Here is a 112,993-nt window from a genome sequence, read left to right on the forward strand (position 1 = left end):
TTAAACGATATCGTTCAATTCCCTTTTTTTTTTTTTTTTTTTTCTTTTTGCTTACATGTCCAATTGGGCCAATTGTCTTCTTTAATAAACAAATTCATCCGCAACCAGGAATGGTCTTTTGTTTTTTGGTATGGAATGGTCTACTAAGTCAGGCCCATTACGCTATTTTTCCTGTCGTTTTAGTCACGTGGGGCCACCTGGAAACTTCCTCCCCTCCCCGACCAACCGTGTGTCTCTGTCCCAACCCAAATCGACAGTACGTGTCTGTGTGACAGCGAGGAAGAAAGAGCGTCTCGGAGTCGAAACCCTTCCAACCTTCCCTCTCGCCAACGAATCTGTGATCGAATTCCCCAATTTCTAATGGCCTCTGTATTTAGTGGCGATGAAACAGCGCCTTTCTTCGGCTTCCTTGGCGCCGCTGCTGCCCTTGTTTTCTCTTGTAAGCTAACCCTAATCCCTTCATTTTCCTGCGAAATTATCGTAATTTGCTCCTGAAATGTCAATTCAATAAAATCTAATTCTATTATTGGTGTTTAATTCTTACATTTCGTTTTCTCAGGTATGGGAGCTGCCTATGGGACTGCAAAGAGCGGTGTTGGAGTAGCGTCAATGGGCGTGATGAGACCGGAGCTCGTCATGAAATCAATTGTTCCCGTTGTCATGGCTGGAGTTCTCGGTATCTATGGTTTGATCATTGCTGTTATTATTAGCACTGGGATTAACCCTAAAGCCAAATCATATTACCTCTTTGATGGTTATGCTCATCTCTCATCGGGTCTGGCTTGTGGTCTTGCTGGCCTTTCTGCTGGTATGGCTATTGGTATTGTTGGCGATGCTGGTGTTAGGTAATTGTTCTTCAATCCTTTCACAATACTGGATTTCTTGTTATTTTTATTTTTATTCTATTCTATTATCTTATGCTGAATTATAGGTGTAGGTTTAAATTTTTCCTCTTTTCTCTTTGCCTATCTTTGGATTTTTCCTGACCTTTTTTGTTGTTCTGTTTTGAAATATGATTTACCTTTATTAGTAGCTTTTTAACTTGAAACATGCCTTTTGGGCCTTTAGCATTTAGTGAAACAAGATGCCATGGTGGCAGGTTCAGGCTCAAGATCTTATGAGATGCCAAAAGTTCTTTTCATTTTTAAAATAAATAAATAAATTATGGCTTTGTAGTGGTCTTTAAATTTCTTTTAGAGAAACATTAGTAAATTTCTGTTCCTGTTGAAATCTGAGTGACATTGTTAAAGATGTGAATAGTCTCATTTCAATATGCCTATTCTATCTTATTCTGCATGGTCGGTAGAAAGAGCTGGTTTCTATGTTTAACTGAACTTGCAATTTATGTTCCCTGTTGCAACACATATATTTGTCTTAATTAGTAGCTGATGTAATCTTGAATGGGACTCAAAATATGATTCTATGGCATCATATATGAGAAATCCATCTGGTTTTTTATTTGTCTACTTCAGTGACACATTTATAATGCTTGTTATCATGCTGTTAGGTTCAGTGACTTGTTGCCATAATATGGATATTGTTATGTATTATCTTGGTTTATTAAGGATTAAGTTTAGAATTTTGGTTGTTCTCGGCTACATCACATGGCTAGCAAAATGAGGATAGCACAAGATCACCTTATTATTTGTGAAGGGGTTAAAAGTGACCTTGTCTCTGGCTTTTGCTTAAAATTCTTTTCTACTTTTGGAGGTACTGAAGCTAATTGCTAGCTCAAATGGTAGTCAAAAGTCACATCTTACAAGCCTACCCAAGATCTTTGTTAAATTTTAGAAAGAGATGTGGAGACAAATGAAAATGCTTTTTGTTGTGGAATTCTAACCAAGGATCCAAAATATTGTTTCATGGTTCCTAATTGTGTATGCTGTGCTGGTTTCATAATTTTCTTGTTTGAAAAGCTCCAGACTAGGCAATAATTATGCATATTCTATGCTATTTTAACTCAAGTTTGTATGTGTATACATTTATTTCTACCACGGAAACAAGCCTGGCTAAATTTTATTGTTTCTTCCGTAGAGCTAATGCACAGCAGCCAAAGCTTTTTGTTGGCATGATTCTCATTTTAATCTTTGCTGAGGCACTGGCTTTGTATGGACTCATTGTTGGCATCATCCTCTCTTCCCGAGCTGGCCAATCCAGAGCTGACTAGAATACCTGGTTGTTGGCATCACTGGTTACTCTTACATTGCTGCTGCTAGTAAAGAGCGTGCAGGTGTTTTATCAAGTTATTTGTCATGCATGTGATTTCCTTCAAATATATATTAGTTGACCCTTCAAATAAAGCTTCTCATGATTCTTAACATTTTTGTTGTATTCTACAGATATTAGTTCAATCTTGGAAAGCTAGTGTGCACATTATTTGGTTATCCATTCCAAACTTGTGTCCTTTTGTTTTATGATCATCTGCTAGTGCGCTATTTTGGATTTCAATATTATTCTGGCTTCATACAAGCACATTGTCATCTCATTGATAAGAAATGCAAACAGTCCCAAATGTATAAGTACTGTGAGTTGAATAATGATTTTAATGTTGCTTGATAATAATTATCTTGGAAGTTTCTTCCTAGATAGATGCCCCTTTTATTACTAAGAAATATTTGCTGCTTGCGGATATTCTTTTTCTCTCATTATGTTCTGTAGTTTTCCATTTTGCCTTGCGTTATTTGGGACCTGTTTGAATTTCCGTGGAGCGAATGATGCCACAGGATGTAGAATTGCATATGATTTGGTTACACAATGCTAGAAATTGACAGCACATGAACTCCAGTTCTTAGTATGGTTATTTTTATTTTACTGTACAAAGCAATATGTTACCGTTATCAATATGATGTCTTGTGGAGCTATTTTCTGGCCATTAATCCACGGATGTTCATTGTTTAACGAAAATGATAGATCATATGTATTGATGCAAAAGTTGAACTGTTCAATACCACTTTTCATGCAAGTGAATTTCTGTACCTTCAAGTATTAGATTGGTGATTTGTTTGCTCAAGCTCATGGTGTAATCATATGTTAACTATTTTTTTAATCTGTCGGTGGGAACTGGGAGGTTTTTTAACCCACCTCATCCCACGTTCCCACTTTTTCTCTGTTTTCCCTCCCACTTTCTTTCTTTAGAAAAGTCTCAGAGCCTTTTTTAAGAGTGAGAAAAACCAATTATGCTTTTGGATAAACAGTCAATCGGGTCAAGAAGTACGATGTGAAAGGGTGTGGACGTTACATCCATAGGTTAAATCATGGAGTGGAGTTAGGTCTTTTTTATGTAGATCTTGCTTAAGTAATAAATTTTAGATTGGGTCTAGTGCTTATCAAATGTTTGCCTTGTCCATCTTTCGGTTCTCATAGGCGGGGATGTTTGTTTGGGTAGCTACGAACAATGGGACAAGGACATTTTGCTGGCTGAGTTGACATGTTTTGGCAATGTTCAATTAAATAATTTGGGTGGGGATTAAAAATGAAAGCAAGATTTGAAAGGGTTGATGGACATTATTTAGCAATGTTCAATTAAGGTTCATGATGAGCAGTAACAATGAAATGATGTATAATATAATTATGTCAATCGTGCTCATAATTTAAGTTGGATATTTGGAATAGACAATGCGTGTTATGAATTGTGGATATTTATTTGCATTCTCAACTGTAAATCTCTTCATATTCTCTATATTATTATTAAGTTGCTTTATATTTTTTTAATGTATCAATGAAATGAAATCTCTATATTTCTTATTTTAATTTTATGTGTGTTCATAAATAGAGGCAGTACAGTTGATACGCTTAAAAGAAATGAAATGAAAAAAGTTTCACTTCTCTTTTAATATCCTCGTCCCTTCTTGGTTGTTCTTTTAACTTTTATTTTATAACAATTCGTGATTTATGCCTTCTAACAATTAGGAAGTTGGTTTCCTGTCATCCTATCTAAAGATATGATGTTCTGGCTGGGATTGTGGGTAATATTGATCTACAGTTGAAATTTCGTGGTAGTTGTCTTCAGTGGGCAAATGGGTCTCTTGGGTTCGGGTTATTTCAACTTCATTTTGTTGGTCATTAGAATTCTTTTTTTTTTTTTATTGAATTTAAATCGAGTTATTTAAAATTATTTATCAAGAATCTCATATTAATTTATAAATTGCAGTTGTTTTGAATTAAAATATTAATTTAATTTCTAGATTAAAATTTTAATTGATCGAGCCTATTCAAATGAATCAATTTCTTTTTGGAAAATCAAATGATTCAATTTCAAGAGTGATCATAAGAATCGTTGAATTAAATATCAATTGAATTCTATTTTTTAGTATATATATGTATACAGAGAGAAATTTCATTGATAATTAGCCATTACGTGGGGCATTGAGAAATTGACAAACTCATCGTGCACGGCTTGTTCGGCTAAACCATGGGCCGCCCAATTAAAAGAACGAGTCCAAAATGAGCCCGTCTATGTCCAACGTGGGGTCATGATACCTTGCATAGCTTGAATAATTGTAACCAATCCTTGTTGTCGTGCCAAGAGGATGGCTTCTCTGCATGCCAATGCTATAATTAATAGATTTGTAATTGAATGGAAGATGGTGAGATCACGTACGACAATTTTTTTGCGCAAATTAGGCAGAGGTAGGAGACATCAAGGGTAACAATTTGTAAGATGTATGAAATCATTGAAACTTCCAAGTAATTGAACTTTTCAATCGTAAAATATGAAATCGTGTTTTGTTGTCGATGATAAGACAGAAAATTGCCGCTTAATATCTGACAATAAGTAGTTTGCAAAAGTAAATAGGTTTGCTGAGGTAAAAGCGACCATTAACGCCAACAGTGTTGAATTTGGCAAGAAATTATGACAATTGAATCTGGATGTCCTAAATAAATTGGGGTATCAGGCGGAGGTGCCCGAGACGGCACGGCAGCGAGGCTGCGGAGAGAGGCTAAAAGAGTAATCCGATGAGAAAAAAGACAATAAAAACAGAAGATGAGATTGATATAAAAACAAAGGAGTTGATTAAACAAATAAGATGCTGATATTCTATTTTTTCTATTTGCTTTTGGGCTTTTCAAGAAGAATCTGATTACTGGCTGGCTTTGCTTAGCCTGTGGCCCCATGCCAAAAAAAGCAAAAAAACAAAAAACAAACAGAGAAAATAGAGCCTTATTCTTACTTTAAAATAAAAACTATTACTTGCTATGTCCTAAAATTTTTTTTTTTTAAAAAAATACAGATTAATGACAAGATCAGATGCAAATCGACGATAAGGTCGTTACCCCACCCCAAATTTTTAGTCATCATGTTCTCTCTTTTACTACTGTTCCAGTGGGACCTAAAATTTTGTGCACTGTAACATTATCAAAAAAGGAGCTGAGGGCAACTGATGAGCCCACGTGGCTTCACCAGAGATCGAAAGCTTATCGACTCTGTTGTACCCCCTAGTTGGTCTCTATCAAAACCCCTTAGAGAAAAAGGGACACTTCTTTTTTAAAAGTTTTTGCCAGCTTGTACCTCGGACCCTACAACAGTAACGGCTACCTTTTTCACTCTTTCTCTGCCACGTGACTCTACGAGACTGCTCTTCTCTCTTCCCTTCACTTCTTATTTGGCGGGATAAAAAGGAGGGCCCCACTTGTGTCCTTTCCTGGACATCTTTAACTGCGCCTGTCCTAATCGTTGACTGAATATGTCGGACTTTTCTCTCCGCCCTGTGGTCCCCACACCTTCCCCCCGAGGCCGGCACTAATGAAGAAGAATGAGTAAAATGAGGACAAATTTGAAAAAAACTAATGTAACACTGAATTTTTTTTTTTAAAAAAAAAAAATCATATGCTACCGTTGCACTCGGAAAATTAAAAAAAAAAAAAAAGAAGGTCAAAGATCCGTGACCGTAAAAAGTCTCGGTTTCGGGTCTCAAATTGTTTCGGGCTGTAATGCCGGTGAGGGCTGAGAGGTGGGATCCGCCGAGGATGGAATATCGGGACCAACGCGGCAACCTTCGAGCATGAAAACAATATCGGACATGGTGGGTCGATCAAGAGGGTCTGGTGCTGTGCAAAGTAACCCAACTTTCACTCCCAGCAAGAACTCTTCCCATTCTGATGATTCAGGGTCAAGCTCAAGTAATCCTGGCTCTAACAGTTCAGTAATTTGACCCCTCTGCAGTTGCTTCTTGACCCACTTCACTATATCTTCATCTTGGGTGAACATTACAGGTCTTTTCCCCGTCAGTAGCTCCAGCAAAACTATACCAAAGCTGTAGACATCTGATTCTTTTGTGAGCTCTCCTGTTAGTACTGCTTCTGGCGATACATAGCCCAACGTGCCAACTGTTGTTGAAGTGGAGGGTTCTGCTGGGGTTGGCAAGGTCAGGCGATCTAGCCCAAAATCTGAGAGATGGGCTTCGAAATCTGCATCGAATAGAACACTCTGTGGCTTGACATCTCCATGAACAGTGTTTGATGTGTGTAGAAAGGCTAGTCCACGGGCGATTCCAAGAGCTATAAGGTGACGCATTGGCCAATTGAGGACATGGCCATCCTGGTGAGATGCTTCTTGGAGGAGAGTAGCAAGGTTTCCGTTGGGCATGTAGTCATAGACAAGAAGCCTTAAATCTGGTGACCCAGCATAGTATCCACGAAGAACTGTGAGGTTTCGATGCTTTACTTTGCTTAGAAACTCAGCTTCTTTCCTAAACATGTTTTCATCCATTGATCCATCTGGGAGTCTCCTTATTGAAAGTACCATTCCATCGTTATAGCATGCCTTGAAAACTAATCCATACCTGGTTCTGCTAAGCACATTTTCTTCATCGAATTGCCTAGTTGCTTCAATTGTTTCTGCAAGCGTGATCTTGTTGTTAAACATAACAAGCTTTGGCCCTCCATTGTCTGTGCTGCCTCGACCGCCACTCGCCGCTGAGCTAGCCCTTGCAGGGCTCCGTTTCTTCTCCCCTGCTGCTCCTTCTTTTAGTCTCTTGCGCCACCTCAAGAGGCTGAAAATGTAGAAGCAGCAACACAATGCCAAGAGGCAAGCTACGCTTGCAGCCACAACAATCAAAAGAATCAGCCTTTTCCTTCTGTCCCTTTCAGCTATATCCACACATTTTCTGTTCAATGGCTTTCCACAAAGGTCTGCATTACCCGCAAATGCTGAAGGATTGTTAAACCTAGAACCCAACAACACTGGAATCTCACCTTCAAGGTTATTGCTTGACACATTGAAGTATACCAAGCTAGTGATTCGAGTAAGATTGGCCGGAATCTCCCCACTCAAGTTGTTAGTGGAGAGATCAAGAGATGTTAGGTTGGATAAATTGGACAATGAATCTGGAATGTGGCCTGAAAGATGATTAGTATCTAGTAACAATGAAGTTAAGGACGAACATTTGAAGATTTCCTCCGGGATTTCCCCTGATAAATTGTTCCTACTTAAATCAAGCACTTCCAAAAGTGAGAGGCGAGAGATATCAGCAGGAATGTGGCCAGTTAAAGAATTTGATTGCAACTCAAGAATTTCAAGATCAGAACAGTTACCAAGCTCGGGTGGTATCAATCCACAGATGTGATTATTGGAGAGCGAAAGTACGACCAATGACCGAAGAAATCCATAAGTTGATGGAATTTGACCAGATAAGGCATTAGAACTGAGGTTCAAGTAGCGCAAACCCATCAAACTACTGAATCCTTCATGAACATCCCCAGACAACACATTCTCCTGCAAAGCAATCACTTGTAAATTTGGCAAGCCAGAAAGCTCTGATGGCAACTGGCCAGAGAGTTTCTGTTTGCTCAAATCAAGTGTTGTCAGCCTCAACATGTCTCCCAAACTACCTGGAATCTTCCCCGAAAAGGCATTACCACTCAAATTCAGTGACATTATCCGACTCAAATTCCCAATATTTGCTGGAATTTCACCGTAGAAACTGTTTCGACTAACGTCCAATGTGGTTAAATTGCTCAACCCCATGAGCTCCTCTGGCAAGCTTCCATTCAAACCATTATCACGTAAACTCAAGGTTTCAAGTTCCGTGAGATTCCGGAAAGTCTCCGGAACTAAACCAGAGAACTGATTTGCACCTAGAGATAACTCTTTCAAACCTCTTATATCACCCAAGACTGCAGGAATTTCCCCCGAAAAGAGATTCCCTTCAAGATCAAGAACACGCAATGACCTACATTGTGTTATCTCCGCCGGTATAACGCCTCTGAAAGAATTGTCAGCCATCTTGAACTGTTCCAATCTCAACATATTTCCAATCTCCGGAGGAATCACACCGGAAAATAAATTCCCTGAAAAGTCCAACGATGTCAAAGTAGCCACCTTTGTTAACCATAAAGGAAACAAGCCGCGTATTTTATTCCTTTGAAGATCCAAAACCTGCAAAACACTAAAGCAGTCCCCTGAATCAGGCCCGACAACTTCTGTAAATGCATTGAACCCGAGCTGCAAGATCCGCAGCGACGGCGGATAAACCGATATATTGCAGAACATGGACGATGGAACTGAACCAGAGAGGTTATTTTGTGAAAGAGAAACGACTTGTAGCTTAGGAAGTGCTCCTATGGCCGCCGGGATCACACCTCTAAGTGAGTTACCATTGGCGCTCAAATGCACAAGCGAAGAACAATTAGCAATGGCTGATGGTATAGTCCCTTGTAAAAGATTGTAATCCAGCCAGAGATACTGGAGATATTGAAGCTCACCAAAGCTCACCGGAATCGAACCAGACAACTCATTGTATGAAAGATTGATTAGTTGAAGCTGGGAGAGACTAGCAATGGTGGGTGGGATTGAACCAGAGAAAGTGTTAGATGAAAGATCCAGATACGCAAGGTTCGGAGGGAGATTGGGAGATATTTCACCGGAAAGATGGTTTTGAGCTACATTTAGGACTTGAAGATCGGTGAGGTTACCGATTTCCAGAGGGAGATTTCCGGAGAGCGAGTTGTACTGCAAGAAAACAGCACGTAGTAGTGTGCATCTGGAGAGAGAAGAAGGGATAGTTCCATTTAAGGAGTTGGACCTGAGGCTCAACTTGCGCAGCATGTGTAGGTTGGCTAATTGTTCACTGAGTCGACCAGCTAACTGGAGACGAGGAAGACGAATCTCAGTGACACGGTTATTAGTACAAGCAACTCCACGCCAGTCGCAAGGAGCGGAGGGCGTGGAAGAATCCCAGCCATTCAGAGCTCCAAGTGAGTCGTGAAGATTGAGCTTGAAGGACATCAAGGCTTGAATCTCCGCCAGATTCTCAGAGCTGCGCTGGGCACAAGCGCGTAGAAACAGAAAGAAAATGAAAAGAATACAAGAAATCATAGCCATGGGCAATGGACAAAAATATAGCGAAATGGGAATGTGTATTTCTTGGGAAGAATATTAAAGATTAAAGAAGGAAGGGAAATGGCAATAGAAGCAGAGCAGGCATGAGAAACGTAGCAGAGGAAGAGAGAGTGTTGGTGTTGGTGTTGGTGTAGGTGCGCCCATGACTTGAGAGGGTGGTGTTTGTTACAGGGAGAGACCCACAAGCTGAGGTAAAGAGATGAAAAAAACAAAATATGCACAGAGAAAATGCAGAGATTCTCGCAAACAAATAAAGAAATAAAAAATTTATCTTTCTTTAATGATTGCTCTTCCCCAAAAGGCTTTGAGAAAGCACTTATGAAACAGTTCCTCCAAGTGGACCTTTTAAATCTCACTTGATATGATATGGGTTGAATCATTGAATTTCTGTGTGATCTTATCCCTGCTTTGTTTTCTTTTTCCTTTTAATTTTGCTCTTAATTGTATTTATTTTTTTGTTTAAGTATTCAAGAAACAAAAACCTAACATATTTATAGTCATGTGACTGCAAAGATCACACCCCCACTCCTCCTCGTCATTCCTTCCCTTGGCTCCAACTTGGGCATTTTTTAAATTATTCTCAACAATTAAAATGATGCTGAAAAAATTAGAATGATGTTCATTCTTTTGAAATTTCACGTTGAATGGAAACGTGTATGTGGAGATTATATAAAAATAAAAATTTTATTAAAATTATTAAAATTTTAACAATAATTTTTTTTTATCATTAATTTTTTTTGTTCATTAAAAAAAAACTTACACTCTCCTTTAATCACTCAAATATTAAAACATATCATTTTAATAAATAGTTTTCCCACAAATCCTATTATTAAGAAACTTACTTCTAAATGAAAATATATACATTTATTAACTTAGATATTAAAATAATTTTCTTATTTTTCTAATTTAAATTATGTATCAATGCAATAAAAAAAAAAAGAGTCAAGCAAGAAGCACCTTTATGCTTTTATTAATAGCCTTAGTGAAATATTTTAAAACAATATTGTTTTCAACAATAACAGCAAGATAACACAGACCATACAATTGTCACACTTCTATGTGCTTTGACAACTTCTTTTTTTTTTTTAAGCTGTTATACTTTTCCTTATTTTTCTGACTTTTATATCAGTTGTTGAACTTTTTGAATTTCTGTATTGGTTGGCTTCTCTTTCTCTGTTTGATTCAATGGTCAAGATGACAAATGAGAGAGCAAGGGGGAAAAGGGTATCATTATCATTAAAACATTCTTTCAAGGTTGATTAGCTTTAGGTTTGTGAAGTACATAGAGGCAGGCAATACCATAACCATAAGCTTGTTAAAAAGAGGATTAAAAAAATATTAGATGGGGATTACAGGATTCAAGTCATTTCATTTATTAATAAATGAAAATATTTACTATCATAATATTAAAAATTTGAGAAACACCATTATATAATGCATGATGTGGGACTCGTTTAATTATTTTTTTAAGAAAAAAAAAAGAAAAAAAAAAGCCCACTAGCTAAAAAGTTTAATTAATTGGATGGGCCTCAAATTAGGTGGATGTCAAATAATAATGCAACAGAAAAGGTAACCAACCATCTCTGAGTCTTAGATTGCAGAGAATTATTAAAATGTGGCAATTGTTTGGTGGCAAATTTGAATTTATTTTATGTTAGCGGGAGCAGATTCGGCTCTAAATTGCTACTATAACTTTAAAATTATCTGGATATTGTCCTATTTAATAGTCTTCCATGCATCAGTTTCCAGACAATTATCATATTTGATTGTTGTAAATTGTATGTTATTTATGAAAAATTAAATTTGGTGCTTAACTACTTACCTATTTTCAATTAGGTTTAAAAGTTTGAATTTTAGTGTATTAATCCTGATATTTTATTTTTTATTAAATTAATTTTCTGCTTTAATGTGTTCAATAGTACATATATACTAGTCATTTTACCATTGCATTCCGCATACCAATTATTATTATTTTTAGTAATATAATTTAATATATTTTATTATATTTTCATAATTATATTATGATGTTTTAATGATTATAATTTTATAATATTTGAAGTTGTGAATTTAAGAAAATTGTGAAATTCTAAAAACATATACTAAAAAAATTTTAGATTTTAATAATTGAGATAAAATTTTAATAGTTGAAATTTAAAAATATATAAATAAATTTAATATGATAAGTTAATTTTTATAGATAAATTTAAAAAATAAATATAATAAAAAAATGTCATATTATAATATTTAAACATATTTATTAATTTATATGGCACAAGAGGTACCTAAGTATAATTATTATTCTATGTGGCATATTTTCATGAAGTATTTTTTAAATATATATGAACAAGTCTAATAGTGTATTTGAAATCCTATTATAAAATAAATTTCATTAATAATGGGTCACTTTAAGAGGTCCTATGACCATAAATCAAATTTATTTTAGAAGTTGTGAATTAAATATTTGCCACAACCCCATGAATTTAATAAATCTTTTCAAGAGGTCCAACCACCATAAAATCAAATTTAGTTTAAAATTTATGAATCAAATCTTTGCCACAACTCCCTAAATTTAATAAATCTTTTTAAAAGGTCCAACCACCAAAATCAAATTTACTCAATTTTGATTAGTTGTTCAAGGACTGTTTCATGACAATCAAACCTGAAACAATAATTGAATAATAAATATTATTTATATAAATAAATAAGTAAAATGTTTATTAATATATATTTTAGAAAAATCTCATGAACACAGTCCCAAGCACAGGTCCGATTAAAGAACCAACTGCAAAAGACCCGGACATTAAGCCCATTGCAAACCCAGCAAAGGTGTCCCAAAGCTCAAACTCAAAATGGTACGTGAAATTGCTGCTTTTTACTTTGGATTAATTTTATTAGTAGTTTTAATTTATATAATTGAAATCAGTTAATTTTATTTTATTTCAGTGTCCCATTGCAAAATAAATACCAAAACATAAAAAGATTTGTGTGGCTGCTGGGATTCGAGCCCAGGTCTCCACGGCCACAACGTGGAATTCTTACCACTAAACTACAGCCACCAGTTGCCTTTGCACTATATCCTTAATAAAATTATATAAAAATTTAGCTCTGTCTAACATAATTCATTAACAATAAAAGACAATAAATTTCATTCTCATTAAATCCTATTTCACAATATTAACTGTTCTAATATAAGTTGCTAGCTATTTATCTAGTGATTTTAAAATAAAAGTATTTAATAAAAATAATTATTGAATTAACTATAAAAATAATAGTATTATTTTGTTACCTTTGCTAAAAATATTTTCTCAATTTTTAAAAGTTAAAAGAGTAACTTTTAATGAACTACTCTCTTAATTTTTAAATATCAATATGAATATTATACTACTAAATAATATAAATATAAAAATTAATAATTTAATTATAATAAAAAAATTAAATATTATCTTAAAAATCTTTGTGGATGGCTAAGCTTTACGCCAATATTTTCTTATTAAAATTTACGTCAATGTTTTCGAATCCTAATCAATCCTCATCCCATTACCATCTTTAATCCTATTAAGTGAAGGGTGTTCCAGAAATAGAGAAAGAATTCCATTAATCCAATTAAATTTATTTATTTTTTAATATTAAATTAATATATATTGACTTATTTTTAAGAAGTTATAATTTTCAAATGATAAAAATAAAAAATGTATTATTCAAACTGAATTACATGCAAATAAAAGAATAATATTAAGTTTATTGAATTTCATTTGTTTGACATTTTTCTTTAATTATAAATTAATAATGTTCATCTTTCCCCCAAACGTAGCATTTTTCTACTGTATAATTTAACATGAATGAATCAATCAAGCAGGGGTAATGTCTTGCTTCATTTCAATAATTAGATCGTTTGATTTATAAAAACAATAAATATGATTCACTTTAAATAAAAGAATACTTTTAAACTAAATATTATTAATTATAGATAATATATTATTAATAAAATTATAATTAATATGTTAATTAATTAAAAATTCAGTTATATAGGTTAGTTTAGCTACCAAACCAATTGAATTATAATAAAAATAAAAATTTTTAAAAATTACTAATGAATAATTATATTTAAATAATTAAATTTTATCAATTCTATTTGATTATAATCGAATGCACTATTAGTTATAGGAAGAAGGAAGCCTCAGTAGAATCTACTCCCAACACTCCAACCCATTGTCATGGCTGCAATGCAGTTTTGTTTGACAAAGGGAAAGTAAATTTCAGTTCAGTCATAACTTTTACCACATTCTAGTTGAACTATTAGGTAATTTTACCACAAAATGGGAATGAGCATGTAATAATGGTAAGTCTTAGGGAAACCCAGGAAATTAAATTTAAACAATTTAAAAAAAAAAAAAGAAAGAAAAAGATATCAAAGGGATACCATAGGATCTAGACCAAGGACTGAACATCATGGGGCATCAAAGCAGCAGGCAAAGCTGCAATCTTGTTCTTGGTAGGCAAAGAAGGAAAAGAATTCACAGACTTCTTGGAAGAAACTTTGTGAAAGACATTGAAGAAAGAAGCACCAGCAAAAAGGAAACAGAAGCAGGCAACAGGAATGGAAAAAACAGTGTTGATAGCTATGAAGGTGGTTCCCGGACTGTCTTCTGCATCCACATACTTTATGTCCATGGTCACTGCCAAGACTATAAATCCCCCAGTGCCTGCAGCTTGGAGGCCCATGACTATCCAGAAAATAGTTGAATCAAATAGCCTGTCTATACAATTAGCATCCATTAACACCTGAATGTTTTTGGGTTTTCTTTTTCTTTTCCTTTTTGGGTGAGAAAATAAGAGAAAACAAGGAACAATAATCAAACTGTGGAGGAACTACATTAATTCGTGTAGCATCATTGGAACTAACGGCAGAAAAAAGTTTTTTTTTTTTTTTTTTTAATTGTGGCATTAGAATTTTCACCGAATGATATAATTATTTGCCTAATGAGACAAGAATAGGCAGAGAGTAGATTAGGAGTAAGACTAAAAAAAGAATGGAAGAAAACAACTGAAAGGTCATAAAAAGCCGCTAGTCATGGAGACTTGCCAAAGCCAAAACACTCTTTTTAGTCAAAATTAATGGGAAGCAAACTGAGTTGGCCTGCAATGCAATGCAAGCTCCTTATCATATGGCCACAATTTCCACACATTACATTTGGGAAACGAAAAAGGGTTGGTTTTTTTTTTTAATTTTTTTAAAATCCCAGGAAAATAATTTTTTGAATTCTTGATTTTTTTTTTAAATTCAAAGAGATAATTTTTATTCATAAATAGTTATATAAAATTTATAGTAAAATTATGGCCATGAAATTTTTCAATAACACTGCATCTTCCTATTAATTAGAGATTTCACAATAATTAATGCCATCACGTTTTGAAAATTCAAATTCATATGATATAACAAATTAATCTTAAAGAATTATATCGAATTAAAGAATTTAAATAAACATCAAGAGAAGTAAAATTCTTGTGTAAACTGGATAAAACTCTAATTAAGAGAGAGATAAAAAGTGCAAGCCAAAAGAACTCCACAAAAATAAGAAAATTAAAAGATAAAATAACATAATTTTTTGAAAAAAAAAAAAGACTTATTACAGATAAAAATGGCTAACAGTAGTGCCAAAAGATTTTTCCAGAGGAAGGATTCATGTTAATCACATGTAATCATCAATAATAAATGTATCAAACTAATAAATCCTTATTGATTATTTTTAATTTTTTTTCTTTATAAAAGAAATCCAATTGTTAAATTAAACAACAACAGAAAAAAGAGTAAATATTTTACAACTTAAAGGTGCAACCTTCTTGCAAACTATACAAAAAGCTTTTTAACCATACCAATGAAAAGGAACATTGGGATGATAAAAGTCCTCATCTTCGTGTAGAAAATTGAGAGTAAATCTTGACGCCTCTTTGCTTGAATCAACAAATAACAAAGAATAAAAACGAAACGAAAAGATAAAAAATAGTTCGAGTACCGCACTGGGGAATTGTATTTGCATATGATTTTGAAGTGGATGCTCATATTGAGAAGTTGCTGAAGAAATATAACCAGAAAAATGGCTTTCAGAAATCAGTAATCACCGTGAGTGAGAGGAAGGCATACACACAATACAGATTCATAATTTCCTAAATTTATACATGTCATCACTAAAATCAAGAAACTTTCATATTAAGTTCACACAGAACCATATCTAACACTCTCATTATACATATTTTCCTCTTGATTACACGCCAAAAAGAAGAAAATTTTAAGGAGAAAATGGAAGCGCATCAGCCTGGCAATAACACACCATTTCTGTCATGAACAGATTTACAAGCTCTCTCACAACCAATTACAGTTAGAATGAGAAAATGCAAATAAAAAAGTACCTTTAAATTGAATACTTATCTATGCATGTTGGTTTGGTGCTGTCTAATCATCAATTAGCCATGAAATTTTTACTCTATGGTACTCCACAAAAAGCTTACCAAATAGACAACACACTCCACTTCCAAGTAGAAGATTTCCCCCTGCTTAGGTGCTGTGGTGTAAAATTGAGAAGCCCAAACATTTCCTTCAATGTTTGTTCTTGCCCTTCAACACCAACCAGTTTCGCAACAAGAGTGGCACTTTCGGTAATATGGTCCATGTCTTTTGTCTTAGTCCACAGGAGATGGACCAACTGCATTCTTCTATTGCTTGAACTCAATGAAATACCCCATTTCAGGAAAATGTTCTCTCTTTCTTCTCTAGAAAGCCTCTTCTGCATTTGCCTACACAGCATCTGCCTCTCTTTATTTAAAGCTCTCTTGCTGTTTGAAATAGAAAAACTAATTATCTTACTGCACTTGAATACAAGTATGTGCATGTGTTTGTGTATTTATTTGATGTTAAACATGCAACTAATATACCTTGAAGTGAGACTTAGACTTCTTCCATCAACCAGAGTTTCGTTACCCCGGGAAAATGTGTCCTGGAGAAAGGACAGCTTCCTGTGCTCAACCTCCATGTAGAAAGAATCTGTTGGATCACCCTTAAACAGCAGGAAGAAGTAGGTCCTATGAACCAATGAGACACTGCAAGCATGCCAAAGTTCAATAATCTCCCGTTGGAGCCTCTTAAATTCTGAAGCCCACTTCACAGCACTTTCTAAGTCATCTTGAATTGGATCCAACCCAACGTCTTTCACATTCTTTCTCAATTCATTGGCTTCTGATTTTGTTTCTTGTTCCTATCAATCATGATGATCAAGAAAAAATAAATGAGCAGTTAGTTCATCAATCAATCTAATTTTAGTCCACCTTCAAATTGAACAAAAAGGAAAATGGATGGACAGAGAAGATGTTAGAAGAGAATAAGAAAAAGTAGATATATGATACATCCTGCAACACAGCTGAATAGTTTTGGCATTCCTACGAGATTTGAGAGTGATAATTAACCATTAATGTGCAGACAAAATGTAGGGCTTCAGTTGTTGCCATTATTATCTAAGAATAAGGTCCATAACTGAATGATAAAACGATAAAAAATGCATGAAGCAAAAAAGATATTGAGCTATTAAAGAAAGAAGCATGACAAAAGAAAACAAAAACTGACCAATTGATCAATCAAGTATTTCATTCCTGCCTGTGAGTTACTAACACTGGTAGTACTATTCCAATCAATGGAAGTTTCAATACTTTGAATTTGATAATCATCAACAGCAGCACTGCCCACAGAAGTCGATGAGCCATTTCTTGATAATTCTTTGGCATCATGAGCAGGCTTCAATGCAGAAAATTTTCTTTGAGAACCCTCATTTCTCCCAATGAAATCTTTTTCAAACCCTATAGGTGGCGTGTTTTCATTCTTTTCTACTTTCTCAAACAAACATGCTGGCGTACTCATAAGTCTTGCTCTACAACTTCTACTCCTAATCATCTTCAAGCTTCTAGATCTAGACACACCTTCTTCCAGCAACCATGGAGATGGTCTTTCGGGTGATGGTATTATAAAATCAGAATGCAAGCAATTCAGCTCTTTCTCTTCCTTCAACTGAGGTGACCCTAATTCTTGATTTTCTCCATCTTCTTTCTCAACCTCCGTCAATCCTGAGGTGCCCATATTTATATTAGGAGATGAAAAATTAGATTCTGCATATCTGTTTGGGCTATTCTCCGACATTCGTGAATTTGCATATCTGTTTTCACTTGACTCATCCACTGTGATGCATTGTACTTCCTTGCAAAGATTGCCTGGATTCTCACAAGTCAGTTCTTCACTATCCTTCACATGTTGACCATCACCAACGAGATTAGAAGTACAGGTTGATAGTTCAGGAGAGGAATTTATTTGAACATAACTCTCTTCAAAGTCTACAAGTTGGATAAAGTTCTCATCAGAATTGCTACTAGTGTCTCCAGCAGAGCACTGAGATGCATCAAAAGACCTGACACTAATATTTAGGAAGTGAGGATCCTCTGAAGCAGGTGAATATGATACTGAATTTTCAGATTTAAATGAATTTCGCACTCGCAATTTAGGGTAATGATTATCTGGATCTGCCTGGACAAGGAATGAAACTTAGAGAAGACAAATGGAGATAAAATTGGATGCTTCAGCTAGATAAAATGTTTTAAGGGAGAGGAGGATGATATGCATACTGATATTGTAGAAGATCCATCATCTTCAGCCACTCTTAGTAGATTCACAACCCGAGAATTAGCAATTTCTAGTTGCTGATTCAGCTTTGAAACCTCACTCATTAGCTGCATGAGAGGAGAAAATTGAAAATTCAACATTAAAAGAAAGTAGCTAAGTATTGGCTACAGGAATGACAAAATTATTCATGTGCTGAAATTCTGATGGTTATACACATAATTGTCTGGCATACAATTAAAATATGAACCAATATTGAAATTATAAAATGAAAAAGTAATTAAAAAAAAAAGGAGGAAGCAATACTTTTTGCAAGTTACATGCAAAAATTTTGATAAAGAGGGGACTAATTCATAACAGGGGTTGCTTCCTGACCGAATTCGATATATAGGTCAATGAAGTAGGCTCTGGGAAGCTCCACCATGCAATATGGGAGTGTGAGAAAGGGATGGCAACATGTGGAATTAACTACATAGTTTAGACAAATTGACTTCTTGTATAAGTTGTCCATTCCTCTACTCTAGTTGAATTCTACTAAACGAAGGGCTCATAATAATTTTTTTTTTTTTTAAAAAGTCCTGAAGTTTTGCAGTCATTCAACTGAAGTCACACAGATAACATCTAAGTTAGCTTTGTGGCCATATTATATTCTTCCAATATATGGTCAGGCCATGGTTGGTCAGTGTTCTGAATCCTCGATTTTAACCCCTGCCCCTGGGACATGGAAGGGAACTGATTGACGAAGTTACTAGGGTTGATGCTCAGGGCTGGGGTTAATCATTGAAACATATAATATACATAGATATTTATGCAAGGACGTGCATATGTGATTAATGAAAATATGTTCCTGTATTCGAGTGTGCTTTCACCATACGAAGATGCAGGTTGATTGTACTTGGGAGTAATTAACACTTTAACAGGTACTCAATGTGATGCAAGGAGCCTATTACATCACCTTTTCAATCTGAAGATCTTTTTCTCTCAGTAACTCTGTGGAATCTGATGTACCAGAATTAGATCCTGTACTTCTCAACTCACTCTCCAATCTAGCTAATTCCCTTTGCAGTTGCTTTACCAATGCTTTATCAGACACAACCACATTGACATGTGCATTGGTTGTCACTTCCTTAGCACAACTTGCAAACAGGAGTGTGTTTCTAGATTGTTCAACATGGGTTCGTGCAGGGCTTATAGTGCAGATGATAGCAGTCCTAGCATTGCCTCCTAAGGAAGACTGTAGTATGCGGGTCAGCTTTGAATCTCTGAAAGGAATATGTCCATTTCTTCCTTTGCTGCATCCAGCCATAAATTTATATAAATTAGCACCAGATTTTAAATTCAGTTTAATAGGAATTGATTTGTGCAAACAGTAAAGGGAATAAAGAAAATAAGAGAATGTGAACCTCCGAAAAATGCGTAAAATTCCATATACCATAAGAATGAAGAATTTAAAAAAATAAAATAATAAAAAGCAAAACAGTTTCAGAAAGACTAGGCCAGCTGCTGCCATAATCAATCCCAAGACAGTTATCTATTTGTTAAGAAAATATCCATATCTGAACTATCATATGAATAGTTGAATCCTATAACTAAAGTGTAAATATGTATTTTTCATAGTGGATTGGTGGATTACAGGAAGATGCTTTAAGTCTACACTGAATGAAGTTAAGAAGAAAGCATAAGTTGTGTAATTTCTTATTTCACTCCTGTCAATAACAACAATGTAAAATTTTGAAATCTGACAGAGGTTGAAAATACAGCAAATGTATTTGATGGGCTAAATTTGAATTCTGATTACAATCATACTCTAAAATCCCACAAAATTAGAATAGTTACAGAAAGTAGCTGCTTCCAACACTATTTCACAAGTAGTTAAAATTTGAGAAGTCTGAAACAGGTTACAAAAGCTCACCTTAGCTTTCGGATAACAGTCCCCAATGTCAGTAAACTGCGATTTATGTGGCACCCTTCTTTTAACCTCATGCCAGCTGACAAAGACTGAGATGCACGCTCACTTCCTGCTAGATCAACAAAATTCTGGATGGAAAACAACTAATATTACAGATGTTGCTGTCAGTTTTACCAGATTAGTCAATGACAAACTTCAAGGATTCATACCACAGTGGCTGCAAGGGTGCTTGACTTGCCATTGCCTAAATACTCACATGCAGAACTTTCAATCGTCTGACATGAACTCATTATCAGTAATATGACGCGACAAAAAATTATCTGGCAGTGCTACCTTAAATTTCATAGTGAAATAACCATTAAGTTATACCAGTCTCAGAATCTGATGAGATCTGGAGCTTGTTTCATTCATGGAAGTCTCCCCTATTTGTCTCTGAGCTGCAGAAATGCACCAAGACATTATTAAGTATATAGTCACCAGTCTTCTAGTGAAAGCAAAAATTAGTCAAGGGAATGACTTGCCTTCACAGACAGATAGAAGTTCTTTGAAATGATTCCAGTCCCTTAGTTTTTCCTCTGTGAGTCTCTCAACAACTGTCCCTCTCTATTAACATTGACAATTGTTATTGCAATGGAAAATGCATAGAGCAGTTCTTCACTATACAAAATATGAGAATTACCTCCGGGTCGTCTAGAAGTCGAAGAGGAGTTGTATCCATACTAAGGAGGTCTCGTACTGATTCATTGTAAATCTCCATGGCAGAGAACTTCAAAATAAATTCTCTTTCCTTATGCTATAGAAAAGGAAAATACAGAAGGTCTCAACCAAATCAAGGGGAAACATAAAAAAATTATAAAACACTAGATTAAGAGTAACAATTTTGCATTACCTTGTCTATATAATCATATATATCTGCTACAGTGTACTCGGTAATTCCACTCATGGTGTATGTCTTTCCACTACTTGTTTGTCCATATGCAAATATACTTGCTGAAGTAATTATCATGAAAAGGAAAATGAGAAAAGGTAAAAACATAAAGATGAAGTTTGGAGTAAATTTCACACAACAGGAACAATGAAAAAAATTAAAAATAGGTTGTACTTACAATTTATACCATTGACAACTGAAAGTGCAACTTCCCTGGCTCCTTCCTCATACACCTGCCTTGTGGAGGAATCAGATCTAAATACTGTGTCTAAAACCAACAAATTAACCAAAAAAACATTACTAAGAATAACATTAATGAACACATATCAACAAAAATATAACCAACTTCACAACATAGCTATGGAACAAAAATATTACTCGATGCCCGAAAGTGGGGATAAATTCAGCATTAGTAGATCAATAAACTAAAAAAAATAAATAAAAGAAAAAAGCAATATCATATCCAGTTTCCCAATATTATGAACAGATTCAAAACATTACTCGAATTGCAGAATAATCTTTGTATCAATTAACTGTGGTGGCCACATTAATACTTCTCTATATCAACATATTTTGGCAAATCATAGACACAGAATTGGAGATGCAATTAAAAGACAAAATCAAAATTTATTAAACTGTGACATAAGCAAATTTCTTACCAAATGTATAGGCAGTTGGGTACATGGACCTCTCAGAAACTGAAAGATTATTCCTATATATGACAGTGCTATCATTGATGCATTCCCAATCTGATACATCATTCCTTACAATTTCCTTCTCATTCAAAGGCCTCAGCCGAACTGAAACAAGAATTTTCTCCTCACCACCACTCGACCCCTGTATCTGCTCCTCCTCATCAGCGGCCCCCATTTCTCACCTTTGGTCTCAGCAAGACTGGAAATCATACAATATGTAAAGAAGTCAATGTATGCTCATACAGACCACACAAATACATCATTTTGCCTCTTTTTGTCAGCTCCCTCTCTTTTTCTTATTGTCCAGTTAATGCATTAAGTTTGGTATTTGTTTAATAAAACAAGTTTGCTGGACTCATGGAGAACATAAGGGCCACGCAACCTTAACTACCACAATCATATACATCGGCAAACTAATCATGGGTTAGTGCTAAATTCACCAACACTTTTGGTCAGTTCTTTGTCTCAAGCAAGAAACCAATTTCTTAATCTTTAATTAAAAAAATAAAGGCCTGACCAAATACATATGCCCTTTCGAAAGCTATCATTCTTAGAGTCAAACAAATGGTGGTAGTCCAATTCAATTGACAAATTTGGATTTTGCTAAAATGGTCCCCGATAACAGACTGTCAAACACCTCGATCTTCTCTTATTACCTTTACAGCATGTGGCTATGGAATATAGCTTGGAATTTATATATATCTATATATATATATATATATATATATATATATATATATATATAACAGTAGTGAAAGTGAGAAAACTAAAATAAAATAAAAATTTTCCTTTTTGACCTTGGGGAGTGAGAATTCACTGTCTCTTTCCGGGAATGTTTGTGGCCTCTGGAAGAATCCTCACTGACTCCATGTGCAGATTATCTGCATTACAACCAGCTACACCTAACTATGACGAAAGCGCTTGGATTTTCTGCTCCAAGATTTCAGTGTTTTCGGCTGTTTTCGATGTCGTCTAAATGTAGCCCTGTAACGAACAGAAATCTCATCACAGGTTGCCCAGAATCACAAAAGCAGATAAATATTATCGAAAATAAGGCATTACAAGACAAAATTTGCTTGCATCCAGCAGAAGAAGAAGAAGAATGAGCGTGAAATTGGAATTTAACGGGTCATTTTAAATCCAAAATCTTCAACAGGAAACAAAAACAAATTAAAAAAGTTGGAATCGAAACATTTAGGAATTGAACTCCAACCAGAATCCGATTACGTGCAACCAGGCAATGCCTTAGCAACAACGGCAAATGAATTTTGAAATCTTCCGCGAAATTCTCTGGATCAAATAGTTAAAATTTAAGAACATGGTCATAATCATTCAATCAAGCAAACCAAAAAGAAAAAAAAAAATCTGAAAAATGTAGAGGATTATTCTCTGACCTCAAGCAGCTCTAATCTCATTGGAGAAACCGCGAAAATTGAAAGAAGAGCGAATGGAGGTGGAGAGAAAACGGATTCCCTCTCCCTGGCCTGTGTGGTGTGTTATGTGAATGGATTATAAAAGGAAATGGAAAAAGGAAAAAATTGGGAGTCGGGTTGGTTAGTTGCTTTCTTAGGCTCCCAGCTGCTGTTTGGATGTTATTAGCCTTTGATTTAAAACTACCGCGTTAATGCTAAAAGCTAAGCTAACACTCCATAATTAATTGACAATTTTAGCCTAATTAAGTTATTATCATGTTTTTACCTAATTTGCTTCCTGTTCAAGCAGGCTTAATTAATTTTCTAAATGCATTCATTACTTATTAGTTAGTTCGATGATAACTAATAATATGTTTTTATTATTGGGTCAGTGAATAGGCCGGGTCATGAATATATTCATTTAATCATTCTAATAAGTTAGACTTAATTAAAAAATTATTTATTATTCAAAATCTGCATTATTAATTAATAACTTTGAAGTAAATTATTAGATAGTAGTTATAGAAACAAATTAAAATCATTGGTTAATTTTTATTTAAGTAATTTTTTACTAATTAGTCAAGGATAAATTTTGAATATATATAAATTTAATTATTAAACCTTAATTTTAAAAAAATTTCTAAATCCGTCATTAATTACAATTAAAATGACAGATTATTTATGTTGAAAATAAATATAATATTTTCATATTTATCTTTTATTTAGAAATAATATATTTTAGAGAGTTAAGTGTAGAAGGGGGAACATTATTGATTTTGTTGTGTAATCTAATGGTATTCACATTTTTCTAATTTTATATCTTTTTAAAAAAAACTAATAATAATAAAAAGAGACGATGGCTTGTTAATTAGCTTATTAGAAATGCAAGTGGCAGAAGCTGGAAAGTGAAACTGAAAATTAATTTCACCGTCCAGAAGGTAGGACAATGGAAATAAAATAGATAGGGCTCCCATTTGTTTAGTAATATGAGTTAATTTTTTTTTATGTTAAATATTAACTACTCAAATTCATTTATATTAATAATTAATAAAATATAAAATATAATTTTATAATAATATTTCATATATGGTAGAATTATTAAATTTTTATAATATAAATTATTAATAAAATATATTTTATATAAATTATTAATTAAAATGTATAAACGAATAATAATTATATTTGAAATAAGATTGAATCATTTATAATAAATTTTAATCAAATTTATAAAAAAAAATTGATATTTAAATGCATATTAAATTCGGAATTGAGTACCATTTGCATGGCTAGGCTATATATTCTATGGTTTAGAGGCTGTTTTCTAATTTTTGTTATTGTCAAATATTATTTGTTATTTTTTGACTATCCTAAAAATGTAATTTTTTTTTTTTAAGAAAATAGAAACAGAGGCATATAGAAAATATATTTTAATTATGATAATCACCTATGAGTATTTTTTGAGTGGATTACACACGATAATTGAATCCATATATTATTGTGGAAAGTCTATACACATTAAATCAGATTCATCAAATTCATGTAGATATTTCAATCATAATTAATACTAAGAAGGCTTATAAACGTTTGAGCAATTGCCATTCACAACTCCAAGAGGCGTTTCAAAATTTGAATCAGTGGTTGGTTTCCTTGCCATAAATAAGATTGACCTCCAACCCCAAGTTTCCATGCATGAGAATAAAAAAGCAAATTAGGGAATTATTCAGCCTGCTCATGGATCACTATTAAACAATATCTCAAAACGTTCCTGGAATAGTTCTAATTCCCCAGTCATCCTTTTTGAATTTTCTTTGACTCCACTGTGAGACAAACAATGAAGCTGTCTGCTACATATGCAAATACAAATCAAGCGAGCACAGAGGGACTGTTTTTGACCAAACACCCCATGCCCATGTGAATTGTGATGATGAGTAACGGCCTCATAATATAACATTATTATTATTATTATTGAAATTTTTTTAACGTAAATTTTTTTAACGTTATTATATTAATAATATGGATTTGACACTGCCAAAATAAAAAACAGACCATCCACGTGATGTATCACGTGCAACTTTCATTTCTCTTTTTACTTATGTGTGAAGGAAAAAAAAAATATATATGTGTATATATATATATATATTATCAAGAATCAACTTTTGATAAAGAGAAGCAAAAAAATAATTTATGAATACGTGGCGGTGTTCGGTTTTGAATTGATGAGTTGTGCTGGACTTTAGAAATGCACGTGCATGTGCCCGCTTTCTTCTATCTTTTATCTCTTTTAAATTTGTTGAATTGGCTTTGACAATAAAAAAAAATAAAAAAATTGTTCCATTGGTTGTTGTGAGAGTCGAAATTCGATTTTTTTCCTTTTTCTCATTTAAATCATTTTTATGGGATTCCTTTATAAGTTATAATATAATGCAATACAATTAATTTTTTTATTAAAATATAATAAAAAAATTTAATCACATTAAATTATAATTTATCAAATAAAATGTAATTATATATTTTGATATTTTTATAGTTAAAAATGCATAGGCATTTACATTTTATTTTATGCATGAAATAAAATAAAATAAAATAATTACTCAATTATATATGATTATAGAGAATGTAGTTATTCTTCACTTATAAATAGAATTTATATTTTATAAACTACTAATTGTTTTATTTTTTTTTAATATAAAAAAATTAAGTTTCGATTGTTATCAGTTTTGCAAGTAAAGTGGTAAAAAATTGCCTTACATTTAGAAAATTTATTGGACCATGTGAAAAAGTTATAAAATAATATATACGAATCCATTCACATGAGAAGAAGCAAATTAATTAATAATAATTCCTAGCTTATATATATATGAGTTGCCGTAGGAAGCAACTTGCAATCAAACCATCACCGTCAGATGTCGGTGTGGTTATCTAGATGATATGATAATTCCCATGTTCCTTAAAATTCTAATACTTGTTTGTTTAATATATATATTAATTTGAGATTAACTCCACTATTATATGATTTATTTTGATGTCCAAATGCATCATATATATGCAATTCTCTATAATTGAATACTCAACTAATTTGAAATTTCTCTTATATCTGTAATGTCTTCCTTCTTCAATAATACTAAGGTATAATTTTTCTACAAGTAAAACTATTTTTAATTGTCATTATATTAAATAAAATTATGAATAAATAAAATTTATAAAATTGTACAATATATTATTTTTTTGTAAAAACAAATAAATACAAAATAAGAGAGAGAGAGAGAGAGAGAGAGAGAGAATTTGCAGTGCCAGACCCAGTGAATGATAAGACAAAGAGGACCCGCCGGTGAATTATGAATGCAACGCAACGGCACAAGGTCCCAGGGAACCGAGGGATGGTGCACGTTGTGTTTGTATGGCCAGGGCCTGTTTGGACCCTTTTTCCTGCCAAGGGAATGCCTTTAGCTTTTTAAGGTTGGGCCTATCTATCCCATAGAACAATTGGGCCCTATCATCATCACCATGATACCAAATGCAAATCCCAATGATCTGGGTGAACCCTTTTTTTTTTTTTTTTCTGGGACTGGACCAATATTCGTTGTTTTTTTTTTTATTAAATTTATGAATTATTAAAAATATATCTTTAATATGTTATCCTCAAATGTTATAATGTAAATTAGATTTTGCATATTGTTAATTAATTATTCAAAAAATATATATTTTTATATCGAATATGTATTACTTATCTCATTTTAAGTAATACAAGAAATGAAGTTGTAAATGGGCTTAAGTGAGTTTGTGTAACCTTTTGTATTGCAAGAAAGGTCAAAGGCCTAGTCCTACTCTTTCAGCCCCAAGTCCTTTTTTTTTTTTTTTTTAAGTCCGTTATGCAAAGAAATTTAAATTTAATATATTATAATTTTAAAATGATTTTACTTTAACGAATTTAAAATTCATTAGAATTTTAGATGATCTAAAAATTTCTATAATTTTAAAATTCAAATGGCTTCAAATAATTTAAATTCTCTTGATTAATGTGGCATTTTGTTTTCTCTCTCTTTAAAAATTTTCCCCTTAATAATATTTATATCAAATATTTAACGATTAGTTATAAGCTCAATTTTTGCAAACGCATTCACTAAATGAATCACAGTTAATATTAAAACTCATTATATATATATATAACTAGCATAGCACCCATGCTGGATAATTTATAATTTTTATTTTTTAATTTAATTTTTAATTGTATTTTAAATAAAATAAATTATTATTATTAAATTAATTTTAAATTAAAATTTATCTCTTATTTAGTTTAATGTAAATAAATTTTTATCTATCATAATAATAAATTTTTAATTAATTTATATTTTAATTAATTAAAATACCTATTTAATTATTTTTATACATTTATTAAGAGTAATTTTCATGATTATTTTATTTAAAATGTAATTAAAGTATTTTATTTAAAAAATAATTTAAATTTCATAAAATTTTTATATTTTATCTCATAATTTATGTAAATCGATATTTATTTTTTATACATTATAGAAAATACATTAAATTAATAAGAAAATAATATTATTTTAAAAATATATAAATATAATTTTTTTGTTATTAATATAATAAAATAAAAAATTATCAAATTGTCAATAATGAATTGAATTATTTAATTTCAGTAATAATAAAAATACATAATATTATTATAAATTAAAAATAACATTCTATTATATTATTTTCAAAATTACTACATCTATATGTAAATTTTTTTTATTAATTTCAATTTTTGTATAAAAGAATTATTTAAAAAAAATAGTTATCACTTTATATAAATTTGTAATATAAAATAAATACATTTCATAAAAGTTATAATTTTAAAATGTCATAATTTTCTATTATTAAAATAAATACTATAAATACACACTATTTTTTAAGAGGCAGATTTCATGATTATAATATTGTAACTTTAATTGCTCTTAATTATTTTTATTTGTATTTAAATTTTTAATGTTATTATATTTACAATTTATCTTTAAAATTCAAATGCTATATAAAAATATAGTTAATAGATAATTTATGCACTAAGATATAGATATTTAATTAAAATTTATAAATAATTTTAATGAAAATTAATTATAATAAAATATAGATAATCAAAATATTAATTATAATTTTATTCGATATATAATTATAATGAAATAAGATATTCAAAGTTTAAGAAATATTAAATAATAAAATTTTAAAAATTAATAATTAAATAAATATTAATTAGATATATTTAAATAAATAAATTTTGAGAATGATAACTAATAATTTTGAAAGAAATAATAAAATATAAAAAAATATTTCAGCACGTTTAGGTTAAATAAAAATACTTTGCGAAAGAATAGTGCTTAATGTGTATCAAAAATCTCATATAGTACTATGTATTGACAAACAAATGAAAATCATTTAAATAAAAAAAAATTTATAACTAAATATTATTGAATTGAAAAATGGTAAAAAAAATATTTAAATTTAATTTTTTAAAAGTAAAATGTTTGTTATTTACTTGGCTAATTCAATTAAATGGCCATAAGTTGGCATAATGATAATGATAATAATGATAATAATAATAATAATGAGTATTAATTAATTTTAGAAAATAAAAAGTATTAAATTATTAACATAAAAAAATATACTAATTATAAATAAGTACAATCTTCATATTTTATTTTTATAACTTTTATGTATATACTTTTGTTCCTCAAATTTTTTAATAAAGATTTTATAATAAAAAATATAACAATGCAATAAAAATATTTGTTAAATATATGAAATAATTTAAGATTTAATTATATGATAATTAATTATTATATCACAAATTAATGGTTATTTTTTTTTAACTAATGACCATCAATGAATTATTATTATTATTATTATTATTATTATTATTATTATTATTATAAAGGGTAACATTTGATAAATAATATTTTTACAAAAATAAATTTATAAAAAAATAATATAAAAAAATTTTAAATATTATATTTAACCATAAAATATCTTAATTTTTAAAAATCAAAATAAAAAAATAATAATTTAAATCATAAATATTAAAGTAATATTGTAAGTAATAATAATAATTATAAAAGAAATAAAAAAAATAATAATTAATATTTATAAAATAATATAAATAATTTGTAAATATTACAATTAATTACTAAATATTTTAATTTAAAAAAATAATAATTTGAATAATAAATGATAAGGTAATATTATAAATAATAATGATAGTTAAAAGAGAAATAAAAAAGTTAAATAATAATTAATATAAATTAAAGTATTTATAATTAATTATAAAATCATAAATTAATAGTCAATATTCATTAAATTAATAGTTATCAATTACTTTCATTTTATTATTATTATTATTATTATTATTATCATTATTATTATTATTATTATCATTATCACTAAACGTGACATACGATAAATAATATTTTATATAAATGAATTTGTAAAAAAATAATATAAATAATTTTTAAATAATATATCTAATTATTAAAGGCCTTAATTTTTTAAAAATTAGATTTTAAAGAAAATAATATTTTAACTAATTAATATTAAAATAGTATTATAAAAAATAATATTAATTAAAAGAAGAATTAAAAACTAAATAATAATTAGTATTTACAGAATAATATAAATAATTTATAAATATTGTATTTAACTATAAAATTTCTTAATTTTTAAAAAATTAAATTAAAAAAATTAATAATTTAAATCATAAATTTTAATATTGTATTTTAAATAATAATGATAATTAAAAGATAAATAAAAAATTAAATAGTAATTAGTATAAAATATAATATTTATAGAAAGTGAAACGTGATAAATTTATAGAAAATTAAATTATATAATAATTGTATATTACAAGTTTCATAAAATATAAAAAAATAGTCATTAATAAATTTAATTAAAAATTACCAATAGGTATAAATATGATAAATTTAAATCTTATATCCTCTTGAATTTGTTTTATAAAAATATAAACCACTTTTTTATCAGAAAGTAAAAATACAACATATAAAAAATTAGTATATATTTTTATTAGGTAAAATTAATAAATTAGTTCAACGAATTCTTATTTTTTACTTTCTCTAATTAAATTGAACCTTTCAGGTATTTATAATAATAACAATAATAATAACAACAATAATAATAGCTATTTATTATAGTATTAAAGTGTAATAATTAAATAATTTATAACTTATATGTGCATAATTAGAAAATTAATAACTTAATCATAATTTAAAAAAATTATATAATTAATTAATAAAAAATAAAACTTCAATGGGGCAGTGTGCATATATATAAATTTTTTTAAATAATAATAAAACAATATAATATGATTAATACTAATATTAGTTATTTATTAATTATACTATAAAAAATATCAAAAAATAATAAAAATTAAATATTAATATAAATTTATTATTTTTCGTTACCATGAAAATAAATTTTTATTTCATTTTTTTATAATTTATTTTATATATATAACGTTCAATATATAATTAAAAATATATTTTTATTAAATATGTGTTAAAGTAAAATAAAATTAAAGTAAATTAAATTTTATTAAATATATAAAAAAGAGAGAGAGAGGGTAAATTATTTAACTATATGTGATAGGAGGACAAAATATTTAACTCCATGTGATAATTTTTATAATATAATTCTAAATTATTTTATTAATTTTAAGATGTATAATTCTTAAATTTTTATAATTAAATGAAATAATAAAAAATTTAAGAATCTTTAAATGATAAATTTATAAATTTTTAAAATATATCTACTATTTTTAATTAGTTAGCAATAAAAATTATGATAATAATGGTAATAGTAAAGATATTTAAAAGAAAAGTATTACGTGTTATTTATCTGTAAATACATTATTACTTTTTATATTTATATATATATATATATATATATATATATATAAAAGATGATTGTATTTAGAAAATTAAATTATATAATAATTATATATTACAACTTTCAGAAAATATAACAAAATAGTAATCAATAAATTTAATTAAAAATTATCAGTTGGTATAAATATGATAGATTTAAAATCTTACCTACCATTGAATTTGTTTTATAAAAAGATGGATCAATTCTTTATCAAAAAGTGAAAATGCAATATATATAAAATAAGTATATATTTTTTTAAGTAAAATTAATAAATTAGTTTAATTAATTCTTAATTTTTTCTTTATCTAATTAAATTAAACTTTTTAGGTATTTATAATAATAATAATAACAACAACAACAATAATAGCTATTTATTATAGTATTAAAGTGTAATAATAAAATAATTTATAACTTATATATACATAATTAAGAAATGAATAACTTAATTATAATTTAAAAAAAGAATACAATTAATTGATAAAAAATAAAAATTTAAGTGGGGCAGGTGTGCACATATATATATATATATTTTTTTTTTCTAAATAATAATAAAATAATATAATATGATTAATATTAATATTAGTTATTTATTAATTATACTATAAAAAATATAAAAATAATAATAATAATTGAATATTAACATAAATTTTTTATTTTTCATTACTATGAAAATAAAATTTTATTTCATTTTTTTCATAATTTATTATATATATATATATATATATATATATATATATATATATATATATATATATATATATAACATTCAATGTATAATTAAAAATATTTTTTTATCAAATATGTGTTAAAATAAAATAAAATAAAAGTAAATTAAAATTTATTAAATATATATAAAAAAAGAGATGACAAATTATTTAATTTCATATGATAAGAGGACAAGATATTTAACTCTACGTGATAATTTTTATAGTATAATTCTAAATTATTTTATTAATTTTAAAATATATAATTCTTAAATTTTTATAATTAAATGAAATAATAAAAAATTTAAAAATCTTTAAATGAAAAATTTATAAATTTTTGAAATATATCTGCTATTTTTAATTAGTTAGCCATAAAAATTATGATAATAATAGTAATAGTAAAAATATATAAAAAGAAATTAGAATTAAATAAAAAATGAAATTAAATACTTAATATAAAAAATAATAATTACTTACGTTAATTATTATAATTATAAAATATAATAATTTTTATATAGTAAATGTCACTTGTCAGCACTAAAATTTAAAATGCCACATGGTAATAGTAAGAGAAAACCTCATTACTTTACATATATGATAATATAATTAGTATATGTGACAATGCAATAAATTCAATTTAATATTGTCATTTGGCATAAATGTATTAGTTTTAAAATATTATGTGGCAGTTCAGGAGAAAACTTAACTGTTTTAAATGTTGCCATGTAGCATAAATATGAAGGTTTTTGAATCGTACGTGACAGCACTATAGGAAAACTTATTTGATTTATATATATATATATATATATATATATATATATATATATATATATATATATATATATATATTTATAAAAATATAGACAAATTCTTTATCAGAAAGTGAAGATGCAACAAATATAAAATCAGTATATGTTTTCATTAGGTAAAATTAATAAATTAGTTCAATTAATTCTTAATTTTTTTCTCTAATTAAATTGAACTTTTTAGGTATTTATAATAATAATAATAATAATAATAACAATAATAATAATAACTATTTATTATAGTATTAAAGTAAAATAATTAAATAATTTATAACTTATATATGCATAATTAAAAAATTAATAACTTAATTATAATTTAAAAAAATTATGCAATTAATTAATAAAAAATAAAATTTCAAATGGTGACAGATGTGCATATATATATATATATAATTTTTCTAAATAATAATAAAATAACATAATATGATTAATACTAATATTAATTATTTATAAATTATACTATAAAGAATATCAAAAAAATGATGAAAATTGAATATTAACATAAAATTCTTATTTTTCATTACTATGAAAATAAAATTTTAATTAAAAATATGTTTTTATTAAATATTTATTAAAACAAAATAAAATTAAGGTAAATTAAAATTTATTAAATATATAAAAATGAAAAAGATGACAAATTATTTAACTCTATGTGATAAAAGGATAAAATATTTAATATGTGATAATTTTTATAGTATAATTCTAAATTATTTTATTAATTTTAAAATGTATAATTTTTAAATTTTTATAATTAAATAAAATAATAAATTTTTGAAATATATCTACTATTTTTAATTAGTTAGTCATAAAAATTATAATAATTGTAAATATATTTAAAAGAAAATTAGAATTAAATAAAAAATAAAATTAAATGTTTAATTTAAAAAATAATAATTACTTATATTAATTATTATAATTGTAAAATATAATAATTTTTATATAATAAATGTCACATGTTAGTATTAAAATTTAAAATATTTATATATATATAAATATATAGTAATATAATTAATATATGTGATAATATAATAAATTTAATTTAATACTATCATTTGACATAAATATATTAATTGTAAAATTTTATATGACAATTGAGAAAAAAATTTGATTACTTTAAATATTATTACGTGACATAAATATGAAAAAATTTACCTAATATATATATATATATATATATATATATATATATATATATTAAAATTGAACTTCCATTGAAATAGTAGTAGTTGCTATCACATCTCAATTGAAAAATCTGATACGGTTCTTGAGTGGGGTATGGCCGGCCACTGCACCAGCTCATGCAGCCACCAGCACTTTTACTTTTACGGCCATGGCCGTAACGCGGATTTCGTACAGCACCAGACGCTTAGCTCTCATGTGTGTGATGTAATTAATATTTTAATTACTATATATATATATATTTTTTTTGAATGAGCATGTTATTGCAATTGACAATGCAGGAAACATCTAAGAAATTTCTAAATTTTTGGACCCTTTTTATTTCCAGGGACTAAAGGGTATCTTTTTATTCTCAATTCCTTGGTTGCTGATTCATCATTTTTTGTTTTCAATATTCTTCACGATTACAATTTTCAACGTTATGTGCTAGAAACACTTCAATCTTATTTGTTAAATTTCAGTATAAGAAGTAATGAAGCTCACTTAGCTTGTTAATTACATGTCATTTATCATCCCAACCTTTCTGATCTTGCGAAAAAATGGAGCGGCTCAAGGAGTAGGAGTATTCTAAAACAAGTAGAATAAATTGGGATACGTACCTTGATTAAAATGTCAACTTCAAACCCTATTTTCTCCGAAGAGACTGCATATGATTTCAAACAAACTGAAAAAGTGTACAAGAAGCCATATGCCTATTGCTTTCATAGTTTCAATTATCGTATGTTAATTGCTTTAGGCTAGCTCTATATGAGTATAACCCTTATCAGTAAATCATTATTAATGGCCAAACTATGAATGGACTAAAGAGGATATATGATCCCTCAATTTTTTCCCCTAATATAATAAAAATAAAGTAATTATAGAAAACACAGTTTATATTATAGATAATAAAAAACTTGTAATAAAATAGTATCACTTTAAATGAGAAAAATAACTTAGTAAAATTAACATTTTTTTTTAAAGCTGCGGCGCTGGTAAAAGGCATGAAAATATGATTGCATTCTATTTTGTCTTTGATTGGATAAAAGAGATCGAATCTGCTAGGAAAGTTCCTCATAAACCACAAACTGAAAGAGTGGATTTGAACTGAAAGTGGTAAGATACTTCCCACGTACTTCCCTTCTTTATAAAAGGGAGGCATTGTGGTTCATACACACCAAGAAAGAAAGCAAGTAAAAAGCTCGAGTGAGTAACTGATCATAGAGCCAAAAAGTTCCATATAGTCTTCTTGGAGAGGAGGAGGAAACAATGGAGATTGAGGAATTGAGCAGTTATGAGGCACTGCCACTTCTCTCCTTGAATCATGTTTCTTTGCTGTGCAGATCAGTGTGGGCTTCCGTGAGGTTCTACGAGGATGTTTTAGGCTTTGTTCTCATCAAAAGACCTTCTTCTTTCAATTTCAATGGAGCTTGGTTAGTATTCTTTCCTTTTCCTTCATCTTTTTATATTTATTATCCTCTCTTTATACACTGTGATTTAAATTTTAAAAATTAATTTAAAAAATATGTAGGAAGAATATGCTCAAGTGTGATAATGAATATTTAACTGAAGAAATCATTTCAAATTATTTATTTATTTTTTCATTCTTCTCTACATAACATTAATTAGTATCATAACAAAAGAAATCTGTTATTTTATTCTTAATGACCATTAAATGATGATCTTTCATTGGAAACCAAAGTTAGGTTTTTCCTTTTTCTTCGTTGAAATATGAAGAATTCATTAACATATTTGAATTTACGTAGGTTGTACAATTATGGCATTGGGATACATTTGATTGAGAACCCAGCCATTGATGAATTTGACCCCATTACTGAACCTCGTCCAATTAATCCCAAGGATAATCACATCTCCTTTCAGGTACGATCAGTAAAATCTAAGCTATAGAAACTAGTTAAACGTTAATTAGTTTTTTTTCTTAGATGATACTTTTTTTTTTCTTAATAATAATTTCAACTTCAACACTAATGAAATGTTTAATTTTCCACAGTGCACTGATGTTGGGCTTGTTAAGAGGAGGTTGCAAGAACTGGGAATGAGGTACGTGACAGCAGTGGTGGAAGATGATGGGAACAGAGTGGATCAGGTTTTCTTTCATGACCCAGATGGTTACATGGTTGAACTCTGCAATTGTGAGAACATCCCAATTATCCCACTCTCCTCCTGCTCATTCAGGCCCAGAAACATGGGAAGCTTCAAGAGAGCAGCACCCAACAAATGTGGGTTTATGGAGAATGTGATGATGGAGAACTTGAGCATGGACATGATGAACATTTCTTTCTGATCAGCTCCCAGATTTGGGAGAAGCAAAAAAAAAAATCTTCCAATTTTTTTTGTTGCTTTAACAAATATCAAATTCCCTTTTATAGGGTCTTTTATATATATATGGCAATTGTGCCATCAAGTGTTTGTATTTGGTCATGTGAGTGCTTAATAATAAGATTGTAAGAAAGAAATATGAGTTGGGTTTGTCTGTTAATACCCTAAAGCCAAGCATGTGGCTTTTCAATTTCTGTAGTGAAAATATGTTTATATCATTATACTGTTTATTCAATGAGACTCCCAGCAATCTGTTTTGTGTTTATTGTGCTCTCTTCTCTCCACCCCTAAAATCATGTTGTTTATTTTATTCCTAATGCCAGTTAAGGTTTAAAAAAGAAATAGAAAACAAAAGTAGTTATAAAATAGATAATTCTTGCATGATCATTGTTCAGTTTACAGGTACTAAAAAACAGCATTCTGCTCTGCTAACAGAAGTGGAAATTGTCCAAGTTGAGAAGTACTTACCATTAGACTAAAATTTGTGGGTGCGTCAGTAGCTACATCTATCATACACAAGATATTTAGATCGATCATTGGCAAAAAAATCTCTGGCTTAGACTTCGTTTCTGCATTAACAAGCAGAAGGTAACTTGGTAAAAGTTATTATATAAACCACCCATATTAACCGTACATTAGACATTGCCGCTTAATTACAAGATGATCAAGAAGTAAACAATTTTGCAACAGTGATTGCTCAGCTTGCCAAAGTTTTGGCCGGCAAATAGCATGCCACGTCCATGTTCAAAAGACACAATTACAAAACAATCAAAGTGCTTCAAGCATATAATGAAGGATGAGAATTTCCCGATAACACACAATGGACAATTGATTGAAGAACACTTCCTGCCTCAATGTATCTAGCCAAGGATGCCATGGAAATTATCCATGTACCACAAAGAAAGAGTTTTTTCCAATAGACATAATCCACTTTGCATGGACATTTAGTAAAAGTCACAAATACAAAACAATAATAATCTAATGTTTTCATTTCGTGCATGAGACCGATTTTCCTTCTTTTGACGGCGTATGTTTGCTTGTGATGCGGCACAGATTGCATCACCAATTCCTCAACCTTCTGTTTTTTAATCAAGGTAGAACCTAAAAAACAACGATGATTTTCCTTGAGACAGCCCTGTTGAGCATTAACTATTTGGACTTTTACAGAAGCATAAAGGCTGGACTAATCGTGGGGTATTAACTACTGAATTCACTGAGAGATCATTTGTTTTGTAGCTTTAGCAGCAATGTGCACAGAGAAAAATTGGTCCCATATAGAACTTAGACTCCTAACCCAGAAGTCCTCTTTTACTTTTGATGTTGGTATGATAGCATCGCATAATAAAATTTACGCTAAAATAAAATTTACTTTGTAACGTACAAAGTTAACGCAACTCCTTTAGGATGAATGACTCAATGTCCTAGTTAAGAAATTCCGAAGCAAAGACCCATAGTTAACCAAACCACCAACGTCAGCATTACCTCGACTAGGAACAGGCAGAGAGCAAGTACCGTGGAGGATGAGGATGGTTTTCATAGTTTTGTCGCTCTCATTCTTCTTGATTCTCTCGAGTGTGTCCTATGGCTTTCCTGTACCTCGTTCGCTGCTTCAGCGCTTGTCTGAAAGCAACGATTACTTGACCACCAAGGAGTTCTGGTTCAATCAGATTCTCGATCACTATTCTCCATATGTAAACTCTATTTCTCCCTCTTTTTAGGGTTTTTTTTTTCAACTTAATTATGTGCTAATCGATCCTAGTTGAACAGGCCAATTGTTTTTTTGCGGCTAATTAATCGATTCTTGTTCCATGTGGTTTATAAATTATCAATTGAATTGGGAGATTTGAGCTCAGTTTTTGGTTGATTTTGTACTTGTAGGATCACCGTCAGTTTAAGCAGCGCTACTATGAATTTCTTGACTATTTCAGAATTCCAGATGGTCCCATTTTTTTGAATATTTGTGGTGAATCTTCATGCAACGGCATAGCCAATGACTACCTCAGCGTAAGTTTTTAAGCGTGAAAAGTTTTCTGAAAGCATCAAGTATGTTGGTTGTTAATATCTGATCGCGTTTAGAGTTGATTTTTGAAGTTTTACTCAAATCCAGTGAAGGGCAATATTGAGTGTTTCAAATGGTATTGAGTATACAGCTGCATTTAACAAACCATCAATTCATTCCTGGCATTTTACATTTATTGTGAAAAATGGAATTTTTTTGGTTCTTGTTGTGAAGTAGGTAAGCTAGGAAAAATCAATTTCAACCTCGTTATCTTAGGCAGGTTTTGGCTAAAAAGTTTGGAGCAGCCGTTGTTTCACTTGAGCATCGTTACTATGGTAAAAGCACACCATTCAAATCAACTAAGACAAAGAATTTGAGGTATCTTTCATCTAAACAGGCGCTCTTTGACTTGGCCATTTTCCGTCAGCATTATCAGGCAAGTTATGTTGTAATTTCCTGAACATTTATTTTCCCATTTTCAAGATTATCATGTAGGTAAAGGCAATCAGTGATGAGTCTGATTGATACCTTTGGGGCCTCTCTCTATCTCAATATATGTGGAAACCCAGCCAATGTGGCAAAGAAGCGAAAAGTCAGATTTATTTTAGTCATGCATTTTTCTTTGCTTCAATCCTAGCATAATATCAATACCTACATTTTGTTATGGACTTCTTTTTTTTTTCGCCAATTTTCTATTTTTATTTATTTCACAAACTACAAGTGCAGCACAGACACACACACACACACACACACACACACACACACACACACACACACACACACGTATTCAAAACATATTTATCTGCACGTGTACCATATTGTTATGGATATATTTGGGTGCTTGCGAGTATGTCTAAATGAGAACATACACCCTCTTCAATTGATTTTTTTGATAGAATTTTCACATACTTGGAATAACTTTTAAAATGGCATAATTCAATTGAATTTTAGTATTTGGAATAATTGAACAGTGAACTGAATTCAAGCAGTTTCCTATATTACCCTATCCTCAAGATAATAGAGTTGGTTTCAAAGGTATTTTTGGTTTTTCAATAATGTGCCGTGCCACTACTAAACCAAAGAACTGAATTCTTGCAAAATGCCACTTTTTAGCCCCTCAAGAATTGAATTCTATCACTTACAGAGGTTTCCAAACTTGAGACTTGAGCAAATAGAATTAAAATGAATAGAAGTCATGCATTTAAAGGTTTCCAAACAGATACAAATGACTACTCTAGTTCTTCAAGATGTTACGTCTACATCAAGCATCACTTTACCATATTCCTAAATTTGGGATGGCTTTCTATACCGAGATGATTTCATTAATTTCTTTGTCCTTGAGGAGCAAAGCTATTTGATGTTTCATTGGAGCAGTCAAATTTTTCATTTTAGTGCTAATTGGTTTTTTTCCTTTTTTTTTTTTTTTTTTTTTTTTTTTCGTGTGTGTGTGTGTGTGTAGGAATCCTTAAATCTGAAGCTCAATAGAACAAATGTTGAAAATCCCTGGTTTGTTTTTGGCATATCATACGCTGGAGCTCTCAGTGCGTGGTTCCGTCTTAAGTTTCCACATTTAACATGTGGAAGTCTTGCAAGTTCTGCTGTTGTTCTTGCTGTTTACAACTTCACTGAATTTGATCAGCAGGTGAACACAATGTTGATTCTTTAGCATAAACATCAAATATATCTTTTAAGGTGTCCTTGTGCAAGCTTGCTTTTTCAGTTTGACTCTCTGTAGTGTGTTTAGCTTTTTCCCCCTTGTTTTCAGAGATGGTTCTACATCGTGAAAATTTTTTCTGCATCAGCTTTTCTGTAAGACTTTTATGTCCGTGTCTACTTTTTACCAGATTGGTGAATCAGCTGGTGCTAAATGTAAAGCTGCATTACAAGAAACTACTCGACTTGTTGAAGAAAGGCTGGCATCAGAACAAAATGCAGTAAAAACATTATTTGATGCAGCTGAGGTTTGCTTCATCTATCTTCATAATAATTTCAGAGCCTGAACAATGAGATGAACTACAGACTTGATGAGTCCTTATTTTTGCTCCTCCTCTCTCAGGCTTACTTTCTTTTTTGCAGCTTGAAATCGATGGTGATTTCCTGTATTTCCTGGCAGATGCTGCTGTTATAGCGGTAGGTGTTATTTCCTTTTTGAGTTTGTTGCTTACTACCAAATCTTGTATTTATTAAGTTGGTGTCTTAATTTTGCAGTTTCAATATGGGAATCCCGATAAATTATGCTCCCCTCTTGTTGAAGCAAAGAAGGCTGGAGAGGATTTAGTGGTAAACCTTTCTTTCTTTTCTTGTCATTATTCTTTTTAGGGTAAATTGAAAAAATATCTCAAACATTTGACAAAATGTGCAATTGAAATTTTTTTTTTCATAGTTAATTGTTTGGTCCTTGACTGTTCAAATCCAATGCACTTCAGTTTTTCAATTATGCTTTAATCCCTCATTTTTTAAATGAAACAATCTTATAATCCTTGAGTTGTCGTCATATATTACATATATAAAGGTTTACATATATTATTCACTTTAGCCTGAATTGAAGTGGATTAAGGTGTTAAATACATAAAAACCTAGGGATTGAAAGGTTGTTTCATTTAAATGTTCAGGGGCTAAAAGGTTATTCCACCTAAGAAATTGGAGACTGAAGTGTCATTTTTAGCAGAAGAATTGAAGTGTAAGAAATTTGACCATCGAGTGCTTGCCCCGTGATACATCAAGTCTAGGGTTCAAACTTTGTAAATTTTCTTTCCTTTTAAAAATTTGCAATGTAACAAAAAGAAATTGTGTAAAAAATTTGAACAGTTAAGGAGCATACTATTTACTTTGAGAAAAGTGAGTACCTAAGCTTATAACTGTATATTTTGGCAAGTACCAGAGGGCTTTTTTGTAAATTACCCTATTCTTTAAGTAGTGACTAAGAGCATACCTTCAAAGCACCTTTACTGGTCATAATTTTATTTATTGCTCATTCACCAATGAACCATGTAGGGCTTGGTTCTAGTTTTCTTGCATATTGTTTCTTAGGTAGAAGTTGAGCGTTGAAACAATCTTGGTACTGGGGATTGGGTTAATCTGTAAGTTGCAGTGATAGTTTGCATATACCATGTTATATATCATTGGCATGTCCCACTTAAGAACTAAATGACAGATTAGATCATCATGCAGTGAACTAAGTGATTCTTGCTATAGTGTGGTGCATTCTTTATATTATTCTTTAAATTTGGTCGTTACATCAGTTTAGATGCTGTAAAAAGTTATGATTTCCAACTTGTTCCTATCTTGGCATCAAATATTTCTCATCATGTTTATTCCAATGCTCAAAATGGATTAATTGTGTCAATTATCTTTTGAGAACTTAAATCTATCAAAAATGTTCTCTTGGATTAAATTATTTGAATGCCATGGCTATTGGCTAAGTAATAAGTGCGTGTTGAATAGAACAATGAACTAAATATTCATTTGTTTAGATTATATTATATTCATTTATGTTATACCAAACATGCACTGAAGTGCTGAGGTGGTAATTAGGGAATAGGATAGCTCAAAGTTTATTAATTACTAGTTTCTGTTCTGTGCTGCTTGTAATTTCTACTGTAACTAGGATTATATCATTTTTCTCCTTTTCTCTTTTAAAATGATAATCTATTTATTGGTGAATCTTGATGCCATATTTCTTTAATTGTTGAATATGCTTCTATTGTCAAATTGAAGTATCAGTTCTATTGCAGGAAGCTTATGCAAAATATGTTAAAGAGTACTTTATTGGAAGTTTTGGCGCCAGCGTTCATACATATAATCAGAAAATTTTGAAAGACACTGCTGTCACTGAAAATAGTTCTGATCGGTTATGGTGGTTCCAAGTTTGCACTGAAGTTGCATTTTTTCAAGTGGCACCCTCAAATGACAGTATTCGCTCCTCAAAAGTTGACACAAGGCGTGTTTTTAATCCATCATGTTTTATATGTCCTATATATGTTTAGATTCTGTATATGTCTAGTGTGTGCTAGCTATATATATATATATATATATATATATATATATATATATATATGTCTAGTGTGTGCTATATATATATATATATAGATTCTGTATACATCTAGCATATATATTAAGCATCTGACATAATAGTGTTCGATGTGCTATGCTCCTTTTCTGTCAACAAAATTGTCATTCATGTTGCAGATACCATCTGGACCTATGTAAGAACGTGTTTGGAGAGGGCATCTATCCTGAGGTTAATGTAACAAATATATACTATGGGGGCACAAAAATTGCAGGTCCAGATGTTGACCATTTTAAGTTGCTTCATTTTTTTTTTTGTGAACTTTTTTGCGTATCTCCATATGTATATAACTCACCAAGTATGTTAGTAAGTGTACCATGTTAGATTGCTTATGATGCAATTTCCTATCTATCCCCTTTACAAATTCTCTCTTTTTTCAAACAATTAGCTAAGTTTTGAAACCAAAATTAAATCCATGGGTATTTGACCAGGTTCTTGTGTGCTGAAGAAATAATGCTATATATCTGAATAATAAACTAGTAAATACTACAAAAAGAAAGGATCCAGTGTGAAGCACTGGAAGCTTTAGAAGATAACAATTGTATAGCGTTTAAGGGACAAAATGATTAGTTATAAATATGCTGCTGATCTTCTCTATATTGTTGCCTTAATGAAACCACCATCAAACTTTCATTTATGTATAGCTTTTGTATATTTGCAGGCTCCAAAATTGTTTTTACAAATGGTTCCCAAGATCCTTGGCGTCATGCATCAAAACAGATTTCATCTCCTGATAGTAAGTTTCTGATGACTGGTTTCAGAATCTAATCCCTGGGAAAGAAAAGTAGAAAAGGGGTGTGGAGTAGGCATTATCTTGATGGGAAAATTTATATTTCTCATTATTTTGCTCAACTCAACAACAGCAATGGTGAAGTGTCATGCGTCTTAATGTTATGTATAAAGTGCCTTTATTCAGATCAATTTGTAGTCCACCTTGTCATCATATGAAATTTTCAATTATTGGACCGATGCTTCATAAGTTCTTGAGTTGTGTAATCACACTTTTGCTGCATACTTGAACTTTGATTAGATACTATTTTACTTGATTTTCTGCCTGAGCTATTCTATATTACCCCTTAGATGCAATTTTTTTTTAATTATCCCTGATATTTCCTTCTTATCTAATGCTCAGTATGAGTTACTGTTATTATGACCTTTAGATAAGTTGCACGAATTATCTAAGGATCATGAAATGCAGAACCGCCATGCAACATCACGTGACACACTAATATTTGGAAAATCAGTTTATTTTCATACATGTTGATTGAGAATTTCTTTTGAACTGTACAGTGCCTTCATACGTAATCACTTGTCATAATTGTGGTCATGGTACTGATTTGCGAGGATGTCCCCAAGCTCCTTTGAGCCTTGAAGGTATGTATAGCTTTCCTTCTCTTTTTCTTTTTAAATAAAGGTATGTATAATTTATATTGAAAGTTTGGCACAGGATCATAAATGGGTTCTCAAAAAAAAAAAAAATCATACTTAAAACTTTGTTGGCTGCTAGAAGCCATTTCTCTTTCAAATGGCTCTTAGAAGATTTGGACAATATCTCAGCTGTAAATTTTATCTGTAACACCATGTTACTAGCATTCTTCAAAATACGCTAGAGTCTATATCCTTGAATTTTTTCAACTTCAACAATGATTGTTTGCTCTTCAGTCTTCTCAAATAGTTATTTCATTTCAGGTAATGCCCAGAACTGCAGTTCCCCAGAAGCAGTTCACAAAGTAAGGCAGCAGGTCACTGAACAAATAGACTTGTGGCTGTCTGAGTGCCATGCCAGTGGTAGGAATTACATATGATACAATATAGAGCAGGGATCCGTAAATATGTTTATTGGTCAATTAACTAACCTTTGAATCTCGTGTGTTAACTTCTCGGCAGATGTTAAGTAGCTCATCTGAAGGAATTCAAGCAGACTTCTGTAGCGTAGGTTTTGTTATGGACTTATGTATCATTTCCTCTATAAAGGAATTTGATTAGATTTCCAGAGCACCCTGTTTAGGTGTTGTTATGGTGCAGAATGAAAGAACACTTCTAGGCGGACCTTTTGCATGTCCATATAATCTTTACAATCAAAATTCCTGTTCAAGTAATCATTTCTGGTGCCTCCCAGGAACCAGAAACAGCCATTCTAATTGATCCTTGAGGCTTTCCGTCCAACCAATACTGCACAACATCATTTATGTGTTGCATTTATTTTTCTCATTGCTGATCATATGTATAGAACTCAGCTCCAGGATTACCCACGATATATTAGAACCAGCTTAGGGATTTAATACAGTACAATAGATTTTTCGTCGGAAGCATGTCTTATACGTTGCAGGATTCTGTCAAAACAATGGGTATTTGCAGTTAGGTCAGACTCCTTTATGGCTTTAACCAGCTATTTGCGGGTGAAAAGTCCTTGTTTGGAAATTGGAATGAACTTCTGAATCACATCACAGTGGTTATAGTCTAGTGGTAAAAATGTACTTTGTTGTATTAACTTTAATAATTAAGGGGTAAAAGGCCTCTCCCCTTTTTTATTTTCAGTTAACTGTATTGCATTTCCAAGCTTACTAAAAGTCCACTTGTACCACAGAAACTTCCATAAACATTTGGAACTGCACATTTCATGCATTGCTTTTTTAGGTACCCTACCCCGATGAAGTCCCAGGTAACAATTGCATTACAAAGACAATCTATACACGCATCCTCAAAAACATGAACATCCTATAAACAAAAGCAGTCTCCATAGGCTACAAGAATACATAATGATTTTTCCCTCTTGATTATGAACTATCCTCATCAACATCAGTTCTTCTATACCACCTAGTAAACATAGCTCTTCACAAACATTCCTTTTTGGCTTCCTCAGACTCCCCCTCGCCAGTGTATTTTCCAAGCTGAGCAAGAGAATTGGCCTTTGCTCGGACAAGCCTTCACATTCTCATCTCTACCTCCCCATGTCTTCAGGCAAGTATTTTGAAGGGCTCTTGCATATAAGAACGATACGTGCCATGGGTTGGGAGCTTGGTTCATTGCATTCAAGTTCAGGGTTGCCTCCACTTCAGATTGGAATGTATGTATATGATGTACTCTAGGTCCACTTATGTTTGAACATGTTTAATCACTTGCCATGATTCCTGGGACAGATGGGGGAATTCTTCGGTGGAGGAGCTTGAGAGTGTAATCAGCAACCTGTTGAGGTGTGGCCTTATCCTTGCACTCTGCACCAGGAGTGACCATGCTGGGCTTCAGGAGAATGCATTCAAACATGACATTGTTCTCAGCAAGATAGTAGAACACCTCAGCCCAAACCTTCTGAGCTATCCAAAGGTCCTGTCATCATGGTCACCGTCAAGCAAGATCTCAGGCTCTACAATTGGGACCAAGCCATTGTCCTGCAGAAATGAAAACCAATCAAAGAACACTATCCTGAGGCTAAAGTTGAAAAATCAGAAGACAGTTGATTTTTTCTTATGATTACCTGAGAAATTGCAGCATAGCGAGCCAGACCCCAGGCTGCTTCCTTTACTGCAAGAACAGATGGGCCATTGGGAATGCTCACCACATTACATCTTTTGTATTAGATTAGAAAATCTCATTTAGCGGATAAAAGAAATTCAAAAGAACAGTTGAGAGAAGGATAAGGATGCATACCACCCTTTTGGTAGTAAGCAGCAGAGCGGGAGGCAAGGCCATCAAGGCCTTGGCACCAAGATTCATCATTGGAACCAGCCAAAGGAACCAGACCCTGTAGTACCCATCCATCACCCAGCTCTCAGTTTCCTAGCAAACTGTCAAACCACAATCACAGACAAAGTTTTCTGAGTCATAGGAAACTTACCTTGTCAACCTTGATGCCAGGAACAATGTTTTGCTCAACAAGCACATCAACCATCTTCTTTCCATCGACGGTAGATTGGTAGAGAGTCTCCTCAAAGAGAATAGCACCAGAAACATATTGGCCAAGGCCAGGGACAGTAACAAGCAGGGTCCTATATGCCTGGCGTTTAGCCTCAGTGTTCTCTAGCCCAATTGAGGCCAAACGCTTTCCACAAGTGGCGTTTGACTCATCCACGGCCAGGATTCCACGGCCTGGAGATGCAATTGTTTTCTACAGACATTTCAACAATTCCCATCTCATTTCAGTTAATGGAATTTGTTTCTTGTGACAGAGCTGAAATTTATTGCTGATTAAGACTTGAATAAGCATCTAAACCATTTCTAATCATCAAGTTGTACCAACAAGTAAAGTTCTAATTTAAATCTTAGCAGTATCGACCATTTGGATTGCCAAGTAATTTTATTTAAAAGACAAAAAATCAATGAAAGCTAATGAACTGAGATAACAATAGCGGCTATAGCGAGATACCCTTTCTTTTTTTCGGTGATAAATTTTAAATTAAATAAATAGAAAGACTGAAACTCGGATAATCCTCATCCGTAAAGACAAGGCTAACCAAGCCTAGGAAATTTAATAAAACAAACCGGATGCTACTAACTGAAGAGAATACAAATAAATACAGTAACACGTACCGCAGTCTTCACAAGCTCATCAGCATATGACCTAGCACGGACAGAGAGGGCAGAGGGTGAAACCTGGTGGCACCTAACCACAGAGGCAGAAGGTTGGCGAATGGTCTTACCATTGACCCACTCTGACTTGTCTAGAACTGGAGAGATCTTGAGGAGAGAAGCAGAGGCCATTGCTGTAATATTAAGGTTGTTGTTATGGTCTCTTCTCTCCCTCAAGCTCTCTCTGTGGGCCGTCTTTAAGACAAAACAATTTGCTTGATTTCACTACATTTATAGCTGTACATCCTCTCCAGTGATATCCAATTTGAGGCTGTCATGCAATGACCAACCAGTGATTGCCAAGTAGGATGACAAGTGTTTACTTGTCACGTATGAAAATTAGTGGTTGGGTCCTGTCCCTATTTTTTAAAGGAAAAAAATTGGAATTCCCTACCCCTAAGATCTTTTCGAGGTTAATGAAAGGTTTCTCCTCTTCATTTGGCCTTTCTGCTGTGGAATAAAATCACCCAAAAGGCAAGATGTGTACAATTTTTATTATTATTTTTTGTTTAAAAAAAGCAGTCTTTATACATCCAACAAAGATGTGTAACAAAGTGTGCAGGCACGCACACATATTATTTTTATTTATTTTAACATAATTATTATGTATTTAAAATGTCAATAAGAAAAATTGAATTTGCTAAACAATCATTTTCTACACAGTAATTATTAAGATTTCATTCAAAATTAGTTATCTATTCATCATTGAATAATAATTATTCTATCATCATTTATTTAGCCTTCATCATGGAATGGAAATTAAGTCATTGATTAGTTCTGACTACAAAAATAAAGCAATTGATGGACCGAAACAATGAAATTGACGCCGTCAAAGATGGTACACAAAAGGCTAGCATTCACAACCTACGGTTGTGGTGCATGAAACACCGGGGGCCATCACGCTAGAAGATCTCACAATTCAGTGCCTGTAAAATAATAAATTGTGGCTCAAGTGAAGACCATAGAGCAAATCACTCGATAAGACATGGAAGGAGGGTCCAAAGTTGGTCCATAAAGATCTTCTATAGCAAATCTAGCCCCACATCCGAAGCACGTGCATAAGATGATTCCCCCAACCAAGCAAGTGGCTTCACAACAAGCAATGAAACTCACTACTTCAAGCACAATATAAAGCTAGACCACAGGATGAGAACAAAATAATAATTATAATCATAAAGATATGGAAGGAGAAAGCAAGAAACCATGAAATAAATGCATAAACTGATCTTTACTTTCATCTAGTTTTACATCCTTTCTCTAAACAGCAAAACAGTCATTTCCACAAATATTGCAGTTGCGAAGATGTTGCAACTTAAAGTGAAAAATGTGAGATTGATAAACCACTGACCGCTCATAACAATATTGAGGTCTTGCAATTCAATCTTGTACTAGGAGAAAATTGGCGTTATTTCAGATAGGAAGATGAAACCCAGAGTAGCACATAAGTTATCAACGAAGTAGCTTCAAAAATCACAGAGTCCTTTAATAGAAGGCAATGGTGGAATCACAGATAACATCAAGAAGATTCCCAACAGCCATGAGAAAATAAAAGCTCCATCACTGCATCATAGTAACAAACTTGTGATTCAGAAGATTTTATTATCCTATAGCTCAGGTTTGAACAGCAAAGAAGATATAACAATGCATTTTAAGAGAAAATGAGAGGTTATTTTCTAGAACTATTGACAAAAGACACCTCGTAGTGTTGTCATCTAGGTCTGGTTTGAGTCAATTTAAAAGCTATGAATAGGGTAGGAACTCAAACAAAAAGCTGAGACTAAATTTGGGAGGCTGAAATCTGCTATTGTTTGCAAGTTTCAAATCTGGTTGCAGTGACAAATAGAGGAAAATTGTAAAAGATACTAAGCATCACATTTTGAAGTCCTTTGGCATTACACCCAGGTTCTCTTAAGCATTGCACTTTAGAGTTGAATTGCATCAATTTAAAGTAACACAAAAGTTGAAATGTTTACTGATTGAAGAAGTGAATAATATGCGTGAGTATTTATAGACTTCCCCAAAATCATTAAAACATTGGACTTCCAGAACTATTCGTAGTCCTCCAAGAATTTGGACTTCCAAAGAAACTGAAAAGATTATGGCCTGTTTGTTTGTGAAAACTAGAGCAATTTTCTAGCAAAATTTTTCCATGTAAATGGAAAGCTAGTCTATTCAATTTTAACAATTTCCAATAACTGCTTAACAAAAACCATCACGAGTGAAGCTCATAATTTCTACTGACAATGACATTCTAAATGTTTGAGAACACAATATTCGCCCACAATTCCTCCTGCCACTCACTTCTAGGGACCAAGACTATGAATTCACATGTGGAATATAGGCTAATAACTCCATGGTTATCTCTAGTTTGAAGATATCAAAGTCCCTTGTGAAGTAGACAAACATCATGTTTCAACATACTCATCATCCATTAGGATAAACTACTGAATTATGATAGTAAAGAATATGCTAATAATTTACTTGGATAAATTTACATACCCATCCCTTGGGTTCAGGATAATGTTATCTAAAAATTAAAATCCCATCCATTTATTTAATTGTGTGACTGAAAATTGATGTAATGACTTTATTACCGTTACCAGAAAATTAATGCTGTTGTGATTATATTAAGTTTAAGAATGTTTCAAAAAATATTAAGGTTAAAAAAATGCACATTCTATTAGTTAGAAAAGACAGATATACCAGTGATGAGAAGGATTTCATTTATAAATTTGGAACCAATATTTGCATATTTTGGGTAGATTTCAACACATACTGAGAATTTGGTAGGATGGAAGCATAATTTTCTCAAAAAAAAAAAAACTTACTAACCTGAAACTATGGGCAAACTTGACAGGTGGGAATGCAGGTGATTTACTTCTAAATGAAAAGTCTTTGTATTAACAATTAAGAAGAATTCAGCAATAAAGTCCTAGAGACAGAATACATGATCTTCAAATGATCAAGAAGTAAATATTACCAGGTTGATCATCTGTCGTGTCACCGCTACAGGAAGCATCCATTGCACAGTTGAGCAGGTGGGTTGCATCATTTTACAGAACCAACCCGATAGCATCTGTGTGATCCCATGGGACAAGAAAACAACAATTACAAGAAAATTCCTGATACAGGAGTTTAATACTTGACAAAACAAACTTAAAAAATACCTATGTAGACGAAGAAAGTTTGGTTTATCTTTAGGTTCGCCTGCAAAATGACCCTGGGCCATTTAAAGTTATCCAGAGACGACACCTTGAGGGACTACCCGTTAGTCCAGACACAGTCATTCTGACACTGCTACAAAAAGGGAACACAAGCCAATTTAAGCAATCAATTCACAGGATTGCTGCATTACAAATGCAATGGCAACAAGATGTAATCAGGAAACTTGAAGTTGGCATTAGAAAAATCCTGTCTTATTCAATCTCTGCTACTCTACGGAATTGTTAAAAATTAACTAGAAACAGCAATACTCAAAATTAAGAAACAATCGAGAAGCATAATTTACCTAATAAAGAACAATTACAGATAACTGGAAATAGTACAGTCTACATAGTTATAATTTACCCAATAAAGAACGCTGAACCTTGCTGCTTAATTGAAAAGCGAAATAGGCCCGACTCGGAGTCGAGTTTTTCCTTTTGGTTGGAGATCCTGAGATGCGATTGGGACCCCTCACAGTGAGAGTATATGATATAGAGCAACGGTGATAGATGCACCTGTGATCATTTATCACGGTGCGACTTGTGAGCTTTGCATCCCGCCGAATAATATGGAAGAGGGGTGCTGACATTACGACGTCGTTTATGATTTGAACGGCGGATAAGAAAAATTCCATTGCCAGGCACCTAACCAAGACACTTCGAGTGAAAGCCGAGTATACATGAAATTTATAAAATAATAATAATAATAATAATAATAATAATAATAATAATAAAATGATATTTCAATGTGAATAAATAAATAAATAATAGTAAGTTTGGGCTCTTAAATTATGTCCACTAACGCACAGCTTTGGAGCCAAATGAGCTTTCTAGAAGTCTAAAACACAACAACTAGAGAAATTCTCAAGTGCTTATATTATTTGTTAGCCTACAAGGCAAATCGTGTTCCCCACAATTGAAGAAGTGGCATCATTTTTCTATAAAACAGGCTCATGCAAATGCAATGCAGCATCTCCCTCGTCATGAAAACCTTTTGTCATCTTCTACATCTCCTCTATCCAAAACCATGCCATTTTCCTTTGTTCTTTCCCCTACCACATTGCCAAAGCTACTTCCCACTACAAATAGGACATGAAATTTTTATCGAGGACCACTATACACTTTTTGTTTTTTGGTCTGGCGTCTGTTCTATTCAATTGAGGTTTATACATGACCAATTAATCTCTAACACATGCCCAACTACTAATCAACCAAACGTAACTTTTCAAAAATGCAAAAATCATACTACATTTTTTTAGAGAAAACAAAATCATACTACATTAAATAGGGTGATGGAATTTATTGAAATTTTGGGTTCAAAAATTCATTGGGTTATTTAAATTATTACACGGACGACGTTTTGTTATAATTTCTTCATTTTTGTACTTAAAATATGTGTGACCTTACTAATAATTTCCTAAAATATCCATTCTCTTTCATTAATTTTAAGGCTAAGGTTTTATATAATAGCTTTCTTGCAGGACTGAATATATCATTTATGATTTGGATTGCTATTGTTACTGTAAGCAAATGGAGTATTGCTGCAATTCTTTAATCTTTACCCTAATTTTCTATTTCAAGACCAAACTATCACTGGTTCCACAATAATTGGACCTATTTTAGGAACATGGTAATAAATTATGACAGCTTTATTGTGCCTCCTATATTAATGTCTTAGCATTAGAATGTTACCATTAAGAGAGAGACATCCATTTTTAGAAAGAAAAAGAAAAAAAAAAGTGAAATGGAAAAGTGAAAACTGAAAACGATCCAATTGGGCTATTGTTCCCAGAATTTTTGTTCTTTTCAATCTTGCAGTCTCTGTGGCTGTGAACATTTACAAGCTGGTAATGCCTGTACCTATTAGTAAAGTCAATAGGGAATAAGTACAAAACCCCATATCATGTGATGAACCAAAGTTGCGGAGCAGCAACATAGAGAACTTTTTATTACATGTAATAATTTTGGTATTTGAGTTTTCAGTTCTTGACTTCCCTGACAAAACAATAACAGACTAAAAGAGAAGAGTGCTGTAGTACAATTTACTAGAAGTTAAAAATTCACTGCTAGGTCCAATGGGTACGCTGAGAAGAGACAATGCACGTATAGGCATACTCTGCCTGACGCCTCTGCCCTTCTCTATCTCTACTTAGTCTTCAAAATTTCTCATTCTAAGCACCTCGTCTTCCTTATCTTCTCATAGTTGCAAGATTTCAGTAACCACTAGAAAGTATATTTCTTTTAACAACTTTCTTCTCCCAGTCCTCTTTTTTCTTTTTTTTGGGTGCCAAAACCAGAGAAAATGAAGCTGTTGTTTATGTTGTTTTTGCTTGCAAATATTGCAAATTCATTGTTTACTCCAAATGGGTCAAATTCTAATAGGTTTATGGCATCTGAAGAAGGATACCAGAAATGGCTAAAAGCAAAACAATTGGATTCTTTCAAGCAAGCTTTCTTCCAGAAAGCCAAAAACAAGTTCAAGCCTTGTTTAACCATAAAAGTGAACAAAAAATTAAGCTCAGGAGGTTTAACAACTGTGCAAAAAGCTCTCAATTCTATACCAGTTGTCAATAACTGCAGGGTGATTGTCTCCATTAGCGCAGGAACTTACAGGTAACACTTCATTGCTCAGAGGTCCTATGTCTATTTGACATTTTCTTTTTAACTAAAACATTATACTTGTCAGGTCTAGTTGACTTACATCTTAATATTCGAATGGATCGAAATTCAGGGAGAAGGTTGAGATTCCTGCAAGCATGGCTTACATTACCCTAACGGGAGCTGGAGCAGACAAGACGATCATTGAGTGGGATGATACAGCAGACAAAATGGGGCATGGAGGACATCCATTGGGTACATATGGCTCTCCAACATTTGCCATTAATTCTCCTTATTTTATTGCAAAGAACATTACCTTCAAGGTCAGCGTTATAATCTTTTTATTAGTTGCAATATTTTCTGATTTTATATTATGATTATTTCGCTAGTTTCTTTCTCTGTTCACTCCTTACCCATTTTACCTTGCGAACTACCCTTTCTACTCAAGCTTATTAGTCATTTAGGCTAGCTATTTTTGATAAAATTTCAAGTGCTTCACTATAGAACAAGGCCCCATCGCCACCTTCGGGAGCTCTGGGAAAGCAGGCAGTTGCGCTCCGAATTTCAGCGGACACTGCCGCATTTATTGGCTGCAAGTTCACTGGAGCACAAGACACCCTTTATGATCACATTGGCAGACATTACTTCAAGGAATGCTACATTGAAGGTTCTGTCGATTTCATATTTGGAAATGGGCTCTCACTCTATGAGGATTGCCATTTGCATGCTATCACGAATAGTTTTGGGGCCTTGACAGCACAGAAAAGAGAAAGCTTGCTTCAAGAAACGGGCTTCTCCTTCGTCAATTGCAAGGTTACAGGGTCAGGTGCTCTCTATTTGGGCAGAGCATGGGGCACTTTCTCAAGAGTTGTCTTCGCATACACTTACATGGACAAGATCATTACTCCTGGAGGATGGTCTGACTGGGGAGACAAAAACAGGGAAATGTATGTGTTTCTCACTTACTATCACCAACAGTTGCAATAATCTGCTCATTCTAGCTTAGCTGGAATTTGAAAAGCTAATCAGACATTCTTGAAACGTAGTCCATTTTAGACCAATTTTTAGTTAACTTCTGTATACTAAGAGATAAAACTTATTTGTGCTACAAACGAATGCAGGACTGTATTTTATGGACAGTACAAGTGTTCAGGGCCAGGGGCAGATTTTGGAGGAAGAGTGTCATGGTCTAGGGAGCTCACTGATCAAGAGGCCAAGCCGTTTATTTCAATTAGTTTCATTGATGGCCATGAATGGCTTCCCAGATCATGAAATCTTCAACCTTATTCAGAGCACATCAACGTCGATCAAAATTGTAAGATTAACATTCTATCTTGATAAGAGATGTCAATGAGACCACCTGCTAATAATTCAAATAAAAAATGTTTGCTCAGTTGTTCCTTAAAAACTATGGCCAAGGGCTTTCAGCACGTTCGCAAGATCAACTATTTGAACAATTTCAGCACCAAATAGACATCCGTGTTGATGCAATTAGAGTTGAGAAGTACAGGCTTGCATAATTTATTAAGAATTACATAAGATAGGTACTTAATCATATGTACAAATGAACAATATACAGTAATATTCACAATTCCAACACTGCTCCCCCAATCCCCACGTGAAGATGATGTGGCAACTTGCGCTGCTTTCCACTGAATTAACTGAACAATATCCACCCGCTACAAGCGACAGCATCACTTAAGTTTGAGAAATTATTGAAGTTCCAATCAGTATTATTATTGGCTACAACAAAACACTCACAAAGAACAAGATTATAGTGACTAGTGACAATTGAGGAGAGCAGTCCAAAATAGTAAAAGGAGTTCTACCCATGGCAATCTAGTTGGATCTTAACATGAAATAATAGTGCACAAAGAATTGTAAACACCCCCCCCCCCCCCCCCTGGAACAGATCACATAATTGAATTCACTTCGGTTCCACTTAAGCATATGTTTGGATAGGTGAGGGCTTGCATTGATGTTAGTTCTAGCATTTATCATATATACATTTTCTCTAACTGGACATATCCACTGAAAGAAGGTCAGTTTCAAGAATGATGATTAAGACGTGTTTGATGGTGAATTTGAAATGCATACTACTAAGGTATAATTTTCAAAATCACCCTCTAAGATTTGCTAAAATAAAATCTCTCTTTTTCATAAGTTTAAATCATTGTTCATATAATTTGAATTAAAGACCAAATTCAAATCCTTAGATTTCAAATTCTGTATCCAAATGCAACCTTGGTGATTAATTAGGTTGTGCTGTTAAAAATTTGAAATACAAGGATTTGATTTTATGTTGGTTAAAATTGCAAAACTTGTGATTTAAACTTGTAAAAGAGTATAAAATTATGTTCCAACCAAATTTTAGAGGGTGTATTCAAATTCCACCACTTGAGTAAATTCATTTTCAAACAAATGATCATCCACACTTATGAATCTGATCTCAATTTATGGAAACACCCGACCAACATTCATAATCTAATAATCAAAGAAAATTTGTGCAAAGCTCATTCAGATTCTTTCCTTTCAAATCCCAACTATCCAAATGCAATTTTAGCAGACTTCAATTCAAATGATTTTGTAATTCAATTCATATGTTTAACAATATGATTTTATTAGGATATATGACACATTCAACTAAATTTACTGATTGTAAAGGAAAATGAACAGGATCTAACTAATTTCCCATAATATCTAAATTAATTACAAAGTTGCTCTGAAGGGCCTTTAAGATATTTGATATTATATCCCACTAATTATTATTATGAATGAATTGAATCCTCACTTAATCCAGCCTCTTTTAATCATATTCTCCACCCTACAGAGATGTTCAATTTTTTTTTCTCCATGAAATTGAATTCTACAAGCTTAAGGGTCTTCAAAAAAATTAGGGGCAAATCCAGTTAAACATTTTGGATGATTTTCAACTAAATTTAAAGTGATCAAAAAAACAAACACCAATACAAAAAGCACATAGAATTGCTAAAGAGATAAATGCATAGCAAGGTGTACCAGAAAGGAAAATAATCAAGACTGGAAGAGAGTTACAGTTGCAATATAACCATTTTTCATCACCTGTTAACAGCACAGAGATCATTTATTAGCAAGAGAAATGCAGTAAGAACTGCACCAATATAATATTATAATTACATATAAGGCAAATTTTTTAACAATAGCTCAACTTTGATTCAAGATTCAATATTGATCATAAACCTATCAAACAGCTTACCTCAAAGGCAATGTTCTGGTAACCATAAACAAATGTGGATCCAAAAGGATTACTTGTAGAACCCTGTGTTTGGATAGCTGCTCGGCCACAGTCTCCAAGGATTTCCTACATTGAATAACTATTCTTTAGCTATAATCCTTCACTAATGCATGACAAGAAAAAAAATATATTAATGCCAAAAATTTAAGGGAAATAATAAAAAAGAAAAAAGAAAAAAGAAAAAAGAAAAAGAACACATACTAGCACCTTGAATACATGCACGTACATGAGAATCAAAAATCTTAAAGAATAAGTTGATCTTTTGACTTGAATAACCAAAGAAAATTTACTTTAAAAAAAATTCCAAACAAAAATTGAAACAAGCAATGGTGAAAAGTTATACCTTAACTTGGTCCCACTTCGTGCTTGGCGTAATATGTTTTGAATTATTTACTTCAGCAAAGCCCCAAAATCAAGCAAGAAATGAAAAATAGTTTTATCAGTTTTTCCATTAACCGTATCAACCAAAGTCTTCCAGGAACAAATAAAGGAGTACAGTCTGAACCTTGAATAACAAAGTTGCACTTTATATATGAGTTAAAATCTGCATGACCAGGGTAGTTTGTGTGCAAAACAAACTTCTTGATCTTATGAGTCTGCAAAATGCCAAAATCACAATGGTTATAAGCATACTTCTGTGGAAAAAGATTACTACACAGAGCATCAAGATAAACCCTTCCAAACTGACATACCCAGCTCCAAAACCACAAGTAAGAAGGGGAGGTGGAGAAAGACATTAATACCTGTCCATCAAATAAGATGTCCAAACCACGAGTGAAATAGTTATAGAAGTAATCTCCACAAAGGGTTGTGCGTGGCCGAGGGTCTGAAGCAGAGTGAATGACCATTTGGTCTACCTGTACAGCTAATAAAATCAATATACACCAACTGCCATATCTTTGTGAATCTAATGAGAGTCTAGCACTATGCATAATGATTATGCTAACAGTAGTAGGACAAATACACCCACAGGGAACAGGTGTTGGAGTTGGGGTGAGTTTTCCAAAAATAAGTAAAAAGGTGACTCAGTTTTGGTCTCCTTTCAATAGAAATGGGTCATACATCTATAGATCTACATCACCAATTTGATCCAACACCACAAACAAAATCTTTTATATTCATAATTTGATATCCCCATGAATGTGCATCATTAAGTCAAGGTAAGGAGTCGATTGCAGTACTGCTTGCTAGGTTAAAATCCCATACTGTCCAATCATTTATTAGTCCTATAACAGAGTACAGATTGCATGTAGAAGATGTAGTAACTCTATATTACCTGCTTTTGATGAATTCCACAAGGACGACCTAATTCAGTCCAAACATCCTGCATTCAAAACAAGAGGTACACAGGATAAGTGACACATTGATAACCATTGTAATATCCAAGGTTTTCAGACCAGGGCCAATCTGCAATCCAGTGAAGGTAGAGGCTTAGAAATTAAGATTCAACAGGAGTCAACCAATATATTGTTCATCTGAACACTGTTTAATAAATATTAAATTTATATTATGTAATTAACAATCTTTATAAATTGATATTAATATATTAAATTCTTTTTAATATTAGTATATTAAATTAAGATTATATTATATTCAATAACTATAATCCTTTACAAATTAAATTCAGTATATTTGCGTGTATATCATAAATATATCATTTTAATATTTAATCAAGTTGTCTAATTTACTTTTAAACTGCAATTAATATTACTTAATCTCTAGTGAATAGTCATTGCACAAAATTGACTATCCAAAAACACCGATAATAAAATTGTACTATCCATAATAGGAGTGTAGAGTTACTTTTTGAAGAAACAGACATTGCTATTGCATTCAGGAAGTTAAAAACTTAAAAACAATGATATTTTGTATTTTTTGCCATTTAAAAGGTTGCCGCTCATCACTAACCAAAAAGATGTCGTTTTGTACAAAAATTGGCCAAAAAAAAAAAACATCAAAACCAGTTTGGCAGTCAACCAGGTTTTGTAATTCCCAATTTTTAAGGATAACTCACACCAGCGATATCCAATTGAACCAGCTGGACCAGGCCGGATAACATCACATCTGAGTGCAAACAAAAACCCATAAAAACTCAATTTTTTACCTAGAAAAAAAAAAGAAAAGCAAATAAACTAGTGAAACTTCCCTCGTGAAAACTCAATTCTTCAACAATAAAGACTATGGTAGATCATAAAAGAATAAAAATCAACAAATCAAATTTCCCACCATTTCAAAAAAAGCTTATTCTTATTTGATATGGTAAGTTATCATTCCACCATCACAAGTGTGACAAGAAAAAACTTCACAGCTAATAGTCCTTGTATAGGCACATGACTATTGTGATTGCATTATATATGGGGTTCACAAATGTAGTTGAAATCATAATGATGGATGCATCATTTAATGAATGTAAATTTGCATGCACACAGAAATTATAATTTTGGAGCTCAAACGCATACAACAAAAACTTACCTGTGGTGATGCACCAAAAGGAATATGCTGCCCCCCTGTGGAAAAATATAACTCTTCACCAAGCTGCACATGTCAATATGGAATTAAAACAGATCCAATCTATACAAAGTAAAGAAATAAGGTTTTAACCTTAAAAAAGAATACAACACCATGTCTTCATGATATTTTCAATCAATATTGATGCTAATAGCAGGTAGTTATTCACTAGAGATATTGATTAGCTGACTACTAGACTCCTTTTAAAAAACATGTCTGGGTTGATTAGGGAAGTGCCTAACCTTAACATGCACCTCTTCCATGTAAAGGCTGCCCGAAGGTAGTGGAGGAGCAGAAGCCTTGTCCATTAATGATCCGACACCAACTTTTTTATCTGTAGAGCTATCATATATAGACACACGACATGTTACTGGTGTAGTGCCATCTGGAAACTCCAGTGGCAGTTCCGCTGCCAGGAAAAATAAAAATGATTAGAATATTAAAATTGCTAAAACGATTTTATATGTGAATGAAATAGACTACACTACCTTCTCCATCGTGGCAGCAATCTGTATATTGGCTAGGAATTGGAAATGCAAAGGATAGGCCCTATATATTATATACATCAAAATGAATACCACAGTAGAAAAATAAGCACATTTGGAAATAAAATATTCTAGCTATTAACTTTTCCATGTACATACCGGGTAGAACAGAGTGTACACTCCTCTATCTTTGTCATAAATTCCAGGAAAGGTTGGCCCAAAGAGTGCATATACGGCTACAAAAGTAGCTAGAGTGGATGGTCCCCTAAATGTTAAAACAACAGCCAACAATCATAAAACACATAAATAAAGCCCAAAAAAAAAAAAGAAGTTCAGACAGCCTACCCAATAAGGGAAGTGGCATAGCGCATTTGCAGGCGTTTAACATCAAAAATTTCAATCAAGCGTAGTCTCTAACAGAACCAGAATAAGAGTAAACAAACTAGCTTAGATGTAGCCAACAATAAAGGGCACATTTCAGAGATATAAAGTTAAAGCAAACAAAATGAAAATTCCTCGTCAAAGATGTAAAATAATTAACAAAGATGGGAACACACACAAGAAATTTGCCTGACAAGAAAATTTACTTAGTACCTGGGACCAAGGATCAAACCGAAGATGAAAACCATGATCAGGAAAGCTAATCACAATGTCAAGTTTAAGAGGCTCCTGCATGTAACAAGCATAGTCATGAGTGAATGTATAGTTACAGAAGAAAGAAGAGGTAAAAATAGCTGAAGCTATATCCTTTCGGGAGTTTCCAAGCTGGGTTAAAAGCAAGTCATATCAGAGGTTAATTTTTGAGTCTGACTCCCTTTTGTTGGTGCAAGCTTTAAGGAGTCAGCAACATAATGTCTTATTTTGGATTCATTGTTATGGATTGTAAATATCTGTTGAATGAGTTAATTCATTGCTCTTTTATGTTTGTTAGAAGGTCAGTGAACTCTGTCGTGCATGTTTTGGCACAGTTAGTTCTAGTTCTGATCTTAAGGAGTGGAGGCCCTCCTGAATTCATGTATGATGCTGTTCTTTCAGATTTAACTTAATGAATTTGGTATTTAACTCAAAAAAGGAATGAAGAAATAGACAGCTGAAAGACACATGCGGAATGGCATACTTACTTTTTAAAAACTTAAGTGAATCATCTAACCAAAAACATAATACTTCAAGGTTTACCACAGACACCACATCCAAATAACCTAAAATTTTATCTCTGGGAGGATTACCTCATCATAATACTTCACGTGAACGACGTCGTAAATGTTAGGCTGCTGCTCGATTTGGGCAAACGCTTCGCATATAGGCATCCCTGAAAACAAATCAAAATAAATTGAAATCCAATTCTTAGATAATTTCATTTGATGTCTTTGTCGGAATCCAAGCAGAACAAAATTGGAATCGGGACGATCGGTGATGAAACAGAAGTAGAGAGAGAAATTACCGAGAGAGAAGGGACCGATACCAAGACCAGGGCGGAGATCGAGAACTATTGCGCCCATGGCAGTGCCCTCGCACCGTCGTCGAGGTCGCTGGGGCGGAGGCTGGTGCTGGTGCTGGTGCTGGTGCTGGTGCTGCAACATATTGAATTGGATTAGGTGTAGCCTGCTTGCTTGTAATGCTTCGTTATGGTGGGAATAATCTCCGTTACTTTCTCAAATTTAGGCGTTGGAACGGTTTCCTTTCTTTTTATTGTAGGCCAAGCTTGGAGACACAAGGATTCTGAAGCCTGGATTGTAACCCGGTGCACGAAATGTCAACAGTCTGGGCGGGTCCCACTTCTTCGAACCTTTGGGCTCTATTCCTTCTGCTATGATAGTCCCTAGAACGGCAACGGGTTGGGCGGTTGAGGCTAGTTTTGCAATTCCTGCTGCGACCCATTTTCAATAAAATGGGTTTTGGATGTAATCAGAAAATATATTATCGTACATATAATTAAAATAAAATTTGTAAAATGAAATTAATAAAAAAAACTTTAATTATAATTAAAAATCTTAGTTTAAAAATAAATTTTCATACTTTTAACAATTTTAATCAATTTTTTATTTTTTAATTAGATGTTATAATTTTTTTATTGTTGATTAGTTTTCATTAATGGGCCAAAAACCTCCATTTATTTCATGGGATTGGAATTATAAAATTGAATAAATAACATATTTTTTTTAGTTCAAAATACTTTAATTTGATGAAAAAGTTTAAGATTTTGATTTATTAATTAAGTTTATAGATTTTATTGAGAAAATTTTTGAATCTCTTTATTTTGTCAAATGCTAATTTATGTAATTGTTAGCATAATTATAGCAATTAGCATAATTATAGCAATTAGCATAATTACAGTAATTAATATGATTATAGGAGATTTATAGCATAATTATAGCAATTATTATTCTTGTCTAAATTAGCTCATATTTCTAAATTAGTTCATATTCTCATGTATAAATAGATGTAATATCTCTGTAAATGTTCACAAATACACAATCCTTTCCTTCATTACTGTATTCTTTCTTCTTATTTATAGTTTCTACAAGTAATGAAGGAAAGGATTGTGTATTGATATTACATCTATTTATACATGAACTAATTTAGAAATATGAGCTAATTTAGACAAGAATAATAATTGCTATAATTATGCTATAAATCTCCTATAATCATATTAATTACTGTAATTATGCTAATTGCTATAATTATGCTAATTGCTATAATTATGCTAACAGTAATAATTATTAAAATATATATATTTTTTAGAAAAAAAAATTAAAAACTTGAATATTGGAAATTTTTTTTTACCAATTAGGAGACGAAAACTTTTTTTTTTTTTAAAAAAAGGAGACGAAAACTCATGAGGTATTTATTGTCACGCAAGAGTCTCCATCAACATCGAGTTGGCTCAAAGGGCCCCTTCTCCCTTGTGATGAGGCAGACAGAGGTGTGAAATGCAAAAGGTGCAACCATAATGGCTGCTACGTGGTCTTTGGGCCTAATCGCATTAAAAGTTTTAGTGACCTTTTTTTTGTACAGAAATTTTATTGACCTTGAGATTAAGCAACTGCACAGAAAAAAAAAAAAAAAAATATATATATATATATATATATATTTATATAATAAAATCGATTAAAAAAAATTACTATTTATATTAAATTATGATTATATTTATATTAAATATCTGAATTTTTAAGCGTTGTTATAATTATATTTAAGGGATAAAATTAAATATAAAAAATTAACAATAAATTATAATACAATACATAAATTTTTAATTAGTTAGTAAATAAAAATTTTAAATACAATTATAGTTTAACATAAATATTTGATATTTTTAATTTATTGATTGAATTTTATATTTAAAAAAATATATTTTATATTTATTTTTAAATAATTTTATAATAAAAATATTTTTAATAATTGAAATTAATGTGATTATCCTTTAAATCAAGTCAAATGAATTTTTTATGTATTTAAATATAAAATATAAAAATAAAATAATATATTTTTATAAAATATTAAAAAAAAAGAATTAAAAATAATATATGACATATGATATATGATATATAATATTAAGATATATAAATTTATATGTAAATCTAATTTATTATGTGAATAAAAATATATGATATATAATATTAAGATATATAAATTTTATATAATTTATATGAGTTTTTTATATTATAAATCTTATAAACATAAAAAAAATAAAATAAAATATATGAGTTTTTTATAATTTTTTATAAAATTATTTTTTATTTTTTAAATAAAAGAATAAAATTATAGAATCATACATTTTATTACATTGATTTTTTTTTATTTCTCTTCATTTAAAATTTAAACTCATTAATAAATTTTTTAAAAATTTAATAAAAAATCAGTGAAAAAAATTTATATTTAAATCGATTTATTATAAATTATAACATTTATTAAATAAAATACACATATTAATTAGAATAAATTATATATAAAATATATATTGTATTTAATGTATCTATAATTAATGTGTGATATATTCTTTTTAATTTTATATTTTTTTAAAATTTATTTTATAAAAATATATGAAATTATTTTTATATTTTATATTTGATACAGAGATTTATTTGATTTGATTCAAAAGATAATTATATTAATTTTAATTAATAAAAGTATTTTTTAGTATAATTTTTTTAAAATAAATATAAAATACATTTTTTAAATATAAAACTTAATTAATACATTAAAAATATTAAATATTTACGTTAAATTATATATAAAAATTTTTATTTATTAATCAAATAACATTTTAAGTGCTATATTATAATTTATAATTAATTTTTTAAATTTAATTTTATCCTTTTAAATATAGTTATGATAAATTTTAAAAATTATAAATATTTCACATAAAATTAAAAAATTTAAATATAATCATAATCCAACCTAAACATTTAGTATTTTTTATTCAAATTAACTTATAATAAACACACAAACGTTGTGATTTTCATTCCCCTCATTTTTCATCCCAACAGTAAAAATTTGTTCCATCGTTATAGGTAATTGCAATTTTTTTTTTGGCAAATTTTGCTAATATTAAAAATTTTAATTAACGTTTCCCTTTTCCCTTATATTGTAACTTTTTTCTTTTTTTCCTTGAAAAAAAAAATAATTAATTTGTTTACCTTTTTCCTACAAATTTTAATTCACGTTTTATTGTATACGTAATAATTGTATAACATGTTACTAAATAATTATTATACATGTAAAAAATATTTTATCTAACCTTTTGAGTTTGTTGGTGTAATTCCAACATTTTTGAAAACTTTTTTTTACAGTATATTTCATTTTCCTATAAAATATCTCCAGGATTTCTTTATTTTTTTTTAATTTTAAGATATTTCTATTTATTTAAAGTATATTTATCTTCCATCATTATTATAATATTAAATTGTCGTGAATATTTTTGTTTATCATATTATTCTTCCATTTTCATTTTTATATATATTATACATATAATTATAAATACATAGATACAGGTAAACAATAAATGGAGGCATTAAATTATTTAAAAACAACTGATTTTCATATATATTAAAAAAAATAATTCAAAGTTTATTCATTTATTCTGCATATGTGTAATCTGAATCCTTAAAGATAGGTACAGGTTCATCCCACCTAAAACTTTCCATTCAATTTGTTTCTTGTCCACAATCTTTTGCGGCTTTCACTTTCTGTTCCTTTTACTTTTTTCAATTCCATCTTATACTCTTTTGACTTGGTGGACCAGTAATTGTTTCTTCTTTATTTTTAAATCCAATTTTTAAATTATTATTAAATTCTAATTCTTAATATTAAACAGTATTTTAAATTATTTGACTTAAAATTAAAAAAATAGAGATTTAAATATAAATCATGTCCCTAGTCAAAAAATATATATATATAATTAAAATTTTATTTCATTATTTTGAATTGCAATGATTTTATAGGAATTTTTTAATTTTTTTAATTTTTATATTATTATTTTTTTAGCGAAATATTATTATTACTTTTGAAAATTGAAGAATTTAATGGGGACGTTTAAGCTTGAAAAGAAATAAGTAATTTCTTAAAATTTTTAGGTTAATATGTAATTTTAACTTTGACTAATGAAATTTAGAGTTCAGTAACAAATAATATAAATGGTAATTTTTTTTTAATTTACTTGTCATCTATCTGGGTAAATAAAATTTCTCTTGGAATTGTTATGGAGTATTTATTATTGATATTATCATATGGTACTTATTATTTATAAATTAACTTATTTATCTACTAAATATTAATTTCTTTTATGGGAAGCATTTATTTTATTTTAATTATTTTTATTATTATCATTATTATTTTAATTTTCATAATTTAAATAATTTTTTTATGTTACTATTTAATATCTCCTTAAATTTTTCAAAATCATTTGTCATATATATGTATATAAAATGGTGCTTTTATCAATTATTTATTTTAAAAAAAATAAATTACTGGTAAAAAAAATTAAATAGATTTTTTTAAAAATAATTTATTTAAAATATTCATTAAATAAAAAATAAAAGAAATAACTATGTTTTAAAATTTTTCACTTCTTAAATATAATTAATAAAAATTTATTCATTAAAAATATTAATTAATTAATTTTAAATTATAAAAGAAATTCTTACAATGCACAAGCATACAGTTAATATACATATATGCGTGGATTATTTTGATTGTCGCGTTTGATTTGGTTTTACATCAATAAAGTTATTTACATATTCATTTATCTTATCTTTATTAATTATTAGGCTAAAATATCAATTAAATATAAAATTTTATTGATACTCAACAAACATGACAAGTAATTTTATTTAATATTATGGGTTATATTTTTAATATTATTATTATTTTTTTTAAATATGAGTTTAAATTCCTAATTTATCGTACTGCAAGATATAGGTGTATTATCACAAGTTAGTAATTTTTTTAATGGGTTTCAGGTTGAGAACTTTGATTAATTCATGGGATAAAAGGTGATAGAATAATATAAACGATTAAAACCATAAAGTGGCGGAAAGTAGAATTTGAAAGATGAAATCCAAAACGTCTCATAATATTAGAAGTTCGAAAAGTATATATTGAAGAGAATAAAGTGCTTTTCCCCCCCAACCCAAACAGATCTCTTACAATTTTTATAATTTCAATTTAAGAAAATTTCATTCGTTGAACCAAAAAGCATAAAGGCTTAATCATGATAAACACGAAAAAAAGCCTTTTTTTTTTTTTTTTTTCCAAATTGATACCGCACATATTATTTGAATGGTTAATTTTTTTAAAAAATATTATTTAATTTTAATTACCATTTTTTTAAATTATGAGTCAAGTCCTAAGCACTTAATTCCCAAACAAAAGCACTTTCACATTCACATAATTTCAATTTTGATTTAAGTGATTAATTAGTTGAATTTTCACGCTAAGCATAAATAATTATAAAAAATGTATAAATAAATTATTTGATAAAAAATAATTTTATTTTATATTTTAATGAATATATATTATTAAATTTGAATAAGAAATATAATTAAACATGAAAGATATTAACAGTTTCATTAAATATTTAATATAATACTTCTACTATAGGCACTTTATTATCTCTCCATTTATTTTAAAATGATCAAAGGATATGCGTTTCTTAATTATGTTTTTTCACATATTTTTTAACTTTTATCTTCCATTTTATTGTTTTTTTTTTTTATTAATATTAATACAGTTGCTTTTGTATAAAATAAAATTTGTGCCCATTTTCCTTTTATACGCTGCATTGCAATTCATTTCTTGAACACAAGTATAAAAAAAAAAGGATAAATAATAATGTTAAATGAAGAGAGAGTTACTTTCTATTTGTGCATGTATATATATATATGTGTAATTATTTAATGTATATTAAATAAAAAGATAAAAATAGTGGAGTTGTTATTAAAAATGTGAAATAGTTCTAAAAATATTCATGTTTATTGTGATTATATTATGTAATATTATTTATTATTTAATGATTGTCTTTCTTATGTGAAAATTTAGTGTGAATATTATGTTTAATACAAGGCAATATAAATATAATATTTCGTAAACAAATAAATAATTGCATAATTTCCTGAAAATGTATATAAAATATATATTTTTAATAAAAATATAATATATTATTTTATAATTATTGGGGTTTCTTTTATAATTTTTTATTTGATTTTTTAATGATAAATGAATATTACGTGCTTATCATGGGTTGTGAATTAAAAATATTTTGCTTAACTCTGTTTATATCGTATAATATGATAAAAAAATGATAATATTTTTCATTAAAAAAATGTATTCTATTAAAATATGACCAATTGAAATTTCATAATAATAATAAAGCAGAGCTAAAACAAAACCCATATGGAAAATAGTAACATTTAGTTTAAAAGCTTCATTGAAATTTTAATATAAAATATTTTTTGTCTATAAGTTTTTCCTTATCAATTATTAGATAAATGGCCTTCATTTTTTTCATTTTTGTTCCCTCTCTTTCCTTTTTTTTATCTACAATTGAAATGTTTTTATTTGGTTGTTAAAGAGAGCTGCGCCTCTAAAACAAAATCAAATAATATAAGAGCCAAATAAATATTAAAATAATGCCATAAGCCCGCAATTATCACGAAGAAGTTGTGAAATAACTTCAAGGGTCATCAAGTCAATAAGCATTCATGTTTGCTTGATTGCATATTTCCCCTTTAAATACGTGTAATTACTGCCTCTCAATCTTAAATGAAGGATTCTTTAATCGAGAAATCAGTCTTGGGACTTTAGAAGGAGGATAACAGGTTAAAATTTTATAAATATTTGATTTGTTTAAATTTTAATAGGATAAATTTAAATTTTAAATAATTAAATTTGAATTAAATTTAAATATAAAAAATAATATCTGTAATAAATTTGAGTTTGAAAAATAATATTTACGATAAATTTGAGTTAAATTTAAGTATTTATTATTCGAATCTGTTTATATAAGTATTTAATTAAATATAAAATATATATTTTTTATAATAATATTTATAAATTTTTATATATTTTATTTTATATAAAATAAAATTTAAATATTTGTGAAATTATTAAAATTTTAAAATATAAATTATTAATCAAAATATTTTTTTATATAAAATATTAATTAAAATATATAAAATTAAACAAATTTAAAAGTTTAGATAGTTAAAAATAAATTTTAATCAAATTTAAAATAAATTTAAATTTTGATAATATTAATTAAATTTAAATTTAAATAAGTTAATTTTTACAATTAGTGTATCCATTACCATCCTTAATCTCCAGCACCCAAATCCATTTGCCACAGGCAAAAAGAAGCGCAACCTCCTTGAAATACCAGGTAATGTAAAAGAAAAATAAGCTAGAAATATTGTGATTTTAATATTGTGATTTTAATAGTCCTTTGTTTTTTCAAGTAATTTCTTGTAGATCCGAGGTGATAGGCTTATCACTAAAAGCCCTTTAGGCCACGAAACAATTCGCGTGTGAAATTTACAGAGCAGTTTCATGGCATTATCATGGAAACTGACGTAGGAGATTAAGCAAGGAACTCAGGAACAGAGTTAATGCGTGTGTGTGTGTCTCGAGCCTATTTGTGTTCACCATGTTCCTTGTAGAGCTCTGAGAGAACGTCATGTAAAATGCCCTTAATTGAAAAGAAAATTACTAAATTATGCTTTTCTATATATATGAAAAGGAGAAACCAGAGAAAGCATAATAAAAGAGCAATAGAAAACAGAGGAAGAGGGTGACGCTGGATTCTTGTTTAAAGCATTTTAAAGAGAAATAGAAACAAATTTCCAAAAAGGCGGTCCTGCGCCAGTGTCCAATCTCTTCATCTTTCTTGGTACGTAAAACAATCCCACTAGTGGCCACGTGGTGCTAACTCTATGAGATTTTTTTTTTTTTGACAAGAATCAAAATGCCGCGTTTGACGTCTCCAGTCTCCTTCCTTCAAATCTTTCTCATTATTCATTCATTTCCCTTCTCGCTAAAAACCCTAAGTGGCCTCTCCTTTTGGAAGCTTTCGTTTCGTCCTACTCTTTTTACTTCCACTTTTCTTAAAATGTAAATATCTCCGCCTTTTAAGCTTATTAAAAGGATGGGATCTAATTCTTAATTTTAATATTAAAATAATAATATGCTATTTATTACAACTATCATTTTATGAAGTAATATTAGAATATATAGGTTACATTTTAGATTTATTATTAGTCCAGAAACTAAATGGTAATTTAATCAAGGCGTGGGAAAAATTAATCGCCGACCACTGTGAGTAAAAAATTTTATGCACACAACACAAACGCTAAAAAGGAAAATGCCCTGTCACATCCTTAACCAGCCTATTTCCATGTGCCCACTATAGTTGTTTTCTTTCTTCATCAACGATGACCACCTCCTCCAAAATACTAAAATCAAACCTAGGGTTTTCTGAACTTTCAATGAGCCCCTCATCTTTCTCTTCTCTCATCTGGATTTCAATCTAATCAGTATGTAGAGTACAGTAATTCTCTCAAATTCAATTGAATTTTATTCTGTTCTATTCTTTTCAAATACATGGAACAACAGCAGCAGCAGCAGGTGGAGGAGTATAGACCTTCTAGTCAAGAAGATACAGAGCAGCTGATTTTTGACAATTCTTTAAGTGGCTCCGACCTTATGACCATCGATCAATGCCAGACGATTCGGGAAATGGATGATTCGCTGCTCGTTGGACCTTCGCCTGCAGTAGCGGCAGTGACAGGAGATGTTACTATGCCGGATATAAAGGTTAGAACTGTAGCTAAAGTTGCGGTTGCCGATATAAGTACGGTCAAGCGGAAGCGTGGTCGGCCTCCGAGAATTCATGGGAAAACCAGGCCACCAACTCCGTCCCTGATTAAGAAGAAAGATGAGGAGGATGTTTGCTTTATTTGTTTTGATGGTGGCAGCCTCGTGCTTTGTGATCGCCGGTGAGTTGCTTTGTTTTTTTCTTAATTTTCTGTTTGGTTGCCGTGAAAATTTGGTACTGGAAGGGGAAAATTTAGCTGCAACTAAGCCCTAGTACTAGTAGGAGAGCGAATCTTTGTTAAGCGACATAACGGGGCTTTTTACTTAAAAGGGATGTAAGTTTTTTTTTTTTTTGAGATTTTTTTGGTACCAAATGGATTTTAAGATTTTATTGCTGTATTAGTTTCATAGTTTGCATATGTAGTCTTTGTGCTCTCCGATGCTATTCACTTGCTTAATTGTTTTGGGTTCATACGTGGTAGGGGCTGCCCTAAGGCATATCATCCGGCTTGTATCAAGAGGGACGAAGCATTCTTTAGATCAAAAGCTAAATGGAATTGCGGTATGTGTCTAAATCTCGCTCCATCGATTTAGGACATTTGTCAACTTGAGTTTTCAGCTAGAGATCATCTAATTAAGATCTATTTTCAGGATGGCATATATGTAGCCGTTGTCAGAAGGCTTCACATTATATGTGCTATACTTGTCCATACTCCTTGTGTAAAGGATGCACCAAAGATGCTGATTATGTGTGCGTAAGAGGGAATAAAGGATTTTGTGGAACATGCATGAGAACGGTAATGCTGATTGAAAATATTTCGCTGGGAAATACAGAAATGGTATGTTAAATTCCTTTTTTGGCCTGCTAAGTTAGCTTAATTTATTTTATTAAGTGTTTGAAGCGTATATGCATCAGATTATAGGAGAAAACTTCTTATTGTCTTTTTAGCACCTTACTCTTCTGTGGGTTGCATGCCATTGTTTCTTTCATGCAGTGACTTTTTATATTTGTTTTTTTTATCACCAATACTAATTTACACTCTGCTGTGAAGCACTGAACTTATTCTTCCTAAATTCTTTCGTACTCTGTTGAAGCTAGGTAGTTCTTTGGAGCTGGGACACTGATGTACCTATAGTTAGTAAATTAATTGCCATTTCATCATGTCATGTTTAGATGTTTTCTCCTGCATATAAATTTTGCAGGTTCAAGTGGATTTTGATGACAAAAGTAGCTGGGAGTATCTCTTTAAGGTCTACTGGGTTTACTTGAAAGCTAAGCTATCTTTAACAATAGATGAGCTTACTAAAGCTAAAAATCCTTGGAAGGGAGATGAACTACCTAAAACTAGAAATTCCTGGAAAGGAGCTGGCATTGTGGTTCCTAAGGAGGCATCTTCAGGTGAAACTTATCATGGTAATGATCAGAAAGGCTCTTGTTTAGACAACTGCTGTGAAAATGTTGAGGCAAATCATTCTAAGAGAAGAAAAACTAAGGATCAGCCAAACCTTCTCAATGAGAACAACTCTCCAGTTGTGGAAAAATTAGACGTTGACATAGTCGCACCTTTGCCAGAAGGAACAACATGGGCAACAAAGGAGCTCTTGGAGTTTGTAGCACACATGAAAAATGGAGACACATCTGTGCTATCTCAGTTTGACGCCCAAGGTCTTTTACTGGAATACATAAAAAGAAACAATCTTCGTGATCCTCGACAGAAATGTCAAATTGTTTGTGATTCAAGGCTCATGACTCTGTTTGGAAAGCCACGTGTGGGTCATTTTGAAATGCTGAAGCTTCTTGAATACCACTTTCTTATAAAAGAAAAATCTCCAGCTGATGATGTTGTTAGAGTGGGAGTTGCTGATGCTGTTGGGGGCCAGTTAGAGGCTTCTGGAAGCATTGATAGTCAATTGATTACGAACAATGACAAAAGGCGTAGAACGCGTAAAAAGATGGATGAGAGGGGACCACTGATTCATCCAAATCCAGATGAATATGCAGCAATAGATGTTCACAATATTAATTTGTTGTATTTAAAGCGTAATTTGGTGGAGAACCTATTGGATGACTTTGAGAAGTTCCATGAAAAGGTCGTTGGGTCATTCGTGCGAATTAGAATTTCAGGTGTTGATCAAAAGCAAGATATGCATAGGCTTGTCCAAGTTGTAGGTATTATTCACATGACCACTTGCTGCTTGTTACCTTTCATGGAGGAAAAAGCCAATGCTTCAAAGATTTACCTTTCATAGAAGGAAAAAGCAATGCTCCAAGATTTATCTTTGAACATTGTATTTTGAAGCATAAGTTTGACAACTTTGTAAGTTTTTGATGATTTCGTGTTTAGGTACTAGCAAGGTGGCTGAATCATATAAAGTTGGCTCAAGAACAACTAATATCATGCTTGAGATATTAAATTTGGACAAGAAAGAGGTTATATCAATTGATGGAATTTCAAGTCAGGAGTTTTCAGAGGTGAGCAGGCATAATACCATTTTCTTGATAGAAGTGAGCAAAGGCATACCATAAATAGATGCTTGTCTTTCTTGTTTCAAATGTTTGTATTTCTTTTCTTTCAAACCTTAAGAGTTTGTAGAAAAGATTTATTTTTGTATTCTCCATTGTCAGTTTTCTTTTAGATCTAACATGAATAGATGAATATGTTGCTTTCTTGAATTTTTTAGATATAAAGTTAAAAAGATAGAAGTTCCTGGCCCTTTATGCTTTGTTACCTTCTCTTTCATTTCCCTTTTCTCCCTATGAATTTCCTCTGCATGATACCATCTACTAGGAGAAACGTGTATGTTCACATGGTGCAACTCGTGTTGTAGTGGATTAGCTAATGGAAAGCAATTATACGGAATTAAGGATTTAATCTTGGTCACAGTTTTTGTTGTTTCTATATATATATATATATATACACACACACACACACACACGCAGCATTTGAACTGCAAACATACTTTTGTTATAAAGTGGACATGCATGCTAGCAATGCATATTTTTCTCTTTGCATCATCTACATGCTACATAGGATTTTCTTGAGCAAGTAAACAACTATTTCAAATATTTGATCTCTCTTTAATATCCTTATTATTTCTCTATCCCTAAATTTTATCGTGGGAGGATGCATTTTAGGCACTACATTTCTTTTCCTTGTGTGTTTTTAAGCTTATTCGAAACCCAGTATGAGTTTGGTTCATGATGCGATTTCCAATATGCATAATTAAGGATTTCAATCTTTATGGTGCTCGACAATTATTATTTAGTCATTTTGTAAAGGCTCATTAGTCATTACTTTGTATCTTGGAAAAATTGATTTCTTTTTTCCCCTCTTTTTTTACCTCATCAAAACTGATCGATATTTATGGTGTTCTGACTAATCAAATGAAGGAAAGGAAAAGTTTTTATTTGCTTTATTATAAAAGTATTAAATGATGTGGATTATTATCTGCATGAATAAGACAGCAATATCTAAAGCATTTTGCATTTGACTGATATTGGTTGCACCTTTATACTATATCTAAAGCATCATTCATTTGATTGATCTTGATTATATGCCTATACACTAGAAATTAGAAAAGGATTACTTTTCTGGAATTTTTTATGGGACACTTCATTGTAGTAGCGTTAGCAAGTGTGAGATGATTTTTTTTATGTAGATTTACTTTCATAATTTCGTTCCCTGGGGCCTAGATTATTATGAGATTTATGGGAAAGGGTTCTAATATTTAGCTTTATCATGAATGGTTGAGTTGATATCATTTTCATTCCTCTTTAGGATTTGAATCATGTGACGATGTACACAATAACTACACTAATATTACTATATACTCCTTTTACACTTGGCAATCAAGGGACTGCCAAGCCAGGTAGTAACTTGGAGCCTTGTAAAACAAAATGTACAACTTCTCTGGTATTGATGTGCTATTTATGCCTCCAGGATGAATGCAGACGTTTACGCCAGAGCATAAAATGTGGGCTTATCAAACGGTTGAAAGTGGTTAGTGTTTCCACAATGTTCACTTCTATGTTCCAGCTTAAATATATGTACCTCTGCCCAAATTAAATTATTTTCTTGGTTATAGGGTGAGATTCAGGAGAAAACAATGGCACTTCAACATGTCAAAGTTAGTGATGTGAGTTCCAGCGGGGTAGTTTCATTGCATAAATATGACATGAAATTCCAATGTTGAATTTGAGGTTTTAGATGGTGGTGTTGTGGTTTCATATTGATTTTGTTAATTACTAAACTTGATCTCTTAAACATGGTCTTACTCTTCTGATCCAGTGGCTGGAAGCAGAAATATCACGGCTTAATCATCTTCGTGATCGAGCTAGTGAGAAGGGACATAGGAAAGAATATCCTTTGCTGTATGAGATTATTCTGATCTCTTTTGTAATTTGGTTTCTCGCTGTGTTTGCTGAATGATCCCTCACATTTATTCCTTCGTATACATTCCAACTTTCGAATTTTGGCTTCACTTGATTGTGAACTATGCTACTTTTTTATTGGCTGGTATCCCATTCTGTAACTGCATTTTGACTAGCATGTTTGCTGGATAAGTTGATCAGGGGTTCTATGTGAGGAAGAGGACTTGGACTGTTTTTGCATCTGTTGCAACAGCTGCCTCAAATAGGGCTGAATGGTGAAAAAGGATCCACATAGTCAATCCCAACTAGTTTGGGTTAAGACTTTGTTGTTGTTGTTGTACCTTTCTCCTGTCTCCTTAGTATTCAAACAAAGCATGTGATATATTTTGCATTGTATTAACTACTGAAAATGTCTGGAAAACTTTGTTGAATTTCATCTAGTAGTTCCTTGACCATACTGCACGCTTAGAGAATGTGTGGAAAAATTAGAGCTTCTGAAGTCACCCAAGGAACGTGAGCGCAGGCTGCTTGAGATTCCCAACATACACTCAGACCCAAGTATGGATCCAAGTCATGAATCGGAGGAAGATGCTGGAGAATCAGATGAAAAGAATCCAGGTCCTTAGCCATGACTTGTGAAGTGAAACAATTTGTGGTTATAATAATGATTGGAATTTTTTCTTGAGAAAGTTTAGTTGGTGATAACTTTTTAACCTTATATGCAGGTGACCATGTGAGACCAAGATTAACTTGTGTTGGTAGAAATGGTGCAGAGCTTAATTCTTCACTGAGAGAAGTTGACGAGGACGTAGGAAACAGTGCAGAAAAGAATTTGGCTACTGCATGTAAACGAAATAAAAGCATGTGCATTTTTAATATGGATAACGATGGTACTACTCAGGTTCATGAGAGAGTTGGTGAATCCACATGGAGTCATGGAGGGGGAGTATTCAGGCTAAATAGTCAGAATACATCAAGGAACCAGTTAGGTGCTACCAGCTCAGTAGCTAGTGATTGGAATAGTCAAGCAGCTTTACGATCTGAATCACTTCCCGGGCTTGTTATATTGCCGCCTTTTTCTTCAGGGAGAGAGCCATCTGTTATCGACTTTGAGACGGAAAAACTGTGGCGCTATCAGGATCCATCTGGAAAATTTCAAGGGCCATTCTCCATGCTCCAGCTGCGTAAATGGAAAACCAGTGGGCTTTTCCCTCCTGATTTCAGAGTATGGAGAATATATGAGAAGCAAGATGACTCTATTCTTTTGACTGATGCATTGGTTGGCCGGTTCCCTAAAGGGCCGCTTCAGCATTGCAACAGTTATTTACTGCCTCAGGAAACAACAGTTGCCTCTAATGATGCATGTAAAAGGTGGGGACATGGGCTCAGTCAGAGTACTGATGTAACTTGGATAGACAATAAAGGAGTTGATCATGACCTGAAGCCGGTGCAGAATGGTGTTAGTGTCCATGGTAATGGTGATAATGAACTGGTAAAGAGTAATGAGTTGGGCTTCCATTCTTCCACAGGGACTAAGGCTGTGGATGTTGCAATTACCAATACTGCACTGGCTAAAAGTTCCTTACAAGGTTGGGAATTGTCCAAAGGTGGCAAGTCTTGGGCTGGCCTCTCACCTCCACCTTCTGGGAAGCTTTTTGAAACTCCATTGCTTCAAGCAAGGGAAGGGCATGGGGATGAAAAATGGAGTTCCAATCCATGCCATGCAGATGGAAATTCACACACAACCACTATGGGTCGAACTAATATCGATGAGAAATATAAACATGCTGACAGTGAGGGTTACTCGAGCCAATCCTCTGGACAGAACTGGGGATCTCAAGCCATAAACAGTTCCTCAAGTGGATGGGAATCCAATTCTGGTTTTGTGTCTGGGGCCAAGTCTAGTGAGAAATCTGAGCAGAATCAGAAAATAGGTTTCTCTGATCTGCCTAGTCCAACAGCAAAGCATAGCGATGGGGATTTGAAAGGTCAGGCTGCTGATAACAAACTGTCTGTTGGTTCAAATGTTCCTGTCCAGGATTCGGGGCCTAGTTGGAGCACTGCGTCCAGTTTAGTGGTTGGTGGTGGACAGCATCGTGAAGTAGCTGGTGACTGGGGTGGATATTCTCCTACTCCTGCCAAACCTTCTGTTGAGGAATGGGATTCAAATCTTGTAAATGCATCTTCTCTGAAACCGACTGAAGGGGTCAGTGATCATGCTGCTACTCCAACTTCAGGAATTGGCCAACTGACACATTCTTCCCCACAATACCCCACAATTGATACATCTACTTGGCAGCCGATGGTTCCTGAACCCAATGAGTTCTGCTCTTTAGTTGATGAATCTGTTTCAGACCTTTTGGCTGAAGTTGAAGCAATGGAATCTCTTGGTGGATTACCTTCTCCTACATCAAAAATGAGCTGCGGTGGGGAATTGACGCCAGGTTCTGATGATGATTGCTTTAGTCCTGTTGAGCCATTTAGCCCAGCACCTGATCCAGGGAGAAGTGATGCACTGAGCTCCACTGGTGATGTACAAATGCCTTCTCAATTGACTGCATCCGATGAACCCCTTCGGCTATCTCTCATGCCTTCTCAGCCAACTGTAACAGATGAACCGCACACAATAACTCAAATGTCTTCTCAGTTGACTGTGACCGATAAACCTCACCAGTTATCTCGGATGCCACCACATTCCGTTGCACCAGATGAGCCACTCGGGGCATCTCCAGTTCCTTCTAAGTCGACTTTAACAGAGGAGTCACTTGGGTTATGGCAGACTAATGTTCTTGATCCTCAAAAAAGCTTTAGTGGGCATTCCTCCTCAAGTGCTGAAGTAGAGGGAGATGCAAAGCGCAGTGACGTTTCAGTTAACCAATGTTCAGAAATAGAACCTCTGGCATCTTCAACCGTTAACCAAGGTGAAGCAGGTTCGGACACCCAGAGTCCTACTCCATCAGCGGTTAGCCAATTGGAAGCTGGTTCTGACACACGGCATCCTGAATCTTCAACAGCAGATGCTAGCTGGGGAACTGTAAAAGGAACTGCAAACTTGGATAGGGGAGCACCTCAAGGAAATATGAACATGGCATGGGGGACTGGTCATGGATCAGCTCAGCAACAAACTAATTCAAATCCAGCCATTTCTACAGGTGATGTAGGCAGTTGGGGAAACCAACCAAGAAATGGTGACAACAGATATTCTGGTCCAAGAGACCACCTTAATAACTATTTTCAAGGTCGAGATTCAGGTTTTGGTAGGGATAGGTCATCATGGAACAGGCAGCCAACATATGGTTACGGAAATGGAGGAGGAGGTTCTTTCAAGCCTCAGGGTAAAGGGCAGCGAGTATGTAAATTTTACGAAAACGGGTACTGCAAGAAGGGGGCATCATGTAGTTATTTGCACCCATGATAATGTTAGAATCCAGTTCCACGCAATTGGTGTGCATTCAATTATTTAATCACCAATTGTATTAGGAAGTTTGGCCGTGTCAATGTTCTAATTTAACATGTAAAAGTATTAAAGTGGCACAACATTTGTTCTTTGGATAGTTCAGTTTAGAGCTGCGTGTTGCAGCAGATATAAATTCTTTTTTCCGTTTACAGGCAATGCAGAAGCGACTGTAGGAATTTTTCTTTGGATATATACTTGCAACTAATTGTCTAGTGACTTTGAATTGTGCAATTAAATCTGTGCTGCAAGTGCTCTAGCTATGCTGGCTTTCGTGCCTGCCTCTATAAAACTATCCCTTTGAAGGGTTTGGAAACGCGACTTGTTGCCTTAGAAGGAGCTTGCACAGATTCTAAGAAAATGTGGAATTATTATTATTATTATTATTATTATTATTAGACGCTTTTAAATTTAAATTTAATATATTTTAATTATAAAAATTTAAAAATTTATGTTTTTAATAATATTTTAAATCTCAATCCCAAAAAGCCTATTTCGGGAAAACAGCGGAGCGCATCGCATTGACCATTGTAGGGGGAAAAACGACGTCATGTTTTCCAAGTCACGATGTGCAGGACCATTGCGCCCTCTTGCCCTATACAAGGGGAGAGAGAGAGAGAGAGAGAGAGAGACCATTGCGCCCTCTTGCGCTATACAAGGGGAGAGAGAGAGGGAGGGTTAGAAGGCTGGCATGGATGGGAATAAACAAGTAGGAGGAAGAGACGAGAAAGCGGAAAAAAACCAAAATCAAATAGAAGCTGGAGGAGAAGGAGGTTCCAAAGGTAAATCATGCAAAGGATATCTCTATTACTCTTCCACTCTCAAATCCAACGACACCAATCCTCGCTGCATCGGCATCCCTCGTACCCTCCAACAAGGTCTCTATCTTTCTCTCTCTCATTTTCGGTTTCGTTTCTGAGAAACTGTCAGAAGAAATACAAATTCCTTAATTTTGATTGCTTAATTTGATTACTAAATTCTTATTCTTATTATTATTATTATTATCCGGTGTTTTGATTTTCTGTTTGATGCGATTCCTATGTTGCTACAATGGCGATTCCTGTTTAATTGTGTGTTTTCCGCCTCATGTTGCAGCGTTTCATCTCGGATTTATAATACGTCAATTTGGTTCAGGAAACAGGAAAGCTTAGTTATGGATCTCTCTCCATTTCTATGCTACAAAAACTAAACCCCTTAATTTTTTTACTAATAAGCTTTTTCCCAAGGCCTTTCCTTAACTTGAAATTCTAGACTTCTTGATGTTGCCTTTTGCTTACTCTACATAGGAGTAGGCTGGTAGAATTTGCTTGTTATCCTGCCAGTGCCAGATTATGGGAATGAATTCTCTTCTTCTGATGCCTTGTAACCAAAGTAAAGATATTGATGGGCACGGCAAAATGGCCAAGAACAAAGTTGCCAATCTGCTTTTATAAGAATATGTGTAGAAAACATGTCCACTGCCTTTGAGCACCAAAGGGCATTGCAGATACATGAAATCTTGCAACCGTGGTAGGAAACATGTCCACAGCTTCTTGCTTCTTATCATCTTGAGGCTAATGCATAACAGCATTGTAATATAAAAATTTTCATTTGGATTGGACCAACTTAAGGTTTGAACAAATGATTTGGTCCCACTCATGGTGAAGACTTCTTCAGTGATAATATGCTAGGTAACTATATAAAAAAAATAATTCATTATCAATCATTAGTAAGCCCACAATATTTATGATTGAAATTGAAGTCAATTCTTCTTTTATATGCTTGTGTGCAATGTGTTGCGTTGCTTGCTTTGTTGTACAAGTGCTGTTAAGTCACTTGCCTTTGGATTCTGAGTGTGCTAATCTCATTTTGGAATCTTGGTCAGGATTTGGTAGTAGAATTTTTTCTTTGTTTCATGTATATTTCAGTCAAGTATCTTCTAGATATATACTGATATCTACGTTTTGATGACCAGTTCCCAATTATATTGTTGGACAATCTGAGGATAAAGCTTCTAAGGAAGGCCGGACTCTTACAGATTTTTATTATGGTTGCATTGGGTACTCAGTGTATGTCAGCAAAGATCATTCTACTGATAAGCAAAAGCAAGCGGCAAAAACACAACTGCCAGTCTGTGTGGGCCTTGAGGTTTATCTTTTTCAACTCTCTCTGTATGTCCACAATGTGTGCATGTGCTTTTTTTTCTTTTTAGTATGTATGGTTCGATTTATAGTAGTGTATATATGCTTTTACGTTTTTACTAACGTTGCTTGGTTTGATGGACATAGTGCACCAGCTTGTCACCTAGGGTGTAAATGAGTTGAGCTAAACCAGGTATCAAGATGTTTGTACTTGGTTCACTTAACTTTAGGCAATCTCAAGCTTTGACTGAGCTCAAATTTTAATGTTGAAGCTTGTTTGATTAAAAAGTTATCGAGTGCAATATTCCAATAGAGTCTAAACCTTAACAAATACCTGTTTCAAAAATGGTTATTATCTCTTGTACAATTTTTGATATTAATAAATATGAAACTAGCAATTCCCTGTATGAGTGTGTTCACTTTCAAAAGTCTATGGCCTCAATTTGCAAATGGAGGAGGCCTCTGAATAAGAGGAAGCAACGCTTTTCTCATTTTAGTTATGGTCAACGTATAGTACAAAGTTTTACTTTTTTCCTTGTTCATTTACCTGTATTTTTAAATTAAATATTTTGTATCATAAAAATTTATTTTATTCATATGACATATTATTTTGAAAATCTAGTAACTTAATATAACTCAATGATAACTTTCTACTAAATTTATTGCATGCTAACAATTTTCGATAGTTTAAACTTGATTACCATGAAGTTTTAAATGTGTAGCTAAACAAACATAAGTGAGCCTGTACATGGACATAATCAATCCAAGCTCACCTATATCTATGTCTATTCATTTAATGAGCCCAAACTTTTTGTAAACTTGTTTATTTGAGTTTATAAATGAATGTAAGTAAGCTTTTATATTGCCTGTTCATGAACTCCACTAAGCTACTTTGCTTACACTCCTATTGTCATTTATAGTTTTATGTTTCTTTGGTGCTGCCATTATTCCTGTTATTATCATTTATCAGGAACTTGACATTCTTCCCCTTGGTGGTTGGTTGGAGTAAGGTGGGGACTGGGGATTGATTGGGTGTATTTGATTTAAATTATTAACTGCATTTTTCTAAGGCTATAAGCGATGTATGTGATTATATTCTTCTAATAGATGGTGTTATGATTTGGACATATAGAGTTTGTAAATTTTTGTTGCAATTTGAGGGTTTCTTTAGGGTGCAACTTCATTCTTAAGTTAACTCTGGCAAGTGACATGTTGGCTATTGTCTTCTATTTTATCCCTGGTTTCTTAATAACAAAAAGTTGCAATCTGACTGACATGAGTTTCTGCAGCTTCTAGTGGATAGAAGAGTTGTTACTTCTGATAATGCATCTGCTCCGGCTCATGTTCATGGTAGAGAAGGTAATGTGGTTTACACAATAACTTCTTTCATGTTGTGCGCAGTGTAATCAATGTCTCTAGACATGTTTTCTCAATATAATAGGTTTTGGCATCTGCTCTTGATGAATGATGGTAGTAAATGCAGTGTCCTGTGAGCTTTTGTGCTTTCTTTATGCAATATGTTATACTGGGACAATCTATCTCATTTATAACCATGGTAGATCTGCATATACATGTAAATATGCTTTTCATTATTATTATTATTATTTTAAGAAATTCTATGTATAGAAATTATGATGTGTTCATTGCTTTCTGATTTTCTGAATGGCATATTTCTTACGTTTTGGCAATTGTTTTCTTGAAGATGGCCTTGAAATTCATCAGCCTCAAACGCCTAAACCAGTCCATGCTGCAGGAGATGACTTCCTTAGCAGGCAAGCATTTTATTTTAATGGTCAATCAGTATGTGAAGACACATTGATGAATAAATCCAATTTTTTGGCAAAATTGCAGGTATACAAGGAATGCGAACCTGGTTGCATCCGGGGTGGCCAAGAACATGCGGAGAATGGGGAATTACATTAAAGAGAACCTGGATGATATTTTGTACCCTTACCGAAGGCGACCAAAATGAGGCTGTGAGTTCTGGATACCTGAAGGAAGAGTATCGGTAGATGAAGTAGAATCATGCTTCACCTGCTATTTGCCTTTGATTATGTAATATTGTCCTAACACCACTTTTATCCCCATCTGCACTCCCTCTTGTCAATGGAATGCGCGGCAAGTGGTACGGGAGATGTTTTATCGTTCATTCACAAAAATAAGATATTATGGTTAATTTTGTCTATTGAATAGATGCGGAGACGAGTGGGGGACAAAATGCTTTTTTGTATGATAGAAAAAGCTGAGCCCGCTAGCAAATTGTTCTTTGACTGATGATCTGAACTGCACACTTGTGTGCCTGGAATTTCACAAAGTTTAAAGACCAAATAAAATTTTTCATTTGTGGCAAATGTCTTCCAAAATTACTAGTTGTGACTGTAAACGTGTCATATCGTTAAGAATGGGTTAGGAGATGGAGAGCGTGAAAGTGAGAACAAAAAAGGAGCTTAAAATTGTAAAATGAACTGAATAATAATTATTATTGATTGGAAGATTGATTTATATACAGAAAATTCTACTGGGACTAGAAGAAAACTAGAAGATTTTAGCTAATGTTGGCTGTCACTAGTTCTGTTTCTTGGTTGACGACTCTTTTAGGCAGCTATTGAATCTGTTAAAGAGTACGCGGGAACTCTTCTTCTGATAGCATGATTCTTGAATTATTTCAACACGCACCGTTTTACTTAATAGCTCAGCCTTTTATTTTAAATGTGATACCCAGCGTTTGATTTTCTCCTCCATCATACGCTGCGTTTTACAATGAATAGTTTATCAGTAAGTAAATGGAATCTATAATTGTCTTCAATAATAAAATTTTCATGACTACTATAAATATGTTTAAAATAAGTGACCAAAATTAAACGCATATAGTCGTAGTTTTTTTTTCCCCGCCAAGTTTTAAAGAGTTTCTGATAGAGCAGATAGCAACACTACTGGGGAAGGGATGAGATTGAGGAATGTTCTTACTATAGTTATCTATGATTAGTTAATATGCATATATTATTTAATAATAAATTAATTTATAATTAAATTACAATTTAAAAATAATTAACAGTCATTAAACTATCCCAATCATAATCAAACTCAGTTCTCTCTGTGCCTCAGAGATTTGGAGAATCACCATAATGATGAACCAGGAAGAGAAGGGATAATCTTTTTGCACAATGTCTGGGATAAAGTTTTTGAAGGTATGATATGAATTTTTAAAAATAGTAGGTTCATGGATGTTTTATTTCAGATTATAATTTTTTTTTGAGGAGATTAAGATTTTTGGCAATCTCAATACCTCCAAAATCCACACTTTCCACTCCAAATTAGTGAATTGAGTACCTTGTCTTTCATTACCTCTATACGCTACATATATGAATTAGCAGCAATATCAAAATGGAACGAGAAATATATTCTTTCCGAGTCCTAAATATGGTAAACGGATCTATTTAAGCAAGCTTGGCAAAAGACCTTAAATGCATAGCCTTTCCTTTCAACTTGCTAGTGGCTCTAGCGGATTCTCATTTCTGGGCTTTGGATATATATTTCTTTTAATGTTGCTAAGTAAAAGGATTCTCTCCCAAATGAGGAGTCCTTATGTTGAATTTGCATGATGAGATATATTGTCAATTTCTCCATAGTTTTGAATTGATGAGTTTACTCCTGATAGAATCCGAGGAGAAGAGTACATAGTTCCCAGCCATATTTAGCACTATTCAATGTGCAGGATCCTGTTTAATTCCCTTGAGTTGCATTTTTTTAACGTCCTCTATGAAATAGAAAATTGGGAAAAATATATATATATAATTTCACAATTTGTCGACTTTTTCTTGATTCTTATATGATGCAGAGCAATGATATAAATTCTACTTAAATTTTCCATTCCTGGCTCTGTGAAATACAATATATAATTCAGGAACATCATTTCTCTTTGTTCCAACACGAAACTGACAAACTTTGGAATGATATGGAGAATATGCAAAGTGAATTGAGTTTTAATTTACAGAGTTACCCTGCAAGATGTTTGTTTGCTACCATTTGTGAATTTCTGTTTTTTGCATCATGATCTCCAAGTTGCTAAGACAATTAACAGACACGACATGACGACAGGCGTGAAATTGACAACGTTACTGTTGTGCAAACGGTTGGATTTGAATATTGAAAGAAGGTAACGAAAGCAAGTTACAACCAATTTTCTTGTTTCTGAGGACTATTCAGTGACTGATATGTTTTTTTTTTCAACCATTGAAGGAGGATACGTGATGAGCTAGTTATCTTATAGTTGGGAAGATTTGAAATCCTGTAATCAGGCATACCCATGAGCAAAAAAATTAAAGATTAGCACACCGAAATGGGAGATGCATTTAAATGATGTTCGGTGTGTGGGCATTGACATTAATTCCGAAATGGATGTTTTCCACAAAGATGCAGTTCTTACTACACTTATTGAAGCATGGCTAGCTGTTATGACCTTGACATTGCCCTTTGTCTCTTGCCATTCCAATTAAATCCAAAGGACAAAGGCAATCAGAGAGAGATGCGGAAGCTTATGACAGTCGCAACACTCAAATTTCGACCACAATCACAAGATTTTTTTATCAACTAACCAGAAACCGGCTTTGCCATTTCAGGCAGGTGAAAACGTTGCTATTGAATGAAACCAAAGGATTTTCGGCTTTTTTTTTTTAAGTATTTAAGTTTTGTACAATAATTAAAAAAAATATTAGATAATTTTATTTTTATAAAAATATATTAACAATTAATTAAATTATGTTATATTTTACCTAATTAAATGTAATAGAAAAAAATAAATAGGGATAATATTATTTTAATTTTTTTTTTTTAATTCTAAACCATCACTAGTGATGTTTACGTAGCATAATCATTAAATTCAGTACCGCCTTACCGACTGGCTGTTCGTGTCATTAATGTTATTAATTCTGGATCAATAATTTAGTTGTTTGGTCACTAAAAATTAATTAAATATTATATTTTATTAAAATAAATATTTTAGAATAAAAATTTATAATTAGTTATTCAATTAATTGGGTGATTTCAAAAGACATCCCATGAAATATTGAGCTCAAATCTCTCTTCAATATCAACTTATCGAGTCACCTAGATCAATAAAAATTGGGGGGGTCATTCAATTTTTTTCAAATCAATTACAAATTTAAATTAATTTAATAGTAGTTCATTAGTTAAACCAATCAATCTAATCTAGATTTAATAACAGTGCTGTTAGCGGGAAAATATATAGTGCTGTTTTAACAGAGACATATTCATAGCAAATTAGATTCCTTACACACCCTAAATACTCTATATATATATATATACTCTTCTAAATTTGAAGTTTGTGTATTTTCTTATATTTGATAATTTTTTATTTAATGATAATAAATTATTGTGTATTCTGTATATTTTCACGAAAAATGATATAGATTTTATTTTTTAAATTAGAAAAACAATTAATTTTATATGAGTATATGATAGATTTTTATAATTTGCCATATTGGGCAATAGCTGAAAGCCACAGTTATTATTGTCAATGGTCCATCAAAACCGAAAGTGGGTTGCCTGGACCACCTGCATGTTACTACGTGACAAAACACCCCCTATATATTTTATTATTTTATATTCTATATCAAATAATATGGTTATTTATAAATAACTTTCATGTATAAACTAAGTTTAAGTGATTTCTTGAACTTTTCAGATTAAAAAGTGCATAATTAGAATCTTGATCATTTTAATTTATTAATTAAAATTATATTTATATTTGTACTGCCACGTCTCTTGTTCATAATTTTATTTATATGAAAGAAAAGAGAATCTCTTAAATTTCAGCTTCAGTTTCTGAATTTTTTTTTTGGGTAATATTAATTTGAACGATATATATATATATATATTTGAGATGGGTTTTTATTTATGCGATAAAATTAAATGCATTTACATTTACAGAGAAGAAGTTGATGAGAAGTGAAATTGATGGGGTCCCCATTTGGGTGGAAGACAGGAAAGTGCATATAACCGATGGGAGATGGACAAAGCTAGAAGGCGTCGAAATCAAATGTTGTTGAAGATTGAAGATAAAGGCAAGGCAAGGCCAGGCTTATCTATAGCTTCAAAATTGAAATGAAATCTAAAAGATGGAATCAGGCTGACAAAATTCTTGCATATATGCTCTGTTCCCATCATTATTCTAACGAAAGAAAATCAAAGAACGGCCACAGGTCCCCTTCATTGCCCACCACAAAATTCCAATGCCAGCTCATTTGTAGAAAATTAATTGGCTAATTTTTTTAAAAAAAATTAAAAATTTTTATATCTATTTTTTTTTTTATGAAGAACTAGTTTTTCAAAATTTACTTAGCAATTTTCAATCGTTTTCTACTATTTTATTTTAAAAATAAAAGTTGTGTTTTTAAAATGAAAAACAACAACTTTTTATTAATTACACAATAATTTTTTTATAATTAAAATTAAATAATTATTTATAAAAATATTTATTTCCAATAATAAAAATTTTATTATAAAATAAATGAATAAAACATATTTTTAAAAAAATAAAATAAAAGGTTTTTAAAAATGTTTTCAATATATTTTTTGAAATTATGAAAGTTATGAATAAATTTTTAAATTTTTAATTAAAAATTATTTTCTACAATTCATATATACATGAACTAATTTTTTTAATATTTTTTTATAAATATAAAAATTTTCTTAAAAAATAAAAATTATTTTTTACAGATAAATGGCATTCAGTCCCAGTTTCCGTCCCCGCGCTCTCTCTCTCTCTCTCTCTGTTCATAAAATTACTGGGACGACAAGACAGCAATCGCAATTTTTCACATATTTCTGCTGTCTCTGTCTTTTTCACTTTGTAGGGTCCAAGCTCTGTTCAGTTATCACCTACTCCCTCTATTTTAGTGGCCCTTCATAGGAATATATACAACTCCAGTTAATTGAAAACATCATAGTGAATGGATTTTTTTTTTTTTTTATTCTATTCAATTACAGGTGTGAAAACACCATATTTATATAGCATGCCGCCCTCATCTAAAAGCAATTTTCTAAAAATTTATTCATTTTATATGTAAGTATATAAAATTAATATATTACCTACTAATGGATTAATTAAAAAAAAAATCTAAAATTCACTATTTTTTAATTAAATCTTAAAATTTATATAGTTACTAATTAAATTTTTCATATTTAATTGATATCTTAAATTGATCCGATTGTCAATAAATAATTAATTATACTTAAAAAGAATTTTACATTAACTACTATATTATCACTGAAAGAGTAAAATCAGAAATCTCAAATTAAAATAATTAATAAAAAAAATCATCATAAAATTTATTAATTTTAATAATTAAATTTTAAAATTTATATACTTATCGATTGAACTTTCACATATAATTAATATCTTAAATTAATCTGGTCATCAATGAATCACCATTATGTTTAACTCAGTCAATTGAAACTTTTTAATTAATAGACTTCGTATATAAATCTCATTTCATTATAAAAAATAAATTAATTTTAATCTTATTATCTTATATTTTTAGGATAATTGACAATTTTATGCATTGAATATATATATATATATATATATATATATATATATATAGAGAGAGAGAGAGAGAGATAATTAAAAAAAAAAAAAAAAACACATACGAAAGTTTCCATTCAGAAGTGTTTGCTTTGAATGATGAAGAATAAAATTTAGCTTACAGACTTTATTTGAGTATCATAAAATTTAGAGAGAGAGAGAGAGAGAGAGAGAGAGATCTTCACATAAAATCATCATGAAATGAAGAAGAGTCTTATGAACAGAGAAAGAACCATGCATATTCTCCATGCTTACCTCTTCAGTTATTATTCTCCTTTTCTTTTTTCTCCAATCTATGATTTTATAAACAAAAAATCCATGCAAATTCACCTGATTCGGTTTCATCGTCTGTGCACTAAATATGTATAGGATCCATATTTCCTTCCAACTCCTTTAGAGCGGGCACAACAAACGCGCGTTTGGAACAGCTACCAGTCGGGTTGCCCGAGGAGCGGTGAGTCCAAACACATCGCTCGTGTCAATTTCACTTGGTTTCATCCCATCAGGCAACTGCCATGTAAAACAGTGAAGAAGATGGGCCACAGCCAAATCAAGAGAGTAGAGTCCGAGTTGCATGCCGGGGCAGGATCTCCGGCCCGATCCGAATGGAATGAACTCGAAATTGTTTCCTTTAAAATCAGGCACTCCCTCTTTCAAAAACCTGGATGGCCTGAAAGTTTCAGGGTCCTCCCATGAGTTCTTGTCCCTTCCAATAGCCCATGCATTGATCATGACCCGAGACTTCGCTGGAATGTAATACCCGGCGACCTCTGCCTCCTCGGCCGTCTCATGTAAGAGAAGTGGGATTGGTGGGTGAAGTCTTAGAGTTTCTTTGACTGTGCATTTTAGGTATGTCAGCTTGTCGAAATCACTCTCCTCCACGCGCCGCTCTAGACCCACCACATCGGCAAGCTCTTGCTGGACCTTTTTCAACTCTTCAGGAGCCCTCATCAACTCCGTCAGGGCCCACTCAATCGCCGATGCCACTGTCTCTGTCCCACCAAACATTACGTCCTGCCGTATACAACCATATGGGATGCACAAAAAATTCTTATGTAAGTCATGAAAATCCCATTAATTAAATCCACCTACTAACACGGTACAGAAAAAATTGAGATGACAAAGTAGCAAAAAACAAAAAAAAAAAATGCGTGCCTGTGTGTACTTTTAGTGCTACAAGAAAAACACTTTGACTATGGTGAATCATCGGGCTTACTTAGTTAATACTCTTTATGCTAGTATAAATATAAATTTTTCTATAAAATTAAGAAAACAAATCACATATTTATATGAATAAAAAAGCATGTTCAGGGTGTATTATGTAATTTGCCGTTGACTGTCTAAGAATTTGTTCTCAATGGCAAATATATTTACGGATATATTTTACAAGAAGGTAGCTTAATTACCATGATAATGGCTTTGATGTTGTCTCGAGTGAGTTTGAAGGAATTCTGAAGATCGTCTGATTCGTTTACTTTAGGCTCATCGCTGTAGAAAGCTAGCAAATCATCCACCATATCAGAGTTATCATCAGAGACATTACCCTGCTTACTCTTATGCATGTGTTCGTCGATGATCAAGTCGATGAATCTGTCAAGTGATTTACGAGCCTTGGCAAGTCTTGAGTTGAGCTTGAGGCCTTGTGGGTCTATCCATCCAAGCCAAGGAATGAAATCAGCAATGTTGAAAGCACCAAAAAGCTTGGAGAACTCCTGCAAAATCTGAATGAACTCGTCCTGTCCCTCGTTCTTCGAACCGAAAGCAGCCCTATAAATAATATTCATGGTTAGAGTAAAAATCAACTCTCCAACATTCACTGGCTTCCCTTTGTTGGCCACAACGGTTTTAACCATATAATCAACCTCATCCCTCACAGACTCCCATGACTCAGCCCGTTTACGGCTGAAAAGTTTCATGACGCAGAGCTTGCGCATCTGGCGCCAGAAAGGGCCGTAGTGGGCGAAGGCCATATCTGCACGGTCATATGTGAGATAACTGATGGCTATGGTGGCAGGTCTATTTGAGAAAATATTATCTTGGACTTGAAGTACTTGGCGAGCTATCTCAGGAGAAGAAACAGCAAACATGTGAATGTTTCCCATGCGAAGATGGAAGAGGCCACCATATTCTTTAGCTAGTTTAGCTAAACCCCGGTGAGTTAACTGGTCCATCATGAGCAGGTTACCTATAATTGGCAAGCCTTTAGGCCCTGGAGGATATCGCAATCGTCTACGAAGGAGAGAGATTAGACCTAGTAGGAATAGTAAAGGAACAATAAGGAAAAGAGTGAAGGGTAAAGGTTGCAGAGCTTGGAGAAGAGCTTCCATGGCGGGTTTCTCTCTCTGCCTGTATACTGCTAGCTAGTTGAAATGTTAGCAGCTAGGTTGGGCAAGATGTTATGGGGTCTTTATATACATATTTTCTTCACCGCCTCCTGCGGACTCTCCTTTTCAATTTGGCCACGCTAAATTATTTTACAAGTTTTCTTCTTCATTTTGTTTTTGAAAAATTAATTTTCTTACTAAAGTCTATTACTACTTATACATTTAAATTAAAATATTTTGTTAATACTAAACCATCTTAACAAATAAGTTAAAGTGTGATCATCCCATGTGGAAATTAAGATTTATTTTTCACAAAATCTCACTTGTTACCTTTTGTTTAATTATCTTTTATTATAATAACCATAGTTGACGTAATAAAAATTATTATTATTATTATTATTATTATTATTATTATTATTATTATTATTATAAAACATGAATATATAAAAAAAATGTAAAAATAATAATTTAAAGGAAAGAATAATTCAAATGTTTATATGTTATTTTAAAATTTAAATTATGACATGCTTATATATATATATATATATATATATATATATATATATATTTGAATAGTCTATATACCACTTTTTATGAATTATATTCAAAGGTGAGGCTGCATTTTTCTTTTGTCCATTATTTTTTTAAAGGGTTAATACTATAAATATTTATTGGACATATAATAACAAATAAGTATTTTTAATGTTTCATATTTTTTTATATCATAATAAAAATATAAATTAATTTTAAGAGGCCAATAATTAAAATAAAGTAATTTTTTTTTCTTGTTGTATATTTATATTTAACATGATTTTAAAAGGTTTTGGGAAGACCAACGCTATCCCTTATCCCCCTCCCTCCCTCCCTCCCTCCCTCCCTCCGTCCTTGATTACATTAGATAATAAAATTTTATATTTGGCTTATATTTGTGGCGTAAGATAAGCGCATAAGTTTGACGGATTACGTTCTTATTTATTTGCGACCAAGAATATAAGTCAGCATGGGTTGCCGAAGTGAGTTATGGGCTTGAATAGGTCGATCATTTCAGGACTCCAGTTATAACTTTAATTATGATAACCCAAAATTGCTCCTCACACTACTAATTTGCAATAATAATAATAATAGTAAATCTTCACTTGGAGATATGAAAAAAAAAATTGTGAAATGGGTAATATATCTTTATGTTTTAATGTCTTTTACTTAGAGTCTTTATCTCATAATGGTGTCCCATATCTCATAATATATATATGATTTTTTTTTTCATAGATTCGACTTATCATAAATATAAAATATAAAATATATAATGAGAAAATATATAAATAAGAAAAATTCTTAAACACATGATTTATACCTATTTGCATATTAAATTTATGATAGATTGGTATATCTTCACACTCATTGTAAATATCTTGTACAATATATACTGAATCATTTATTGTTAAATTAATTTCTTGTTAGCATAATTTTGAAATATAAGGACAAAAGAGGACTATGATCCTTTCTGCCTTTTATTCGATTTCTAACCTATTTATTCATTTAATTTTTTTATAAGCAATAATTTTATTAATTATAAGATTAGGAAAAACTTAACATAAGTGTTGCCGACTAAACCAGGTTGATAAAACACCTTATTATACTCAACTTAAGTGATGGCATACTAGGTGAATTTTTGTTCATCTAATTAATTAACCATTACTAATTAGCATCTTGTCCTGTCTTGGAATGTAGATAATTAACCGAATAGGTCGCTAATTGAAGTGATTTCGCACTAACAATCTAAGATCAATGAAAAATTTGAAACCCTAATCAACTAATCAAGAATGCCTTTTTTAGACTATTCAAATGGAAATCTTTGACTGGTACGGCTGGTCTGTGTCCAAAAGATCAGCAAACTTTGCTTTGACCGGTAAGCTTTAATTTGACTATATATATAACAGACATAAACGTATAAAATTAATATATTTAATAGATAATTTTAATTATATTTTATATTTTAAATATATAATTAATCGAATCTAAGTAAAAAAAATTATATATATATATAATTAAGGACCTTACACAATCCAAAAATAACAAGAAGTCTAATTCTACCTGTCAATATGGCTATAAATGAGGTTTGGTTTCTATATATTTTGCATTATTTTTCAAATAGTTAAAAAATAAAACATATTAAGTTTCCTTCCTCAAGAAAAACCAAAGAAAGTCAAGATTGCTTCTTGATAACACTGCACGGCAATATAAAGAATGGGAGTGCTTCGACGTACGTACAGTCAAAATCTCTCTAATGTATATTCTTTACTAAGGGCAAAGGTTTTACTTTCTTTAATATGATTTGGAAATTTTTTATTCATTTTCAATCATAAATTTTCATTTTATGGCAAAAAATTCCATACATATATATGGGCTTATAGGTTTTATAAATGAATCGATTCTTTTTCTCTATTTTTTTAATATAATATAAATTAAATTTGCATGGATTTTTCAAGTATCATCTAGATCTCTCTTTACTTTTTCTTTCCTTCACTATTATTTTGGGAATACTTATTTCTATAGCCTAATTTATTACGGCTACTTATTTCTACGACTTAATTTATTAAAGTGATAATCGATTTAAAAAATAATTTATAGAAAACTAAAGTATATTTAGGTAATTTTTTATTTCTATCTTTAAATGAAATAATAAAATAAAAATTAATAATTTTCTCCTCATTTATTTATTTGTTCAGGAATCTTTTATTTATATTTTTAAAAAATTTCTTCGTATTATAATCTTTTAAAAATAATTTTTTTATTAATATGAAACATTTTATGTTCAATTTTTCTTTTAGTGTTATAGTAACTCAAAAGGTTGATATATATGTATATATATATATATATACAAAAACAGGAATATTTATAATTAATTAGCAATAGATATAGTTAAAAGTTTATTATCCTTTGAATATTTAGGATGTAATTATGATTAATTTGGTTGCAATAGAGGCAGCTACCTACTTCAACTAATTAATAGTTAATTAATTAATTAATAATAATGATGATGATAATGACGATGATAAAAAGGAAAAAAATAGAGACAAATATTAATGCAATGTGACCCATGATTAAGTGGAGTTAGTGATCTTTAATCAGAAGTGAAAAGTGGAAGATTTTGATGCCTGACCTTATTTCTTATTCCCAGTCATTGTCTCAGGTTAGACATTGGAACCATCGACAGTTTCATTTCACCATTAACCATTTTAATATTATCATATCATTATTATATGCTAAAATCATTCATTTATTTAATTATTTAATTAAATTTTTGTCACAATTCAAGCCTGCGTGAACTATTAACCTAACAACTGGCCAGGGTGAATTGAACCTAATTACATGATTCAAAAATTAACTTTAAAGAGTTCATACTAGTTTTATATATATACTTCATTTTGATGATTAATCTCATGCCTTTTCTTGAAGTAAATAATAGATAGATTGCGTGATTTAGCATCACAGTGATACCATCACTATAACATCATTATTAGATTACTATCTTTCTAAGTTGTTTGTTTGATATTTTTCATCAATTTGTCGTTTCTTAATATCTGTTAATTACTTGCAATAATAATCAACTTTTCTTTTATAAAAAAATCTCCATACAATAAATATTTTTTGGGTTAAGATATTTACACAAATAAAAATGATTAATGCTTTTTTCTTTTTAAATTTTAACAACAGCTCTCTCATTTATAGAAAGATAAGCACCGGCATTGGGCAGAGCTTGTTTGCAATTAAGCACTCAACCAAATGTTTTCTCCGCGCTTTTTTTACTTTAGTAATATTTATTTTTTAATATTAATTTTATGAATGTTAAAATTATTAATTAATTATATTAAATATAATTTAACTTTATATTAAAATTTTGAATAATTATATGCTTATTAAAATTAATTTAAATTTTTTATTTTCAAATAATTATTAATTATTTTTTAAATGTTTCTTCATAAAAATTAAAAATATAATAAAAAATTAAATTATTTAAATAATTGCATTTTAAAAAATCATATATTATTAGAAAGAATTTTTTTTCATAATAGAAAATATAATAATAAATATGAAATTGAGGCATGGAGATGCCTAGAAGTTGAGGCATCATGTCAAGAGCAGTTATATTTAACTGTAGTAGTATGAATTCTTGTCTGTGTTAGCCACTTCAATAAGCCTTTCAGATTAGTGAGAACGGACCGACGATCCAGAATGAGCAGAAAGGAGAAAACTAATCAAATGGTTATGGACCCCAATATATTGAGTAAATTAGACAATAATCAATGGTTGCAGTCAAAATCTTCAACCGATATGCCTCTCCTTTTCAACACTTCATGTGTTATTTAAACTTTTTCCTGGAATGCTACAATTGCTGCCTTTTTGATTGCTACATGGAATATAGATTAAAACGAGAATAATTATTTAAATAATTTACTTAAATTATTTTATAAAAAAAAATAAAAAACATAAAGGGTTGGTGCCTAAGGCAGACACAGTCGTGTTGATTAAATGATCTGAAAATAAGAAAAAGACTAAGTTATTCTAGATGAATGGGACCAAATACGTAAGGTGTTTCGTGTAAAAATCTCAGAGTAGCCGACGCCTACTGTGTTCACATGCCAATTATCATCAATCTCTTGGTTGTATTATCATGTAATTAGAGAAAATTAGAGAAAATTAATGATTGTAGGGGTTGGTATAACTGAACCATCAACTCAACAAGTTTAACCACAAGTAGATTAGGAAACAAAAAACATCAATTTGAAGCAAGCCAAGAAATTGATTATGAATCCCCTGAAGAAGTCCAATTTGAAGATGTCTACATAATCATCACACATTAAACTTAATATTGTATTCAGTGGAAGAATTTATGCATAGACTTAAGAGTTTGTTACAGTGGCCTCAGCCATTAGTTACAACTAGATAGGAATAGGATAAACCTTAGCACAATTTTAGCGTCTTGATCATCTTCATTATAATTAAGTTGCTATTTATGTTTGTTGAACAGGCCAACTGCTCTCTCTATACTCATCTCTCATGTCAAAAGATAAACTAATTAATTTGTTAAACTAGCATTAACTATATTCTTCTTAAATTTGCTGCTTATAAAAAATATATATATGCCCAAAAAAATTTAAATTTTATCTTAGTTGGAGTCAAACAAATAATAAAAATAAAAAATTACTTAAAATATTTATAAAATAAACTTTAACATATGGTTATTCTAAAAATTGTCAATATTAAATGTTTTGTCTTCCTTAATTTTCTGTCTCTAAATAAATAAATGGTAATCTATTAAAAAAAATTAACCTCTTTAGAAATCAAGGACAAAGAATATTTGCAATGCATATTTGATTCTTATTTACTTTTTCAAATTGAATGCAAAATTAATTAAATATGATTTTCTAAAATTTTAAATTTATCATTTGAAAGTTTTGACTTTTACACCATATTTGGATTATGATTTGGGATGATTTCATATTATATGGTATGATTATTCTACACGTTTAGGAAAATTATAATTTTTCAAACCACAAATTAGTGTTTGATATGGTTTAGAATTTTTATTTTTCCATTTTATTTTTACACAATATATAAAATTCTAATTATACAGTTTCAATATTATATATTTATAAGACATATTTAGTGATCAATTAAAAAAATAAAATACATTTTTAATTATTATTATTATAACAACATTATTTATAAAGAGAACATATGTGAAAAATGAAGCTACTCTTGATTTAATGATAGAATTGCAGAGTGCTACCATCGCAAGCTTAAGTCAATTGCTCCTCGTGTGAACCTCGACTCTCAATCCAGTCATAAATTCCGTCCCTAACTCCTCAAGTTAGTCAAACCTTTAATTGCCTATCATGATGCAATGCTTATATATCATAAACGTCTAAACATATTGCAAAATTTTTTTTTACAATTAATTTTAATTAAAATTAAACTCAACATTTTACAATTTTAAAAATACTCTAATACCATTAAATTAACATTCATTCATTTAAAATTATTAATAAAATTTGAAATTTTAAAATTTATATAGCATTTTTCCAATATATGCATATAATTAATAAAAAGTGATTAAAATATATAATTAAATTAATAATTCTAGTCATAAACAATTTAAAATTAAAAAAGAAATTTAGATTCATCATTTTTTTTAAAGGATAAAAATTTCACAAAAATTAAATTTATTTGGGACTTTTTTTATAAACGTTTTTTTTTTAAAGAAAGATATTTTAAAAATATTTTTTTTTAATAAAAGAGCATTTTATTAAAGTAACGGATCAAAATTTAATACATTTTCAATAAAATTAAGTGTAGAATGATACCACTCAATCTTATTAAATATAGAAACAGTAACTCTAGCTAGCGTATGAGCTCTCTGATTCGTTAATCGCCTAATAAACTACAAGAACAATTACTAAGTTCTTACAAAAGAAGTTGACAATTCATAATGAAAAATATTTTAAAAATGTTTAAAAGAAAAATAAGCAAAAAAAATGAAAAAAAAAAATATGATGTTACTGATCGGGTAGCTACAATGGGAAGTGGCGATGGCCGAAAAGGTTGACAGTTGAAGAAGGGATCTATTCAGATTTCAGATAGACGATAAAGAAAGTGACAAGGGTGATCGTATTGAAGTTTTCCAGTGAAAAGTTTATTAAAGAAAAAAGAAAAAAAAAAAATTTGCACGACACCCTTCTTTCAGTTATCAAAATTTTCATTCATTTTATAAAAATTTATTCAATCATAATGGTACTTTTCATGTCAATCTTTTTTATATTTGAGCCCATGCTCTACAGTGACTTCATTTATATTGATAACATCCTCCTAATATCAAAAGATGTCACAGCTCATAAAGCACTATTAATCATTTTTCAATTTAGACTCTCATGACATCATGTTGAGAAACATCAATCACTTAAATTAATAATTTTTTTTTAATTGAGAAGTGAATATTTTAATATTATTATTTAAAATATTAATAATAAATTTTGATTAAGTAAGTTGACAGTTATTTTTAAATTAATGATTTTAATTATCATAAGTTTTTTTAATAACCATAAGTTATTTTTTTATAATAATAATAATAATAATAATTATTATTATTATTATTATTATTAAATTATTTTAAAATAATAAAAATAAAATAATATTAAACTAAATTAAAATCTATTAAATGTATAAAAGGGAGACAGAAAATTTTTAAATATTAATTTTATTTCAAAATAAATATAGGTCTTAATTTTACTGCGATTGATATTTTTAAATTAAAATTAGATAATATAATAACGTGTAATAATTATATTTAGTAATTATATATTACAGCTATTTAGAAAATACAGAAAAAAAATTTAATGCTAACTTTTCTCTTTTAAAAAAAATCAAAATTAATAGATAGGCATATCTTTAATAATTAGACATGTTTAAAAAAAATTAATTATTAATTTTTTTATAAAAATTTAAATATGTTTGGTTCTAATTTATAGTAGATATTTTAAAATAAATTAAAACTTTCAGTTGTAATAATTTAATAGTCATTATAATATTCGTTGAATTTTAAAATCAAATATCTTGGGTTGTTAAATCATTTACAATTAAACACTAAATTTAATTATAGTAAATATGTTTAAAAATTAGAAAAACTCATAATTAATGACAATTATATTTAGTAATCAATACTTTTTCATTATTTAAATTTAAAATATCAAAATAATTAAGGATTATATTTAGAAAAATAAATTATATAATAATTATATATTACAATTATTTAAGAAATATAAAAAATTATTATCAATAACTTTAATTAAAATTTGCTAATTGATATAGATGTGATAGAGTTAAAATTTTATTTTCTCTTAAATTTGTTTTACAAAAATCTGAATAATCTCTTTATCAGAAAGTGAAAGTGTAACCATATATAAAATTAATATATATATTTATTAGGTATAATTAATAAATTAATATAATTAATTATTAATTTTTCTTATCTCTAATTAACTTCAGCTTTCTATACATTTGTAATAACAATAATAATAGCTACTTATTATAATATTAAAATATAATTATTAAATAATTTGTAACTTATGTATATATAATTAGGGAATTAATAACTTAATCCTAATTTAAAGAAATTATATAATTAATTAATAAAAAATTTGAGAAAATTTAATGAAATTACTTGGTGTGTATATATATATAATTTTTAAAAAAATTCTAAATAATAATAAAATAATATAACATAACTAATATTAACCAAAGTAATAATATTAATTTTTTATTAATTATAGTATAAAAAATATCAAAAAATAATAAAAATTAAATATTAATATAAATTTCTTGTTTACCATAACTATGAAAATAAAATTTTATTTTATCTTTTCATAATTCATTATATATCTATCATGCAATATATGATTAAAAATATGTCAATGCATATTAAAATAAGATAAATAAAAATAAATTAATATTAAAATAAATTAAAATTTATTAAATATATAAAAAGGAGAGAGATGGTAAAGTATTTAACTCCATATGACTACTTTTATAGTATAATTTTAAATTATTTTATTAATTTTAATATATATAATTTTTAAATTTTTCATAATTAAATAAAATAATTAAAAATTTAAGAATCATTAAATAAGAAATTTATAAAATTATTGAAATATATATAATATTTTTAATTAGTTATTTATAAAAATTGTGGTAATAATGATAATAGTAAAAATATTTAATGGTAGTAATTACTTGCATTAATTACTATAATTATTAAATAAAATAATTTTTATATGATAAGTGATAAGTGACAACAATAAAGTTTAGAATGCATATGACACTTGCAATGAGAAATCTTCTTACTTTATATTGCCACTAGCATAATGCCCATGCCATGCATAGATAATTTATAATTTTTTTTTATTTAATTTTAAATTACATTTTAAATAAGATAATTTATTACTATTAAATTAATTTTAAATTAAAATTTCTTTCTTATTTAATTTAATTTAAATAAATTTTTATATGTTATAATAATAAATTTTTAATTAATTTATGATGTAATTAATTAAAATACATATTTAATTCTTTTTATACATATATTAGTAGTCATTTCTTATGATTATTTTCTTTAAAATGTAATAAAAGTACTTTATTCAAAAAATAATTTAATTTTCACAAAATTTTTATATTTTATCTTATGATTTATGTAAATTAATATTATTGGACCTACGAGTCTTAATCTATATTTTGATGATACTAAATAATTAGTGTACTAGTAATCTACTTTAGAAGTGTTTATGTTAAAATTGTAGGTCAAAAATTCAAAATTAAGAAATTACTTCAAATTAATATTAAAAGAAAGCAAGAAATTAAAGTAAAGATCAACGAGATACTACAATATAAAATTTTCTTTTATCTTATCAATCTTAATTAGATGGTTATGGTAGCTCAAGTCTAGGTGTATCTAAATTTCTTTGTGTATCTATTTTTAATTTTTCTTAAAAAGGAGAGTAAAATAAAAATTTCACTTTTTAGAAATGTAAATTTGTTTTTGAAAGTGTCTTCATTCAAATGTTTATCAAATTAACTTTTCAATGGTTCAAACGGATCAAAAATCCGAGTTCAAGTCAAAATGTTATGAGTTTGTAAATCTCTAAACTTCTTAGTGTCTCTATTTTTAATTTTTTCTTGAAAAAGGGGAATAAAATGAAATTTTCAAATTTGGGAATACAATTTTGTTTTTGAAAGTGTTTTCATTGAAAACTTTATCAAATTAGGTTTCCAACGATTCAAACGGATAAAAAATATGAGTTTAAGTAAAAAAGTTATGAGTTTGTAAATTTCTAAACTTCTTAGTATAATTATTTTTAATTTTTCTTGACTAGAGAAAAGTAAAGTGAAATTTTTACTTTTGGGAAATGAAAATTTATTTTTGAAAGTATTTTCATTGAAAATTTTATCAAATTAGCTTTCTAACAGTTCAAACGAATCGAAAATCTAAATACAGGTCAAAAAGTTATGAGTTTTTGTAACCTAAGCACCCTTTTATCTAGAGGGCACTTCAGCAGCTGAAATTAAAAACTTCAGCAACTGAAGTTAACTCTTTAAATAATGATTTTTGAGTGTTTAAATCCTTTTTGTCCAGAGAGTACTTAAGAAGCCACAAGTGGAAACTTCGCCAGCTGAAGTTTACTTTTTGAATGGTGTTTTTTGGTGCTTTAACCTTTGGCAGCGAAAGTAAAAAATTTCAGCAGCTGAACTTGGATTTTAAAAACTCGATAAAACAGAGTTTTGAGTGGTTGAATGATTATATTTACATTTATTGCACTCTCAACGGTCATTTTCTTGCCAAAACTATAAATAGATGACATTTATGACTAGAGGAGATGAACAACAACTATTTATTGAGAATTTATTGTATTCAAAAGATTTTTTCTTCTTCTTCTCTCTCTATAACTTGAGATACTATAATTGATTGTTGAGAGCTTGATATTTTAAGCTATAATTTCTTTATTTTGAGAGTCAGTTCAAGATTGTTGTGAGCATTCATTGTAACTTAAGTATGATAGAGCATTAAATTGTTCTCGAGTGTAAAAGGATTTGTAAAAGAGTAAGGGTTTGCTATTGTGTTGATTGTAAGGAATCTATTATTTACCTAAAAAAGAATTTTAGTAGAGTTAACTCTCAATGAAGACCTTGATGAGAGGACATAGACTTGGAATAGCTGAACCTCTATAAAATTTATTATGTTATTTCTTTCCTTCATTTTCTTTGTTCTCTTCATTCAAAATTTCTCATAGCCTTCAAATTTTTTAATTAACACCTAATTCACCTCTCTATTGAATTGCTATAAGGGACAACAGATATTTATATTTTTTTAATTATAAAAAATATTTTCGATTAATGAGAAAATAATATTATTTTTAAAAATATCTAAATATAATTTTTTTTATTAGTATAATTAAAAATTTGTTAAATTACTAATAATGAATTGAATTATTTAATTTTAACAATAATAAAAATATATAACATTATTATTAATTAAAAATAACATTCTATTATGTTATTTTTTAAAAATACTATATCTAAGTGTAAATTTCTTTTATTAATCTGACATATTTTTTATAAAATAATTATTTGACAAAAAATATTATCACTTAACATAAATTTATAATATAAAATAAATATATTTTATAAAAATTTAAATTTTAAAATATCGTCATTTTCTATTAACATAATAAATATTAAAAATACATACTATTTTTTAAAAGACAAATTTTATAATTTTAATACTATAATTTTAATTTTTTTAATCATATTTTTTTATAACTAAATTTTCGATGTAATCATATTTACAATTTATCTTTAAAATTTCACTTTTATATAAAAATATAATTGATAAATAATTTATACATAAAAATATAAATATTTAATTAAAATTTAAAAATAATTCTACTAAAAATTAATAATAATAAAATATGGATAATCAAAATATTAGTTATAATTGAATTAGATATATAATTATAGTGAAATAAAATATTTAAAAGTTTAAGAAATATTAAATGAGAAATTTATAAAAAAATTAATGATTAAATATGCATTAATTAAATATATTTAAATAAATAAATTTTGTGGATGATAATTAATAATTTTTGAAAGAAATAATAAAAAAAGCATAAATAAAAAAAATTTAGAGCACTTAAGTGCAATAAAAATATTTAGTGAGAGAAGAGTGTTTGATGTGTATCACATATCTCATGTGACATATTATATATAGATAAATAAATAAAAATTATTTAAATAAAAAATAATTTATAATTAAATATTATTCAATTGAAAAATAATAATAAAAGTATTAAATTTAATTTTTATAACAATAAAATATTTTATATTTACTTAACTGTTTTAATGAAATGACCACAATAATAATAATAATAATAATAATAATAATAATAATAATAATAATAATAATATTAAAAAGTGAAATAAAAATAATATTAAATTATTAATATAAAAAACAATACATATAAATTATAAATAAGTCAAATCTTTATATTTATTTTTATAACTTTTTATATAGATTACACTTTTTATCTCTCAAAATTTTTAATAAAGATTTCATAATAAAAATAATAAAAAAATATAACAATGCAACAAAAATATTTATTAAATATATAAAATAATATAAAGTTGATTAAATTACATAATAGTTGATTATAAGATCAAAAATTAATGGTCAATTTTTTTAAATAAATGGCCATTATTGATCTTTTTATTATTATTATTATTATTATTATTATTATTATTATTATTATTATTATTATTATTGAGGGTAACACGTGGTAAATAATATTTTTACATAAATAAATTTATAAAAAATAATATAAATAATTTTTAAATATTATATTTAATTATAAAATGTCTTAATTTTTAAAAATTAAATTTTAAAGAAAATAATAATTTAAATGATAATATTAAGGTAGTATTGTAAATAATAAATATAATTAAAAGAAAAATAAAAAAATTAAATAATAATCAATAATAATTTTTAAATATTACGTTTAATTACAAAATATCTTAATTTTTAAAAATTAAAATTTAAAAAAAATGATAATTTAAATTATAAATGTTAAAGTATTATTATAAATAATAATGATAATTAAAAAAGAAATAAAAAATTAAACAATAATAAGTATAAAGGATAGTATTTATGATTGGTTATGATATCACAAATTAATAATTAATTTTTTTTAAACTAATAGTCATTAATGACCTTTTATTATTATTATTATTATTATTATTATTATTATTATTATTATTATTATTATGGAGGGTAACATGTAGTAAATAATATTTTTACACAAATAAATTTATAAAAAAATAATATAAATAATTTTTAAATATTACATTTAATTATAGAATATCTTAATTTTTAAAAATTAAATTTAAAAAAAATAATTTAAATTATAAATATTAAAGTAATATTGTAAATAATAATAATAATTAAAAAAATTAAAAATTAAGTAATAATTAGCATAAAGAATAATATTTATAAAAAATAACACGTGATAAACTTTTCGAGAAAAGTAGCACGTGATATTTTTTTTTAAATTTTTTTTATATATATATATATATATATATATATATATATAATATAATACTAAAAAATTCGACTAAAGTTAAAACTAATCTTCATCAATTTAAAAAACGTTTGAATGATAATGTGCAATATTTGATATTGGATTAATGAAAAATCCTTATTTTATATATATAAAAAAAGTCTTTATTATAAATATTAATTGAGATGTGGCCTCACGCCCGCGGTGCCAATGGACTTCGTCGCCGATGGTAACAGAGGAGGGTGGGGGGGCACTAGGGGGAGGAGGAAGATCAGGAGTTTTTCCCAAAAATCTCTAGGTCTTGTTTTTTAGTTAATAAATTAGTAATAAATATTTAAAATTATTTCTTGAAAAGTTTTTAAGATAATAAACAATATAATATTAAAATATCACATAAATATAATTAAAAAAAAGAGTAAAAGAATAATTTTTATTTTTTTATACCTAAAAACTTATTATTATAAATAAAGGGAATTTTTTTTAAAATAAAAATTAAAATTAAGAGATTTTAAAAATAAAATTAGGACGATTATGAAATTATTTTTAAAGTCAAGGAATGAATAATATAATTTACCTATTTTTAATAGTTTAAATTTAAAAATAATTGTCCATTAAAATTAGAGAATATTAAGTGAGACTACGGACATATATATTATATCATAAATAATTTAAAAAAAATGCTAGAATAAATAATTATAGTACGAGTCTCCTTGCATAGTATACATACTTGATTAAAAATTATTGTTTCTAAGGTTGCGCTTATTTTATGAAAAAAAATATATATTTCATATTTTATAGTGTTTAGGACATTTTAAAAAATTAGTCAATAAAAAATATTTATTTAATTAAAAAAAAATTAAGTCATTTAAAAAAAATGACTTTCATACATAAAATAAATGTGTCATTAATTTAATATTACAATAAAATAACAGAAATATAGAAATAAAACAAATGAAGTCTAAATAAGAGTGTTTAAAAGTCACCATGTGGTATAACCTCTTTTTATCTTTATTTTTATATTTATTTATATAAAAAATTAATTTATTATATATTAAATATCAACTTTTATCTAAATTTTTTTAAATTTTAATTAATAAAATATTATCTCATAAAAATAATTATTATTTAAATTTTTTACTACATTTTTTAAAATTTTTAAAATTTTAAGTTTATAATCTCAAGTATTTTAAAATTTTGCTCATCATATTATATAAAAAGAATGAATTATTTTTTAAAATTATGTTAATATATATAAATAATTATTCACTAAAAAAATTATTATAAAAATTAAATATTTATTTTTAAAAACATTTCTTATATTTAAAATACAATAATTTCAATAATAATATTCTAAAAATCGTCACATGACATATTTAAAATATAAAAATTTTATTAACTCTTAAAATAAAATTATAACTAATTAAAAATTTTATCATTAATAAATTTTTATAATATAATTAAAAAGTATAAAATATAAACATATATATATATATATATATATATATTTATTGAATTGTATTATTAAAATATGATAATAAAAAATTCTCGCAATGTAGACAAAACAATTAGTATCCAATTAAACTTAAGTCAGTAGACTAAACATGCTTATTATATATAATTTTAATCAGAAGCTTCTCCTATGATTTGAATTATATTTTCTTTATAAAGTATATTTTGAGATAGAGTTAGGCTTATTTTACTTTATAAATAAATTTAATTAAAAAATAAAGGATATTGTTGAAAAAAGATTGTTGTACTTTCAGTGATTAATTGTTGTCATCAATAAATATATATTAACTTAACGATAAGCCAGCTTATGCCTCCATGGCATTAAAGAAATGCCAGTGACGGACTCCATCAACTCTATATATACGAGTATGGTGTCTGGGTTAGGTGAAAGTAGCTTTCATTTTTTATTTCTTATCTTTTGTTTTATATAATTTGAATTTTTACCTTTTCTTACCGCTAATTTTCTTGATTATGACTGAATTTAAGTTTATTAAACATTTAAAAATTAGCTTCTTGACTTTTCTTTTCTTTTCTTTTTTTTGACTGAGTCTCCTTGATGTTAAAAGTTATAACCCTTTCTTTGCATTAAATGTGAAATTTTCTTCAATATTTTAAAATTAAACTTTTTAATTATTAATTTAGTGAGTCCATCATTAAAATTTAGTCTTGTGGTGCAACAAATTAAAAGTTTTTAAAAAATCTCTTATAAAAATAATTATACTATGATTTATCATTTTTTTATTAATTAGTTCGTAAATTTGTCTATTAGTTAATTTTTTTTACTAATTAGTTCGTAAATAATCAATTTTTTTTTTGTTCTCCTTGTTGTATACTTCCTTGGCTCCCCCACCCACCCCCACGCGGTAAAAGTGATTAGTTTCTCAACTGAAACTCACATTTTATATCGACTTTGATTTCATCTTGAATTTTCCTATTCACCGGCTGGCCATGGTTGTTATCTTTTTCTATTTTCAACATTTAATTTGAATAAATTTATATCCGTTTGAACTTACAATTTATATAATTTTATTAACATTGATTGAGATTATTACTTATAAATTTATAACTATATTTTAATACTACCAAATCATGATGACGCATTCATTATAATTTAATGTTTTTATATGTTTATAATGTTATTAATTTTAAAGTTTATTTTCAATATTTGAGATTTTGAAGATAATAATAGGTTTGATGTTAACATATCAAAAATTTGACTTATTCTAATATTAAATAAATAAATAATTAATTATTTAATCTATCTTGACTATTGAAATAAATATTTTGTAAATATAATTACAGTAATACTAATTTAATATAAATGTACAATCTTTTTTTTTAATACTAAAAAAATATTATAAACCAATATATTAACAATTAAATAAAATTAATAATTGTATTATTAAATTTTTACATTAATTATAAGATTAATACTACTAGATTATTTATCACTAAGAATTAGTTCAATAGCCTATGCTGTCAACTGTTGATGAATGAAAGATTTGTAATTTTGTATGTGGTTTTTTTTTTAATTGTCTATGACTTGCCAGCAGCTGAAGAAGGAGAGCTGTTTCGCAACAAATCCACTAAAACAGCAGCTATTAAGACCAAATTAATTCATCTTAAACAACTAAAATTATCATCAACCAAGCAAGACATTAGATTGTTCATTTGCTCTTTAAATATTTGAGAAACCTATTATGTAGTATGGTAATCCATTACATCCATTACGTCTTAATCATTATTATTATTATTATTATTATAGAAATACTGCTGGCTTGTCAAATAGATAGCAACAGTATCTTCATGTTGATCTGATCTGTATCTGATGAGAAAGATTAGATCAGATAATCAAGAAAAGAGAACAAAAAAAAAAAAAACAAAAATATCTAGAGGGGTTTCTTGTTCTAGGGTTCATTCAATGGCTATCTATATACAAGGCGAGATTCTTACTTCAATATCAAGTCATCGTGACCTCACCAAGCTAGATGAATATCTCCCAAATGGGCATTCGTCAAAAGGTTTTTCTTTTTTTCCTATTTTTATAATTAATGCAATCATCATCATTGATTGTTTAACTTGTTGTTGGTGGTGAAAGAGCAGTGGATGCATTTTGATATTTGAATTTGGATTGCCTTTTCAATAATGGAGGTCTTTGATGGATATGTTTGCGAGGAACTTGTGTGCGCCAATGGACTTGTCACATTTCATATGAGATAACTTTGTTTTTTATTTTATTTTTTTTTTCTCACTCTTCTGTATATGTTTTTCCAATCTTTTGGCTGCAACAACCCATGTAACAAACACTGGATGAAGCACCATCTATTGGGTTTTAACTTTTAAATTCATTATCCTAAGCTTTATGAAACGGCAATTATATTAATTAAAAATAAGGCTCCATTGACTCTCAAGTTCACCCAAATTTAAGTTTAATTACCAGCCTGATAATTGATAACGATTGGGTTAATATTGAATTGGGATATTGAAAATTCAAGAGAAAATTAGAATATTTTAATAAAGATTAAAAACTTGAGTACTTCTAGGGCTCTAAATTAACCCATAAAAGTAGACAAAAACAATTAATAGTGGTGGAGCTAGATTCTATGGTTGGTGATTAATCGTAGTTTAAAGAATAGAAGTTGATGTTGGTTGATTTGTTAAAATAATAAAATGATAAAATATAATTGATAGAAAATTAGAAATCAAGAGACAATGATACTTTGAGATTTTTTTTACAAGAAATTTGTGTTTCATTTTTAATATCATTTTTTCACTAAGGCAATAAAAAATTTAGAGTTTTCTTTTTTAAATAAAATTATTAATAAACTATTAAAAACTTTTAAATATTGAATTTCAGTATCCCATTAAAATCTGATAGATAATAGTATAAAAAATTATTTTTTTTTAAAAAACTACCCTATAACAAAAATTTAAATGGATCTGATACACATCAAATTTTATAAGTAATAATAAAAAACATTAATTTTTGAGAAATTATAATTACACCTTAAAAAAAATTTAAAATAATTTACGCTTAATATTAACTTGACAATAATAATTATTTCAAAACTAAATTTTATATATCAATTGAAATTTGATTAAAAAAATATGAAAATTTTCAAATGGAAGGGAGACATCATCAAAGATAATTGAGTTATTATCATAATATAGCAAAACCATATAGAGGCAACGTTTGTATGATCATCAATTTTATAAGTATATTATAAAAGTCATTTAATTTTAATTTTTTTTATAAAATTAAAATTTAATTTAATTTTATAAAAATAATTATATTTATAAATTAAAAATTTTCAGATTAATTTATTGACTTATCAATTATTTTATAAATAAATTTACTTAATTAATAATTATTAATAAAAAAGAAATAAAGACAATAAAAGAATAGTTATATATATATTTTGTATATTATATTTAAAAAAATAATAAAATAAAATAAAATAATTTTATTTATAAAATAATAAACATATAAGTAAATTAACATAAAGATTTTTAATTTTTAATTATAATAATTTTTAAAATTTTATAATAAAAATAAAAATTTAATAATTTTTATAAAAATATTTATAAAATTGAGAATGATTAATTATGTGATAATAAAGTGGTTGAGTTTCACATGGTAGTCTGACGTTGTGAACAGAGCATTTTTATTTTTATTATTATTTTTTTATTCAAGTCCACAGGTCAGACGGCCCGACTCATAGCAACTTGCATTGGTGTGGATGGGACTAGGATCGAATTGGATTGTCAACAAGGCATGGGCGGATTTACCTTAAATAAAGTGGGCCAATTCACCAACTGATTCTATATAAAAATCAAAAGAGTCATAAATTGAGCCCTGCCAGAGATTGTCAACCAGCAATTGCAATTCTACGCTGCTTCTCAACCTTCATTGTCTTATTGCATGCGTGAAAAAAATATACTACTTATATTTAATTTATTAATGAAGAATAGGCCATATTTAAAAATATATTAAATTTTTATATAATTTATCATTTGACAGTTTCCAAAATCTTCTATTTAAATAGTTTTTTCACCACCTAAAACTGGTTTTAGGGTTTTCATTTTCATCATATTGTTGGTATACAATACATCACAGCAGCTTATTGTTTTATTCACTCAATTATGAAAATAGTTTCCCTTCTACCAAACTATAGCAGTAAATATAATAATATGGTGTGTGAAAATTATTTCAACACCTACAATTAATATTAAAAAAAAAAAAAAAGGAAAAGAGGAGAAAATCCCATGCCCACTCATTTTAGAAGAGAAAAACTCTCAGAGTTGGCTCATCTCCACCTTGAAGGATCTTTTATCACATGGGCTTGGGCCGGCACCGAAATCTTTCACATTCGTCAAGCAAAAGACACTAATTAAAATTACTTAGTTTGGAGCCGATTACGGTGTATTTTAGGTTAAAATTAAATTGAAATTAATAGTTTTGATTTTAAATTCAAAATGATAAGAACAAGATCAAAGAGTTCTTTCTTATTTCAGTTTCAATTAATTTAATTTTTTTTTTTAATTTTGATTCTAATTTAATCTAGTTTTTATTCAAAATCATATCAATTAATTTCAGTTTAATTTTAATTAATTTTAAAATTAATCTAAATTTGATCATTTTAAAATAAGTCTATTTATTTTAATTGCAAATCGATCTTGACCGGATCTAAGTGCGTATCTATATTATCGACAGTGACACATCAGTACCCAACCTGTTACGTTATATCGTGTAGGGTATCTATCACTTTTTCTTAGTCTCAATTACATCCAATTGGTTTGACTTTCCTGTTGTGCTTTCCAGAATGTTTCGAAAGTCCCCTTGGCTGCCGGTGGATCCTTATGATGGCAGCACTGGCGTCGCCCCTTTGCTATGGCCGCCGGGTCATTGATTCCGGGTCTAACACCGGTATGGTGAGGTTGTAAGGGCTTTGGGCCTTTCTCTTTCTGGACTTAGGGTGTTACTGTTGTATTTAGGTTTTCTACAAGTCCAAGGTTTACAAATATTAAATTTGTATTTAAAGAGAGTATAAAGAGTTTTAAAATAAAGTTTTTAAAAACTTTTAAAAATCTGAATTTTTCAATTTACTAAATTGATGATTTAAGGAATTTTATTTTTAAAATCTCTAAATACTTTAAAAAAAAAAATCCCTTCCTCTAAATACTAAAGAATTATGAAAATTTAAAAATTATAAAAAATATTACTTTAAAATATTTTATTTTGTAAAACTTTAATTTACTCTATCTTATTTCAAACATTGTGTAAGTCGATTTTGAGTCTTGTATTTTTAAATTACTCAATAATATCCTTATTTTTGAGAAAAAAAAAATTACATCCATTTAAATTCGTCAACATTTAGTCATAGTTAGATATTTTAATTTAAACATCTCTCTATCACTTGATTACCATGTGATAAAGTGTTTTAAATTAATAGCTTATATGATAATTTATATTAGCATTTTCTTATAACCAATATATTCATAAAATTAATAAGAGAAGACCTCCATGGAAAGCCAAAACTCAATGATAATAAAAGTTAAGTTTTTTATATTATAGTAATATGATATTGATATAGCCCGAACCCCGAATATAAAACAGAGTCAAATGATTTAGTTAAACAGTCAGACCAATTATTTAGTTAAAAGGTTTTTGGTAAAAAAAAAAAAAAAGTGGTTAAATGGCTCAGCCAAATAGTCAAAAAGTTCAATCAAAGAGTAAAGTGGTGAAGTGGCTCAATTAGATGGTCAAAGCACTGGATGACTGTCAAATAATTAAGCAACAACCTTGAATTAGCTCAATAAGACTCGAATAATCGGCTAGCGAAGATCATTGGCCTGATGACAAACATACACGGCGAGAATCACAAGATGACAATTGAACAATCTTGAGATCCTCGCAATCACCTACAAATACAATGTTCACTAAGATATCAACCTATATATATATTAGAACAATATTGCGAGACAGGTATACTTACTTTGCTTATTTTACTACAATATTCTAAATTCATTACTCTTTATTATTCAAACAAATTATTAATTTAGGTGTTGGAGTGGCTGATTCTAAATTACTGATTTCACACCTGTGTTTACTTATAAATTAGCATTCATCATCAATCTGGTAAAAAAAAAAAAACTCATAACAACATTAAATATTATAAATATTTTTCACATATCATGATGAAGTTTTTATTTTAAAAAAAAAAAAAAACTTGAATTCAAAAGCATATTTTATAGGCTTTATGATATTAAAAAAAAAAAAAAAAACAGAACTAGAGCTAATTAGATAGAATTGTACATAATAATAAATTGAAAGTCCAACTTTAACGGTTAACGCTGCTAGAAATTGAGATTCTAATCATTTTACTTGTCAGCGCTTAAATACTAGGACAATACTCTAAAATATATATATTTTTTAAATCTCTTTTCTTGTAATAATTTTCAATATACACACACGTGTGATGCTATATATTTATGTCTCCATACCACAGTAGCTAGGGTGGCCATAGTTTGGTTTTGAACTGGAATCGAACTGAAACTGATTCAGTCAAAATCGGATTAAAATCGATCAAAATCAGAACCGACTTCGAATTGGACTAAAATCATCATTTTGTGGTTTGGTTCAGGTTTATATATTTTAAGAACCGTGAACTGGCGGTTCCAAACCGGATTGAAAGACGATTTCGAATCGGATTAAACCAGTGATTTAAATATAAAAAAATTCAATAAATATATTACCTCACTCCTAATTCATTATATATATAATTAATTCTCTGCACAATTATTTTCTGCATTTTTTTCAATTCTTAATATTTTTTCAATTTTTCTCAAATTCTCTAAATAATTATTTTTTACACTCATTTTAATTTCCAATACTCTCTCAATTTTCTTACTTTATTATTTTATATACTTACTGAAATTTTTAATACTATCTCAATTGCTTTGTTATTACTTTAAATCCTCAATAAAATTTCTAATACCCTCTATTTTAATTTTTTTTCTCTTTTATACTTTGTAATTGTCACGACCCAACCTATGGGCCGGACCGGCACTAGGACCTGGGCCAGCCTAAAGTCCCCGAGGCCCGTAGTAAGCCTAACTGTTCATTAACCCAACTCTAAGGCCCATTTGGGCCCAATATCAAGAAAACAAACGGACAGAGTCCGGCCATAAAATGGACTTACCAACGGGGAGTTTTCGACTCACCCGACCTGTAAACACAATATATAGTCAATTGGGGAGCTCAGCTCACCCTCCACATACTCATCAACATAATAATAAATGGGAGCTCAGCTCCCTCATCCAATCCATCAAACATGCATAGCATATTAAGTTTACAGGTCCCAAAATAATAATTTAGTTTACAGACCCAAATCAAATAACATTTCTAACACATGCGGAAATTCTAAGATTTAACAAGTTTATACAAACAGTAATAATTGACCTGCGAGGAAGAAAAGCAGGTTAACCAAAATAAAATCCTCAAAAATATTGAACAGAGTGAGCGTTGAGTAAAATATCAATTTTAACCATAATCTCTATAACTATCTAGAACTAATGCACCTGTATAGTGAAATGCAACATCAACAACATTTTCACATCATAACATCAAAAGGTAATTTGGAGCACTCACACACCGTAGTATCAATCATAACATATGGGAGTGATCCTATACACTCTCTTAATTCCAACTGGTGCCATTACTCAAGCTCGGACTTCCACTTAATAACCAAATCGAGGGTCCCAATTACTCAAGCCGTGACTACCCCTCGAAGGATCGGGTCCCAGCGAATTACTCAAGCCGTGACTGCCCCGTCCTATCCATAGTCCACACCACATCACACTCACGCCAACGCACGCACACTGCTCCAAATTACCACAACAACATCCATGGCAACATCAACAGTTATGAATGCAACATAAATCGTGCCTAGAGTTTAACTACATAAATACATGCATATAAGTGATGCATGGGCATGCTGAACATATAATAATATCGAAATTACAATTAAAATTAATATTTTACTCACGTGGTCACCGAGGCGGAGGAAGAAGGCGACAATTTTATTACAATCATTTAATAAATCGACTCAATACAAACAAAGAAAAAGACCAATACGCCCTAAGTCGTAAAATCCGTCTCCCTATACCTAGGACTTACCCAACCTGCAAAATGGCTCAAAACACACTTCTATATCCACAATCCATGTATCCACAATTCAATCATATCACACAGCTCCTCCTGGGCCCATCAAATCAATCATCCATCACAATATGTAAAATTTCAATTTAGTCCTTATTATTGATCATTTTTGCAAAAACTGCCCAAACAAGCTCTAAAAATTATAAAACTTTGCCCCGCGGTCCTTAGCAATATTACTAAGCTATTGCAAAAAGAATCGTAATTTTCTAAGCTACCACGAATATTTTATGGATTTTTAATCCTATTTAAGCACTAGAAAATTACGAAAAAGCAAGGTTCGGGTTTACCTTTGCCGATTCCGACTTCGGGAACGCACTCAGGACGTCTGACAATGGGGGGGTAGCCAAAACCTCGGTCCAATTCGGAGACTTTTCCAATTTGCAAACCCGCCAATTTCCGCGAATCGAGGATACCTACACGAAGCCCATAACACGGGGGTTAGTACATAAATTTTTCAGAATTTTCTAAGCTCATTAAATGCTCGGAAAAACGTTCCGTGGGACCCAGCGGTGTCGGAAAAATTCGAAATTTATGTCGTTAAGCTCTCGACGAATGGAGCGTGCTGGTGGCCTCGGTTTTCTCGTGGGATTTACGGTTTTCGAGAAATCTAGCTCAAAAGTCGAAATGGGCTAAAATCTTCCCGAGCAAAAATCGGACAATCCGCTCGATGGATTTCGGCGTTCTTGGTGTCTATGGAAAGCTCTCGCCGAGTAGATGATTTTGGACATAAGACCCGGTCCAATTGGTGGCCGGATCGGCCGGATTTGGCCGGGGAAGGCTGGTGGCCGGCTGGGGTGGGAGGAGAGAAAGCGAGAGAGAAAGGGAGAGGACGACGAAGAAAAAGGGAAGAAGGAAAAAGGCCGGTCCGATCCGGTCCGGTTCGATTCGGCCTGTTCGATTCAAAATACAAAATTTTGAATTTTACTAAACGAGGTCCAAAAATTTCGAAAAAATTCCAGAAAACTCAGAAAAATACATAGACTCCAAATATATTTTTAGTTTTGCCACGTGGTCTTTAAATTAATTTTTAAAAATCATTAAAGTTTATTTTTTCGGAAAATCGAACCCGATTTTTAAAATCCGAAAAATCTCAAAAAAATTCCTAAAATTTAAATAAAATTAAAATACCAAAAATGCTCATAAAATTTAAAATTTTGGGGTGTTACAGTAATTATCAATTATTATATAATTTTTTAAAAAAGGCAAGTAATAGAACTAAAAATTTGTATTCTTCTAAATCCTAAAGGGATATTTAGGCAAAATTAAGTTCATACACTTTTTTGCTGATTTCTTTAAAAAAATTAATTTCATCTATAATTTTTTAATCAGGTTCAAGTCTTTATTTA

General features: G+C 30.0%; 10 protein-coding genes, 1 non-coding gene and 1 pseudogene across 17 annotated transcripts; 6 read left to right on the top strand and 6 right to left on the bottom strand.

Moving 5' to 3' along the window:
- Positions 1-218: 218 nt before the first annotated feature.
- LOC110650950 (V-type proton ATPase 16 kDa proteolipid subunit) lies at positions 219-2,584 on the top strand. 2 transcript variants are annotated; one of them, XR_009144779.1, is made up of 4 exons: positions 219-439; positions 560-845; positions 2,035-2,230; positions 2,340-2,584. XR_009144779.1 is itself a non-coding variant. In XM_058137918.1 (3 exons), the coding sequence occupies exons 1-3, from the start codon at positions 361-363 to the stop codon at positions 2,165-2,167; spliced, it is 498 nt and encodes a 165-aa protein (XP_057993901.1). In that variant the 5' UTR covers positions 220-360; the 3' UTR covers positions 2,168-2,584. The 2 variants fall into 2 exon arrangements, 1 of the variants encoding a protein (XP_057993901.1); XM_058137918.1 differs by having other exon boundaries at positions 220-439; positions 2,035-2,584.
- A 2,390-nt stretch (positions 2,585-4,974) lies between these two features.
- On the bottom strand, positions 4,975-9,600 carry LOC110650952 (probable LRR receptor-like serine/threonine-protein kinase At4g36180). The gene is made up of 2 exons (XM_058137919.1): positions 5,888-9,600; positions 4,975-5,740 (listed from the first exon to the last, which is right to left on the bottom strand). Exon 1 carries the CDS (start codon positions 9,320-9,322, stop codon positions 5,912-5,914), a length of 3,411 nt encoding a protein of 1,136 aa, XP_057993902.1. The 5' UTR covers positions 9,323-9,600; the 3' UTR covers positions 4,975-5,740; positions 5,888-5,911.
- Positions 9,601-12,324: 2,724 nt separating this feature from the next.
- Positions 12,325-12,396, bottom strand: TRNAH-GUG (transfer RNA histidin (anticodon GUG)). Its single transcript has one exon. It is a non-coding gene; the product is annotated as a tRNA-His (tRNA).
- Positions 12,397-15,479: 3,083 nt separating this feature from the next.
- Positions 15,480-23,116, bottom strand: LOC110650949 (kinesin-like protein KIN-7H). 2 transcript variants are annotated; one of them, XM_021806114.2, is made up of 16 exons: positions 22,923-23,116; positions 22,742-22,818; positions 22,326-22,512; positions 21,493-21,727; positions 21,012-21,101; positions 20,795-20,895; positions 20,585-20,698; positions 20,427-20,508; positions 20,275-20,342; positions 20,115-20,180; positions 19,909-20,033; positions 18,952-19,288; positions 18,002-18,106; positions 16,956-17,903; positions 16,271-16,590; positions 15,480-16,171 (listed from the first exon to the last, which is right to left on the bottom strand). In XM_021806114.2, the coding sequence occupies exons 4-16, from the start codon at positions 21,701-21,703 to the stop codon at positions 15,844-15,846; spliced, it is 2,895 nt and encodes a 964-aa protein (XP_021661806.2). In that variant the 5' UTR covers positions 21,704-21,727; positions 22,326-22,512; positions 22,742-22,818; positions 22,923-23,116; the 3' UTR covers positions 15,480-15,843. The 2 variants fall into 2 exon arrangements, with proteins under 2 accessions (XP_021661806.2, XP_021661807.2); XM_021806115.2 differs by lacking the exon at positions 22,742-22,818.
- An 11,581-nt stretch (positions 23,117-34,697) lies between these two features.
- On the top strand, positions 34,698-36,142 carry LOC110651261 (glyoxylase I 4). Its single transcript, XM_021806534.2, has 3 exons — positions 34,698-34,970; positions 35,304-35,418; positions 35,549-36,142. Exons 1-3 carry the CDS (start codon positions 34,807-34,809, stop codon positions 35,840-35,842), a joined length of 573 nt encoding a protein of 190 aa, XP_021662226.2. The 5' UTR covers positions 34,698-34,806; the 3' UTR covers positions 35,843-36,142.
- A 991-nt stretch (positions 36,143-37,133) lies between these two features.
- Positions 37,134-44,111, top strand: LOC110651262 (probable serine protease EDA2). Of its 3 annotated transcripts, XM_021806536.2 has the most exons (13): positions 37,134-37,568; positions 37,756-37,881; positions 38,157-38,312; positions 39,336-39,518; positions 39,721-39,837; positions 39,953-40,006; positions 40,085-40,156; positions 41,611-41,816; positions 42,065-42,159; positions 42,607-42,681; positions 43,236-43,319; positions 43,635-43,733; positions 43,833-44,111. In XM_021806536.2, the coding sequence occupies exons 1-13, from the start codon at positions 37,398-37,400 to the stop codon at positions 43,841-43,843; spliced, it is 1,449 nt and encodes a 482-aa protein (XP_021662228.2). In that variant the 5' UTR covers positions 37,134-37,397; the 3' UTR covers positions 43,844-44,111. The 3 variants fall into 3 exon arrangements, with proteins under 3 accessions (XP_021662228.2, XP_021662227.2, XP_021662229.2); XM_021806535.2 differs by having other exon boundaries at positions 37,137-37,568; positions 43,635-44,111; XM_021806537.2 differs by having other exon boundaries at positions 37,421-37,568; positions 38,153-38,312; positions 43,635-44,111.
- A 425-nt stretch (positions 44,112-44,536) lies between these two features.
- LOC110651265 (fructose-bisphosphate aldolase 1, chloroplastic-like) lies at positions 44,537-46,729 on the bottom strand (annotated as a pseudogene).
- Positions 46,730-51,821: 5,092 nt separating this feature from the next.
- LOC110651264 (probable pectinesterase 53) lies at positions 51,822-53,978 on the top strand. The gene is made up of 4 exons (XM_021806539.2): positions 51,822-52,327; positions 52,446-52,635; positions 52,817-53,259; positions 53,434-53,978. The coding sequence occupies exons 1-4, from the start codon at positions 52,017-52,019 to the stop codon at positions 53,582-53,584; spliced, it is 1,095 nt and encodes a 364-aa protein (XP_021662231.1). The 5' UTR covers positions 51,822-52,016; the 3' UTR covers positions 53,585-53,978.
- LOC110651263 (PHAF1 protein At3g51130) lies at positions 53,770-60,419 on the bottom strand. Of its 3 annotated transcripts, none has more exons than XM_058137904.1 (15): positions 60,021-60,419; positions 59,806-59,888; positions 59,174-59,248; positions 58,925-58,992; positions 58,739-58,844; positions 58,583-58,643; positions 58,337-58,503; positions 58,059-58,121; positions 56,863-56,910; positions 56,330-56,443; positions 56,092-56,182; positions 55,930-55,979; positions 55,548-55,652; positions 55,331-55,393; positions 53,770-54,009 (listed from the first exon to the last, which is right to left on the bottom strand). In XM_058137904.1, the coding sequence occupies exons 1-14, from the start codon at positions 60,157-60,159 to the stop codon at positions 55,346-55,348; spliced, it is 1,218 nt and encodes a 405-aa protein (XP_057993887.1). In that variant the 5' UTR covers positions 60,160-60,419; the 3' UTR covers positions 53,770-54,009; positions 55,331-55,345. The 3 variants fall into 3 exon arrangements, with proteins under 3 accessions (XP_057993887.1, XP_057993886.1, XP_021662230.2); XM_058137903.1 differs by having other exon boundaries at positions 53,770-53,973; positions 60,021-60,418; XM_021806538.2 differs by having other exon boundaries at positions 53,770-53,991; positions 60,021-60,417.
- Positions 60,420-68,435: 8,016 nt separating this feature from the next.
- Positions 68,436-76,862, top strand: LOC110651222 (zinc finger CCCH domain-containing protein 44). The gene is made up of 10 exons (XM_021806484.2): positions 68,436-69,066; positions 69,367-69,446; positions 69,536-69,723; positions 70,088-71,054; positions 71,230-71,357; positions 72,826-72,885; positions 72,971-73,021; positions 73,174-73,244; positions 73,720-73,874; positions 73,982-76,862. The coding sequence occupies exons 1-10, from the start codon at positions 68,672-68,674 to the stop codon at positions 76,669-76,671; spliced, it is 4,785 nt and encodes a 1,594-aa protein (XP_021662176.2). The 5' UTR covers positions 68,436-68,671; the 3' UTR covers positions 76,672-76,862.
- Positions 76,863-77,284: 422 nt separating this feature from the next.
- Positions 77,285-81,181, top strand: LOC110651224 (uncharacterized). Its single transcript, XM_021806485.2, has 5 exons — positions 77,285-77,588; positions 78,665-78,837; positions 80,120-80,189; positions 80,533-80,602; positions 80,682-81,181. Exons 1-5 carry the CDS (start codon positions 77,402-77,404, stop codon positions 80,800-80,802), a joined length of 621 nt encoding a protein of 206 aa, XP_021662177.1. The 5' UTR covers positions 77,285-77,401; the 3' UTR covers positions 80,803-81,181.
- A 5,355-nt stretch (positions 81,182-86,536) lies between these two features.
- Positions 86,537-88,847, bottom strand: LOC110651225 (cytochrome P450 84A1). Its single transcript, XM_021806486.2, has 2 exons — positions 87,843-88,847; positions 86,537-87,450 (listed from the first exon to the last, which is right to left on the bottom strand). Exons 1-2 carry the CDS (start codon positions 88,761-88,763, stop codon positions 86,830-86,832), a joined length of 1,542 nt encoding a protein of 513 aa, XP_021662178.2. The 5' UTR covers positions 88,764-88,847; the 3' UTR covers positions 86,537-86,829.
- Positions 88,848-112,993: the final 24,146 nt, after the last annotated feature.

Source organism: Hevea brasiliensis, chromosome 16 (genome assembly GCF_030052815.1).
Source record: "Hevea brasiliensis isolate MT/VB/25A 57/8 chromosome 16, ASM3005281v1, whole genome shotgun sequence".
Classification (NCBI taxonomy): domain Eukaryota; kingdom Viridiplantae; phylum Streptophyta; class Magnoliopsida; order Malpighiales; family Euphorbiaceae; genus Hevea; species Hevea brasiliensis.

Bases quoted from the DNA above. Each gene is read 5' to 3' on its own strand.
- LOC110651263 (XM_058137904.1), bottom strand. From the start codon at position 60,159: ATGTTGCAGCACCAGCACCAGCACCAGCACCAGCACCAGCCTCCGCCC. The intron at 59,889-60,020 runs GTAATTTCTCTC...ATTTGTTTTCAG, and splicing joins TATCGGTCCCTTCTCTCTCG to GGATGCCTATATGCGAAGCG. The intron at 59,249-59,805 runs GTAATCCTCCCA...TGTTACATGCAG, and splicing joins ACGTGAAGTATTATGATGAG to GAGCCTCTTAAACTTGACAT.
- LOC110651261 (XM_021806534.2), top strand. From the start codon at position 34,807: ATGGAGATTGAGGAATTGAGCAGTTATGAGGCACTGCCACTTCTCTCC. The intron at 34,971-35,303 runs GTTAGTATTCTT...GAATTTACGTAG, and splicing joins TTCAATTTCAATGGAGCTTG to GTTGTACAATTATGGCATTG. The intron at 35,419-35,548 runs GTACGATCAGTA...AATTTTCCACAG, and splicing joins ATAATCACATCTCCTTTCAG to TGCACTGATGTTGGGCTTGT.
- LOC110651225 (XM_021806486.2), bottom strand. From the start codon at position 88,763: ATGGAAGCTCTTCTCCAAGCTCTGCAACCTTTACCCTTCACTCTTTTC. The intron at 87,451-87,842 runs GTAATTAAGCTA...TGTATACGGCAG, and splicing joins ACATCAAAGCCATTATCATG to GACGTAATGTTTGGTGGGAC.
- LOC110651224 (XM_021806485.2), top strand. From the start codon at position 77,402: ATGGATGGGAATAAACAAGTAGGAGGAAGAGACGAGAAAGCGGAAAAA. The intron at 77,589-78,664 runs GTCTCTATCTTT...TTTGATGACCAG, and splicing joins CCCTCGTACCCTCCAACAAG to TTCCCAATTATATTGTTGGA. The intron at 80,603-80,681 runs GCAAGCATTTTA...GCAAAATTGCAG, and splicing joins GGAGATGACTTCCTTAGCAG to GTATACAAGGAATGCGAACC.
- LOC110651222 (XM_021806484.2), top strand. From the start codon at position 68,672: ATGGAACAACAGCAGCAGCAGCAGGTGGAGGAGTATAGACCTTCTAGT. The intron at 69,724-70,087 runs GTATGTTAAATT...TAAATTTTGCAG, and splicing joins CGCTGGGAAATACAGAAATG to GTTCAAGTGGATTTTGATGA. The intron at 73,022-73,173 runs GTGAGTTCCAGC...CTTCTGATCCAG, and splicing joins AACATGTCAAAGTTAGTGAT to TGGCTGGAAGCAGAAATATC.
- LOC110650949 (XM_021806115.2), bottom strand. From the start codon at position 21,703: ATGGGGGCCGCTGATGAGGAGGAGCAGATACAGGGGTCGAGTGGTGGT. The intron at 21,102-21,492 runs GTAAGAAATTTG...TGTTGGTTTTAG, and splicing joins CCCAACTGCCTATACATTTG to ACACAGTATTTAGATCTGAT. The intron at 16,172-16,270 runs GTATATTAGTTG...TATTTCAAACAG, and splicing joins AGTCTAAGTCTCACTTCAAG to CAAGAGAGCTTTAAATAAAG.
- LOC110651262 (XM_021806535.2), top strand. From the start codon at position 37,398: ATGAGGATGGTTTTCATAGTTTTGTCGCTCTCATTCTTCTTGATTCTC. The intron at 37,569-37,755 runs GTAAACTCTATT...TTGTACTTGTAG, and splicing joins TCGATCACTATTCTCCATAT to GATCACCGTCAGTTTAAGCA. The intron at 38,313-39,335 runs GCAAGTTATGTT...GTGTGTGTGTAG, and splicing joins TTTTCCGTCAGCATTATCAG to GAATCCTTAAATCTGAAGCT.
- LOC110650952 (XM_058137919.1), bottom strand. From the start codon at position 9,322: ATGGCTATGATTTCTTGTATTCTTTTCATTTTCTTTCTGTTTCTACGC.
- LOC110651264 (XM_021806539.2), top strand. From the start codon at position 52,017: ATGAAGCTGTTGTTTATGTTGTTTTTGCTTGCAAATATTGCAAATTCA. The intron at 52,636-52,816 runs GTCAGCGTTATA...GCTTCACTATAG, and splicing joins CAAAGAACATTACCTTCAAG to AACAAGGCCCCATCGCCACC. The intron at 53,260-53,433 runs GTATGTGTTTCT...AAACGAATGCAG, and splicing joins GGAGACAAAAACAGGGAAAT to GACTGTATTTTATGGACAGT.
- LOC110650950 (XM_058137918.1), top strand. From the start codon at position 361: ATGGCCTCTGTATTTAGTGGCGATGAAACAGCGCCTTTCTTCGGCTTC. The intron at 440-559 runs GTAAGCTAACCC...TCGTTTTCTCAG, and splicing joins TGCTGCCCTTGTTTTCTCTT to GTATGGGAGCTGCCTATGGG. The intron at 846-2,034 runs GTAATTGTTCTT...TTTCTTCCGTAG, and splicing joins GTTGGCGATGCTGGTGTTAG to AGCTAATGCACAGCAGCCAA.